We start from the raw sequence: 115,278 nt of genomic DNA, 5'->3' as shown, positions 1-115,278 counted from the left end.
AAGCCCTAGCCCGGAGCCCTAAAGCCTCTGCCGGAGCCCTAAGCCCTAACGCGCAGCCTGGAACCCTAGCCCTCAGCCCTAAGCCCTAATGCCCAGCCCTAAGCCCTAGCCCGGAGCCCTAAAGCCTCTGCCGGAGCCCTAAGCCCTAACGCGCAGCCTGGAACCCTAGCCCTCAGCCCTAAGCCCTAATGCCCAGCCCTAAGCCCTAGCCCGGAGCCCTAAAGCCTCTGCCGGAGCCCTAAGCCCTAACGCGCAGCCTGGAACCCTAGCCCTCAGCCCTAAGCCCTAATGCCCAGCCCTAAGCCCTAGCCCGGAGCCCTAAAGCCTCTGCCGGAGCCCTAAGCCCTAACGCGCAGCCTGGAACCCTAGCCCTCAGCCCTAAGCCCTAATGCCCAGCCCTAAGCCCTAGCCCGGAGCCCTAAAGCCTCTGCCGGAGCCCTAAGCCCTAACGCGCAGCCTGGAACCCTAGCCCTCAGCCCTAAGCCCTAATGCCCAGCCCTAAGCCCTAGCCCGGAGCCCTAAAGCCTCTGCCGGAGCCCTAAGCCCTAACGCGCAGCCTGGAACCCTAGCCCTCAGCCCTAAGCCCTAATGCCCAGCCCTAAGCCCTAGCCCGGAGCCCTAAAGCCTCTGCCGGAGCCCTAAGCCCTAACGCGCAGCCTGGAACCCTAGCCCTCAGCCCTAAGCCCTAATGCCCAGCCCTAAGCCCTAGCCCGGAGCCCTAAAGCCTCTGCCGGAGCCCTAAGCCCTAACGCGCAGCCTGGAACCCTAGCCCTCAGCCCTAAGCCCTAATGCCCAGCCCTAAGCCCTAGCCCGGAGCCCTAAAGCCTCTGCCGGAGCCCTAAGCCCTAACGCGCAGCCTGGAACCCTAGCCCTCAGCCCTAAGCCCTAATGCCCAGCCCTAAGCCCTAGCCCGGAGCCCTAAAGCCTCTGCCGGAGCCCTAAGCCCTAACGCGCAGCCTGGAACCCTAGCCCTCAGCCCTAAGCCCTAATGCCCAGCCCTAAGCCCTAGCCCGGAGCCCTAAAGCCTCTGCCGGAGCCCTAAGCCCTAACGCGCAGCCTGGAACCCTAGCCCTCAGCCCTAAGCCCTAATGCCCAGCCCTAAGCCCTAGCCCGGAGCCCTAAAGCCTCTGCCGGAGCCCTAAGCCCTAACGCGCAGCCTGGAACCCTAGCCCTCAGCCCTAAGCCCTAATGCCCAGCCCTAAGCCCTAGCCCGGAGCCCTAAAGCCTCTGCCGGAGCCCTAAGCCCTAACGCGCAGCCTGGAACCCTAGCCCTCAGCCCTAAGCCCTAATGCCCAGCCCTAAGCCCTAGCCCGGAGCCCTAAAGCCTCTGCCGGAGCCCTAAGCCCTAACGCGCAGCCTGGAACCCTAGCCCTCAGCCCTAAGCCCTAATGCCCAGCCCTAAGCCCTAGCCCGGAGCCCTAAAGCCTCTGCCGGAGCCCTAAGCCCTAACGCGCAGCCTGGAACCCTAGCCCTCAGCCCTAAGCCCTAATGCCCAGCCCTAAGCCCTAGCCCGGAGCCCTAAAGCCTCTGCCGGAGCCCTAAGCCCTAACGCGCAGCCTGGAACCCTAGCCCTCAGCCCTAAGCCCTAATGCCCAGCCCTAAGCCCTAGCCCGGAGCCCTAAAGCCTCTGCCGGAGCCCTAAGCCCTAACGCGCAGCCTGGAACCCTAGCCCTCAGCCCTAAGCCCTAATGCCCAGCCCTAAGCCCTAGCCCGGAGCCCTAAAGCCTCTGCCGGAGCCCTAAGCCCTAACGCGCAGCCTGGAACCCTAGCCCTCAGCCCTAAGCCCTAATGCCCAGCCCTAAGCCCTAGCCCGGAGCCCTAAAGCCTCTGCCGGAGCCCTAAGCCCTAACGCGCAGCCTGGAACCCTAGCCCTCAGCCCTAAGCCCTAATGCCCAGCCCTAAGCCCTAGCCCGGAGCCCTAAAGCCTCTGCCGGAGCCCTAAGCCCTAACGCGCAGCCTGGAACCCTAGCCCTCAGCCCTAAGCCCTAATGCCCAGCCCTAAGCCCTAGCCCGGAGCCCTAAAGCCTCTGCCGGAGCCCTAAGCCCTAACGCGCAGCCTGGAACCCTAGCCCTCAGCCCTAAGCCCTAATGCCCAGCCCTAAGCCCTAGCCCGGAGCCCTAAAGCCTCTGCCGGAGCCCTAAGCCCTAACGCGCAGCCTGGAACCCTAGCCCTCAGCCCTAAGCCCTAATGCCCAGCCCTAAGCCCTAGCCCGGAGCCCTAAAGCCTCTGCCGGAGCCCTAAGCCCTAACGCGCAGCCTGGAACCCTAGCCCTCAGCCCTAAGCCCTAATGCCCAGCCCTAAGCCCTAGCCCGGAGCCCTAAAGCCTCTGCCGGAGCCCTAAGCCCTAACGCGCAGCCTGGAACCCTAGCCCTCAGCCCTAAGCCCTAATGCCCAGCCCTAAGCCCTAGCCCGGAGCCCTAAAGCCTCTGCCGGAGCCCTAAGCCCTAACGCGCAGCCTGGAACCCTAGCCCTCAGCCCTAAGCCCTAATGCCCAGCCCTAAGCCCTAGCCCGGAGCCCTAAAGCCTCTGCCGGAGCCCTAAGCCCTAACGCGCAGCCTGGAACCCTAGCCCTCAGCCCTAAGCCCTAATGCCCAGCCCTAAGCCCTAGCCCGGAGCCCTAAAGCCTCTGCCGGAGCCCTAAGCCCTAACGCGCAGCCTGGAACCCTAGCCCTCAGCCCTAAGCCCTAATGCCCAGCCCTAAGCCCTAGCCCGGAGCCCTAAAGCCTCTGCCGGAGCCCTAAGCCCTAACGCGCAGCCTGGAACCCTAGCCCTCAGCCCTAAGCCCTAATGCCCAGCCCTAAGCCCTAGCCCGGAGCCCTAAAGCCTCTGCCGGAGCCCTAAGCCCTAACGCGCAGCCTGGAACCCTAGCCCTCAGCCCTAAGCCCTAATGCCCAGCCCTAAGCCCTAGCCCGGAGCCCTAAAGCCTCTGCCGGAGCCCTAAGCCCTAACGCGCAGCCTGGAACCCTAGCCCTCAGCCCTAAGCCCTAATGCCCAGCCCTAAGCCCTAGCCCGGAGCCCTAAAGCCTCTGCCGGAGCCCTAAGCCCTAACGCGCAGCCTGGAACCCTAGCCCTCAGCCCTAAGCCCTAATGCCCAGCCCTAAGCCCTAGCCCGGAGCCCTAAAGCCTCTGCCGGAGCCCTAAGCCCTAACGCGCAGCCTGGAACCCTAGCCCTCAGCCCTAAGCCCTAATGCCCAGCCCTAAGCCCTAGCCCGGAGCCCTAAAGCCTCTGCCGGAGCCCTAAGCCCTAACGCGCAGCCTGGAACCCTAGCCCTCAGCCCTAAGCCCTAATGCCCAGCCCTAAGCCCTAGCCCGGAGCCCTAAAGCCTCTGCCGGAGCCCTAAGCCCTAACGCGCAGCCTGGAACCCTAGCCCTCAGCCCTAAGCCCTAATGCCCAGCCCTAAGCCCTAGCCCGGAGCCCTAAAGCCTCTGCCGGAGCCCTAAGCCCTAACGCGCAGCCTGGAACCCTAGCCCTCAGCCCTAAGCCCTAATGCCCAGCCCTAAGCCCTAGCCCGGAGCCCTAAAGCCTCTGCCGGAGCCCTAAGCCCTAACGCGCAGCCTGGAACCCTAGCCCTCAGCCCTAAGCCCTAATGCCCAGCCCTAAGCCCTAGCCCGGAGCCCTAAAGCCTCTGCCGGAGCCCTAAGCCCTAACGCGCAGCCTGGAACCCTAGCCCTCAGCCCTAAGCCCTAATGCCCAGCCCTAAGCCCTAGCCCGGAGCCCTAAAGCCTCTGCCGGAGCCCTAAGCCCTAACGCGCAGCCTGGAACCCTAGCCCTCAGCCCTAAGCCCTAATGCCCAGCCCTAAGCCCTAGCCCGGAGCCCTAAAGCCTCTGCCGGAGCCCTAAGCCCTAACGCGCAGCCTGGAACCCTAGCCCTCAGCCCTAAGCCCTAATGCCCAGCCCTAAGCCCTAGCCCGGAGCCCTAAAGCCTCTGCCGGAGCCCTAAGCCCTAACGCGCAGCCTGGAACCCTAGCCCTCAGCCCTAAGCCCTAATGCCCAGCCCTAAGCCCTAGCCCGGAGCCCTAAAGCCTCTGCCGGAGCCCTAAGCCCTAACGCGCAGCCTGGAACCCTAGCCCTCAGCCCTAAGCCCTAATGCCCAGCCCTAAGCCCTAGCCCGGAGCCCTAAAGCCTCTGCCGGAGCCCTAAGCCCTAACGCGCAGCCTGGAACCCTAGCCCTCAGCCCTAAGCCCTAATGCCCAGCCCTAAGCCCTAGCCCGGAGCCCTAAAGCCTCTGCCGGAGCCCTAAGCCCTAACGCGCAGCCTGGAACCCTAGCCCTCAGCCCTAAGCCCTAATGCCCAGCCCTAAGCCCTAGCCCGGAGCCCTAAAGCCTCTGCCGGAGCCCTAAGCCCTAACGCGCAGCCTGGAACCCTAGCCCTCAGCCCTAAGCCCTAATGCCCAGCCCTAAGCCCTAGCCCGGAGCCCTAAAGCCTCTGCCGGAGCCCTAAGCCCTAACGCGCAGCCTGGAACCCTAGCCCTCAGCCCTAAGCCCTAATGCCCAGCCCTAAGCCCTAGCCCGGAGCCCTAAAGCCTCTGCCGGAGCCCTAAGCCCTAACGCGCAGCCTGGAACCCTAGCCCTCAGCCCTAAGCCCTAATGCCCAGCCCTAAGCCCTAGCCCGGAGCCCTAAAGCCTCTGCCGGAGCCCTAAGCCCTAACGCGCAGCCTGGAACCCTAGCCCTCAGCCCTAAGCCCTAATGCCCAGCCCTAAGCCCTAGCCCGGAGCCCTAAAGCCTCTGCCGGAGCCCTAAGCCCTAACGCGCAGCCTGGAACCCTAGCCCTCAGCCCTAAGCCCTAATGCCCAGCCCTAAGCCCTAGCCCGGAGCCCTAAAGCCTCTGCCGGAGCCCTAAGCCCTAACGCGCAGCCTGGAACCCTAGCCCTCAGCCCTAAGCCCTAATGCCCAGCCCTAAGCCCTAGCCCGGAGCCCTAAAGCCTCTGCCGGAGCCCTAAGCCCTAACGCGCAGCCTGGAACCCTAGCCCTCAGCCCTAAGCCCTAATGCCCAGCCCTAAGCCCTAGCCCGGAGCCCTAAAGCCTCTGCCGGAGCCCTAAGCCCTAACGCGCAGCCTGGAACCCTAGCCCTCAGCCCTAAGCCCTAATGCCCAGCCCTAAGCCCTAGCCCGGAGCCCTAAAGCCTCTGCCGGAGCCCTAAGCCCTAACGCGCAGCCTGGAACCCTAGCCCTCAGCCCTAAGCCCTAATGCCCAGCCCTAAGCCCTAGCCCGGAGCCCTAAAGCCTCTGCCGGAGCCCTAAGCCCTAACGCGCAGCCTGGAACCCTAGCCCTCAGCCCTAAGCCCTAATGCCCAGCCCTAAGCCCTAGCCCGGAGCCCTAAAGCCTCTGCCGGAGCCCTAAGCCCTAACGCGCAGCCTGGAACCCTAGCCCTCAGCCCTAAGCCCTAATGCCCAGCCCTAAGCCCTAGCCCGGAGCCCTAAAGCCTCTGCCGGAGCCCTAAGCCCTAACGCGCAGCCTGGAACCCTAGCCCTCAGCCCTAAGCCCTAATGCCCAGCCCTAAGCCCTAGCCCGGAGCCCTAAAGCCTCTGCCGGAGCCCTAAGCCCTAACGCGCAGCCTGGAACCCTAGCCCTCAGCCCTAAGCCCTAATGCCCAGCCCTAAGCCCTAGCCCGGAGCCCTAAAGCCTCTGCCGGAGCCCTAAGCCCTAACGCGCAGCCTGGAACCCTAGCCCTCAGCCCTAAGCCCTAATGCCCAGCCCTAAGCCCTAGCCCGGAGCCCTAAAGCCTCTGCCGGAGCCCTAAGCCCTAACGCGCAGCCTGGAACCCTAGCCCTCAGCCCTAAGCCCTAATGCCCAGCCCTAAGCCCTAGCCCGGAGCCCTAAAGCCTCTGCCGGAGCCCTAAGCCCTAACGCGCAGCCTGGAACCCTAGCCCTCAGCCCTAAGCCCTAATGCCCAGCCCTAAGCCCTAGCCCGGAGCCCTAAAGCCTCTGCCGGAGCCCTAAGCCCTAACGCGCAGCCTGGAACCCTAGCCCTCAGCCCTAAGCCCTAATGCCCAGCCCTAAGCCCTAGCCCGGAGCCCTAAAGCCTCTGCCGGAGCCCTAAGCCCTAACGCGCAGCCTGGAACCCTAGCCCTCAGCCCTAAGCCCTAATGCCCAGCCCTAAGCCCTAGCCCGGAGCCCTAAAGCCTCTGCCGGAGCCCTAAGCCCTAACGCGCAGCCTGGAACCCTAGCCCTCAGCCCTAAGCCCTAATGCCCAGCCCTAAGCCCTAGCCCGGAGCCCTAAAGCCTCTGCCGGAGCCCTAAGCCCTAACGCGCAGCCTGGAACCCTAGCCCTCAGCCCTAAGCCCTAATGCCCAGCCCTAAGCCCTAGCCCGGAGCCCTAAAGCCTCTGCCGGAGCCCTAAGCCCTAACGCGCAGCCTGGAACCCTAGCCCTCAGCCCTAAGCCCTAATGCCCAGCCCTAAGCCCTAGCCCGGAGCCCTAAAGCCTCTGCCGGAGCCCTAAGCCCTAACGCGCAGCCTGGAACCCTAGCCCTCAGCCCTAAGCCCTAATGCCCAGCCCTAAGCCCTAGCCCGGAGCCCTAAAGCCTCTGCCGGAGCCCTAAGCCCTAACGCGCAGCCTGGAACCCTAGCCCTCAGCCCTAAGCCCTAATGCCCAGCCCTAAGCCCTAGCCCGGAGCCCTAAAGCCTCTGCCGGAGCCCTAAGCCCTAACGCGCAGCCTGGAACCCTAGCCCTCAGCCCTAAGCCCTAATGCCCAGCCCTAAGCCCTAGCCCGGAGCCCTAAAGCCTCTGCCGGAGCCCTAAGCCCTAACGCGCAGCCTGGAACCCTAGCCCTCAGCCCTAAGCCCTAATGCCCAGCCCTAAGCCCTAGCCCGGAGCCCTAAAGCCTCTGCCGGAGCCCTAAGCCCTAACGCGCAGCCTGGAACCCTAGCCCTCAGCCCTAAGCCCTAATGCCCAGCCCTAAGCCCTAGCCCGGAGCCCTAAAGCCTCTGCCGGAGCCCTAAGCCCTAACGCGCAGCCTGGAACCCTAGCCCTCAGCCCTAAGCCCTAATGCCCAGCCCTAAGCCCTAGCCCGGAGCCCTAAAGCCTCTGCCGGAGCCCTAAGCCCTAACGCGCAGCCTGGAACCCTAGCCCTCAGCCCTAAGCCCTAATGCCCAGCCCTAAGCCCTAGCCCGGAGCCCTAAAGCCTCTGCCGGAGCCCTAAGCCCTAACGCGCAGCCTGGAACCCTAGCCCTCAGCCCTAAGCCCTAATGCCCAGCCCTAAGCCCTAGCCCGGAGCCCTAAAGCCTCTGCCGGAGCCCTAAGCCCTAACGCGCAGCCTGGAACCCTAGCCCTCAGCCCTAAGCCCTAATGCCCAGCCCTAAGCCCTAGCCCGGAGCCCTAAAGCCTCTGCCGGAGCCCTAAGCCCTAACGCGCAGCCTGGAACCCTAGCCCTCAGCCCTAAGCCCTAATGCCCAGCCCTAAGCCCTAGCCCGGAGCCCTAAAGCCTCTGCCGGAGCCCTAAGCCCTAACGCGCAGCCTGGAACCCTAGCCCTCAGCCCTAAGCCCTAATGCCCAGCCCTAAGCCCTAGCCCGGAGCCCTAAAGCCTCTGCCGGAGCCCTAAGCCCTAACGCGCAGCCTGGAACCCTAGCCCTCAGCCCTAAGCCCTAATGCCCAGCCCTAAGCCCTAGCCCGGAGCCCTAAAGCCTCTGCCGGAGCCCTAAGCCCTAACGCGCAGCCTGGAACCCTAGCCCTCAGCCCTAAGCCCTAATGCCCAGCCCTAAGCCCTAGCCCGGAGCCCTAAAGCCTCTGCCGGAGCCCTAAGCCCTAACGCGCAGCCTGGAACCCTAGCCCTCAGCCCTAAGCCCTAATGCCCAGCCCTAAGCCCTAGCCCGGAGCCCTAAAGCCTCTGCCGGAGCCCTAAGCCCTAACGCGCAGCCTGGAACCCTAGCCCTCAGCCCTAAGCCCTAATGCCCAGCCCTAAGCCCTAGCCCGGAGCCCTAAAGCCTCTGCCGGAGCCCTAAGCCCTAACGCGCAGCCTGGAACCCTAGCCCTCAGCCCTAAGCCCTAATGCCCAGCCCTAAGCCCTAGCCCGGAGCCCTAAAGCCTCTGCCGGAGCCCTAAGCCCTAACGCGCAGCCTGGAACCCTAGCCCTCAGCCCTAAGCCCTAATGCCCAGCCCTAAGCCCTAGCCCGGAGCCCTAAAGCCTCTGCCGGAGCCCTAAGCCCTAACGCGCAGCCTGGAACCCTAGCCCTCAGCCCTAAGCCCTAATGCCCAGCCCTAAGCCCTAGCCCGGAGCCCTAAAGCCTCTGCCGGAGCCCTAAGCCCTAACGCGCAGCCTGGAACCCTAGCCCTCAGCCCTAAGCCCTAATGCCCAGCCCTAAGCCCTAGCCCGGAGCCCTAAAGCCTCTGCCGGAGCCCTAAGCCCTAACGCGCAGCCTGGAACCCTAGCCCTCAGCCCTAAGCCCTAATGCCCAGCCCTAAGCCCTAGCCCGGAGCCCTAAAGCCTCTGCCGGAGCCCTAAGCCCTAACGCGCAGCCTGGAACCCTAGCCCTCAGCCCTAAGCCCTAATGCCCAGCCCTAAGCCCTAGCCCGGAGCCCTAAAGCCTCTGCCGGAGCCCTAAGCCCTAACGCGCAGCCTGGAACCCTAGCCCTCAGCCCTAAGCCCTAATGCCCAGCCCTAAGCCCTAGCCCGGAGCCCTAAAGCCTCTGCCGGAGCCCTAAGCCCTAACGCGCAGCCTGGAACCCTAGCCCTCAGCCCTAAGCCCTAATGCCCAGCCCTAAGCCCTAGCCCGGAGCCCTAAAGCCTCTGCCGGAGCCCTAAGCCCTAACGCGCAGCCTGGAACCCTAGCCCTCAGCCCTAAGCCCTAATGCCCAGCCCTAAGCCCTAGCCCGGAGCCCTAAAGCCTCTGCCGGAGCCCTAAGCCCTAACGCGCAGCCTGGAACCCTAGCCCTCAGCCCTAAGCCCTAATGCCCAGCCCTAAGCCCTAGCCCGGAGCCCTAAAGCCTCTGCCGGAGCCCTAAGCCCTAACGCGCAGCCTGGAACCCTAGCCCTCAGCCCTAAGCCCTAATGCCCAGCCCTAAGCCCTAGCCCGGAGCCCTAAAGCCTCTGCCGGAGCCCTAAGCCCTAACGCGCAGCCTGGAACCCTAGCCCTCAGCCCTAAGCCCTAATGCCCAGCCCTAAGCCCTAGCCCGGAGCCCTAAAGCCTCTGCCGGAGCCCTAAGCCCTAACGCGCAGCCTGGAACCCTAGCCCTCAGCCCTAAGCCCTAATGCCCAGCCCTAAGCCCTAGCCCGGAGCCCTAAAGCCTCTGCCGGAGCCCTAAGCCCTAACGCGCAGCCTGGAACCCTAGCCCTCAGCCCTAAGCCCTAATGCCCAGCCCTAAGCCCTAGCCCGGAGCCCTAAAGCCTCTGCCGGAGCCCTAAGCCCTAACGCGCAGCCTGGAACCCTAGCCCTCAGCCCTAAGCCCTAATGCCCAGCCCTAAGCCCTAGCCCGGAGCCCTAAAGCCTCTGCCGGAGCCCTAAGCCCTAACGCGCAGCCTGGAACCCTAGCCCTCAGCCCTAAGCCCTAATGCCCAGCCCTAAGCCCTAGCCCGGAGCCCTAAAGCCTCTGCCGGAGCCCTAAGCCCTAACGCGCAGCCTGGAACCCTAGCCCTCAGCCCTAAGCCCTAATGCCCAGCCCTAAGCCCTAGCCCGGAGCCCTAAAGCCTCTGCCGGAGCCCTAAGCCCTAACGCGCAGCCTGGAACCCTAGCCCTCAGCCCTAAGCCCTAATGCCCAGCCCTAAGCCCTAGCCCGGAGCCCTAAAGCCTCTGCCGGAGCCCTAAGCCCTAACGCGCAGCCTGGAACCCTAGCCCTCAGCCCTAAGCCCTAATGCCCAGCCCTAAGCCCTAGCCCGGAGCCCTAAAGCCTCTGCCGGAGCCCTAAGCCCTAACGCGCAGCCTGGAACCCTAGCCCTCAGCCCTAAGCCCTAATGCCCAGCCCTAAGCCCTAGCCCGGAGCCCTAAAGCCTCTGCCGGAGCCCTAAGCCCTAACGCGCAGCCTGGAACCCTAGCCCTCAGCCCTAAGCCCTAATGCCCAGCCCTAAGCCCTAGCCCGGAGCCCTAAAGCCTCTGCCGGAGCCCTAAGCCCTAACGCGCAGCCTGGAACCCTAGCCCTCAGCCCTAAGCCCTAATGCCCAGCCCTAAGCCCTAGCCCGGAGCCCTAAAGCCTCTGCCGGAGCCCTAAGCCCTAACGCGCAGCCTGGAACCCTAGCCCTCAGCCCTAAGCCCTAATGCCCAGCCCTAAGCCCTAGCCCGGAGCCCTAAAGCCTCTGCCGGAGCCCTAAGCCCTAACGCGCAGCCTGGAACCCTAGCCCTCAGCCCTAAGCCCTAATGCCCAGCCCTAAGCCCTAGCCCGGAGCCCTAAAGCCTCTGCCGGAGCCCTAAGCCCTAACGCGCAGCCTGGAACCCTAGCCCTCAGCCCTAAGCCCTAATGCCCAGCCCTAAGCCCTAGCCCGGAGCCCTAAAGCCTCTGCCGGAGCCCTAAGCCCTAACGCGCAGCCTGGAACCCTAGCCCTCAGCCCTAAGCCCTAATGCCCAGCCCTAAGCCCTAGCCCGGAGCCCTAAAGCCTCTGCCGGAGCCCTAAGCCCTAACGCGCAGCCTGGAACCCTAGCCCTCAGCCCTAAGCCCTAATGCCCAGCCCTAAGCCCTAGCCCGGAGCCCTAAAGCCTCTGCCGGAGCCCTAAGCCCTAACGCGCAGCCTGGAACCCTAGCCCTCAGCCCTAAGCCCTAATGCCCAGCCCTAAGCCCTAGCCCGGAGCCCTAAAGCCTCTGCCGGAGCCCTAAGCCCTAACGCGCAGCCTGGAACCCTAGCCCTCAGCCCTAAGCCCTAATGCCCAGCCCTAAGCCCTAGCCCGGAGCCCTAAAGCCTCTGCCGGAGCCCTAAGCCCTAACGCGCAGCCTGGAACCCTAGCCCTCAGCCCTAAGCCCTAATGCCCAGCCCTAAGCCCTAGCCCGGAGCCCTAAAGCCTCTGCCGGAGCCCTAAGCCCTAACGCGCAGCCTGGAACCCTAGCCCTCAGCCCTAAGCCCTAATGCCCAGCCCTAAGCCCTAGCCCGGAGCCCTAAAGCCTCTGCCGGAGCCCTAAGCCCTAACGCGCAGCCTGGAACCCTAGCCCTCAGCCCTAAGCCCTAATGCCCAGCCCTAAGCCCTAGCCCGGAGCCCTAAAGCCTCTGCCGGAGCCCTAAGCCCTAACGCGCAGCCTGGAACCCTAGCCCTCAGCCCTAAGCCCTAATGCCCAGCCCTAAGCCCTAGCCCGGAGCCCTAAAGCCTCTGCCGGAGCCCTAAGCCCTAACGCGCAGCCTGGAACCCTAGCCCTCAGCCCTAAGCCCTAATGCCCAGCCCTAAGCCCTAGCCCGGAGCCCTAAAGCCTCTGCCGGAGCCCTAAGCCCTAACGCGCAGCCTGGAACCCTAGCCCTCAGCCCTAAGCCCTAATGCCCAGCCCTAAGCCCTAGCCCGGAGCCCTAAAGCCTCTGCCGGAGCCCTAAGCCCTAACGCGCAGCCTGGAACCCTAGCCCTCAGCCCTAAGCCCTAATGCCCAGCCCTAAGCCCTAGCCCGGAGCCCTAAAGCCTCTGCCGGAGCCCTAAGCCCTAACGCGCAGCCTGGAACCCTAGCCCTCAGCCCTAAGCCCTAATGCCCAGCCCTAAGCCCTAGCCCGGAGCCCTAAAGCCTCTGCCGGAGCCCTAAGCCCTAACGCGCAGCCTGGAACCCTAGCCCTCAGCCCTAAGCCCTAATGCCCAGCCCTAAGCCCTAGCCCGGAGCCCTAAAGCCTCTGCCGGAGCCCTAAGCCCTAACGCGCAGCCTGGAACCCTAGCCCTCAGCCCTAAGCCCTAATGCCCAGCCCTAAGCCCTAGCCCGGAGCCCTAAAGCCTCTGCCGGAGCCCTAAGCCCTAACGCGCAGCCTGGAACCCTAGCCCTCAGCCCTAAGCCCTAATGCCCAGCCCTAAGCCCTAGCCCGGAGCCCTAAAGCCTCTGCCGGAGCCCTAAGCCCTAACGCGCAGCCTGGAACCCTAGCCCTCAGCCCTAAGCCCTAATGCCCAGCCCTAAGCCCTAGCCCGGAGCCCTAAAGCCTCTGCCGGAGCCCTAAGCCCTAACGCGCAGCCTGGAACCCTAGCCCTCAGCCCTAAGCCCTAATGCCCAGCCCTAAGCCCTAGCCCGGAGCCCTAAAGCCTCTGCCGGAGCCCTAAGCCCTAACGCGCAGCCTGGAACCCTAGCCCTCAGCCCTAAGCCCTAATGCCCAGCCCTAAGCCCTAGCCCGGAGCCCTAAAGCCTCTGCCGGAGCCCTAAGCCCTAACGCGCAGCCTGGAACCCTAGCCCTCAGCCCTAAGCCCTAATGCCCAGCCCTAAGCCCTAGCCCGGAGCCCTAAAGCCTCTGCCGGAGCCCTAAGCCCTAACGCGCAGCCTGGAACCCTAGCCCTCAGCCCTAAGCCCTAATGCCCAGCCCTAAGCCCTAGCCCGGAGCCCTAAAGCCTCTGCCGGAGCCCTAAGCCCTAACGCGCAGCCTGGAACCCTAGCCCTCAGCCCTAAGCCCTAATGCCCAGCCCTAAGCCCTAGCCCGGAGCCCTAAAGCCTCTGCCGGAGCCCTAAGCCCTAACGCGCAGCCTGGAACCCTAGCCCTCAGCCCTAAGCCCTAATGCCCAGCCCTAAGCCCTAGCCCGGAGCCCTAAAGCCTCTGCCGGAGCCCTAAGCCCTAACGCGCAGCCTGGAACCCTAGCCCTCAGCCCTAAGCCCTAATGCCCAGCCCTAAGCCCTAGCCCGGAGCCCTAAAGCCTCTGCCGGAGCCCTAAGCCCTAACGCGCAGCCTGGAACCCTAGCCCTCAGCCCTAAGCCCTAATGCCCAGCCCTAAGCCCTAGCCCGGAGCCCTAAAGCCTCTGCCGGAGCCCTAAGCCCTAACGCGCAGCCTGGAACCCTAGCCCTCAGCCCTAAGCCCTAATGCCCAGCCCTAAGCCCTAGCCCGGAGCCCTAAAGCCTCTGCCGGAGCCCTAAGCCCTAACGCGCAGCCTGGAACCCTAGCCCTCAGCCCTAAGCCCTAATGCCCAGCCCTAAGCCCTAGCCCGGAGCCCTAAAGCCTCTGCCGGAGCCCTAAGCCCTAACGCGCAGCCTGGAACCCTAGCCCTCAGCCCTAAGCCCTAATGCCCAGCCCTAAGCCCTAGCCCGGAGCCCTAAAGCCTCTGCCGGAGCCCTAAGCCCTAACGCGCAGCCTGGAACCCTAGCCCTCAGCCCTAAGCCCTAATGCCCAGCCCTAAGCCCTAGCCCGGAGCCCTAAAGCCTCTGCCGGAGCCCTAAGCCCTAACGCGCAGCCTGGAACCCTAGCCCTCAGCCCTAAGCCCTAATGCCCAGCCCTAAGCCCTAGCCCGGAGCCCTAAAGCCTCTGCCGGAGCCCTAAGCCCTAACGCGCAGCCTGGAACCCTAGCCCTCAGCCCTAAGCCCTAATGCCCAGCCCTAAGCCCTAGCCCGGAGCCCTAAAGCCTCTGCCGGAGCCCTAAGCCCTAACGCGCAGCCTGGAACCCTAGCCCTCAGCCCTAAGCCCTAATGCCCAGCCCTAAGCCCTAGCCCGGAGCCCTAAAGCCTCTGCCGGAGCCCTAAGCCCTAACGCGCAGCCTGGAACCCTAGCCCTCAGCCCTAAGCCCTAATGCCCAGCCCTAAGCCCTAGCCCGGAGCCCTAAAGCCTCTGCCGGAGCCCTAAGCCCTAACGCGCAGCCTGGAACCCTAGCCCTCAGCCCTAAGCCCTAATGCCCAGCCCTAAGCCCTAGCCCGGAGCCCTAAAGCCTCTGCCGGAGCCCTAAGCCCTAACGCGCAGCCTGGAACCCTAGCCCTCAGCCCTAAGCCCTAATGCCCAGCCCTAAGCCCTAGCCCGGAGCCCTAAAGCCTCTGCCGGAGCCCTAAGCCCTAACGCGCAGCCTGGAACCCTAGCCCTCAGCCCTAAGCCCTAATGCCCAGCCCTAAGCCCTAGCCCGGAGCCCTAAAGCCTCTGCCGGAGCCCTAAGCCCTAACGCGCAGCCTGGAACCCTAGCCCTCAGCCCTAAGCCCTAATGCCCAGCCCTAAGCCCTAGCCCGGAGCCCTAAAGCCTCTGCCGGAGCCCTAAGCCCTAACGCGCAGCCTGGAACCCTAGCCCTCAGCCCTAAGCCCTAATGCCCAGCCCTAAGCCCTAGCCCGGAGCCCTAAAGCCTCTGCCGGAGCCCTAAGCCCTAACGCGCAGCCTGGAACCCTAGCCCTCAGCCCTAAGCCCTAATGCCCAGCCCTAAGCCCTAGCCCGGAGCCCTAAAGCCTCTGCCGGAGCCCTAAGCCCTAACGCGCAGCCTGGAACCCTAGCCCTCAGCCCTAAGCCCTAATGCCCAGCCCTAAGCCCTAGCCCGGAGCCCTAAAGCCTCTGCCGGAGCCCTAAGCCCTAACGCGCAGCCTGGAACCCTAGCCCTCAGCCCTAAGCCCTAATGCCCAGCCCTAAGCCCTAGCCCGGAGCCCTAAAGCCTCTGCCGGAGCCCTAAGCCCTAACGCGCAGCCTGGAACCCTAGCCCTCAGCCCTAAGCCCTAATGCCCAGCCCTAAGCCCTAGCCCGGAGCCCTAAAGCCTCTGCCGGAGCCCTAAGCCCTAACGCGCAGCCTGGAACCCTAGCCCTCAGCCCTAAGCCCTAATGCCCAGCCCTAAGCCCTAGCCCGGAGCCCTAAAGCCTCTGCCGGAGCCCTAAGCCCTAACGCGCAGCCTGGAACCCTAGCCCTCAGCCCTAAGCCCTAATGCCCAGCCCTAAGCCCTAGCCCGGAGCCCTAAAGCCTCTGCCGGAGCCCTAAGCCCTAACGCGCAGCCTGGAACCCTAGCCCTCAGCCCTAAGCCCTAATGCCCAGCCCTAAGCCCTAGCCCGGAGCCCTAAAGCCTCTGCCGGAGCCCTAAGCCCTAACGCGCAGCCTGGAACCCTAGCCCTCAGCCCTAAGCCCTAATGCCCAGCCCTAAGCCCTAGCCCGGAGCCCTAAAGCCTCTGCCGGAGCCCTAAGCCCTAACGCGCAGCCTGGAACCCTAGCCCTCAGCCCTAAGCCCTAATGCCCAGCCCTAAGCCCTAGCCCGGAGCCCTAAAGCCTCTGCCGGAGCCCTAAGCCCTAACGCGCAGCCTGGAACCCTAGCCCTCAGCCCTAAGCCCTAATGCCCAGCCCTAAGCCCTAGCCCGGAGCCCTAAAGCCTCTGCCGGAGCCCTAAGCCCTAACGCGCAGCCTGGAACCCTAGCCCTCAGCCCTAAGCCCTAATGCCCAGCCCTAAGCCCTAGCCCGGAGCCCTAAAGCCTCTGCCGGAGCCCTAAGCCCTAACGCGCAGCCTGGAACCCTAGCCCTCAGCCCTAAGCCCTAATGCCCAGCCCTAAGCCCTAGCCCGGAGCCCTAAAGCCTCTGCCGGAGCCCTAAGCCCTAACGCGCAGCCTGGAACCCTAGCCCTCAGCCCTAAGCCCTAATGCCCAGCCCTAAGCCCTAGCCCGGAGCCCTAAAGCCTCTGCCGGAGCCCTAAGCCCTAACGCGCAGCCTGGAACCCTAGCCCTCAGCCCTAAGCCCTAATGCCCAGCCCTAAGCCCTAGCCCGGAGCCCTAAAGCCTCTGCCGGAGCCCTAAGCCCTAACGCGCAGCCTGGAACCCTAGCCCTCAGCCCTAAGCCCTAATGCCCAGCCCTAAGCCCTAGCCCGGAGCCCTAAAGCCTCTGCCGGAGCCCTAAGCCCTAACGCGCAGCCTGGAACCCTAGCCCTCAGCCCTAAGCCCTAATGCCCAGCCCTAAGCCCTAGCCCGGAGCCCTAAAGCCTCTGCCGGAGCCCTAAGCCCTAACGCGCAGCCTGGAACCCTAGCCCTCAGCCCTAAGCCCTAATGCCCAGCCCTAAGCCCTAGCCCGGAGCCCTAAAGCCTCTGCCGGAGCCCTAAGCCCTAACGCGCAGCCTGGAACCCTAGCCCTCAGCCCTAAGCCCTAATGCCCAGCCCTAAGCCCTAGCCCGGAGCCCTAAAGCCTCTGCCGGAGCCCTAAGCCCTAACGCGCAGCCTGGAACCCTAGCCCTCAGCCCTAAGCCCTAATGCCCAGCCCTAAGCCCTAGCCCGGAGCCCTAAAGCCTCTGCCGGAGCCCTAAGCCCTAACGCGCAGCCTGGAACCCTAGCCCTCAGCCCTAAGCCCTAATGCCCAGCCCTAAGCCCTAGCCCGGAGCCCTAAAGCCTCTGCCGGAGCCCTAAGCCCTAACGCGCAGCCTGGAACCCTAGCCCTCAGCCCTAAGCCCTAATGCCCAGCCCTAAGCCCTAGCCCGGAGCCCTAAAGCCTCTGCCGGAGCCCTAAGCCCTAACGCGCAGCCTGGAACCCTAGCCCTCAGCCCTAAGCCCTAATGCCCAGCCCTAAGCCCTAGCCCGGAGCCCTAAAGCCTCTGCCGGAGCCCTAAGCCCTAACGCGCAGCCTGGAACCCTAGCCCTCAGCCCTAAGCCCTAATGCCCAGCCCTAAGCCCTAGCCCGGAGCCCTAAAGCCTCTGCCGGAGCCCTAAGCCCTAACGCGCAGCCTGGAACCCTAGCCCTCAGCCCTAAGCCCTAATGCCCAGCCCTAAGCCCTAGCCCGGAGCCCTAAAGCCTCTGCCGGAGCCCTAAGCCCTAACGCATTTATATATGACCCACTTGCTTTTTCTTTCCAACTGTCCTTCTCTCCTCACTGAGGGCTTTATTTAGAGTTCTGTGGATGGGTGACTCTGTCACAAATGTGATGGATATCTTGTCCATCGTATTAAGTGCCATTGGATATAATGCCCTTGTAGTACAGCAGACAGGATATCTATTATGTTTGTGACATTGTAACCCGTCTGCAGAACTCTAAGTCAGACTATCAATGCTTAGTCTTCATAAAATACCTGAATATTTTCTCTTGTATCATTTATTTTATTCTTCTGTTTTTTTCTCGCCTCATTCTTCTTCCTTCTTTGATCCCTCTTTCTCCCTCAAAATATTATTTCCCTTCATTTTTGTATCTTTCTTTTTCTTATTCCTTCTCCCTATTCCATTTCCTTCTGTTCTTTTTCCTGCTCTCTCAATCCTTTCATCCCTTCTTCATTGTTCTTTTTATAATCAATGCCTTCTTTTAACCATCATGTATACTGCATTATCCTCCTTGTTTTGCTACAGAGGGATTCCTGCACCAATGGAATTTTGCAATGGGGTCATTTCCAGAAAGACGACATCCAAAAAATAATGCGGCCGAGGTACCTGTGCACTGAGGGAAACAAAGGATATTCCACATGCAAAGGTAAATAAAAGTTACAAAATGAGGCTGAAATGTTATAGAGGGAAATAGCGGCTAACACAAGGAGCTGCTCTTGGACCTTTTCTCCTGTCTCCCTTACTATTGGAGCCCAGCAGCTTGAGGGACAAAGTATCTAGCGACAGAATATCAAAAAGCAAGTTTGCATGGCTTTTCCGTACCTAACTTCAGATGTACGTACCTTGGTGATGTATGTATTTTCAAGATATGTCGAACCTCCAGTAATTTGTGTAGCAATCCACCCAACTCCCCTCTGGTGCTATGCCATAGACTCACTGGTTTATCCTCCATCTCCTGTGAACTTTGGCCCTCAGATACGACCTTGCAGATGTTGCGCACTGAACATAGAGAAAATGCATGTTCAACCATTAAGGTTCGACCTAGGTGCTGTCCGTAAAAGGACTGCCTCTTTGCATGCTGTTGTGCCCACTTCACAGTGGAATGGCTGCACATCCACATCACCTTCTTCTCAGCCCTATCTGTTCCCTTACATGTCAAATATAAATTGCACCAGTTACCTCCTTACTCATGGCTTCCCTTGGGTCTTGTAGTCCCACCCATGTCTTGACTTCCACCAGACTAACTCCTTCAACCTATTGTGAGAAAGTGCCATCTTTCTTGCATGGTATGCCGCCACTTTTTGCCTAATTGCTGATGTGCTTTGACTGAGTGTGCCCTGGGCTCCTGTCAATCAGGTACCCAGGGCTTGTGTTCCTTCCCTAAAACTGCATTGAAGCCTAAACCCAATTGTCATCTCTGGCCACATGTCAGCCCCTGGTAAATGGTACCATGGGTACCCAGGGCACTGTGACCAGAGAAGGCCCCTAAGAGCTGCAGCACTTATTGTGCTACCCTTAGAGGCCCTGTACCCTGACACACACACACTGCCTTTGCAGGCTGAGTGTCTTGGTGCAGGACAAAACAAAGAGTAGACATGGCACACATCCCTGTGTGCCATGCCCACAAACCACTGCCCTGGCATACATCAGTCACCCCTCTTGCTGGGTGCCCTATGCCAGTGGTGAGGGTACAAGTGCACGAGCCCTGTACCCCTACAGTACCCAGGTCCATTCCAACCTGCACCCGGCCGCCCTAGTGCCGCTGAGGGTGCCCCTTTGGTGCTAACTTGGTCCCCAACTTGCCCTGAGCTTAACCCTAGAAGCTTTGCTCCCACAACCCCGTGGCCTGCTTGCCAGCACAGACATTGTGAGAGTTGGAGGAGCACTCCCTTGTTGCAAATTAAACCAATTCTAGAAAATGGTGCTACAGCACTACACTTGCTGTCAAACAAACAAAATATTCTAAGTAAAATTCTATCACAGGCCGTCAATAACAATTGGATCAATGGAGAGACTCAAATGTATCTCAAATCATCTAATCTTTGACGACCTAAATTATATATGATCCCGAAAGTCCACAAGAATATAACTGACCCTCCATTTCGTCCAATTGTTTCAGCACAAGGTTCTATTTTCGATCCTATAGGCAAGTTTTTGGATCACTTTTTACAATAGTTTGTGCAAGGATGGCAGTCTTATATTAAAGATACCACTCACTTTTTAAGCCGACTAAATATCATTACTTTGGACAGAAATGAAGAACTGCTTCTCTGCACCATTGACGTAGCTGCACTCTATACATCTATACCACATGCAGCTGGTATGGAAGCCGTTGAATGGGCTTTATTACAAATGGATGATATTCAAACTGAAAAACTATTGATTCTACAACTGCTAAAGTTCTGTTTATATCATAGCCATTTCGAATGGCAAGATCAGTTCTTTGCCCAATTGACTGGCACTTCAATGGGCTTTTCTGGAGCCCCGGCATATGCCAACATTTTCATGGCTCAATTTGAGCAGGATCACATCTTTTCGAACCCACAATGGTGGAGCAAGATCAAATTATATTGCCGTTATATTGACGACATTTTTATAGTTTGGACAGCGAGTAGAGTGGAATTTAGAGTCAATGATTACTATTTTGAACACAATCACCACACGGATTCAGTTTACATCGAGTATTGCCTTGGATAAAATACACTTTTTGGATGTTCTAATAAGTTAAACCAGATCAACCATACATTTTGATACCCAAGTGTATAGTAAACCAACCAACAGAAACAACGCTTTAGCTTTCACGAGTTTTCATCCTAAAACTCTTATTAAAAACTTGCCATATTCACAATTCATCAGAATTAGACGCATATGTTCTAATAATGACGTGAGTAACCAAAAGCTGTTGGAGTACAAGGAGAGACATGCTTTCCGAGGGTATGCACAAGACATCTTAGAAAATTGTCTCAATCGTGCTCAAGCCCATAAAGGTGAGGTGTTACTAACACCATCAGTTAAAATTCAGCAAAACAGGCTTGCATTCATCTCTAAATTGTCTACCGTATCAACATCAGTTAAGAAGATCATTAATCAGCGATGGGAATTATTAGAACAGGAGCAAGATTTTCATGACATCTTAAAAAATAAACCCATTTTTGCTTACACTCGAGGTAAAAACTGAAGAACCATACTGGCATCTCCCAAACCACAAGCAAACCAGTCCACGGGCCGGGGCACCATTAAGTGTAACAACTGTATACACTGCAGCAATGTAATCACCAGCAACTTCTTCACCCATCCATTAACAGGCAAACATATACAGTGTACCATACAAGTGACTGTAATACCAACAATGTGATCTACTGTATCAAATGCCCATGCGGCAAAGCATATATTGGCAAGACTGAACATAAATAAAAAATCCGGATAACTGAACATAAGAGCAAAATTCGAACAAAAAGCACAACATCCAGTTTAGCTCTACATTGGGATGAGACTAAGCATAATATATCTCAGCTTAGATTCCAAATTGTCGAAAGGGTAACACCACGTCCAGGAATGGATATCACTAAACAATTACTTTGCAGAGAAGTATTTTGGATAAAGCGCTTAGGTACAATGATACCATCAGGTCTCAATGACCGCTTGGACATGAACTGCTTCTTATAAATTCACCAACCAGTGATAGACACCCACATCTGATTAGCCTTTATAGACCAGGACAGCACCAACTTGGTTGATATGTACATAACCCACAGGGACGGGGAATGAACGTCTTTTCACATTGTGTTTTGACATGGTGATGGGTTGCACTTAATGTTAGGTTTGTTTTGCACAGAGCAATTATGCTTCTGCGTAGTCACATTTATTTATGTCTGTCGTGTTAACTTTGTGCGCCAATAATCAGGTAACTTTGACATGTTAATGCTAGCGGCTATATGCTGTCATAGGCCATTGGCACTATTTTGTGCATGTTTTTATTTCATTTTATTTTAATTGATCTGTAGTTCATTCTGCACAGATCTCTTTTACATTAGAAACCATTGCCTTATATATTGTCTGCCAATGAAGAGAGCGTTTTTTCATTGAGGTTTTGTCTAATTGGCACGTTGTGCACTATTCCCGTCACGATTTATAACTATTTGTTCTTAATTTTTTCATTCCGGGACTTTTTTCGCTTTTTGTGCAGTGAATACATTTGTCAAGATGGTGTAGATCGTGGGAATACGTCAGTCCTCTTTCTATGTTTCTTTCCGCAAATTTTTTTTAAACATGCTCGCCGTTTCGGGCGGCACACACTTCAGAACGGAAATCACCTAGATGAGCACACAAGCAGTTCAGACGGTAATAGAGTTCATCATTTATCTACAGAAAACATATCACGGTTAGATCGCACGCATGAGCAAACGGTATTTTTAGTCTTGCTAATATAGTTGACGGATATATTTTTTTCTCTCTAGATCCCACATTTCGTGGAACTTATACATGCTTTTTGTGAAACCGTCGATAGTAAGTAGGCAATTACATACCCTCTCTTGCACTTAGTACGTATCAAGTTCAGGTCTGGTATGGCATATGCTCACAGATTTCCATTGTTACAGGAAAGGTCACGCTCGGATAACGCTTTACTGATTAACATTTGGCATTACGATTGGGGTAAGCGCATTCAATGCTTTACAGCATACATCTCTAAGGGGTTTGACAATCATGCCACTCATCTTTCCTAACATGTTTTCAGCGTATAGTTGTCCGCAACGAGGCTAAACACCACTACAATGTTTTTTTACACCTTTATCAGGTCGTTACCATCGGGCACACGTTTTTGAGCACGATTATTTTCTGTCGTCAGCACTTGGGTCTTATCACTGCGAATCTTGCGTTAGTGTGCACTAACTATTGGAGTTAAACAATGTGAGGTATTGAAGATCCAGAAATGAAATAGAAACAAGATGATCTGTATGCAGGTTCTTTAATGTAGAGAGCATCCAAGAGACCCCATCCTTCAACATCCAAGAATAACTGACACAGCGTTCAAGGAGTAACATTCTCCCTCAAGTACATTCCATATTAGAATATACCAACACAGTATGACATAGCCAAGTGACATAAGCCCACTCTAGAACATCACATCATCTCCCTCTTACAACCTAGAACACTACATCACCTCCCTCTTTTCCAAAACATCAAACCCAAAACAAAAATAAAAACATAAGAATAAAATGCACTGTGACAGACAATAAGCCTTAATCTTGAAATCTTTGAGGAATTCTCCTCAACCTGATAGGTCTCGACGATTCAGGTTGAGAAGAAATGGAGGGAACAGGTACAGCTTGAGACCCATCACCCTCTACACATTTGGAAGGACATTTTGCAACCCTGTTAAGATTCCAAACTCTATGATCTTGAGTTCTGACGGCATTACCTAGAAGTCTTATTACTTTAATCGGTTGACCAAATTTTGACTTCCCGAACCTCCTTTCAGGTAGCTTTACCCTGACCCAATCACCCACCTGAATAACCGTTTTCTTAACACCCTTCTTATTGTCATACAACTCCTTTCTCTTAACCATTTTATCCATTTCACGATCCCTCCAACCTTCAGTTTTGTCAATAGCACCACCCAGTTCCAACCGTCTTGAAGTTACCCAAAGAGGATTCACCTGCGTGCTGGGGACCCTTCCTCTAAACAAAGTAAAAGGGGAAACACCAGTAGAGGAATGAGGTGTGACTCTATACTCATAAACCTTTTTAACAACAGCTTCCTCCCAGTCATACTCAGACACTAATGCCAGCTGCATGGTTTCCTTGAGCACCCTCACAAACCTCTCAACCACACCGTTACACTCAGGGTGATACAATGCAGCCCTTTTATGTGTAATCCCTCTTTCACAGAAAAATTCCTCCACCATGCGGGACACAAACTGCACTCCATTGTCTGTTAGCACAGATGCTGGCAAGCCTTCACCAGCAAAAAGATCATCAAGAAAGTTGATGACAGCAGCAGAATCAACACTGTTTACAATTTTGATGACTGGCCACCTGGAAAACATGCCAAACAGACCAAAACATACTGATCTCGAGACTTCACCTTAACCGGTCCAAGAATGTCTACAGCTATGTCCGTCCAAGGACCATTTGCTTGCTTTCTGATAACCATGGGTTGAGTCCTGCATTTAAGAACCTTGTCACTACCCGCACACTGAGGACACGAGCGCACCAATCTTTCAATCATAGTGTCCATTGCAGGCCACCAATAAGCTTCCCTCAGTCTTTCTTTCGTCTTTGCAATGCCCATGTGACTGGAGTGAGCATTCTCAACCAACTTTTGGCGTACTGCACTAGGAACAACCAGTCTACTTCCTCTAAAGAGAAGCCCATTAGAAAAAGACAACTCGTCTCTAACATTCCAAAAACCCTTAATCTCCTCATCACACACATGCTTCTCACACCACCCATCACGAACAAAACAAACAACACACTGAAGAACAGCATCACCTCTCATCACAGCATTCCATTCATCCTCAGTAACCACCCCCTGGGTGACCAGACACACACTCCATTCTCCATCAGAACCTTCACCCAGAAAATAATCTTCCTCATCATCACCTTCATCCGAAACAGTGGTCCCACCAAGTCTTGACAAACAGTCAGCAAGAATATTGTTAGCACCAGGCAAATACTGGACAACAAATTCAAAATCTTGCAATGCAACGACCCATCTCCTTATCCTATGTGACACACGGTCAATCCCTTTTTTTCCGAAAACTTCCTTCAACGGTTTGTGGTCTGAGACTACAACAAACCCTTTACCCCACAAAATTTTTCTCAGTTTACGAATCGCCCAGTACACGGCTAGAGCCTCTTTCTCAACCACCGAGTAATTGCACTCAGCCCCTCTGAGAGGCCTTGATATAAACAGAATGGTATTGTCCCCTACATCACCGGACTGTAGTAACACAGCACCCAGTCCTTTGGAGCTGGCATCAGTCATAACGTATGAATCTTTAGTTGGATCAAAACTGGAAAGATTAGGAGCTTTTTTCAGACAATCCTTAATCAAGTCAAACTCAGAACTACAAGATTCATCCCACTTGAATTCACAACCTTTCTTTAGTAATGCCCTGATCTTTTCTGTATTTTGAGCAAATCCTGGAACAAACTTATTATAGAACTCTGCCATCCCTAAAAACTTTGTGAGTTCATCTCTACTTGCAGGATAATTCAACTTACAAATGGCCTCTACCAAAGACGGTTTTGGCTTAATCCCTGAGCCAGAAATCATATGGCCCAGGTACTCAATCTGCTTCACATCAAATTTGCACTTATCCAACCTGAGAGTGAGACCAGAATCCTCCAACCTAGAGAGAACTTGATTTACCCTTTCATTGTGTTCTCCCAAACTGGACCCGTACACAAGGATGTCATCTTGATAGATTTTGACCCCACTAACACCCCGTAAAGCATTTTCCATCACCCTTTGAAATACCGATGCAGCCGATATTAAGCCAAAGGGCATTCTAAGAAATTTGAAAGTGCCAAACGGCGTGATAAAAGCCGTCAAATCTTGGCACGAGGGATGGAGTCTGACCTGATGGTAGGCCGAAGATAAATCTAGTGTAGAAAAGTGTGTGGCTTCACCTAACGAGGACAACATTTCGGTGATGTTCGGAAGAGGGTAATGATCTACAACTACCGCTTTATTCAGTTCTCTCAAATCAATACATAACCTGGCCTCTCCGTTAGCCTTTTGGGCCATAACTACCGGAGAAACCCACTCTGTGGCTTCAATTTCTTGAATGACCTCACTATCCAGCAATTTTTTTAATTCCTCTTTCATTTTGTCTCTTACCAATAAAGGAACATTCCTGACCTTAGCCACCACGGGAATAGAATCTTTTTTTAGTTTAATCAGGTGTACGTACTTTTTAAGACACCCTAGTTTCTTTTCGAACACTTTAGGGAACTTACTTATCCATACACTGTTATCAGAGATGGAAGCAACAGTGGATAGATCCCTCAAACACACCGAAGGAGATTCATTGGGATCTAAAAAAAACCCAAGATCGCGTTGGTGTGACCAACTGATTAACGAGTCCCCTTTCATTGAGACATAAATCTTCCCAGCCGTGATCCTCCCTTTGTAATCTATTGTTCCCATAAAATATCCCAACAGGCTTATGACCTGACCACCATAACCTCGAGGAATAATGTCAGGCTTAAATAGCTTCACTTTGGTGATTAAGTATTTTTCATAGAAAATTTTTGGTACTAAAGTGATCTTGGCCCCGGAATCAAACAACATATCCACCTGATTGTCATTAACCAAAACCTTCTCTATAGGACCATCTGCTGACTGACTGCAAATTTGTGATACAATCAGATCGCCCTCATCTTGCTCATAGATATCTACCTCATTCACCTTTTTTGTATTCTTGCTAGACCTACAACACTTAGAAAAATGCCCTTTTCTTTTACAAATAGAACATGTTGTTTTCCACCCAGGACAGTCTTTAAAGTTAGCTACATGTCCTGCATTTCCACACCTAAAGCACTTTACTGAGAATTTAGGATTCCAGTTCTGACGTAAGATCTTAGAGGAACTTGATCCAGATTGTACCGATGACTTAACCAAATTATCAGAATTCTCATTAGGTTTTGTATTGACCTCTTTGACATCCGTGTCAGCACTTTTGTCAGTGACCGACCCCTTTTTTATGGCTTCAGAACAAGCTTTAGAGTGTTCGTGCATTTTCAATGTAGTGATAACTTCTTCCAACGGTGGATTATCTTTCTGCCAAAGTGCATCTTTCGCCTTCTCAATCGAAGAACCCAACATGAGTTGATCTCTAAGTCTTTCCTCCAAGCTACCAGCGAACGAGCAAGTGGAAGCTAGTTTGCGCAACGATGTAACATATTGTTCCACAGTTTCATCATGCCTTTGAACCCTCTTACCAAAATGATATCTTTCTAAAATCATGCTCATTTTTGGTAGATAATGTAAATCCATTTTCTTAATGCAGATTTCATACTCATTGAGGGAGTCTCCATCAGGTAGGTCTGGAAGGTGTTCAAAAACATCCTGGCCCTCAGAGCCCAGGCAATGTAGAAAGAGAGCTGACTTCCTCTCTGCACTCAGAGACGTGCCACAAACCCTGGCGTAATTTGCAAAAACCTTTTTCCATTTAATCCAAGGAATGGTTGGATCACCAGGAGAAGATAAAAAGAAAGGAGGAGCAGTAACATTTTGCATGACTGCAAGCAGAAATAACAAGGAGGAAATAACCCAAGGAAAGATAAAATAAAATATTAGGGCAACCCAACCTCTCTTTTATACACAACTAAAAAGTCGTGTTTGTAAGCCTAAGAGTACATATACCTATACTGCCGTAAAAACAATAAAGCTGTGCAGATCAGCGTTGATAAAGCAATTGAAAAAGAACAACCATGCTGTGGAGATTAGCGTAGGCCAATAAATGTCACGAAACAGTTTAACATATAAGAAACGATCTGCAGTGAAAAACAGTAAAGCTGTGCAGATCAGCGTTGTCAAAGTAACTGAATCGCTTGATTAGCGTAGATCAATAAATGTCACGAAACAGTTTTAAAACATAAGAAACGATCTGCAGTGAAAACAGTAAAGCTGTGCAGATCAGCGTTGTCAAAGTAACTGAATCGCTCCACAATACCTTAGCAGTTCTTGGACGATCCACAAGCCACCTCTTTTATTTAAGAAAGCCTCCTCGCACTCAGGACGCAGTAAAACCAACCTTGTGCCTAACGCTGAAGAGTTGCCAGGCAACGCAGCGGAGACTGCGCAGTAGGTGTCTTTTCTCTGAGAGAGTTTCCGCTCGTTGACGTAGAGCGTACGGAAACGTGAGCAACTCGTTGCGAGGCAACAGACTGGGCCCAAAACACGGTAGGTTGCTAGGCAACCCCTCGAAGACTGCAAATGCCCTGCGCTTATTCCCGAAAACTTGAAAAATTGGATATGAGGCGTCGGGACAGCCAGGCCTCCACCAGCCAGCGGGCCAGATCTGCGAGGAAACGCAGTGAAGCGGTGAAGAGCCACACTTTCCAACGGAGATCCGGTAAATGTCAGACGCTTTCCAACGGAGATCAGGGAAATGCCAGACGCCTTCAAAAGATCGTGGAAATACAGCGGCAATATAATAGATAGCGGCGGAGCAAGGATGTGAGCACTGAGCCTGAACTAGAGGCACAATAGGAAAGCCTGAGATCCGAAGAGAAGAGGATGACGATTATCGGTGAGTTGGGGTCTCTTGTCGATTTCCACTCGTCGCCAAAATGAAGTATTGAAGATCCAGAAATGAAATAGAAACAAGATGATCTGTATGCAGGTTCTTTAATGTAGAGAGCATCCAAGAGACCCCATCCTTCAACATCCAAGAATAACTGACACAGCGTTCAAGGAGTAACATTCTCCCTCAAGTACATTCCATATTAGAATATACCAACACAGTATGACATAGCCAAGTGACATAAGCCCACTCTAGAACATCACATCATCTCCCTCTTACAACCTAGAACACTACACAATGTTATCCTTTGGGTGTTGCATGTAGATTTAGGGTAAATTGGAAGGATTCATCTAACAGTAAACCAACGCAGTTGCACTTGAGCTCACAGAGGTTTCAACACCATTGTGCATGAAAGTAATATGCACTGTAACATTGAGGCAAGTTGGGAATTGTGGCCTCGCCTGTATATTGTACATTGTAACATATTGATATGAGTATAATAGGTTGTTTTTTGTTATAGGTTGGCCCCTGACAAAGGGACTTCTTTGTCCCGAAATGCATCGGGCATTCATGAACAAAACTCTGCTTTGTGTTATGGAATTGAATGATGTATAGCTGTCATGTTGTAATTACCATTGTATATACATTTACATACATTTGTCGAAATTTGTACAGATTGTATGTTTGATCATGCATCTTTATTATGATTTAATGATTGATATATAAATTGGAAATTCAGTCAATACAATGGTTTAATGTATTTTATATTTTGATTATTTGTCTCGTAAGAGACTAGGGTATTGGCACCCAGTGAACTGTGCACGGCACTATCAAGTTTATGTACTTGTAAAAGTTTCTGCTTGCCAGCACAGCCACATAACCGGAGTCCCCCTATCCTCCATAGGATAACATTGGGCCTCAACACTCTGCACCCGGCCGCCCTAGTGCCACTGGGGGTGCAACAACAGTGCATCACTGACCCTGGGAGACCCCTGAGTCTAACCCCAGAACCCTAACTCAAAAGACCGATTACCTACCTGGAAACCGATAACCTATTTTTCCTCCTAGAATAACATTGACACTTTTTCTCCCAAAAAGTTTCCAAGTGTCGACTTTTAAAAATTACAAACATTCTTAAAAAATCAGCCGAATAGCCAAAACACATTTTCTCAACTGTTTTCAGGAAATGTCCCAGTGCTGAATCCAGGTATCCAGCATTGAGTAAGAAAAAGTATCGTTAACATAACTTACCTGCTAAGTGAATTTCCTCCCATAGGATAACATTGGTGATTCTATGTGAAAAACTTTCTGTGTCAACTTTTGAAATGCAATAATATTCTTTAAAAATCGTACCTCTAACTAAAACGCATTTCCTCAACTGTTTTCAGGAAATGTCCCAGGTCTGAATCTAAGATCCAGCCCTGTGTTAGTAAAAGTAATCTGACAAGTAATTAACTGCATTTTACTTATAAAGCCCATTCATTGGAATGTACTATACCTGCAATGTGTTGCAAACTGCTTACTTAAACTGTAACCAAAATCAGTACAAGTTATACTGCAACTTTGAACTGCGTTCATACAAGTAATTTGCTACTGCAAAGTATTTATATGCTTACCTGTACCAGGCTTGCTTGGTTCTAGAAATAAAACAACAGTATAGTTGTTATGCAAAACATTTGGCCTAGAGTTCAGTTCTTATTTATTTATTTATTTATTTATGTGTTTTATAGAGCGCGAACTTGACCCGTTAGGGTATCAGAGCTCTTTACAGGAGAGCAAAGCAATATATAGACAGACTTATCATCAACCAATAGTAGCTCAAGTAGTGAGGGGTAGTGGAGCCGGATACATAAGGGAAAGAAGAGCACATATTTACAGTTTACATAATCAGTTACTCAAGACGAGATACCATATTTACAGATTACGTTTACAATTATTCAAGCCAGGCCCCAAGTTTCTGATGGGGTGACAAGGTAGTCCGAGGGAGGTAGTGGATGGCCATAGGTCGGGCCATAGTGGTGGTTGAGGCAATAATTAGCAGAGAAATTTGCCCATAAGGAAGGTTTTGGCATCCTTTTTGAAGCGAGTCAGAGAGGGGATTCTTCTGATGTCGGGTGGGAGAGAATTCCATATTCATGGAGCACCCCCTGAGAAAGCCCGATTGTAAGGTTTTTTTTTCCGAAAGCGTGCAGGTTGGCGCAAGAGGTCTCTGGAAGATCGTGAGTTTCTGATTCCTCTGGAGATCACAAGTTTCTGAGACAGATAAGCAGGGGAGTTAAAGCTTTGTGCGTAATGCATGCTAGTTTGAGTTGTATTCTTGCCTCTAGGGGAAGCCAGTTGAGAACTTTCAGTTGTGGGGAAATATGATTGTATTTCCTTGTGCCGGTAAGTAGTCCTGCGGCCGCATTGAGGCAGGCTTTGAGAGGTGCCAGGGAGATCTTAGGTAAACCCGGGAGGGTTGAGCAGCCGTATTCCAGTCTAGAGATGACGATTGCTTGAGCTGCCATTTTGAGGTCGGGAGCATCAAGGAAGGGTTTCAATTTCCTACGGTATCTCAGGTGGAATCTGGCTGTTTTGGTCATCGAATTGATGTGGTCCCGCATGTTCAGGTTGCTGTGTTCACAATGGTCAATGGGCAATTTAAGGCTGTGATAGCCTTAATCCATGATTGTATCTCGAGGTTGGTGTTGGGAGGGGAGATCAGGAGAAATTCTGTTTTCTTTGCATTAAGTTTAAGTTGATTGGATATGAGCCATTGGACAGTGAGTTTCAGGGCTTCATTCAGGGAGAGAATCTCTTTGAGAGAAGAGGTTTTGATGTAGATGTGGGTGTCATCTGCGTACATATGATAGGAGATGTTAGCTGCGCGTAATACTTCTGTAAGTGGTTCTAGGTAAAGGTTGAAAAGGGTGGGGGACAGGGTTGATCCTTGAGGGACTCCAACTGTGACAGGGGATGGTGATGAAAGGTTGCCGTTGATTAGGAATCTCTGTGACCGGTTGTGGAGGAAGGACCTAAACCAGTCTAGGACAGAGCCATCCAATCCCATCCTGAGTTTGAGGCGTTCGAGTAATTTTTCATGGTTGACCGTGTCGAAGGCCGATGATAGGTCCAGGAGAATTAGGAGACAAGTTTTGCCTTGGTCGAGGGCTTGGATGGCATCATCCACGATATGGAGAATGGTGATTTCAGTGCTATGCTCTGGTCTAAATCCGGATTGGAAGTCATCAAGCAGGTGGAAGTTGTTGATGTGGTGGCTTAGTTGCTGTTGCACACATTTCTCCAGCACTTTAGCTAAGAGTGGTATGTTGGAGATGGGTCTGAAGTTGTCGGGGGAGGCTGGATCCAGCGACAGCTTTTTCAAAATGGGGAGGACTTGGCTGGCTTTTAGAAAGTCAGGCATCGTTCCCTGTTGGAGGGAGGCGTTGATTATTGTAGTCCAGCTGGGAATAATGGATTGGGCGACATCCTCAGGAATGTGTGAATTCATTTGCTGACTGAGTGTGTACATTAAATGCTCAACACTGTCTTCTGATACAGCCTTACTGCTCGACCAAGCTACCACTTTAGAGAGTAAGGTTCTATCTAACGTTAACCTCTGCCAAACCTCTGGAGACCCTTGGACTCTATACACACTGTACCTCACTTTGGTGCAGTATATATGGAGCCAGTTTCTTACACCTATCATCCCCCTTTCTAAGCTGTGCCCCTCCATCGCAACCTCAGTCCTAAAGAAATGCCTCTGGGAATACTCACGTGGCATCCCTCCAGCTCACAAACATTTCCACAGCACTTGCATGCCTGTTATTCTGCCACCATCTTTCTCCCTGAATGCCCTGCCTGGCACTGTACCTCTCTCTTGTAAATAGTTACCATATTCCACCACTGGGCATATATACTCCTTGTCCATCCTTCCCACCATGACCTGCTCTCCTTTCCCCTCTGGTCCGTCTTGCTGATGCTCACACTTATCCAGTCTCCCTTTTCCTAGAACCAAATCAAATCAAGTCAAAATACTCTTTATTTCAGGTTTTTTGGCTTATCGCAGGCCCAGGTTGAAATGGCTGGTTCCTATCTGTAGGAGCTTGGGTATCGGAAACCAGGAGGCTAAGGCTTAGATCTTATGCTACCCCCAATGGCAGGCAAGACGAATGCCTTGACAAGGGTGTTTCAGCCTGGACTTGCCCCAACAGGACCAGTCCTTCCTTTTAGTTTGAAATCTTTTTTATTGAACCATGAACAAGCATGATGCAGCAAGAAATAAGGATAACCCCAGAATAAACCTCCCTCCCTCCTCCCTTCCCCCTCCCACACTGCCCCCTCCCACCTCCTCCCCCAAGGGAATAGCTAGACAACAAAAGATAGGGGGAAAAGCAAACCCCTCATTCCATTGAACAGGACCATACTGCTTAACTCGCGCTTTGATGCAGTTCGGGAAGGAGTACAATTCTTTAATATCTAGGGCAGAACAATTCACGAAATTCAGTGCACAACAATGTAATAAATGGCTGCCAAATTTCAGCAAAGGAGGCCCCATTCCCCTGGAGCGTGGTAGAGATGCGTTCCATGCGAAGAACAAACCACAGACGATGCAACCATCCCTGCAAGGTTGTTATCCTATCCATGCCTCAATGTGAGAGAATGTTCGGTAGTGCGGCCCCTAAGGCTATGCCTAATTTTTTACCTTTGCGGGATTTTAGGGGAAAGGTAAGTCTGTCAGACACTCCTAAGACCACATAGGCAGGGAAGCGTAAGAGCGTAGTGTCAAAGTGTTCATCTATCTCGTCCAGCACTTGCATCCAGTAGGAGGCAAGGATCGGGCATTACCATAGCAGATGTAGGAGCGTGTCTTCAGCGTCACAGCCCCTCAAGCAAGTAGAGGAGCGATCTGTGTCATATTTATGGAGTCGGGAGGGGGTGAGATACCAATATATCATGATCTTAGTAGCTGTCTCTAAGCTAGATGTATTGGGTGCTGCGTGTCGGGCTCTATAGCAAACGTCTGACCATTCTTTAGGTGTCAAGATCCGGCCCAGCTCAGCCTCCCACCATTTTTGGCCCGGGGTTTTAACTGCGAGTTCCGGGGGACGCAGGATGTGATAGAGTTCTGTGATGAGTCGTTTTGTAGAATGTTTCGAAAGTAGCGAGCGCTCATACTGAGCGAGGGGCCTCTCCGCGATGGGGCGAGTTTGGGGATGCATAGTCCAGTGTCATATTTGGAAGTAGTGAAAGCGTCCAGATTCGGGTATGTCATAGTAAGTTTTAAAGTCCTCAAAGTGTCGAGGGCCCTCCGTGTCAAAGAAGCACCCCAATGACCTGTGTCCTAATAGGTCCCAGTGACTAAAAGCGTTCCAATCAAGACCTGGGGAGAAGTCCGGATTTTCGGTGATAGGGGTGGGGGTAAAGGGCGATGGGGAAAGTTGTCAGGCCATTGCGGGTAGCGGTAGCATCTCAGGTGTTTAGCGTGATGCGAGCCCCCGGGGAACCATACAACCCGATTAGCCTGCAAGCCTTGCGGCGAAAGGGAACCTTACAGACAGCCTTTTCGCTAGTGCACACACCATGAAGAGCCAGCTCTTCTCCGATTCAGGCTGAGCCCATTCTAAAAGAGAGTATCTAGGTAGCTTTATAGTAGCGATCTAGATCGGGGATCCCCAATTCCCCCTCAAAAGCTCATAGCCCTGATAATTTGCGGTCTCTTATCCGCCCAGACATAGTTGATAAACTCAGATTGTAGTTGTTTTAGAATCCCCCGAGGTGGCTCGATCGGTAGGGTCTGGAAAAGGTATAGGACTTTTGGAGAGTATGTTAAGTGCCGCAACTCTACCCAGCCATGAGAGATTAAAGGGCCGCCAGCGGCTGAGCTCCTGCCTGGTCTGGTGGAGCAACCGAGAGTAGTTCAGAGATGTGGTCTCGGCAATAGAGGAAGACAGGGTGATACCCAAGTAGGGCTTTTGATCCCATGGAATAGGGCATGCATGGGTAAGAACCAAAGTGGTGGCCTGTGACAGGGAGAAGCCCAGTGCTGGGGACTTGGTAACATTAAATCTGGATCCAGAGGCAACTGGAAACTTCTCCACTTCAGTCAAGAATGCCGGAACTGAGGTATGTGGGGACTCCAGCATGGCGACAACATCATCAGCATAAAGGCTGATAGTATGGCGCTCTCCCCCGAAAAGAATCCCCTGGATCCGTGGATTGTCCCGAACCCGTTGGGCGAACGGCTCCATGTAAAGGGCAAATAACAATGGGGAGAGCGGCCAGCCCTGGCGCGTACCCTGGAGATAGGACAGGGGTCAGAGGTAAAGCCATTTACCCCGACAGTGGCCGAAGGGCGACGATAGCTGCTAAAAACCCACTGTCGGAAGCGACGCCGGAGACCAAACCTCTCCAGGACAGTCTCTAGGAAGGGCCAGTGGACTCTTTCAAATGCCTTCTCGGCTTTTATGGATAGGAATACCCGCTCCTCCTGCTGCCGGTGGGACTTATCCAACAGGTGCAACACCGCCTAGTATTATCGCTGCACTGTCTAGTCGCCACAAATCCAGCCTGATCCGGGTCTATCAATCCCGGCATCAGAGGTCCCAACCAGGCCGCAAGGATACCCGTAAAAATCTTGAGTCTATATTCAAAAGAGATATCGGCCTAAAGGAGGCCCAGAGTCTGTTGTCTTTGCTGGATTTAGGTAGTACTGCCACTGACACTAAGAACATTGTGTGTGGTAGCTCCATAGCGTCATCTATGGCATTAAAGAGTCATGTCAGTATCGGGGCTATGAGGGAGCAAAATGTTTTATGGAGAAGGGTGGTGAATCTGTCCGGGCCGGAGTATTTAAGCTGTTTAAGTCGGGCTATGGCTGAGATGAAATCCTCCATTCTAATGGGACTGTCTAGGGTCGCTTCCTGATCCGTAGTGACCTTAGAATGAGTTATACCCTGACAATACTAGGAGGGATTCTGTTCAGGCAGGGACTGTGCAGTCTACAGATTTGCATAAAAGTCTCGAAACGTGTTTTCTACCGCCTCGCCGCGCGTCTACTCGACGCCTGTGTCAGTCACGATGAGTGGGACTGTTGCAGCCTGTCTCTGCGCGCGCAATTTATGGGCCAGTATCCGTCCATATGTGTCCCCCGACATAAAATGTGTGCTTCAAGCGGAGCGCTGCGTGTTCTGCCCTATCGAGATCAAGGCTAGCTAACTGCGCCCTAGCCGCTTTCAGCTTCCTCCATATGCGGGGTGCCCCACGTCCGTTTGTGAATCCCTTCCAATTCGAGCACTTGTGTGGAGAGCTCATCTCTCTTCTCTTTACGTGCCCTGTTATCAGAGGCTGACGTCGCTATGAAGTCATCCGTAGCTACCAATTTGAGGGTTTCCCAGAGGGAGACGATGGAGGTGTCTGGTGAATCATTTATAGCTAAGAAGTCCTCCAGTGTTTTTGTGAGCCGTGTAACTATGTCAGGGCGATGGAGGAGTGAGTCCCTAAGTTTCCAGGAATATGACGGTCTGAGAGGGGGGGGAAACTGCAGCGTCGCTGTGAGGGCCGCATGGTCTGAGAGTGCCTGTGGTGCGATTGTCGAGTCCTGGGTGAACGGGAGGAGAGAGTGCGTCACTAGGAAATAATCGAGTCATGGTTAAAATCCCCTTGGCATGAGAGTAAAAAGTATAATCGGAGGAGCGAGGGTGAAGGTGCCGCCACAGGTCTACCAGACCCAGATACTGTAACCACTGATGTTGTGTGTCGGAGAGAGCTCCTGTCTGTCCCTGCCTTTGTGCAGAGTGATCAAGCTGCCCATTGAACACTATAATCAGGTCCCCCCCTATAAGGACTTGGCGATCGGATATAGAAGTCAAGTTTCCTATTGCCTTGTGCAAGAAAGGCTCCTGCCTTTGGTTGGGGGCGTATATGGTGGCCAGCGTTAGTGTGTGACCTCCTATGGTCACTGTGTGCACTAAAGTCTCCCTTTGATCTCCAATACTATAGCCCCAAGTGTCCCGGGGAATGTGCGCGCAACCAGGATGGCTACTCCGGCTTTCTTAGTAGGGAGGGAGGAGAAGTACTGGTGTGGGAACCCTTTAGAACACATCCTATGAGTATCACTGGCTAGCAGGTGAGTCTCTTATAACAAACAAATATGAGCCCCAGAGTTTTCTAAGTAAGACAGGATGGCTCAGCGCTTAACTGGGCTGTTGAGCCCTTTTACATTAATCGTGAGGAACTTGATCATCTATGTGGTTAGTAAAAAGGGGAGAAAGCTACGTGTTAGGAGTGTGCAAGATCTAATCTAGTCACAGATGCCCTATGTGGGGTGCATTCTGAGTACAATGCCGATGGCATGTATAAGTTGCAACCTCGTGCATGCATTTGGAGAAGCAGTACAAGGGGGAGGAGGTCCCAACAATGAAAAAAAGAAAACCCCATAACAAACGGAACTAAGGAAAAATAAGTGAGTCAAAGTCACTGTCCAGAGTGTCCTGCTCTTGGTAAAGGGAAAGAATGGGATTCGTGGCCAAAAGCTCCCCGCTCCCACCAGAGAAGACCCATGCGAGTCTCATCAGCATCCTCTTCTAGGGAAAAAGTCATACGGGCAGTGCACCAAAGCGTAGTGTAGGTGGCGGAGGTCCTCTCTTACTCCGAAAATGGCCCAGTGAGAGATAACAGCACTTCCTGCCAGTTTTTGGCCATAGTGTTTGGGTCAGGTCGCGACTCCGGGCTCGGGGGCTGGATGGTGGTCTAGCCATGGCTGCTTCGGTGCCTGCGAGGGCGCGAGTTATGGTTAGGTTGGTGCGGAGCGGGTTCAGCAATGCCCAGGAGTTTGTAAGCCACAGAAGTTGAACTAATTTGCCGTAGTTCTCCTTTATAGACGAAAATCAGTCTAAACGGGTGGCCCACAAATATTTTATACCAGCCTCTCGGAGATGGAGCATAATTGGTCGGAAGGACTTGTGTTTGAGAAGCGTAGAGGTGGCCAGGTCCTGGAAAAGCGTAGGTTTCTCTCCTTGAAATGTGAAATCTGGATTTCGTCGAACTTCCCGGAGGATCCTTTCTTTTAGTTGGTAGTCATGAACACAGGTCAGGATGTCTGCTGGAGGAGCAGGTGCCGCTCGTCTCAGGCCCAGCCTGTGAGTGCTGTCCAGCTTGATCTGAAACTCCGGGGGTTCTCTCTAGATAGAGCGGAAAAGGCCCACCATGAGGGCTTCGATATTGTCATCGCCATCTTTGTGCGCCATGCCTCGGATGCGGATGTTGTTTCGACGGGAACTGTTTTCTAAGTCCTCGGTGTGGGCCTGCAGGTCCAGATTCTGCTCCTGCAGCCAGAGGACTTCTTGCTGAAGGTGCTCAATTTCTTCGTCCCGTCCTGGCTTATGGTCTTCCAGGGTATGGACTCGCTCCCCCAAGGAGTCCACATCTCGACGTACGTCTTTTATGTCCGCCTGGAGTTCGCGCTTCATTGCAGCTAGATCATCGCGGAGAGAGGAAAAGAGGGACTCCAGGAATGAGCGGTTGATCGGGGCCTTCATTCACCTCAGGGTCATCCCCGCATCCCGAGCCCGTCTGGCTTTTGGGCTGTTGGGTAGACTTGAGCAACAGGTCCTTTACAGATCGTTCCTTTCGGCCTTTGGGGGCCGCCATGGTGTGCGCACGCTCTGAACCCACTGCACATGTAATGGCAGAGTACATAGGAGTACGTTGCAGAAGGGGACCACAGATAGGTGCCAGGGCAACTTCAGGCTGCAGGGTCACGACTGCACGTCTTTTCACTCAGGCCCATAGGATCCTCCGGGCATCAATAGCGCCACAGGTGCGGGAAAGCAAGCAGGGGCTGGCGCTTGGGGCTTAATCATCATTGCACCTACTTAGTTGCGCTGACTTATCAGCCACAGTACATAGGCAGCTCACCGGTGAGGGCCCCCGTTACCTCCCTCGGCCAGAGACACCCACTTCTGCACAGGACAGCGTGGCTTGATCTGTCCGCTGGGCGACCGGGTCCAGTGTGGTGCCACGATCGGGTCCCGCCGACTGGCACTGGTTATCTTCCAGCTAGGCCACCAGGCAATACCTGGGTCTCTTTCAGGGTAGGAGGAGCTGTGATCAGCGTTGCAGATTCCGGACTGATTGGTGAGCAGGGCGGCACGACCCAACACCCCCACAGCTCGCGCTCACCTTCGCGGTCCTGCAAGCGCCGAGGCTGGAACTAGGGCCCTCCCATAGCAGGCAAAGCGACGTGCATCCTCTCTCCTCCTTCCGCCATCCGCCAGGCAAAACCGCGCTGCTGAGGGTCATCTAGCGGATCCTCAGGCGGCCCCTACACAAGGAGGTGCCGTCAGCAGTGCGCCAGTCGCTGTGTCCCGCATGGGCCACAGGTGCGGGAACTCCTCCCCCAACAGGGCTGCAAAGATGAGGCCTTTGCCCCATGGTGGTGCCGGGACCTCGCGTGAGTGTCACCGCCTGTACCTCCCTTGAAATGCCAGGTAGGATCTGCTGGTATGCTGCTGTACTGGACACCACTTGATTTCACATCACGTCAGCCACCGAAGACTCACAGGGGCCGCTGTATGGCGCCGGCAATCTGCCCGCCCACCCTGAAACGTTGAGGGCTCCTCCATGCGCCCGGCTGCTCGGCGGCACACTCCCTCTGCGACAGTGCGGTTAGCGCTGGAGTGGAAGAGCTGCTGCTTCGGCCTCTCTGTGGAGCGACACTGCGCCGGGTAGATTCTCCACCGGTACTGGCACTCTCCTTCCGCTAAAAGTGATTAGAGGGCCTGGTGGGAGCGGAGAGCTCCGAATATGAGTCCCACCAAGACGCCATCTTGGCCACACAACCCCAGTCCTCCCTTTTAACAAGACCTCATTGATGTCCTGCTCGAGGCATGAGCCAAGCCCTGCACAGGGGCTGCTGTGCACAGGACACTTGCCTGCCACCACTATCCCACATGAGGACCCAGTTATCCTCACCCTGCACCCCACCCAGGAAAGGCTAATAGTCTAGGCCTCCACATCTAAAGTCAACCCTGGTGCATTGCCTATCACACCACCAGTTAGGGAATCCAAAAGGCTGCATCCCTTCAACTTCTTTCAGAAGAAGAAGAAATTCAAAATGCTCACATTAGCTTAGGTTGTGGCTGCGCTAGAGACTGGATGGTGGCGTTGGACGTGCAAGTCACCTATTTTCACATACCCATTCTTACTGCCCACAGGTATCACCTGCGGTTCATGGTATGCCACAAGCACTTTCAGTTTGTTGTGCTTCCCTTTAACCTTACCAACACCCCTTGGGTCTTCACGAAAGTGATGCCATTGATTGCAGCCCATCTGCAAAATTCGGGGGTTCTGGTCTTCCCCTACCTCGGTGATTCTCTGTTGAAGGGGGGCTCCCCCCAGGCACTCAACTCCCACCTCCTGACTATGGGGGATCTCCTGCATTTGCTGGGGTTCACTATTAACATGCTGAAGTCACACCTGACTCCCTCTCCGATACTGCCTTTCATCGGAGCCATTCAGCCTCTTTCCTATATTTTGGTGAGAGTGACTCTGAGGCTGCTGGGCCTCTTGGCCTCCTGCATCCTGCTCGTAACACATGCCCGCTGGCATATGCAAGCTCTACAATGGGGCCTGAAGTCCCTGTGTGCACAGCATATGGGAATCTCTCTGACATGGTCCAGGGAATGGCAAAAGATTTGCTGTGGTGGCTGGCGAACCACGATTGGGTCAGCAGTTTACCACTCTCCCTTCCCCAACCAGCGCTCATAGTAGTGACAGATGCATCAGTCTTGGGTTGGGGTGGCCATTTGGGCGAGGTTGAGATGAGAGGACTCTGATCTCCAGTGGAGTCTCAACTATACATCAGTATGTTGGAGTTGAGAGTGATTCTCCTGGTATTAAAAGCCCTTCTTAATTCCATCAAGGGAAGGCTGGTTCGGGTGTTCACAGACAACATCACCTCCATGTAGTACTTCAACAAGCAGTTAAGAGTGGAGTTGCTGAACCTGTGTCAAGAGGCCCTGCATCTCTTACCATGGCTGGAATGTCATGACATGTTCCTGGTCGTACAACATCTGGCATGCTCTCTGAATGCCAGATTGGACGAATTCAGCTATTGATGCCTTGTGGATCACGAATGGCGTCTCCATACAGAGGTGAGTCACATCTTTTCATCACTGCTAAGAACATGCAATGTTAGCATTTCTGAGTTTCCAAGGCAGCTCTCACTCTAAGATGTATTTCATATCAAGTGGACTTCAGGCCTCATGTGTGCCTTTACACCGATAACACTCTGGCCCAAGGTACCCAAGAAGAGCAGGAATGACGGTGCCCAAGTCATTCTTGTGACTCCAGATTTGGCACAGAAAGTATGATATCCCAAACTCCTGAGCATAAGCATCAGTCCTCCAATCAGGCTGTCCCTTTGGGAGGATCTTCTGTCGCAGCAACTGGGCAGGGTCCTGCAACCAAACATGCACACCCTTCACCAGCACACATGGAGATTGAGCAACGGCAGCTGACTGTCTTTGACCTTCCGCCAGAAGTCTACAAAGTAATTTAGGCAGCCAGGTGACTAAGACTATCTGCTTGCTGTTGGAAACACTTGTGGCTTAGTGTTCTACCAAAAATCTTGATCCCCTCTCTGCACCTTTGTCCAAGGTGTTATTGTTTGTTCTCTCATTACCCGGCAAGGCTTTGCTTTGAGCACAGTTAAAGTGTACCTTTTGGCCATATCGATTTTCTTGTGGTTAACGGATCAGCACTCCCTGGTAAAGTCACATGTTGTGACTTGTTTTGTGAAAGGTCCCCAACGCAAGTTTGTACCAAACCTCTTCATTATGTCCCAATGGGACCTTAATCTAGTTGTGACATTCTTAATGTGCTCACCCTTGGATCCCATGCATAGCTGCTCTTTACGGTTGTTAACTATCAACATTGCCTTATTGATGACCATTACATCGGCCAGGAGGGTTAGCAACCTCCAAGCATTCTCTTTGCATCCCCCATACACCACTTTCTTCCCAGACAAACTGGTCCTCTGGACCGTGCCTCTTTTCTGCTGAAGGTTGTGACACCCTTCCATGTTGGTCAGAGCATCACACTACCGACGACCTTTTTTGTCTTCCCTATCCTACATTCAAGATTTCCTGGTTTGAATCTGTTCGCAGACCCACCTCTTGGGAGGTATTGCTTGGGTATCTATTCTAAGGTAAGGAATCTGTGGCTAGAAGTCTCTATCAGATTAACAAGTTACTTACCTTTGGCAACGCCTTATCTGGTAGAGACTATCTAGCCGCAGATTGCTTACCGGCCCTCTCATCCTCCATGCTCTGCCACCAGGCTCTCTGTCTTTAGACGATCCATTTAGGTAATTAGTGTCTGCACACTGGTTCATCAGCTTTATGACGTGGTCAAGGCTTCTGGCGCAGAAATGTCACAAAAAGAAACTGAAACAAAAAGAAAAACAAATCTGAGCAGGCTGGGGTGGCGCCTATATATGCACCACACTCGTCACATCCGGCTTCGATGACGGCGACGCGGAGCTAATCAACCCCACCTACCAGCGTGCAAAGTTACTGCTCAAGCTTTTCCGGATCCAGTCTGATGCCTGGGCAATATTCTAAAGTAAAGAATCTCTACCAGATAAGGTGTTACCGTTAGTAAGTCAACTGTTAATCAAGGTGCAATACTAAAATGGTGCAACAAAGCCTTTTAGCTTGCAAGAAACTAAGCTTGGACGAGGCATTGGACAGTGCCAAAAGTGTTGAGTATTCTCAAGATTCCAAGCAATTAGAATCACACTATATCCAAGCAGATAAGGTGAACAGGTTTAGGAAAGGACTGCCTACTCACTCTCATTTAAATGCTTACAAAGGGAGTGGTATAAGTTGTTCTGTTTTAAGTCACTGTGTTTTAAATGTGGTTTGAATGCCAGTTTGTTCAATTTCAAGAATTGTTGAGCTGTTGGTCAAGAGTGTTGGGGATGCAATAAAGTTGGTCATTTTGAAAAAGTATGAGGAGGAGGGAAACACAACAGTGTCAGGTGTGTTCAGGGCCATGCTTTGTCTAATGATGTTAATATAGTTGAGGACAGGATCAATGAACTTGACAATTCCATTTAGGTAATGTATGTTGGCTGTGTTGTCAACAATGTCAGAATTGACAGTGATCCATATGTTTATATTTCTATCGATGGATCAGACATACCGTTGTTGCTTGAATCGAGAGCGAAAAATACAATCATAGCCATAGATAAGTATGAATAGAAATGAGCTCACAAAGATTGTAACTTCCGGATGTCATTACCACTACCTTTCAAGGCAGTAAAATTGATCTACTTGGATATTTCTGAGCAAATATGGGGTTCAGGCTAGAAATATTAAAGGTATGGTTTATGTAGCTCAGAAAAGGATTAATATCTTGGGGTGGTAGTATTAAGCAAAATGTTGTGGTGTTTCGAGACAATATACCAGTATTTGCAGAAACACTTGAGAAGCACGATGTTGTCTTGAATAATGTTCTAAATGTATTATTAGATAAACTGTGCCACTCTGAGAAATGACAGTTGCCTAGTTGTGGTCAATGAAGTTTAGTACTTAGGGCCTGTTTTACCTACTGATGGAGTCAACCCCAGGTCCGGTCTTATTTATGGCTTAATAAAAGTTCCACTTCTTTGTGACAAAGAAAAAATGTGTTCTTTTTTAGGAATATGGTAGTTTTACTCAAAATTTATGAAAACTTATGCCAGCCTCACTGAATGTTAGAGAAATGTATGGAAATGCAACACTGATTTTGTATGGTCATGCCAGATATGCCAGTAAAATTCCAGGCTGATCAACCAGAAATGTGTTTCTTATTCTGCTCTACAACCCTATTCTGTAAACTGTAAAACATTTTCACTGAGGATGCCAGTGTGTATGATATGGGGCTGGTTTTGTCTCAACGGGATGGTTTCAAGGAAGTGACAGTTGGGTTTGCGTAAAGACATTTGAAAAAGGTGAGACCAGATAATCGGTGATTGAAAAAGAGATGCTCGCTTGTTGATGAGGTGTGGAGAAAATCAAGCTATATCTTTGGGGTAGAGCATTCTGTCTACGTACTGATCATCGTCCCTTAATTAACATTTTGTCTGATGGAAAATGGTGCATTTTACAGGTGGAAAGAATGTTAAAGCACATTGCTTCTCAAGACTATTAGTTGATAAACAACATGTATCTTTGGAGGAAGAGGTTAAAGAGTGCATTATTGCTAAGGTTGAAGGTCGAGTTGTTTGTGCTAATATGGAGGACTGGTGGAAAGACCTGGATGATGAGTTGAAGGAAGTGGTTTCGTTTGTCATTGGAGGGTGACCAATAGTAAAAATGCTAAAAGTCAGTCCAAATCCCTATGCAAGGTATCAGATGAGCTTTCTTTAAAAAACCGTCTTTTGGGGAGAGGTGATAAACTCATTCAGGTGTTTTAGGCAGTGTATACTAGAAACAGCACATTCTGGACATCTGGGTATGGTTGCAACCAAATGCAGGATACATTACAATTTTTGGTGGCCCACGATTGTCAGGGATGTGGAAAAATTAGTTAGGAGCTATCTTGTCACGGCTGTTCCTGTACCGTTGTTATCCCCAAGTTCAGTTAAGGTGTGGCAGAAAGGGGCTGTTGACTTTCTGGGTCCTTTTCATGTTTGAACCAATCAGATTAGGAATTATATTGTCTAAATTGACCATCTTTCAAATTGGGTTGAAGTCAAGGGGGTATCTGAAATGACAGCTAATAATCTCATAGGTTTCTTTAAGGGAGTATTTGCTAAGGAATTTGCGGCGTGTTAGAATGAAAAATCTCCTAGCTATCACAACGGAAAGTTTAAATTCTATTAAGGACTCGGAGGTGAGGATTTTGCGTTCTTTCTTCACTCTTTATTACAACAGCAGCCTTGTAAACTTTAACAAAAATCCTCAAAACGAGCGCCCAAGCCAAAAGCCTTAGAGGCCATCGCACCTCTGGTTGAATGAGCCCCAAAAATTCTGAGGTCTATTCCGGCTTCCTGCATCATCCATCTAACCCACCGCGTAATGGTGGGAGAAGAGACTGCCTTAAAGGGTTTCCAGGGGGCAATGAGTACTTGCCGTTCTCCAGGGGGACGGTTCTGTCATCTCCTCATATGCCTTGAGGCATCACACAACACATAGTTTAGGGACTTCTGCAAACTCTGGATAAGAAATAACCCTTGTATGGCATTTTGTTCTCCTGTGTAAAGTGAAGGAGGCACCAGCTGGGGTAAACATTCGACCAGTGACATCTAATGCCCTTACATCAGAGACACGGCGACAAGAAATTAGACAAAGTAACATAGCCAGCTTGGCTGACAGCTCTTTTCTGGAAAGATACTGGTTAGGTTGCCAGGAGAGAAAAAGGTTAAGAACCTGATTGACATCCCAAAGAGAGGAATAACGAGGTTCTGGGGGCAGAGAGAATCTGATACCCCGAAGCAATCTACAGACCAAAGGATGTTCACCCACTGCAGCATTATTAACTGGGACGTGGCCGGCTGGAATGGCCGATCGGAAAGTATTGATAGACCTATAGGCCAATCCTCTCTGAGCCAAATGAGCCAAAAAATTAAGAATATGGACTACATCTGAATCCAAGGGATTGAGATTTCTTTGCATACACCAACTTGACCATCTGCCGCAAGCGGACTTGTACCTCTTGACCATATTGTCTGCCCATGCTCTGGCCATATGGCCCTCAGCTGTCTGCGAAAGGCCTGGGATTTCCCAGCGTGCTCCATAGTCTGCCTCCTGACCTGCGCTGTCACTCTTGTGATCATCGCAAACGGGGAAAAGCATAACCTGTCTCCAGACTCCAGTCTTGAAGGAAAGCAACCGTGGCCAAAGCCAGAGGGTCCGGCCTTCAACTGAAGAAGCGAGGCAGCTGATGGTCTAGCCGCAAAAAGATCTATTGAAAAAGGACCCAAGCGAGAATTGAGGGTTGCAAATACTTCTGTGTCCAGCTTCAAAAGGCTGGCATCCCTGAGATTGCGAGACTGAAAGTCTGCTTCCTGGTTCTCGCAGCCTGGTAGGTATTCTGCCGTGACTGAGACCTGATGCTCTAGGCAATACTGCCAAAAGGCCGCTGCTAGATCTGAAAGAGCCCTTGAGCCAGTGCCCCCTAGATGATTGATGTAACGGACCGACTGTCATGGTGCAGCGAAGAACCAGCAAGGAGTGCATACATGGATTCCGACGGCACGCGCATGCGCAGCAGAGTAGAGCGAGTCAGCGTTCTAGCTGTCCGCTCGTCCGTCCAACCCGGAAGTGCCGCACTCGCCTGGGAAGCGCTGCCGGTTGAGACCGCATTTAACCGTGGTATTCAACCAAAGCAGCACTTCCAGTACAGAATCGGAGAGCGAGCCTTCCGCTTGCCGCCTGACCTCCGCTCCAGCCTTGGAATCCTGAGACTTACTGTATGCCGACGCGCCTTGCGTTACCCTTGCTGGCCGCCTTCCTGACTCCTGCCTTTCCGGCGCCTGAGCGCCTCTGTCCACCTTCGCCTGGCCCCCCTTCCTGACTCCTGCCTTTACGGCGCAGGAGCGCCTAAGCCAGCATTCCCTTGGCCCCCCTTCCTGACTCCTGCCTTTCCGGCGCAGGAGCGCCCCAGCCAGCATTCCCTTGGCCCCCGTCTTGACTCCTGCCGTCCCTTGCTGTATTCAGGGGAACGCCACACCGGAGTGCCCAGAAGTCCCGTGACACGCACAGGGTAGCGTGTTCACGGCATCGTGTGCCCTCCGAAGACCCTAAGAAAGCCACTGCGAAACACACAGGGAAGTTTGTTCGCAGTAGTACTTTAATTTCACCGCGCCGGAGCGCTTTATGTTGAAGACGTACTGCGACACGCACAGGGAAGCGTGAATCGCAGCACCTTTAATTTCACCGCGCTGGAGCGCTTTATGTTGAAGACCTACTGCGACACGCACAGGGAAGTGTGAATCGCAGCACCTTTAATTTCACTGCGCCGGAGCGCTTTATGTTGAAGACCTACTGCGACACGCACAGGGAAGCGTGAATCGCAGCACCTTTAATTTCACCGCGCCGGAGCGCTTTATGTTGGAGACATTGTGACACGCACAGGGAAGCGTGCGAGAAGCTCTACATTTCCTTTCGTCCCTCAGAAGGCCCTCCTCCTTGCACGTCCGCAACGTGCTCCTTGCTGGCGGAAGAAAAGCCTGGACCCACTGCCCTTTCAGGTGACTATGTTCTTGAAACCTTGTGCTGGATGAATGCATAGCATGAGCAAGTAGGTTATAAGCTGATCCCGTTTGTTAATCCATGGGTCCTTTTCTCTTATAGTTGGCGATCCTCCAACACAACCCTCAGGCAACTTAGCTCCTGCCAGACGACATCACTTTCCCTGTCCTTGTCTCCTTCCCCTGGTTCCATCCTCAACTTGGTCAGTGTATCCACCTGCCGAGGTGTGGAGGGGAGCGGTGGAGGTTGTTTGTGTTGTCTCTGCGAGATAACCTCACGAGTATACCAGGTAAGCCTCGTGGGGCCCTGACAGAACTGGAAGCCCACGTTTTAAATCTCGCCTGGGCGACATGGACAACCCCGACGTGACCCTGCAGGATCTCGCAACCATGTTGTCCTGTATTCAGGCAGATAATCAGAGCCTGCGTCAGGACATAACGGCACTACAGAACCAGGTAGCGGTAGGGCAGACCGGGGCTTGGGGCCCAGACCCTGCGGTTAGAACCAAAACCGGGGGTGTGTTGCGCCCTCCCATATTCAACCCGGGAGGCTCCCCAGCCGATGCCCATAGTTCCATCCCGTCCATACAGGTGCTGGCCCCTCACCCAGTACAGCTGGCACCCCCAGAACGTTTTTATGGAGATAGCTCCAAATATAGCATCTTTTTGAACCAATGCCAACTGCACTTCATGGCCCGTGCCTCCGCCTTCCCGGATGATGCCTCTAAAGTCGCGTTTGTCCTATCTTATCTCGGAGGACATGCGGCCCAATGGTCCATTGCACTGGTAGAAAATGACGATCCTATGTTATATAGGTTTCCTGTGTTCAAAGAAACCTTACGAAGGATGTTCGCCCGCCACACGTTCGTGCAGGCCGCAGACAACGAGCTCCTCAACCTAAAACAAGGTTCTTCCGACCTCCTACATTACATCACCACCTTCAACCGGCTCGTAATCGAAGCCAGATGGCCAGAATCCAAACAAATTTCTGTATTCTACAGGGGACTACGAGACGACCTCAAAGATCTCCTTTCACAACACTCCGATCCCCCGGAGGACATCGGATCCTTCATAGACCTAGTGCTCCGGTTAAACTTCAGACTACAGGAACGAAAAAATGAAAAAACCAAAGGCACCGACACCCGATTCCTTCCGTTCCGCGAGAAAAGCAAGATCGGACCCATAAAAAACGATACACCCGAACCCATGCAGATCGGAGGGATTCGTGGCCCTTTAACCCGAGATGAAAAAGAAAAAAGAAGAAACCAGAACCTCTGCCTATACTGTGGCAAAAGCGGTCATTTCGTCAGAGAATGCCCAGTAAAACCGGCCAAAACACGAACCCCTAAACCACACGCCTTGGTCATAAGTCACAGGGAGGAAGCGGGAAACGACGAAACCCAGTAGGCGAAGGGGTTAGTCTACTGGGTTCTTCTTCCATACGGTCCCCCTTCCCCAGTTCTTTTGCCACTATCTGTCACCTAGGTATGGTCATAACGTTACAGTCCCTGCCCGGCCGGAACTGGACAGCCACTGCGCTCATTGACTCCGGCGCCACAGGAAACTTTATCGACACCCAGTATAGGGAAGAACTGGGTATTCCCATGATAACCAAAGATAAACCAGAATGCGTAAAAGCCGTGGATGGTACCGATTTGACGTCTGGAATGATACGTTATCAGACCGAAGATATTAAGATGACGTGTGTGAATGGGCACCAAGAGACCATTGCCTTTGCCGTGATCGACGCTCCCCAATTCAAACTCATTTTGGGCCTCCCATGGCTAGTGACGCACAATCCTCGTATCGATTGGGTAAACCGAATCATGGTATTGGATTCCGCCCATTGCTCCGCCACCTGTTATCCACAAGCTATAGCACCCAGTGATCAAGAAATACAGGTCTGCCAAGTGTCCTTAATAGGTATGGGCGCAGTCACACAAGAAGAAGTGCCGAAGGCATATGCCGACTTGGCCTCGGTATTCGATAAAAAAGGAGCCAACACCCTGCCACCGCACCGTCCTTTCGACTGCAGGATCGACCTAATCCCTGGTTCTACTTTACCTTGTAGCCGTGTTTACTCTCTCACTGAGAAGGAAAACCTCCACTTGCGCACGTATCTGGACGAATACCTGCAAAACGGGTTCATACGCCACTCCAAATCCCCCGTCTCTTCTTCTCTCTTTTTCGTGGCTAAGAAGGAGGGCGATCTAAGAACGTGCATCGATTATAGAGCCATAAACGCCATCACCATCAAGAATCGATATCCATTACCGCTCATACCCAACCTCTTAGACCAAGTGAAAGACGCCACGATTTACACCAAACTGGACCTCCGGGGCGCATACCATCTTGTCAGAGTCCGAGAGGGCGATGAATGGAAGACCGCGTTCCGAACCAAGTACGGCCTTTTCGAATACCAGGTCATGCCCTTCGGTCTCTGCAACGCCCCGGCGGCGTTCCAGTATTTCATCGATGAGGTGCTACGGGAGTTCCTTGACCGTTTCTGTGTCGTATACATAGACGACATCCTGATATTTTCCAACAACATCACAGAACACATATCTCACATACGCGCTGTCTTGCAACAACTACAGCTCTATGGCCTCTATGTCAAGCTGGAAAAAAGCGTGTTCCATACCACCATGGTTGAGTTTCTAGGGCACATTCTAACCCCTGAAGGGGTCCGAATGGACATCAGAAAGGTGGAAGCGATACTGCGATGGCCTTCGCCCAGCTCGGTGAAACAGGTCCAGAGATTCCTTGGGTTCGCCAACTACTACAGAAGGTTCATCTCTAACTTTTCCACCATTGTTACTCCCATCACCAGCCTACTGCGAAAAGGGGTGCAGTTTGGTTGGAACCCAGAAGCCGAAAAGGCATTTCAGACCCTAAAGAAGCGGTTTTCAAGCGCTCCCGTCCTAGGGCACCCCGACCCGGAACAACCCTTTATAGTGGAAGCGGACGCCTCACAGAACGCCTTGGGAGGGATACTGTCACAACGCAATGCAGGAACCGGGTTGTTACATCCCATAGCCTTTTATTCACGGAAACTGTTACCAGCGGAGCGTAACTACACTGTTTCCGACCGTGAACTACTCGCTATCAAAGCGGCCTTTGAGGAATGGCGTCATTACCTCAAGGACGCCCAACACCCAGTGACTATTTACACCGACCACAGAAACCTACAGTTCCTTAGGTCCGCTAGAGCCCTTACGGCTAGGCAGCTAAGGTGGACCCTATTCTTTAACGAATACGACTTCCTTATCACCTACCGACCTGGAAAAGAAAACGCCAAGGCCGATGCTCTGTCCAGACTGGAAGAAACAGAAGGAGACATACCAAGCACTGAAACCGAATCTATCCTTCCTGACCATTGTTTCCTGGGGGTTATCTTGTCCTCTTCCTTCCTTGACTTACTACGTGAGGATCTGAAACAAAAGGAACCCGAAGAATGGATTGGAGACCTGGAAGGGATCACGATCCAGGATGGGCTATTGATCAAAGAAGACCGTTTCTACCTTCCGCTAGAAAAGCAGCAACTACAAGCATTACACATGTGCCACGACCATAACTTGTCCATCCATCCAGGATTCCACAAAACCCTGGACCTCCTGCACAGACATTTCTGGTGGCCTTCCATGGACATGACCGTCCGTTCCTACGTCGATCGTTGCTCCGTCTGTGCACAAGGAAAAATTTGTTCCAGTCCTTCTGTAGGGTTGTTAAACCCCATCCCGGTACCCCCACGTCTCTGGCATACGATCTCCATGGACTTCGTTGTTGAATTCCCGAAGACCAAGACGGGGTATACCACTGTACTCACCATTGTGGATCACCTAACGAAAATGGCACATTTCGTGCCCCTAAAGGCCTTACCATCGGCTAAAGATCTTGCCCTGATCTTCGCTCACAACGTGATCCGATTACACGGTGTGCCCTCGGTGGTAATCACGGATAGGGGCTCCCAATTTATATCCCGGTTCTGGGGTGCAGTGTGTAAACACATGGGCATGGAAACACGCCTCTCATCGGCATACCACCCACAAACAGACGGACAGGCTGAACGAACAAACCAGACCATGGAACAATACCTCCGTTGTCTACTGTTATCCGTTGACCAAGAATGGTCAGAAGTACTATGGATGGTGGAATATGCATATAACAACAGTAAACACGCATCGATAGGAATGTCTCCGTTCTTCTGTCTACAAGGTCAACACCCACGAGCAGAACCATGGGAAAAAACCACAGTCTGCCCAATACCATCAGTTCAGGAACACCATACTTTGTCTGCGCAACCTATGGCAGGATGCCCGGTTCGAACTCGCCAAGGCCAAAGAAAACTACAAACAGCATGCCGATGCCCATAGACAAAAAGAACCAGAGTACCAAAAAGGAGACGAGGTCTGGGTTTCCATAAAAAACCTCAATGTACACGGACCCAAAAAACTACTACCTCACTACATAGGTCCCTTTCCCATAGAAAGAATCATTAACCCAGTGGCAGTAAGACTCACATTGCCTCAGCAGATGAAACTACACCCCGTATTCCATGTGTCTCTCCTGCGTCCTGCCCATCCCAAGACACGGGTTGTCAGTCCCCCTCCTCCCGTCCTGAGAGACGACCACGAGGAATACCAAGTTCAGGCCATCCTAGATTCCCGTAGAACAAGGGGGAGGCTTTTCTATCTGGTGGACTGGAAAGGGTATGGGCCCGAGGAACGATCATGGGAACCTTTATCCCATGTACGCCATGCTCCTCGGTTGGTTCGTGCCTTCCATGTTCGGCATCCACATAAACCTCGTCCTGCCACCCCGGTGTAGGTAGGGATTGTGTCTGGGAGGGGGTACTGTCATGGTGCAGAGAAGAACCAGCAAGGAGTGCATACATGGATTCCGACGGCACGCGCATGCGCAGCAGAGTAGAGCGAGTCAGAGCTCTAGCTGTCCGCTCGTCCGTCCAACCCGGAAGTGCCACACTCGCCTGGAAAGCGCTGCCGGTTGAGACCGCATTTAACCGCGGTATTCAACCAAAGCAGCGCTTCCAGTACAGAATCGGAGAGCGAGCCTTCCGCTTGCCGCCTGACCTCCGCTCCAGTCTTGGAATCCTGAGACTTACTGTTTGCCGACGCACTGTCAGGGCTCCTAGGGGCTCTTGGACAATAGCGGGCACAGTGTTGGGCAGAAGTTATGGGTCAGGAAGAAGAATGCGGGCCAGAGGCAATGGCTGGACCAGGCTGAATCAGAAATGGAACCGAAGAAAGGCCGCCGCTTTCTAATCATCGCAGCGGTCTAGTTTATTTATTCCCCACAGGTGTTCAGAGGCAGCTTGAGGCGCGCGCGCTGGAACCAACGCGCACTTCACTGAGGAAGTTTCAGAGCACGCAGGTTAATTCGTAGGCTCCTCAGATTTAGTCAGAGAGCAACCTCGTCGGGTTTCGCCCGGTTTCTCGTCCGCTACCTCCGTCGGAAGTAGTCAGAAGCAGTCAAGGTTCGCAGCAAGTTTGAGAAGGAGAAGTTTGCTGAGGTAACAGTTTGTGGCGCCTCTTCCCAATTTTACGGCTTCAGCTTGTGAAAGCAACTCGTCGATGGATACCTAACGCTACCAGAACCTGAAGGGAGAAAGAAGTCATAAGCTAAGTCACAAAGAAAATAATAGAATTACTCTGAATAAAATGTAAAATAAAATGTTGTATATAGTTAGAGACTAGACAGTACTTACAAGAAAAAAAAAACCAGATTAACGGCAATATCCTGCTAAGAAGGAAAAGGTCGTCAAAAAAGGAATTCCAGAACAGTTAAGAAAAGTCGTTAGAAAATAGATACTATTAAGAAGAGTCCCTACAGAGACAAAGGCATACACACTCAAGTAAGTGAATTAGATTACCTAAAGAGCAAGAGAGTCCAAGGGGTAAATAGGAAATAAATACATTAAGTGATATCTTGTTGACAGGTAAATTCCAGAGGTGCCTTTTCAAGAAAAAGAAAGAACAGAAAGAGAGATAGTAACAAGACAAAATAGAAGAGAGGCACAGTGCTTGGAGCTAAGGGTAGGTAAGAACAAGGGAGCGGAATAGAATATAGAATTCAGTTAAGTGTAAGAGATTATAACTTAATGCTTGGTTTTTAGATTCTCTCAGTTGACACGCAGTCTGCAGATAGAACGAAGAAGTAAACGAAAGAGAGAAGACAAGCTCCAGGACCAGTCTCTTCTTGTTTATTATTTTATCCACTCCCCCTTCCCCCTTGGGGGTAGATTTGTGGGTCTAGAAATTAAAACTGGACCGCAGAAATATCCTTGAAGGGGAGTTGGGAATCAGCGTCTCTGTTCCTGTGCAAGATTACTGAAAGAATACTCTTGAACCCTTGACAGAGTGAAGTGCCCACGTTTAAAAACTTGCACCTGAGCAGAGATGGCTGAAGGATAACATTTGCAAACCTTAGGAACAGTTTTAGAGACAATACAGAAGGAGTTGGTGGCAGTAAGGGAGGAAAATCAGAGTCTTAGACAGGAGGTGGTCAACTCTAGGAAGGAGACAGCAGAATTAGCTCAGAGGTTAAGACAGCCATTTAGTACAGGACGAGAGACCGGAGACCCTCCTATTGAAGGTCCAAGTAGAATAGCAACACAAGTAATTCATTCTCTGTCCCCAGTCATACTGTTAGCTTCCCCAGAGCGATTTAGCGGAGACCCACAAAAAGCGCAGATATTCATCACTCAGTGCTCACTACACTTCATGTGCCGCCCTTCGATTTTCCCAGATGCACAGTCAAGAGTAGCCTTCGTGTTGTCATACTTAAGCGGAGATGCGGCGTCCTGGTCAATGCCCTTGGTTTCCCGTGATGACCCCCTACTGCATAATTACGAAGCATTCAAACAAGAATTTCTTCGGCTCTTTGACAGACGGAGAATCTCTCAAGCGGTAGATAACGAATTACTTGACTTAAGACAAGGAAACCGAGATCTCGTGGCATACTTGGCACAATTTAACAAACTAGTGGTGGAGACTGACTGGCCTGAGAGTAAAAGAGCAGCAGTCTTCTATAGAGGGCTAAAAGACAAACTCAAAGATGTGTTGGCGCAAATTCCAAATCGACCCACCCAAATTTCAGAGCTGGTAGATCTGGTCTTAGAAATAGACTTCCGCCAAGGAGAGAGAAAAGGAGAAAAGAGAAGAGATTTTAAACCAATAGTTCCAAGATTTGACAGGGCTCGGTCAGAAGGAGTCAAGTTTGCGGACGGACAAGTGGTGTCAGAACCGATGCAAATAGGAACTATAAGGGGTCCTTTGACCAAGGAGGAAAAAGAAAAGAGAAGGACAGGCAATTTATGCATGTACTGCGGCTCCAGTGGACATTTCGTTAGGGGGTGTCCAAAGAAACCAAAGACTTCTTTCAAGCCGAAGGAAAACTTGCAGCACCACCAGTAGCGGGAGTTGGTCCGGTGGATGCTAATCAAAAATCAACTCCAACTGAACATCAAGTAGCAAATACCCTGCAGTCATCGGCCCCACACTTGATTTTGTCAATGGTAATTAAGTTTCGGCAAGTAACATTGACCGAGGTTTCAGTAATGATAGATTCCGGAGCTACTGGAAACTTTTGCGACTTAAAATTTGCAACCAAGGTAGGGTTACGAGCAATACTGAAATCTAGGAGCGAACCCGTCCGGGCGGTGGACGGAACGAATCTTTCCTCCGGACCCATAGTGAGCCATACAGAGAAAGTACAGCTAATTTCCAGTGACGGACACCAAGAAGTGATCCAATTCAATTTAATTGACGCACCCCAGTTTCAACTCATCTTTGGCCTACCCTGGCTTACAGAACACAACCCAACAATCAATTGGAGCTCCAGGACAATAGTAATGGATTCGGAGTATTGTAAGAAGAATTGTTTTGAAGCAAAAGAAACAATCAATGGGTGTAATCCAGCTCATTCTTTGTGTATGACTGCAGTATCTGTTTGCGTCATCAATTCTCAAGAAATTCCACAAGAGTATCGAGATTTTGAGGATGTGTTCAATGAAACGGAAGCAGAACAATTGCCACCACATCGGGTGTATGATTGTAAGATAGACCTGGAACCGGGCTCAAATCTGCCTTGCAGTCGAGTTTATGCCTTAACAGAAAAACAACATCGTCATTTATAAGAATACTTAAACAAATATCTGGAAAATGGTTTCATCAGGCCATCGCAATCTCCAGTGTCTTCGCCTCTATTCTTCGTGCCGAAGAAGGAAGGTGATTTGAGAACTTGTATCGATTATCGCGCAATTAACAGAATCACCAAGAAAAATCGGTACCCGCTTCCACTTATTTCCGTCCTTTTGGATCAGGTGAAAGGAGCACAGATATATACAAAACTCGACCTTAGAGGGGCTTACCATCTTGTCCGAATGCGAGAAGGAGATGAATGGAAGACAGCTTTCAGAACAAGATTTGGGCTATTTGAATACCAAGTTATGCCGTATGGTCTCTGCAACGCTCCGGCTGCTTTCCAACATTTTATTAATGACATCCTCCATGAATACATTGATCAGTGTGCAATAGTCTACATTGACGATATCCTGATTTATTCATCCGACAAGAATAAGCATCGAGGAGAAGTGAGAGGAGTTTTACAGAAGCTCCGAGAAAATAAGCTGTTTGTGAAACTAGAAAAATGTGTGTTCAACGTTTCCCAGGTGGAGTTTTTGGGCTTTGTCCTTTCACCAACCGGAATAAACATGGACGAACGGAAAATCAAGGCAGTGGTCGACTGGAAGTCCCCCGAAAGTGTTAAGGAGGTCCAGAGCTTTATAGGGTTCGCACATTTCTACAGAAGGTTCATAAGTGAATTCTCACGGAAAATACTTCCTCTAACAAAACTACTCAGGAAGGGAGTTCGCTTTGATTGGACAGAAGAAACCGAAGAAGCTTTTAAATCTCTGAAGAAAGACTTTACCACAGCTCCAATACTTTTACATGCAGATCCCTCGGAACCATTTTATGTTGAGACTGATGCCTCCGATTTAGCAGTTGGGGGAGTGCTATCTCAACGACACAAGGAAACAGGTCAGCTGCATCCAGTAGCTTACAGATCGAGAAAACTAACGCCAGCTGAAGTAAATTACACTATAACGGAAAAAGAGTTATTGGCCATTAAAGACGCCTTTAAAGAGTGGCGACACTACCTCATGGGAGCTCAGAATATCGTGACAGTTTTCACAGATCATCGAAATTTAAAATTTCTAAAATCAGCTAAGACACTAACACCAAGACAACTTAGATGGTCATTGTACTTTGCCGATTATGACTTTGTAATCACCTACAGACCTGGGGCACAGAATGGGAAGGCAGATGCCTTGTCCAGACTAGGAACCAATAACCAAAAAAGTAACACGGAAAATCAAGCCATAATTCCAAGTACCAGAATCATTGGCGCCACCACCTCAACTGACCTGAAGAAACAAATAATCGAAATCATGAGTCCAGAAGAAATGCAAGGTTGGGCCGAAGAGGGCGCTGGAAGAGAAATCCAACATCAGTTGCCATATTTTAAAGGAGCCTTGTATTTGCCTACCAAAGAGTTACAAGATCAAGCGCTGTACGAGTGCCATGATGCTCTTTTAGCTGGGCACAAAGGAGAAGCTAAAACCGAAGAATTAATTAAAAGACTTTATTGGTGGCCTCAAATGACCAGGGACTTGGAGCAGTATGTCAGGACCTGTGAAATCTGTGCTCAGGGAAAATCAGAATGGCAGGCTCCTAAGGGGTTGTTACAACCTTTGCCTACACCACCCTTTCCATGGCATACAGTTACGTTAGACCTCATTGTAGATTTACCCCTTAGTCAGGGTTACAACACCATCCTAGTGGTGGTGGACACATTTTCTAAAATGGCACATTTTAGGGCTCTAAAAGGGGTTCCCACAGCTAAGCAACTTGCCAGACACTTCAGTACACAAATTGTGAAGATTAACGGAATTCCGAAGATTGTCATTTCAGATAGGGGTACACAGTTCGTATCCCATTTTTGGAAGGCTTTTCTGGAAGGTCTGGGAATCGAAGCCAGGTATTCAACCAGTTATCACCCAGAGACAGATGGGCAAACAGAGAGGGTGAACCAAGAATTAGAGCAGTACCTAAGGTTGTATCTTTTGAAACAAGAGGGAGAGTGGGCAGATTATTTATGGGCAGCTGAGTTTGCACACAACAATGCCAGGAATGTTTCTACAGGCTATTCCCCATTTTACTTGAACTATGGCCGACACCCAAATTTCACCATAGGGCAGACTGATGTTCTAGTCCCAGCAGTGAAAGACCTAGTATCTCATTTGAAACAAGTCCATCAGACGGTCATACAAAACTTAGAACAGGCTAAGAAAAAATACAAGACCTATGCAGATAAAAAGAGACGAGAGGGTCCTCCCTTAGAGGCAGGAGATTGTGTTTGGTTAAGTACAAAGAACCTAAGGTTAAAAGGTAACAGGAAATTTCAATCAAGATTTATAGGGCCCTATCATATAGAAGAAAAGATGTCTCCGGTTACCTATCGGTTAAAACTACCCACCAAATTGAAGGTTCATCCAGTGTTTCACGTATCATTGTTGAAAAAGGCACCACTAGAACTGCGGAACAACTTGCCTCCGAAACCCATTCCATTAGAATCTGGAACAGAATTTGAAGTCAAGGTGATTTTAGACTCGAAGGAGGTAAAGGGCAAATTGTACTACTTAGTGGACTGGAAGGGCTATGGGCCAGAGGAGCGATCTTGGGAATTGGAGTCAGATGTGCATGCTCCGAGATTGGTAAAATCTTTTCATCAAAGATTTCCTGCAAAGCCACGATTGAGAGGACCTCCTTTGTTGGGGGGTACTGTCAGGGCTCCTAGGGGCGCTTGGACAATAGCGGGCACAGTGTTGGGCAGAAGTTATGGGTCAGGAAGAAGAATGCGGGCCAGAGGCAATGGCTGGACCAGGCTGAATCAGAAATGGAACCGAAGAAAGGCCGCCGCTTTCTAATCATCTCAGCGGTCTAGTTTATTTATTCCCCACAGGTGTTCAGAGGCAGCTTGAGGCGCGCTCGCTGGAACCAACGCGCACTTCACTGAGGAAGTTTTAGAGCACGCAGGTTAATTCGTAGGCTCCTCAGATTTAGTCAGAGAGCAACCTCGTCGGGTTTCGCCCGGTTTCTCGTCCGCTACCTCCGTCGGAAGTAGTCAGAAGCAGTCAAGGTTCGCAGCAAGTTTGAGAAGGAGAAGTTTGCTGAGGTAACAGTTTGTGGCGCCTCTTCCCAATTTTACGGCTTCAGCTGGTGAAAGCAACTCGTCGATGGATACCTAACGCTACCAGAACCTGAAGGGAGAAAGAAGTCATAAGCTAAGTCACAAAGAAAATAATAGAATTACTCTGAATAAAATGTAAAATAAAATATTGTATATAGTTAGAGACTAGACAGTACTTACCAGAAAAAAAATCAGATTAACGGCAATATCCTGCTAAGAAGGAAAAGGTCGTCAAAAAAGGAATTCCAGAACAGTTAAGAAAAGTCGTTAGAAAATAGATACTATTAAGAAGAGTCCCTACAGAGACAAAGGCATACACACTCAAGTAAGTGAATTAGATTACCTAAAGAGCAAGAGAGTTCAAGGGGTAAATAGGAAATAAATACATTAAGTGATATCTTGTTGACAGGTAAATTCCAGAGGTGCCTTTTCAAGAAAAAGAAAGAACAGAAAGAGAGATAGTAACAAGAAAAAATAGAAGAGAGGCACAGTGCTTGGAGCTAAGGGTAGGTAAGAACAAGGGAGCGGAATAGAATATAGAATTCAGTTAAGTGTAAGAGATTATAACTTAATGCTTGGTTTTTAGATTCTCTCAGTTGACACGCAGTCTGCAGATAGAACGAAGAAGTAGACGAAAGAGAGAAGACAAGCTCCAGGACCAGTCTCTTCTTGTTTATTATTTTATCCACTCCCCCTTCCCCCTTGGGGGTAGATTTGTGGGTCTAGAAATTAAAACTGGACCGCAGAAATATCCTTGAAGGGGAGTTGGGAATCAGCGTCTCTGTTCCTGTGCAAGATTACTGAAAGAATACTCTTGAACCCTTGACACGCGCCTTGCGTTACCCTTGCTGGCCGCCTTCCTGACTCCCAGAAGTCCCGTGACACGCACAGGGTAGCGTGTTCATGGCATCGTGTGCCCTCCGTAGACCCTAAGAAAGCCACTGTGAAACACACAGGGAAGTGTGTTCGCAGTAGTACTTTAATTTCACCGCGCCGGAGCGCTTTATGTTGAAGACGTACTGCGACACGCACAGGGAAGCGTGAATCGCAGCACCTTTATTTCACGGCGCCGGAGCGCTTTATGTTGAAGACCTACTGCGACACGCACAGGGAAGCGTGAATCGCAGCACCTTTAATTTCACCGCGCCGGAGCGCTTTATGTTGAAGACCTACTGCGACACGCACAGGGAAGCGTGAATCGCAGCACCTTTAATTTCACCGCGCCGGAGCGCTTTATGTTGGAGACATTGTGACACGCACAGGGAAGCGTGCGAGAAGCTCTACATTTCCTTTCGTCCCTCAGAAGGCCCTCCTCCTTGCACGTCCGCAACGCGCTCCTTGCTGGCAGAAGAAAAGCCTGGACCCACTTGCCTTTCAGGTGACTATGTTCTTGAAACCTTGTGCTGGATGAATGCATAGCATGAGCAAGTAGGTTATAAGCTGAGCCCGTTTGTTAATCCATGGGTCCTTTTCTCTTATAGTTGGCGATCCTCCAACACAACCCTCAGACAACTTAGCTCCTGCCAGACGACATCACTTTCCCTGTCCTTGTCTCCTTCCCCTGGTTCCATCCTCAACTCGGTCAGTGTATCCACCTGCCGAGGTGTGGAGGGGAGCGGTGGAGGTTGTTCGTGTCGTCTCTGCGAGATAACCTCACGAGTATACCAGGTAAGCCTCGTGGGGCCCTGACACCGACATTGTCCATCTTCAGTAGAACACACGACTGAATAGAATCTTTTGTCCAACGACGCACTGCGAAAGAACCCGCTAAAAGTTCTAGACAGTTTATGTGTAAACGTTGTTCTTCTGGCAACCCTAAGCCTCCCGTGGACACTGCGCCGCATATTGCCCCCCAGCTGGTCCTGCTGATATTGGACTCTATAACTAAATCTGGCATTGAACTGAAAATCGCTTGGCCATTCCAAGTCTCCATGTGACATAGCCACCAACCAAGCTCTTCTCGAGCCTCTGCGGAGAGAGACACCTTGTGAGAGTACGGGCAACCCCTGCGGAGATGGGATGCCTTTAGACGTTGAAGGGCCCTGTAGTGCAAGGGGCCCGGGAAGATGGCCTGGATCAATGAAGAGAGCAGGCCTACTACACGAGCAATCTGTCTGAGAGTCACCTGATGTTAGGACAGAGTCTGCCTCAACTCGTGACGGATCTTCGCTATTTTCCTGGATGGAAGACTCAAGGTGGAGGAGGTGGAGTCTATTATGAATCCCAAAAACGTTACTGACTGAGAAGGTGTCTAGAGTGACTTTCTCTCATTTATGACAAAACCAAGGCTCTGTAAGAGATTCACAGCCATGTGAAGGTGCGAAAGTAGTCTCTGGGAACAGGAATCCATGAGAACTAGATCGTCTAAATAGACCATTAGTCGCACTGCTCCCAAATTTCTTTGAGGAAAAAACAGAGGGGCTCATTTATGAGCCCCTGCGTCACTTTTGCGCTGCCGGTGCGTCAGTTTTTGTGACGCACCAGTGGCATAAAACATGCGCCATGTTGCGCCATATTTACAAAGTGACGCATCTAGGTAGATGCGTCACTTTGTAAACCCCTGCGCCACATTATACCTGCGCCAGGTATAATGTATGCAAGGGGGGCGTTTTGACGCAAAGAAGGGTCGTAGAAGTGACGCAGTGAAATCTACGAGATTTCACTGCGCCACTTCTAGGGTGCAAATGCGTCAATTTCTTGCGCCTGCCTCACAGCAGGCGTAAGACTGACGCAGGCCCTTTCACATGGGGCTTGCCCCATGTGAAAGGACACATTGCTGGAGTTGCGTCACTTTTGTGACACACTCCAGCGATGCGTCACTTTTGCGCCTACAGATACGTCAGAAATACTGACGTATCTGTGACTCCTTGCGACATGATGCGTCATACTGTAAATATGACGCATCACTGGAGTCGCAGGGAGGGCGCAGTGAAAAGTGGCGCATCACTGTTTTCACGCAGCGATGCGCTACTTTTCATAAATGAGGCCCAGAGTACTTATCTTGGCTGCACAGCAACGAGGAAAGAGGACCATGACACAGAGAGAAGGAACTATAAGGGACAAGCTCCATGCTGAGTGGTGGACATTGCTGTTGTCATTGGTTATTTAAACTACATTTGTTTCCCGATGTACCATTGGAAAAGTAGTTTTGTTAAAGTTTACATGGCTGCTGTTGTAATAAAGAGTAAAGACAGAAGGCATAATCCTCTCCTCCAGTCCTGACATAGAATTCAGTTCACTTCTGTGGTTATGAAGCATTTTCTTGACAAGTGTGGTATTAAACATTCTCGTACACCTCTAATTCAGTGGCAAAGCGGAAAGACTTAAGAAAGGGTTCGTTGTATGTGTTCAGAGTGCCCTTAGATCAAGAAAAGATTGTTTGTAAGCTATTAGGGAATTGGTGTGGGCTTATCACACCACATCACATTGCATTACTTGAGAAACTTTGTTTAAAATAATGAGAGGGGGAAAACTGATCTCTGGTCTCTCACTGTATTGGATGGTGGATGTAATGAGTCACAAGGTTGATGTTCAGGTTTCCAGCAACAGTGCAGAGTGCAATAGTGATGAGAGAAATTGACACAGTATGTTCCTGATTGCATGTCAAGCAAGAAGAAGAGTTTCAATTTGTGTGGCTGCCTGAGTACGCATTAAAGATCCTTTGTAGTTGAGAAAAGGGCTGTCCAAATTCAGAGAACCATTTTAAATTATTGTGGTGCGAGTTAATGCTGTACGTACATCAAAAGGTCAGTGGTGGAACGCATCATGTGTGGCCAACTCTGGTTTACAGGTTTGGGACAATAACAGTATGAATCGCAGTGTGGACTACACTGAGGAAGATGGTGTGGTCCTGGATGAAAGACACATAGAAACTTCTAGACGCAATCAAGATCTACAAGTTTGCTGGAATAATTGTTCAAGGAAGGTCCCCAGCAGATTTCTGGAGTAAATTCTAGCATGTGATGTTTTCGGTGCTCTTGTTGTCTAGAGTTGTTTAGGTTGTTTTCATTGTCTTAGAAAAATGTTGTACAATTTATTTCCCCAGGGACGTCTTCCTTGTGTCTTTTTAACTTTTTGTTTTTGTTTGTTTTTTCTTTGTGTGACGTGAAGATGGGTGGCATTTTCACATGCAATGCTTGTGTAGAATCTCAGTAGTGTAGTTCATTGGTTAGCAAGAGGCTCCGGGGGCTTTTACAACAGCTTACTTGATATCTTCATAGTTTTATATGGTTGCATGACGGAACCACTCGTGTTTACCACGCATGCCTTTACAACACAGGCAATACAATGAACGGGACATTCACATGTTCCTTTACCAGGCAAGTTGTTACAACGACTTGCTTTAGGGAAGCGCTGGACTTTGGAAGAGTATAATTTACTATTCCAACTTCAGTATGTGCAACGGTAGGGAAGGTGTTGGTCTTAAAATCCAACATTAGTCCTACAACACGATCCCTAAAGCAAGTCGTTGTAACAACTTGCGTGGTAAAACAACGTGTGGTAACGATGCATTCATTGTATTGCCCAAGTTGTAAAGGCACTGCATGGTTCTGGCTGCGTGGTAAAGCCTGTTTCCCATTTAATATATATTCTTTAGAAGAACATCTTTTGGATCAGGATCTCATCTTTACTTGCACTCTCCCAGTCCTCTTTGATTCCTGCCATCACCAGACTTACTGACCACCTGTTCCCCCTCTTTCCCAATGTGTGCGGCCACATTGTGCCTCGCCTCAGTCCTTTCCATGTTGGAGGTTGACACTTTGAAGAACCTGCCCCACCAAACTGGAATACTTGATCTAAACAAGGTGTACTGCCGCTCAGAGGCTCCTGCCCTCCCTGCATTGTTGTTCTCGCACCACCCTGTGCCATCCCTCTCCATGAACTCGTGTATTTGGATCCAGTCTCTATCTACTATTGGGTGAATACACGATAGCCTCAGATACTTAAATCACTTGGCTGTTTATAATTTTTGATTGTTTTAGTAATATATATGATTGTTAGAATGCTGTTGATTGAGTGTGTATGCAATTTTGGAACCTTGAATGTGTGTTATTTGTTGGAATGCTTTGTGTGGGACCTATGTATATATGTCTATTATGTATTATTCATCTATTTGTGTTTTTCACTCTGTGAACCTTGATAGAATTCAATGAACCATAATGATAATAATAATAATAATAAAATATACATTTTATAACAATGTCATCTTTGGAATTATTGTGATTATGTTCTACTGTCAGCCCAGTGTTGTCTAATATTGTCTGACCCTATTTGGGCACTGTATATATCCTATATATAGGCAGGTTGATGTCCTTAATAGTAGTCTGGCCATCCCTCTCCATGGCCTCCAACCTGAGCTTTTGTTGCAATACTGACTGTCACTGTGCATAAGTACTTCATCCTGCTCTTCTTTCTACGTGGGCAGGCTGCTGTGCACTACACCCCAAATATCATCTGCTTTGGACTGCAGCTGGGGCCCGCATTGGTCCCACGCACAACTGCCGTCTGCTTGGATGCCTCGTCCCCAGAGGCCCTTGGCCCTGTACTTCTAGGGTCCATTTTTCTCAATTTTGCAACTGACAATGTCTAACTGATACCAGTTTGTTGATATGGGCCCGTCCAGGCCACAAATGATCCTTATCACCTATGGAGTCGCCCAGGACTCCATACTGTCTCCTGTCATCTTCGACCTATAAACACAGAAGTTTGGTGCTCTACTCACAGATAACAGTATTAGGAGTCACAAACATGTAAATGAACCATAACTCTTCTTGAAAGTCTCCTCTTCTTCAGATATCCAATGTTTCAAACACTGCTTCCACATCATCCAGACCAGAATGTCTAGCACCTACCTGAAGCTCAACCCAACTAAAACAGAATTCCTTTTTTATTTCCCAAGAACAATAAACAATACACAGTGCAAACCTGAGCATTGACAACTCTGAACCTAAACTTTTACCGAAAGCCAAGTCACTTACAACCTCGCGCTCGAGGAACATATAGCAAAAAAAAAAAAAAAAAAAGAAGAGAATCTGGTACCAGTTCTGTCTTCTAAAGACTGTCAAACCCAGTAACTTAAGAACTGCTGTCGAAGCCCTCAAACTCTTGTACTTGGATGGTGGCATTGACCTACACATTGCTTCCCAGGCTTCACAGTGGCACTCCTTAGGGGCATTCTACTTTCTGCAGCACATCTCATCTAGGGCCTGAAAAAATATGGTCACCTCAGTCCCATCCTCATGGTTTATACACTTTTCAAAACCAACTGCATAATTTAAAAAGCTGTGACGACCACCACCCACTGCTTATCTTGCACACAAGCTCAACATCTCTGATGGAACTTGGCACAGCCGCAGCCAGGACACCATCTGATTGCAGATTAAGAAGTGTAAAAAAAATCAAGACAGCAGCCAAGACAGTATTCTTAGCCGGTAGGAGTGTTCTGCATTGAAGGGTCTAAGAATGTTTTGTTTGGATTGTAAAATGAATGGGAACTGTTTGGGGAGGAGATTGCTGGTTGAGGTCATTTTACCTACTTCCTCATTAAAACCTTCACTAAACCACTTCAGGATTTACTGTGTCATCATTATTACATGGACCTTTTACATTAATGCACCAAGGATCTGGGCCAACAACTCTGTATCCATCACAACCACCATTACACTGCTCCAATTTAGGAAAAAGTTGAAGACTCACCTCTTTAAAGAGCACCCCATAGCAGAGCATTGACCATCCACAACCCAGTTTCCTTTCCTCTTACTTGTTAACTATATACTTGTCTTTGACCATGTTCAGTTCCCTGCTGCCTTCTGGGTAGGTTTGCGCTATAGAAATACACTATGCATACACACATACATACACTTTTACTTCAGTGCCCCCACTGATTTCCTTATGGATGGACTGTGACACCTCACCATCTGGGTCCAGACCGCTTGCCCTTCAAGTCTTTATGGGGGCCTCCTACTCCTCTACTGTAGGGCCCCTGATCCTCCTTCTGCAAAGAGGGTACAGTAAGGCTAAAACTGCTGTGGGGACCCCAATGGTCGCAATCTTTATGTAGATACCCTCCTCTCTGTGCAGGCCTTGCCAAGCCCTGCTGTGGAGAACAAGCATCTCAAGGGCAGTGTGGCTATAGAAATATACTTACCCATTTTTGTCTTTAAGTTGCAGTGGTATTGCTTTTTCTCATACTATGTTAATGGGATATGGTTACAATACTATGAATGTAGACACAGGGAACGGGCCTGATTTAGAGTTGAGAGTGTTAATAGAGTAGTCTCAGACAGGAGCTGATATATGCCTGTTTGCTTGACTTGAAGTGATGTCACTTTGATAGTCTCATGGGGCCGTATTACAGAAAGTGCACTAGGGGCGCAACGGGAGTTTGCACCCGCTTTGCTCATCCCTGGGGCACTTTGGTATTACATAAGGGGCCGCTGGCGCTTGTGCCACCCCTTCTGAAATATCAATAGCGTTAGCACATTTAAAGCACCAGCGCTATCTTCAGAGCATGGTCCCTCATTTGCATGGGGGCGTGCTCCATGCAAATGATAGAATCCCTTTGCCACTGTGCCCGCGCTGTAGTACAGACACGGGCGCAGAGATAAAGACACTCTCAGGAGGGGGGAACAACCTTTACAACGCAACTATTACAATGCACTACACTTACAACTCAACTTTTACAACTAAACATCCACTACAATGCATTCCATTACATCGCATGACACTACAACGCATTTTTAAACACTACCTTTACAACGCATTCCATTACATCGCATACTACCTTTACAACGCATACCATTACAACGCATAATATTACATTGCATTTAAGGTAAGTATTACTATTCTTACTCCAGGGGGTGCAACAGTAGGGTAAGTATTGGCTACTGTTGCACCCCCTGGAGTTAGAATAGTAATTTTTACCCCTATACTATCCAATACTTACCTTAAATGCAATGTAATATTATGCGTTGTAATGGTATGCGTTGTAAAGGTAGTATGCGATGTAATGGAATGCGTTGTAAAGGTAGTTTTTTAAAATGCGTTGTAGTGTCATGCGATGTAATGGAATGCGTTGTAGTGGATGTTGCGTTGTAAAAATTGCGTTGTAAGTGCATGCGTTGTAAAAGTATGCGTTGTAACGTCATACATCCCTCAGGAGGTGTACTGACAGTGCACCACCTAAAAGTGCGCCCTCTGATAGCAGCCCTCTGGAGGGGGAAAAGGGGGTTCCATGGACACTCCCAGACATCCCCTTGCAGGCGGGTGCAGTCACCTGCACAGTGAAACTCGGAGCGGTTGCTTCAAAACCACTTAGTATTTCACAGGAATGTGCTGCCTTCAGGGCAGCACAAGTTTGCGGCTGTCCTGTTATTAGGGCGCACTTTCTGTGTTTGTGCCTGGCGCACCGCTTTTGAGGTGCGCCAGTCGAAAACAGGGAAAGTGCGCCCTAATACATAATGTGGCCCATGATGTCTACATAACTGTATGTAGACCTAGTATGCCATATAGAAACTTTGTTTTCTGTGTACATGTTAAAAAAGTCTTGGACAAGCTTCTCTTTTGTTGAGTGTCTGAGGAGCCAGGCAGGCTTCGATAGTTTGCTTGAGTCGTTTTCTGCAGTGGGTGTGAGGGGCTTTTAATAAGTGTTTGTATGTGTTAGGTGCAGATTGAGAGAGTGGTTTTGGAAATGACTACTAGTAGGTCTGAAAGAGGACTAAGGTCATTGGTTGTGATATAATACATTGGAGACAGACTCCATTATCCATTGAGTAGAGTGTATTTATTTCTGTGGTACTACGGTAGCACTGGTAAACTACCCGCATCATTCTGATGACAACGGCTGGTAGAATAGCCTCGCTTGCAGTGTGCAGCCATTACAAGAGATTTGGGATGAAGTGAGCATTCCCATAAGAACGTTAAATTGAGTGTATTGTATTTTTATACTGGTTTTGAGTAGCATTTTATACACCTTTTTCACTAAAAGAAAATATGTGTAATTTTCCTGCCATGACCTGATTTGGGTGTCATTGATAACATGGAGGGCTCTGGGTGGAGTAAGTAGTGATGGATGTTGTCCTGAGAAAAACAAAATGTGATGCTTGATTAAATCTCAGCCACTGAGAATTATTCTGAGACACACTCCAGTTGAGTTTTACTTTTTGCTTACCATGCCACTTCAGAATCAGACTACAAACAAATCAGTGTCAGCCTTGCCCCAGAAAGGCCCATTGTCCCTGAATTTGTCCTGTGGCATCACTTTTTTAATGTGAAGCTTGAGTGGTATGGAACAGTGAGCTACAGCAGGTGTGGCTTCCTCCGTGCGCTTCGGCATCACAGATAGTGGCTACTGGCGTTCCACAGGGGCCATCCCTTAGTCCCCTCCTTTTTAACATCTATGTTACTCCGCTTGTTCATCTGGCCCAATCTTTGGGGGCTAAGGTGATGGCCTACGCGGACGATACTCAATTGCTGATTTCTTGGGGACGAGACGAGGACTCTGTCCTCCCTGCTCAACAGTGTCTTTCCTCGGTTTTTCACTGGCTCGCTCAAGCTCAGCTTAAATGCAACGAGGAGAAATCGGAGATCCTCCTGTATGGCACCTTCCCGGACGACTTCAGAAGAAGATTATGGCCTCCTGGGTTTCCACTTCCTTGTTCTAAGGGTGACTCTGTCAAGAACCTTGGGATCTGGTTTAGCGAGAACCTGATCTTTCCCTCGCAGATAAAGAAGTTAACGGGCTCCTGTTTCAGTACTCTCAGGTCTTTGAGGAAGTTCCTTCCTCTTTTGCCCAGAACTGCAAAGGAAACTGTGGTTCGTGCGCTAATCCTCTCGCGCCTTGATTATGCCAATGCATTGTATGCTGGTATTCCGGGTTACCTGTTGGATAAACTGCAGGTGATCCAAAATGCTGCCGCCCGTCTTCTGCTGGGCCTTTCAAGCAGATGCAGTGTGCGTTCATACTTGCGATTGTTGCATTGACTTCCTGTCAAGGCCCGCATAAAATTCTAAATTTTATCCATCGCTCATAAAGCCCTGTATGGTTTGGGCCCTATTTATTTACAGAACAGGCTGGCCTTTTATACCCCGGTACGACAGCTGCGCTCGTCTTCTCAACTCTTGGCAGAGACTCCTCATTCCTGAACCTGCAGGAAGGAGACCGACACCCTGGAATGAGGAAAGTGGAGATAGGGCCCATTTAATATTCTGAGGGTTTTCGGTTCACATGGATCTTCTGATTAGTCTTCCAGAGCACTGCTGATTGGTGGATGGTAGGATTGAGCGGGCAGGACTCCACAGTGTTGTGAAAGGTGGCCCATGGGCGAGGCCTGCTCATTTGTCTTTCCTTGATACTCCTTCAATTGAACTGTTTCTGCCTCTGTTGTGGGAAGTTCAGTATGAAGTTAAGCCTGCTGTGTGATGAATAACTCTACTCAAACTCTGTCTGAAGAGCAGCCGAGAGAGGCACTTGAAAGAAGAAGAAAGTCAAATGGGTTCTGCAGTTGGATGCAGTGAATCCATAACTTCTATCTGCCAGTTGTGTATAAAGTGTGATCCAAACTACCCCACTTTGTTCCAGTTCCAAGGCCTCTATGACCAAGGAATGGAGTGCTCCACACAGTACTTAGAAGACTGCTGTGTAACCAAGGCTGGTGTCTGCCTGACTCCCTGTCTCCCAGAGGGGAGGGGATATCACCTGAAGTATGAATTTCTTGCTGGAGGATCTTTGTACCTGTCCGAAAGTGCCTAGAAGCCCGCCTACCTGAAGAGAGAGAGAAAGAACCTGCCTGAACCTGCCTGATCCTGCAAGATGATCAACTTTCCAGAAAGGAGCAAGGTCAAGTGTGTCCTGGTGGCTGTGGGGTGCCGTCAAGAAGCAGTCTAAGTGAGAGCTGTGTAGGGCTCTTGTGCCAGATGCCACACCTAAATCAAAACCAACCACACTCTCTTGTCAGTTTGTGGGTAGATCCGTAATCCTGTGACAACATGATTGCATATTGTGTGTCTGGTAACAGCCCATGTGGGTCTTCATCTGCTGAATTACTGCAGCAGTCAAACTGTTGAGCGGCTAGTGTGAGACTGCCTTTGCTGATTTGCCAACGGCCTGTGGATGGATACATGAACCAAGGTGCTTAAGGCTGGCTTTCCACAACTAGCTGGTGCTCCAGCTCCCACCAAACACTCCAGCAAGGGGATCGTACCCCCCTCATCTTCACTTACTAAAGCAAGAAGCGAAAAATATGCTGCGGAATGGGGCAATAGAAAGGGTTCCAGTAGCACAAAGAAGGAAAAGCTTCTATTCCCGCTTCTTCCTGATATGCATAAAATCGGGAGAATGGAGACCTATTTTAGACCTCAGATGTCTGATCAAATTCCTCAATAACCAATCCTTCAGAATGATTAAACCCTCGGACATCCTTTGGTGTATCAACAGCGAGGTCTACATGACATCAGTGGATTTTGAGGACGCTTATTTCCACGTTCCTATACATCCCAGACACAGAAAATATTTCAGTTTCACAGTGGCTGGTACCCACTATCAGTTCCGAGTCCTACCTTTCAGCCTCAAATCCACTCCACGCATCTTTACCAAGTTTCTGGCCCCAGTAGCAGCTGCATTGCGGAATCAGGGTAATCAAGTGCTGTCATATTTAGACGATTGGCTCCTGAAAGCACCATCGGCTTCTATAGCGGTTGCAGCTACAAGAGATTGCATGGATCTGTTCCGCAGATTAGACCTGTCTGTAACTCAATGAAAATCATTGGTGTTCCCAAGTCAAACAATGGTTTTCCTAGGGGCCAACATGGAAACCATTCGCAGCAAAGCTTTCCTCTCACAAGAAGGGCAGGAATGGTTGCAAACCGTGGCTATCAAACTGTCAAAAAAAAAGTACACGTCTGTGAGGACATACAAATCTCTCCTAGGCATGCTCTCCTCAGCAATCAACCTAGTGCCACTAGCTCGTCTTCACATGAGGACATTGCAAGAGGAACTACAGCATCAATGGATTCAAACTATGGGATCCTTCGACGACGTGATAACTATAACTCCAAGCATGATAGAGGCGTTCGAATGGTGGACTTTGAAGTCACATCTCTCAAAGGGCCTTTCATTTCTGCCCTTGCTTCCAAAATTCATAGTCACCACCGATGCATCCATGGAAGGCTGGGTAGGTCACCTTCAACACCTTCAGATTCAGAGAAAATGATCTTTTTCACAGCGTCGGATGCATATCAACAGGCTAGAGTTGAAGGCCATCTTTCTCTCCCCGCAAGCTTTCCTCCCTCGAATAAAAGCTTCATCGGTGTTGGTGCGGATGGACAACACCACAAGCATGTTCTATATCAATATGTTATGTTATGTTACGTTCATTTCCATAGCGCACGACTCACCCGGGGGCATCTCAGCGCTTGCCTAGAAATTTGACCTGAGAGCTGAAAGTCGGGACACAGTTAAAACAAGAGTGCTTTTAGTTGTTTCCTAAAGGTGCTGTATATGGAGATTTTGCCTAGGGACACCGGTAGCTTATTCCAGTATCTTGGCACCAGATACGAGAATGCTTTTCCCCCGGGGTGACTCAAACGTATACGCGGCACCTGTAGAAGGCCAAGTGAGGTGGATCTGAGGTTTCTGTTAGGTATATGTTTAATGAGTGTCTTTTGTAGATAGTAGGGGCCTCTGCCCTTCAGCGCATTGTAGGTGAGACAACAGATTATAAAAAATGATCTCATTCTTACCAGTAGCCAATGCAGGTCTCTCAGCAGGGAAGCGGTTCAGTATTATTCTGGCCTCCGTATTCTGGTTCACTTGCAGTTTATTTAGCAGGATCTCTCCCACTTCCGCCAGCAGAGCATTGCCGTAGTCTAATCGGCTAATGACCATGGCTTGGACTAGGGTTCTACGATGATTTGTGGGAATGTAAGGAAGGATTTTGCGGAGTAGACACAAACTATAATAGCAGGAGCTAGTAGTGGCAGCAATGTGGTCTTTCATGGTTAGTGACTGATCTAATTTTAGGCCTAGACTTTTAACACACTGTTTGAAAACAGGAGCTGCTCCCAATTGTGAGGGCCACCATTCATCCGACCAACTAGCTGTGGCTTATCCCATTAGCATAACCTCGGTTTTTCTGGGATTCAACTGGAGACATTTCTGTGTCATCCAGCTAGAGATTACAAGCATTCCTCTGGAAGACTGCAATTTCTCTGCTTCTATATCAGGGCCAATAGTAAACATAAGCTGTGATGAGTACAGGCCCCAGCTAGGCCCGCAAAACACAAGGGTTCGCCCTCCTATGTACGGAAACTAGAAGGAAGTTGGCACGGAAACTGCAAATACAAAGACAGAGTTTATTAACCCTTAAGGGTGGTCCTACAACCTACACAACACTCTTCAGTATTGCATGGGGTAGCACAAGGAACTTGCGTACACGGTCCCCTTTTATACACAACAGAGGGGCTCATAAGTGGGTGGATACAACATAGAACGAAATTCATTACCATTTAAGGACATTTTAGATACAGGATCAATATATGGGCGGAGTTAACAATTTCCTGAGCCCGCGAAAACATGGTCAAACAAGGACTGATTGATAACAGATGTGGTCAAGTCTGGGCATGCGCCAGAGTGACAAAGGAGCTATTTATAGGCTGTTGCTAAGCAGATTACAAGAGTAAGAAGCGAAGAGGTAGGACTCTTCTCATGCAAAGCACGTGGAGACATGGCAATACAAAATAGAGTCCGGACATTAGTCAACATAAGACAAGAAACACGGTTTTACTGTAGAGAATTCATGTCTTCAGTGAATGCTTAATCATATTGCTGTTTTAGTTTTCAACAGACGACCCTTTCAGCATTTCCTGAAGACATTCGGCTTATTAGGATAATCATCATATATGTCAATCTTCATCATCTCTTCCACCTCCTTGTTTAAGTTTTTCTGATAGGTGACGTTGGCAATAGCTCTCTTATCAGGAATACAAAATGACATACATAAAGAACAGAGTAAGGGACCACACTGAACACAGATGCAGCAGGAAAACAGAACTGCTACAATAATACAGAGACCAGTTAAGACTTTCCATCCCCCATGTAGTGATCAGTGCCCAAAACCATCCAGAAAAGGTCCAAGTACCATTTTCTGTATGGATCTCAGCTGCAATTTTATGCAATTTATTAATAGCATTATAGACTGATGGCGTGTGGTCAGGAATAAATACACAACAACTACTTCCGATAATTCTACATGCTCCACCCCTGACTGCTAACATAACATCTAATACCATACGATTCTGTAACGCAACAATTCTAGTAATTTGCAATTCTTCTGTAAGATTCCCAAGAGCAGCAGCAGTTTGATTCGTTACAGCTTCTACAACTCTTGTTAATCGTCGAACCTTCCTACTATTCAGGGCAGCTCCAACAAAGAAAAACAATCCTAAATTAAAATCAACATACTGCTGTAAGCTAGTGTCAGTTTGGTCAACATCATCAATAGATAGAGTACGTTTATACCTATTTACAGTTACATTGTTCAATAACTTCAAGTCTTTATGATAGGATGCAGGTGCTAAGAATACAGGGGGTAACAGGAACGCTACATAACATACTCTGGATCAGCCGGCGGGTAAGCGGTAATAACCTTTATTCCCACATACGAAGTACGTATTATGGGAAGCTAAAAAAGTACTATTATTTAATCCATCTATATTCAAAACAATAATACAATCACTAACACCAACAGGAATATGACCGACACTCTGGACACACAGGTCCGCTTGAGCTTGTGCCACTTGAATGACAAATTTCTCATTTCCAACAATGTCTCTGGTGTTCGTGAAGATTTAGGGGGTTGATTCATTATCTGGTCGATATTCTTCCCACCCCATATTGTCCCATTAGCTTGTGGATAGCCTTCTTTATCTTGATGACATTCCTTATTAAGTCTAAAAAGTAGTCGTCCCACTGTAGGTTTCCGTGTGGCAAAAAGCAAAGTGTACCATGCTCTACAAGAGCCATTATGAGAGAAAGGAAGAGGTATGAACGGCGTTCCTCCTTTCTTCTGATGAGCTGGCATCATACCACATATCCAACAGTTCGTAGCATTTGTAGAAACATGGGTATGATGCAACATCTGGATAAAAGTATTATTCAAATAAGACTGACGATGCTTCAATTCTTGATACGGAAGGGTGTAAAAGTAGTGCTCCTCAGGCACTGGAGTAGTCAAAACAAGCAATTCACGGGCAGGAGTCACATCCTCAACAAACCACGTGGTTATACCAACAATAGCTACAATGATAATAAAACTTGTCACACAAAAAATCTTCTTCTTCTCCATTTTGTAATAAAAGTCAATATCTTCCTGAAACTAAAAGGTTGTCAGAACTCTTCCCCTTAGGCAGCCGTTGATTTCCTCACCAGCGGGCCAAGACGGGTGTCGCTACACTAATGCAGGGCTGATCCCCCCCCCCCTTGCCTCATTGGCTCTCCGTTTCACTAACCTAAGGGCCGTTCTGACAACGTGTCCTGATACTGGAGAAAAATCACTTCCTCGGTCTGAGATGATATCTTCTTGCTCCAGGAATCGCTTGGTCCGGGAAGAGCTCCTCAGTGTCGTTCGGTCCCACAGCACGGCCTTTCTCTGCAGTCAGGATTTCTCGATGGTCAGTCAATACAGCAGGCTCCACTAATCCAGGTGGCACTTTACGACAGTGCAGGGAGTGGATCCAGTTCTTCCGATTGGAGACTCGCACAGCTGTCCTCGTTGCGAGCAAGATTTGCTCAGGACCAACCCATCTTGGCTCCAGACTGTTCGTCCTTTCAAACACCTTGAGCATAACATAGTCTCCAGGCCGGAGATTATGTCCTTCACCTGTGGACCGATCAGGGAGCGCTTCTCAAACCTGTTGATGAATAGAAACCAAATTATCAGTTAACTGTGCCAGATAGTCATTCATCATTACACAAGGTACATCATACACTGACTTCGGTTTCGGTGGACCCCAAATATTCATTGGGCGTCCGAATACGATCTCATATGGCGTGAGACCAGTCCGAGAATGCGGTATCGATCTAATTGACAATAATGCCAGCGGTAAAGCGTCTGGCCAAGTCAAAGAAGTTGAAGCTTGGATCTTAGCGATCTTAAGCTTCAAAGTACCGTTATATTTCTCAACCAATCCCCCAGACTGAGGGTGAAACACTGCATGAAACTTCTGGGTAATTCCCAGTCCTTTCAAGACATACTTGATAACGTCTGCTATAAAATGAGGTCCGTTATCACTCCACAACAATCTACAAACACCATATCGAGGGAAGAACTCCTTCAATAGCATCTTGGCTGTAGTCATTGCAGTATTGTCTTTCGTAGGGTATGCCTCAACCCACTTACTGAAGGCACAAACCACTACTAGAACATACTTCAGATTATTACAGCGTTCAAGCTGAATGTAATCCATCTGTAAAACCTCAAAGGGTGCAGTAGGTGTTGCAAATCCTCCTGCTGGGGTTCGTGTGCCCTTGCCTGGGTTATACTTCAGGCAAATCATGCAAGTCTGCACTACCCTCTTTGCCGTGCTAGCGATCTCCGGATGCTCCCAAACTCACGTGAGTAATTTTACAATTGCGGAAGCTCCAACATGCGCTAGCCCATGTGCCATCTGAACCATAGGTTGTACGAAAGCTGTGGGTAACTTCCATTTATCCATCTGCTTATTTCTCCAACACCCTTCATCATCCAATTCTCCATCATTGGACCACTGCTCCCGTTCCTTATCGGAAGCGGTCCTCTGTATCTCTAGCATTTCTCTCCTAGCATCGTGCCATCTTTCTGCCTGTGACTTCACCACATACATTGCAGTAGAGTCAGGCTGCATCGCAGTCCCTCGTGCCACCCGGTCTGCCAAAGCATTCCCTTTTCCAACTTTATCGACCACCTTTTTATGGGCACTACATTTAACTATAGCAATCTTCTTTGGGAATGTTAATGCAGTCAAAAGGTTGTGAACTAACTCTCCATACATTATCTGTGCTCCATGTGATGTCAGAAACCCTCTCTCCTTCCAGAGTAGGCCAAAATCGTGCGCTACTCCGAAGTCATAGCGGCTATCTGTATAAACATTCACACACAATCCTGTACTGAGCTCACATGCTCGTGTTAATGCTATCAGTTCCGCTGCTTGAGCTGATTTCTGCGGTATGCGTGCTGTCTCCACTATTGTTTGTAATGTGGTAATTGCATACGCTGCTGAAGTCGTACCATCTGGTAGCTTCAGGCATGATCCGTCCACCCATAGTTCTCCATCTACATCTGTAAAGGGCGTATCCTGGAGATCAATACGACCCTCTGTCTGTTCCCCAGTCACGAGAATACAGTCATGTGCTTTTTGTGCTTCAGACTGAGCTCCGGGAACGGCAACAATGTGGCTGGATTTAACGTTGCACACCTCTTCAACGTAATATGAGGAGCCAAAAGCGTCAATTCATATCCCGTTAAACGAGCACTGGTCAAATGCTGCGTCTTTGTCTGATTAAGCAAGGCATCAACAGCATGGGGAACTAATACCAACAGCTTATGAGATAACACAATTCCCTCGCTTTGGCGTATTGACACAGCTGCCGCCGCAACCGAGCGAAAACAACCAGGCAATGCTCGGGCAACAGGATCAAGTATGGCCGAAAAATATGCACAAGGGCGCTGCTTGTCGCCGTGCATCTGCACTAAAACTGATAATGCACATCCATCTCTCTCATGTACATACAATGTAAAGGGCTTCGTATAATCAGGGGTACCTAACACTGGTGCTGAACAGAGAGCTTGTCGCAATTGCTGAAAGGCAATTTCACACTCATTTGACCAGGGAAGAGGAATTGGGGTATCTTTTGTCAAAAGTGCTAACAATGGTTTAACTATATATGAAAACCTCAATATCCATTGCCTACAAAAAGAAGCAAGACCCAAAAATGCACGCACGTCCTTCTGTGTGGAAGGTACTGGCGTGTCCAGAATTGCTTGAATACGATCTGGTGTGAGTGCACGCCCCTCCTTAGACAAAAGGTGACCCAAGTAAGTCACCTTTGGTCTACAGAATTGCAATTTCTTCTTCGACACTTTGTGGTTGTGAGATGCCAAAAAGGAAAGCAAAGATAACGTGCACTTCTCACATAGCTCAGAAGTGTCGGTGGCCAACAAGATGTCGTCGACATATTGTACAAGGGCTACACCATCAGGCAGAACAAAGGAATCCAATTGTCTTTCAATGCTTGGCTGTAAATGCTAGGACTCTCTGTATAACCCTGAGGAACTCTACAAAATCTATAAGACCGATTATTCAAAGTGAAGCCGAAAAGGTACCAGCTATCAGGATGAATAGGAATTGAAAAGAAAGCATTTTTCAAATCGATAACCGAGAATGTGGTCGCCGTTGGCGGGACCAAAGTAAGCAACGTCGTAATATCAGAAACCACTGGATACTGAGGTATCACTATCTTATTCACCTCCCTTAAGTCAATAATAAAACGATAAACCCTAGTGTCTTTCTTCAAAATGGGTAGGATAGGACTGTTGCAGACATTGTATGGGACTTCCTCCACTACTCCCACCTTAATCAAATCCTGGACAATCTGTATGAGTGCCTCCTCCCCCTCCTGGGAAAACAATATTGAGGGAGGCGTGGCATCACAGCACCCTCCTTAACACTAATGTGTACAGGTGGAATCATCATCTGTCCCACATCAGTATCCGAAGTGGCCCACAAAGTACGAGGGAGAGAAGCTAATACAGTATCCTCTGCAACCACACACATCCGTTCTGCCATGGGGTGATTATCATTTAATATCACACGCACTCCAGTAGGGGAGCAGCGGATCGTAGCTCTAAAGTGCTTAAGCATATCAAGACCCATAATGTTGTCAGGCGTGTTCGGAGCAAGCAAAAACGGACAGGGTGCAGAAAGTTGATCAACATGAAATGCAAGGGGTTGGGATAGAGGGCTTCGAGAGAGTGTACCATCAAATCCTACCGATGTAACCATTAAGCCAGATGGGGGAGCCCTCGGAACCAATTGTTTGGACAGCGCACTGCGAGTAGCTCCTGTATCAACTAGGAACCGATCAGTAGAACCCAGAACATTTGCTGTAACATAAGGACCCTTCTGATCAACTGGCACTTCAACTGATTCCAACCCCCATGGAATCATGGTACCCAGGGCGGTCATTCCCAGACATTTGATACTGATTTTGCCGATCAAATACATTATGTCTATCTCGTTGCTGCACGTTAGGATCAAATCGAGCACGATCATTGGAATTCCCTCTGAAGTTCGAAAAGCCCCCTCTACCTCTCGGTGGTCCCTGACCACGTCCCTGACGAGATGCATATAATACCGGACAATCCCTGGCCCAATGACCCAACTGTTTGCAATACGCACATTGATTTCTATTAATATCCGACCGACCCGAAGGGGAACCATAAAATCCTCCTCTACCTCTCTCAACACCCCGACGAGGCGGGCCATACACTTGTGCTAACATCACCTTAGTTTTCAAATCCTTCGATTTCTTCTCCTCATGACCCTTCGCTTCTTGTTTCTGACGCCCATAATACTGGGCCATAGTCAGGAGGGATGCCGGAGACGAGGTGGACCAAGAGCTTTCACTCGCTTTTAATCGAGCTGCTACTCCCGGTAATAAATTCGCCACATACTTATCAACAAAAAGATGTCGACCCGTATCATCCGTAAGTGACTGACCACTGAAATCATGAAATGTTTCCTCAAAGCGCGTAAAGAAGTCTGAAACTGATTCATCAACCTTCTGTTTACACGAGGCTAACATATTCCAGTCAATCTTTTTAGGGGGAATAATCGTTTTCAATTTAGTCAAGATAGCAGCTGGAAGATCTAAAATAAGCAGGGGCGGTTTTTGCGCTGGCTTTCTCTCCCTATCCTCATCCTCAATCTCAGACCATTTGGCCTTAAAAACGGCTTGATCATCCACCTTCCGCACAGATCGCCACATATCCGGTGGTAAAATGAGCCCAAAGAACAAATCTATATCTGCTAAAGTCCTAGTACAAGAATTCAAGGCCCCTTCGACCTCCTCATAAAAGGCTGCTGGATTCTTGCGGGGGTCAGGCAATGCATTCTTCAATGCCATAACATCAGTCCTATGCCAGGGAGTATAAACCCAATTATACACGAAATATCCCCTAGCATCGGGGGAAGACATGTCTGAACTAGTTCCCGCTCCTTTAGGAGGAACATACAAAGGTGCTGCCTCTCGCATCGGTTTAGCATGCACTGGTTCACTCTTATCTGAATGGGAGGTAGACGACTGTTGTCCGTCCGCCTGCGAATGCAACCGCTCCTCCTCTCTCTGTTGGCGCGCTTTTTCTCTCAGCCGAAGCATCTCGTCCCGTAGCGCAAACAGCCGACGAACCGCATCAGGTACCTGGGAAGAAGATAAAGCACCCGTTCGTAATGCTTTAGAATCAGATACTACATCCTTGGGTTCAAGAACATCAGAATATTTCCGAAAAGCATCTACCACTTCGTCAGAAAACGTTTCGGCAAAATATAACTTTTCCCTTTCCTGCCATCCCTCCAAGGACGGCAATAATTCTACCAGAGTTATCTTATTGTTGAGCGCCCGCAAAGAAAGCCTCCGAAGCTCACCCATACGCTCAGTCGATAACATGGACCGCGCGGCTACCTTATCCAGAACCGATCCAGAATCCTGTGGCCTCGGGGCAGACGCGCCAACATAAGGGGGCAGAGAGCGATCTAATAAATAAAAATCATCTTCAAGATTAGTAAGGACAGGATAAAGTGGCTGGCGGACAGCATATTGACCCGATACTTGCAACCTATGCTCTTTCTCTTGTCTCTCCGCCAGTTCTCTTTCCTCCCGACGCTTCGCTTCCTGCGCTCTCACATGATCATTTTTCTGTTGCTCTTTATCAATCAGCGCTTTCTCACGTTTCTCCCGCTCACGCACTTCCTTCACCCATAACCGCACACATTCAAACATGTCTTGCCTAGCACGCCGTTTACACATACACTGTTCCACATACTCAATCTTACGCATATCAAACGATCCATACAAAGGCCATCGTAACTCAGGATCCTTTTTGGTGTATTTCCTCCACACTGTGCTGTACATTATAGAGGAAAGACCATGCTTCACATACATATCCCTATTAGGAGTCCCCTCAGGGGGGGCTGGAGCAGATTCCTCAAGATTTAACCGGTTTCCAAAGCAGCAGCACCACTTACGGAGTGTGCTAAAAGCAGGCATGCTAAAAAATAATGCAAAATATGCAGTATTATCAAAAATGGCACTTAAACGTTGCGCCGTTCAAATTTAAACAACTCCGGAGAAATATCTCCACATTACCTGCCTATATGTGTTGTAACGCATATATTCCCACAGTAATCAATACAAAATATGACCGGTCATCACAAATCAAACTCAAATAGCCAACCCAGGCTTCAAAACTCGGAGCAAGTACCGTACAACGGTTCTTACCAATCAAGAGCGTCCAGATTCCAACTGCCAAGTTCCGAAATTCGCCCAAACGGCTATCACGCGGCAAACCGACAGAAGAGGTCTCAGTCGATGACCGGCGCCACCCAGATGGTCAGTTCGGAAGGGAAGGAAGAAAACCTCGGGATGCCAGGACTAAAAGACGCCGCTGGCAGTGATCACATCCCTGGCCAAATTCCTCACCTTCGTCACGACCAATCCTTCGAGCATCCGAGTCGCCGATGAGCCCCACGTGACGGGCGCCAATTGATGAGTACAGGCCCCAGCTAGGCCCGCAAAACACAAGGGTTCGCCCTCCTATGTACGGAAACTAGAAGGAAGTTGGCACGGAAACTGCAAATACAAAGACAGAGTTTATTAACCCTTAAGGGTGGTCCTACAACCTACACAACACTCTTCAGTATTGCATGGGGTAGCACAAGGAACTTGCGTACACGGTCCCCTTTTATACACAACAGAGGGGCTCATAATTGGGTGGATACAACATAGAACGAAATTCATTACCATTTATGGACATTTTAGATACAGGATCAATATATGGGCGGAGTTAACAATTTCCTGAGCCCGCGAAAACATGGTCAAACAAGGACTGATTGATAACAGATGTGGTCAAGTCTGGGCATGCGCCAGAGTGACAAAGGAGCTATTTATAGACTGTTGCTAAGCAGATTACAAGAGCAAGAAGCAAAGAGGTAGGACTCTTCTCATGCAAAGCACGTGGCAATACAAAATGGAGTCCGGACATTAGTCAACATAAGACAAGAAACACGGTTTTACTGTAGAGAATTCATGTCTTCAGTGAATGCTTAATCATATCGCTGTTTTAGTTTTCAACAGCTAAGTATCATCAGCATATGTGATGATCTCAAAGCCTAGCTGTTCTGCAATTTTTGCCAATGGAGCCATATAAATGTTAAACAAAGTCGGGCTTAGGCAGGAGCTCAGGGGTACGTCTCTGTCTAGACTGATTTTTTCTGACAAATAAGGCCCTAGCATAATAGTTTGCGTTCTGCCCGACATAATGTTCTGCAGCCATTTCAAGGCTGTCTCTTGAATACTACATGAAACTAGTCTCTCCGCGAGCACTAAATGTGAGATGGTGTCAAACGCAGCGGAAAGATCTAGAAGGATCAGTATTACTGATCCTCCTATGTCTATTTTCTGTCTAAGCGAGTCCGTTACTGCTAAAATAGCAGTTTCGGTACTGAAGCCCGGTCGGAAACCGGATTGTGATGGATCGAGAATTTCATTGGACTCCAGGTATAGACTTAGTTGCCTGTTAATTATACTTTCCAGCAACTTGCCCAATAAAGGTAGTACAGAAATAGGGCGATAGTTGCTGAGTTCTCGGGGATCTGCAGTTGGTTTCTTCAATATTGGGCATACAAACGCTTCCTTACATGTTCTTAAAATGGTGCCTGATTGTATTGAGTAGGTATACATATTTAAAATAGCTGGAGCGCAACAAGTGGCTAGGAGAGCCATTGTCTTTGGAGGACAAAGATCTTGAGGTGAGCCGGATTTTGCAGAGGAGAGTGCATTGGAGACTTCCTCAAGCGTGGTTAGTTCGAAGCCGTCTAAGGTACTTCCTGCCACTTTTTCTAAGCACTCTGGTCTAATAGCGGCTTCAGGCTCTTGTGAAGTTATCCATGAAAAGTTAGCATAAATATTCATTATCTTTTCTTGAAAATAACTTGCTAAAGAGTTGCAGAAATCTTGGGTTTCCATAGGCGATTGTCTACAGACTTGAGGGGATGCGAAGTCTTTTACTATATTAAAGCGGGCCTTTGGGGCATTACTGGCAATTTCGATTTTATCAGTAATAAATTGACGTCTGGTTGATTTTAAATTTAAATGATAGGCAGACAGGGATTGTTTATACCGTAGTCTGCTTTGCGGATCTTTACTAACTCGCCAAAGTCTCTCCAATCTCTTGCATTTAGATTTTTCAATCTTTAGCTCCGAGGTGTACCAGGGGGCTGATGGTCGACGATGGATAGGAACATAGGTTTTTGGGGGGATCACAGAATCCAAGGCTTTCACAAAGGCAATACTAAATTCTTCCAGCGTCATGTGGTCTTCCGTGTCCTTCTTTGATATTTCCAATTGAAAAATCTTATTAAAGGCTTCAACAGAAAGATTTCGCCAAGATCTATGCCCTACTTGTTTTTTTTCTACACTTGTGTCCAAACTCTTTGGGCACGCCTGTTGGATAGAGAATCAAATCATTGAGTGGTCAGACCAAGTGAGAGGCTTTGGGAGGTTGCAAGTTAGATGATCAATGTTAGAAAAAGTAGGTCCAGCTAGTGGCCCGCTAGATGAGTTGGGCCTGTCACTCTTTGGGTGTGTCCAATCATGTCAAGGGTGGAGAAGAGTTTATTAACCTCAGGGTTCATATGATTTTCACCATGAAAATTAAAATCCCCCAACAAAAGAAATGTATTTGAGGAGAGCACGTGTATAGCAATTAATTCTGTCAATTGGTCCGTAAAATTAGTCTTCATTCCTGGGGGACGGTATATTAGTGCTCCGTTCCAACTATCTGTGGGTGATGTAATAATCTTGAAAATTCCCAGTTCTATGCTTTCGTTGCTTAGAGTAGTAATCCAATTCACCGAAAGATGATTTTTAAAAGCTATGGCTATCCCGCCTCCTGTTTTTCTCTCCCTATCCAGATGTAAAAATGTATAATTCTCTGGAATGGCCATCTTTATCAGTGGGTAGTTGGTCGAGTTTATCCAAGTTTCTGTGAGGCAACGTATGTCTGGGGAGTGAGATGAGATCATATCCCAGATTTCAAAAGGGTGTTTTGCTAGTGATCTCACATTACATAGTAAGCTCTTTAGCCCCCTCGTATCTTGCTCCTTATTCTTTTTAAGTTCTCGGGACCTGCTATCATCAGATCACTTTGGAATAAACAGTGTCAACAAACAAGGAGGGACAAAACCCTTGACTCTGTCTCAGGATGCTCAACAGCTCTGGAGCTGGCTGGCACTCCACAGAATATCCCTAAGAGCGGAACATGTTCCAGGACTGTGGAATACTATTGCAGACGCCCTCAGCAGGACCAAAGACAACTGCCATGAGTGGGAGCTCGAACAAGACCAATTGGACAGGGTCCTCTCTCATTGGGAAAACCAGCGCTGGACCTGTTTGCGACCCACACACACTCAAAATGCCGGTTCATCACAACCAGATTCACTCTCCCAAACTCTCAGGGGAATTCCCTTTCAATGCGTTGGTCAGGAATTTATGCTTACGCCTTTCCTCTCATTCCACTGATACCCAAGGTCCTGACAAAGATGAAAAAGGAACATTGCCGACTTCTTCTGATAGCCCCCACATGGCCCAGGCAGCACTGGTTCATGGAACTTCTCCGCCACTCAGAAGCCCAACCCATCCGTCTACTACCGACACCAACCCTGTTGACCAGGAACCAAGGTCAAATGTGTCACCCGGATCCAGCGTCTCTTTGTTTGCATGCATGGCGCCTGAATTCTTTCAATTTAAGGATTTGACAATTGTGCAAGAGTGTAAAGACATTATCGCCAGATCTCGTGCGGACAGCACAAACAAAACAGAAAGATTAAAATGGAAATGATTCTGCCTCCAATGTTTCCAAAGCAAGGTTGCATCCGTATCTATATTATTATTATTATTATTTGAATTTGTAGGGTGCACAGCTACCCCTAGGGGTTTCCCGGCGCAAGCCAGGTCAGAGGTCAGAGTAAACAGAAGTTTTTAGGAGTTGAATAGCTAGGTTATCAGACTTTTGCTGAAAAGGCTGTAGGCAGTCTCCTTGTGTAGGGAAAGCAGAAGGGAATTCCACAAGGTAGGACCCAAATAAGAGAAATAACGGTCGCGCATGCAGGAGAGTTTGAATTTCGGAATCGAAAACCCGAAGAAGTCGCACAGGTTGATGCTTCTTCACTAACTTTTGTAAGTATGAATTGGTCACTCCAGTTTTGATTTTGAACATGAGCTTTAAAATTTAATACGGTTCCCCATCGACAACCAAATAAGGCCACGAAGGAAGCTGGCGACGGATAAAAACTACAGCACCAGACTCAATAATCTGGCCGCCACGTTCTGTACTACCTGGAGTCTTTCGAGTAAGGCTTTATTTAAGCCCAAGTACAGAGCATTGCCATAATCCAGCCTAGAAGTAATAAGGGCATGGACTACCATTTTTTGGGAAAAGAGGGGGACCATCCATTTGATTTTTTCAACCATTTTAGAATGGTGAAATAGATAGCAGAAATCCGCGTAACTTCCTGGTTCATAGACAAGTGCTCGTCAATAATGAAACCCAAGTTACGGGTGTGGTGTGCCGGCTGGGGCAGTGCTCCCCATTCAGAGGGCCAATGTTGAGGACCCCACAGATCATTGCTTTTCCCTAAGATCATAACCTCAGTCCTGTCTCCATTCAGTTTGAGCAAGTTGTCTTGCATCCAAGAAGCAACCTTGCATAGACCCGATCGGAGAACTGAAGGTTCTGGCCCCTTGACCGAGGAGAGGGAGAAAATGATCTGAGTGTCATCCGCATACGAGAAGAGGAAAAGACCCCCTCTTCTACAATATCAGCCAGGGGGCGAACATACATGTTAAATAGAAAGGGGCTCAGCACCGACCCTTGAGGGACTCCATAAGGGGCCGGGTAGGATGTAGAGTTCACTGCCGGCGAGTGTTGGACTTGGCCCTTCTGGCAGGTTCACCCCTAAACTTTTTGCTTTTACTGGTGACCTGGTGGTAGTGATATTTGGTTTCTGCGCACTTTCCCTGTGTCCCAGAGTAAAGTGCGTGCGCACTCTGAGTGCATGGGGTGAGATAGGCCTGCCCTCCCATAGGAATGCATGGGGAATGTATGTGTCCCTGGTAGTTCCTGGTGCGTGGGGTGTGCAGGGTCGAGTCTGGTATGTGCGGACTCGTGTGATGGAATGCTGCGCAATGATGTATGCAGCGTGTATGTGTCTAGTGTGGAAGTGCCACTTCTAGACATGGCTGTGTGTGTGCTGTAAAGGTGCTGACACGTGATTGGCTGGAGCTGGCTGGTGAGCCTGGCTCCAGGAGTCTGGATGGGTCTGCCCCAGTGGTGAGTGTTGAGATCAGCATGTGTGATGTGAGGGAGTGGTGCACCTGGGTCCTGTGAATAGGGCTGGGATTTCCCCACACAATGCTGGCTCCGCCCCCTGTGGTGCGACTGATGACCCTAGCCCTGCCAGTGAATAGAGTGAGGGGCTGAGCACATCAAGGGTGCTCCCCAACCAGCTGCGACTGGTTTTCCCCCTCACCCTGAACCAAGAACAAAGGGAAAAGGTGTATAAAAATGGGGCTGTGTCCCCACAGAGGCCTTCTCTTCCAGGATCCTGCCTGAGGGGGCTGCTGCTGTTACTGGAAGTTCGGGCTGGACTGTTCCCTTGTGGCACAGGGTCAAGACTGATTTGCATATGGCCATGTCTGAACTGGGGTGGTGTGGTGAGCAAAATAACGATGGATTAAACCCAGATCTGTGACTGGGGGTGAGTGTTTTGCCATTGTGCAACATTCCGTCCATCATCTTGTGTGTTTTGCTGTTCACCCTATGTGGGAAGGGTATACCCAGACGTGGGTCCCGTGCTCACTACGCCACTGGAGTCAAGCTATCCTGGCTGATGACGGCTGATAGCCAGAAACCGGTCCTAGGATGCTTGATTCCGGTCCAGGGAAGACATGGCTTCGCAGTTCGGGCTGGACTGTTCCCTTGAGGCACAGGATCAAGACTGATTTGCATATGGCCATGTCTGAACTGGGGTGGTGTGGTGAGCAAAATAACGATGGATTAAACCCAGATCTGTGACTGGGGGTGAGTGTTTTGCCATTGTGCAACATTCCGTCCATCATCTTGTGTGTTTTGCTGTTACTGGGCCAGAGGACCGCCACTTGGACTATCTCCCTGCCTGGAGGTCCAGTGAGCTGGCTCTGGGCCCAGCCTTGCCCTCCCCCCCCCTGCTCGGCGGCTCGAGCGGGAGCCTACCCCGCTGACTAGGGAATTAATATCCCTAGCGGGTGCCCACCCCGCCAGGGACCTTGCCGTTCGTTTAATTGCTCGAGCGGGAGCCTACCCCGCTTAATTAATTATTATTCTAAAAGCAGGTGCCCACCCTGCATCTGTGCCGTGTGTAGGCCAGTTTTATTATTACGAGGGAGCCCACCCCTCTTACTGCCGGAAAAATTACCGCTGCTGCCCGGTCCGGGCTTAGACAGGAAGTCAGGCAGTCCTTGTTGGGACGTGGGCGGGGCCTCGTTCTGAAACAGGAAGTAGACGGGAGCCCACCCCGCGTTCCTGTGCTGGAAGAGGAAGCCAGCGTCGGCACCCGGGGCCCCCGGAAGCGAGGGAGAGCCAAGTGGAGCACCGAGAAGAGCCCGGGTGAAGTGCGAGAGCAGCGCGAGGCTCCCATCTGCGAGGGAAGCCCCACGCCGCATGAGAAGTGCTGCCTGTCCTGCCGAGAGAAGAGCAGGGAGAAGAGCACGCGTGCAGCTGCAGGAGTCCCGGTGAGTGGGGCTCCAATCTGATCTCGTTGGGGGCATTGTTGGTTCCTAGAGCCCCGAGAAGGCTCCAACGACGGGGCCAGCCTTGGTTGTGTCAGAGCGCTAGTGCGCTCCTATGGGGGCCCGCATTGGTTGTTTCCCGAGCCCTGTGAGGCTCCAAGGTAGAGGGGCATTCTTTGCTTATGGTGATCAGAGCGGCCCCGGAAGGCAGCGGGCCGCTCCAACGTTTTGAGGGCACCATTCTTTTCGAGCCCACGAGGCTCCAACGGGGCACATTTGTTAAGAGCCTAGAAGACTCCAACGCCACATTGTTTGTTTAGAGCCCACGAGGCTCCAACGTTGTCCCAGGGCATATTTATGTTCTAGAGCCCACGAGGCTCCCACGCTGTTTTGGGGACATTCCAGAGCCCAGGGAGGGCTCAAAAGGAGCAGTAGTGCCCCGGCTCATTTTCCCAGCTGCCCAGCACTTAGTGGCCAGCTGCAACGTTTAGGTTGTGGCCTTTACGCTTTGGCTGGTGCAGCCTACGCAGTCTAGCCCTGACTCTGCTGGACAAAGGGCGTTTGAGCCCCTGAGAGGCCAGGTTGGCCTAGGGGACAGGTCTAGGTGATCTGTGCGCTATTTGTCATTATTCCCAATGTGATTTATGTGCCAATGTGATTGGGTGTTAGGAAATGTACTGTGTATAGCATGTTTTGCGCACCCTGTGTCTTATACCTCTAAATGTGGTCATTTCTGCCTAGGAGGTTGTTTTACCTGTTTAGGTTGATGTTAGGGAGATTGTACTTCCCTGTGCGATGTATGCCCCTAGTATAGTTATACTTAGGTGGTTAGGTCTAATGCCTTAGACTAATGAGTAATTGCATAATGTGTTTATGCCCCTGTGATAGATGCAGGATAGGTTTTATACCTGATGCTAGTGTGATGACGCTGAGGTCATTATTGCACCAGTAGTTACTGGTTGTGCTCTACAGTATACTTTGTGTTTCCATTGGTATATGTTCTACATTTACTACTGGTGATTTGTGCTCATTCTGACAGTGGTCCATGTGGCCCTGTCCCGTGTAAATAGTCCCTTGTAAAATTCTGCCCAGTGCCAGTTGGCACAGTGTAAATTGTGTGAATGTTATCTAATGTGTTTTGGTATAATACAAAGGCTATTTTCATATATAACCTTGTGTGGAGTTTCTTTTGTGGTGGGCCTTGGGTGTTGTTGCTGTGTGCGCGCGCAAACGCTTTACACATTGCCTCCGGGATAAGCCTGACTGCTCGTGCCAGGCTACCAAGGGGGTGAGCAGGGGTTATCTTTGGCGTGTAACTCCCCAGCCCTGACTAGAGTGGTGGTTTCTGCCTGGCTTTGGCGCAAGCCCTAGCCAACCAGAAATCCCATTTCTAACAGCGAGAAACCCTGAAAGGTTCGATCAGCTAAAAAAGAGCCCCTCCACTGTAAAGCTACACCAGTTATGCCCACCCCTTGCAAGGCTTTTACCAGGATGGGGTGAGACACTGTGTTGAATGCAGCGCTGAGGTCTAATAGAATAAGGGCTGCCGTCTCACCTGCGTCCAGTTTCAGTCTTATCATTTCTGTGACTCCAAGGAGAGTAGATTCAGTAGAAAAAACGGCTCTAATGCCTGATTGAGAAACATGTAGGACATTCTGGGATGCCACAAACGTGGTCAACTGTCTGTTTACAGGTTGTTCCAAGATTTTGACAAAGACTGGAAGCAGCAAAATGGGCTGGAAGTTGGATGGTTTAGCAGGGTCAGCATTTGCTTATTTAACCCCTTCCCCGCTTATGACGGAACCACTCCGTCATGAGCCACAGGTGCCGTGTGCTCATGACGGAGTGGTTCCGTCATGCCACGACCGTTGGCGGCCGCTCCGCCCACGCGGCGCTGTTTCCCCGCCTGTGCGGGGGGACAATGCAACTGGGCGGAGTCATGACGGAACCACTCCGTCATGAGCACAGCTCAACCGTGGCTCATGACGGAGCGGCTCCGTCATGAGCACAGCGCCACCGCGCTGCCCCCAAATCCCCCCCAGCGCTGCGGCGGAATATCCGCCGCAGCCAAGGGGTTAAGGAGTTGAATGACCATGGCGTGTTTCCATTCCTGAGGAACAATGCCCACCGATAAGGAGGCATTCAGAAGATCCATAGAAGTAGAGAGAATGGATGCATCCAATTGTTTAATCACCTGAAAAGGGAGAGCATCACAAGGGAACACTGATTTCATGCTTGGCACTAAATGGCCAAAGGAGTTTGTTTCCAGGGTGGTCCACTAATCAATCCTTTCAACCCCAGAACAAATACTACAGTAGTTACTGTCTTTCGCTAAAACTGGGCTGGTATATTCTTCAATTAAAGTTCACCTCGTATAGACGCTCCCCAAAACGTCTATCTCTTTGCTCTACCAGAATGGTACAGCAATTCAATGAAAGGCTTATTTCGTACTCATCCACCCGTTAAAGCCCCGCCCCCTGAGTGGCACTTGAAAGTAGTCCTATCCCAATTGATGAAGCAACCCTTTGAACCCATCCATAGGGCCGATATCAAGTATCCGACGTGGAAAGTAGCTCTCTTGCTAACATCAGGTAGAAGGGTTAGCGAAATACATGCCTTCACCATAAAACATCCTTTCCTTCGTTTTACAGATAAAAAGGTTATCCTCAGGACAAATACCAAATTCATCCCTAAGGTCCCATCACAGTTTCATTTAAACAAACCTGTCATTCTCAGGACTTTCTTCCCGGATCCTTCTAAACCTGCAGAACGTACACTACACACTCTAGACATCAAAAGATGGCTTAAATGTTACCTGCAAAAGACTAAATCTATCCACAAGACAAATCAATTGTTCTTAGCATATGGACCAGGTTGTCGGGGCACTGCGGTGTCTAAAACTAACATTGCAAGATGGAGAGCAGTCACAGTCCAATGTTGCCACGATAAAGCAGGCAGGCTTTTGTCAAGGACAGTAAAAGCTCACTTCACAAGGGCAGTCTCTATATCGGCATCCTTGTCCGCTGGAGTTCCATTGGAAACAATTTGCAAAAACTGCGACATTGAAAACAACGCATACATTCACGCAGCACTACTGCCTGGAATCGACACAACGTGCTGATGCAGCAGTGGGACAAGCTGTTTTGTGTAATTTATTTCAGTGAGATGAGCTTTTTTAATTAGGGGATTTATTTTCTATTATCTGTATTGATTTGTTTTAAAAAATGCATCTATATTGTTTATAACAGTTGGTATACTGTTCATTTCACGTCAACACCTTTATATGCAGCTACTTTTACACCAGTATTTCTGTAATAATATACTTTTGTGTATATATTTTGAAATATTACTGGCACTACCCACCATCCACTAAGGGTGCTTCTTTATTGTACATTACTGCTTGCTATTCTGATTCAGGCATGTGAATCTATGAAAGATACCCGAATACTGGATAAGAAATAAGTTGCGTACCTGTAACTGCAGTTATCCAGTATCGGTATCTTTCAGAGATTCACATGGAACCCACCCTCCTCCCCGGAGAGGCTCCCCTTACATTCCAGTATTACTATCCACACGTGTGCTGGAAAATTTGAGGGACTCAGCCTCTCTTGGGGAAGTTTCTAGAGGGTACTGGTTACTGGTTGGTTGTATTCAAGTTTGGTCCTTTTTTAGAAAAGGAGATAGATAGGCTATTAAATGCACGGTTTCCTCCGTGATTGTCTATGAAGTTCTTTTATTACTGCTGTATTTATATTGCCCTGGGACCCCCACTTCGAGGACGGGGAATGATTCAAGCATGTGAATCTATGAAAGATACCAATACTGGAGAACTGCACTTACAGGTAAGTAACTTATTTCTTCCCTTGGTTTTTGCTGTTTCCATGTGTGCTGCCTTGTGCAGCACACATATAAACAGAAAATTGCTTATGATTGTTTATGTCCAGGAAGGTGCCCCTTCCTGCACATAAACAATCATTTAAAAAAAAAAAAATGCAATTTTGCAACTTATATGTGTGCAGCATTAAGCAGCACACATAGAAGTTACAAAACGGCATTTTAAGATTGTTTATGTGCAGGAAGGGGGACCTTCCTGCACATAAACAATTTTCCCCTCAACACAGTCACCCTTGCACTATGGTGTAGTGCAAGGGTGCCTACGTTGGCGCTAGGCAGCTAAAGCTAGCGCCAGTGCAGAGGGAAACGCAGGGCAGCAATATATTCTAGTAAATATGGTGCAGCCATGTGTTTCTAAAGTAAGGAAGCGTGTCGTTACCCTTCTTGGCTTAACGACACTTCGTCACTTTATTGTAAATATGCTTCAGAGAGTCTTAAGGTCAGGCAGACCCTTTTGTGACACTTTTGTCATGAAGTCCCGCCCGCGGAGGACCCAAAGAGTATCCTCTAAGCTCTGCATGTATATATCTATATGGGAAACTGAGCATACTTGCAAACTGGTGGTGACTGCACTGCACTTAGGCCCTAATAATACTACTCCTGAATAAAGCATAGAAATGGGAGGGGTGGGGGCACCAGGGAAGAGAGTCTGGGAGCAGCAATGTCTATAGTTTCGTCCAAGGCATATATGAAATATAGGCACGCACTCACTCGATTGGAAACCTGCTCTGCAGCCCCGCTTTGACGGTGCTGGCAAAGCCTTTTGTGAAGTTGGATTTAAGTCCTAAGAATTCGACTAAGAAGGTGTACTTGGCCAATTAGGCGCTCTAACTATGTTTCCCAGTCACCTTCTGCATCGCTGTGCTATTAAGTACGTACGTAATTTGTTGCATCATGAAATAAACAATGAAGTTCTACATTCGTAACTAAGCACAAATAAGACACAATGATGAAAAAAATATTCCAAATCTAAAAGTCATTTGACAGCCTCGATGTTTTGCAAATCAAACTTCATCACCGAGAGCATGATGCATCATTATTGACATCAAATCAGTAATAACCGTTAAGAAAGTGAAGCATTTCAATTCAGCTTTGATTCCCTTCCTTAATTCCCCTAATAAAATTAATTAATACCAAAAAGCTGTTAACAAAATATTTCATGCCCAAGGAGCTGCTGTGCCATGCCTCTTCACAGTATGTAAAAGACAAGCATTTGCAATGCAATAGGTCTCGCATTATAAAAGTGTGAGCAGTTTGCATTGCTAATAATAATGCAACACTAGCTATTGGCATTGTAAATGATAATGGCAATTATTTATGTGTTTGTTTTATAAAATAGATAAAAAAGGCATGGTCATGAACAATGCCAATAGCTTTAACTCGTGTAACTGCGAGACCTATTGCATTGCAAATGGTTGTTAAACATAAATCGTCTGGAGGAGGGGCGCGCTCCCCAAATTCCCTTGAGATGTTTGAGGCTCTCACAAAGCTCACTACAGTTCGGGGCTCCTATTACACTCGTGGTTCTTAATTCGGAGGGAGGTGTGCAGTAGAGATGGAGGGAGAAAGGGTGGTGTGAGGTGGAGAAAAGGAGAGTTGGAGAAAGCATGGAGTTAGTAGAACACTAGGAAAATTGAGACTTGAAGAGCGGACGAGCCAGTTGAACAGGAGGAGGAAAATAAAAGGTGACATAAAAAAAAGCAGAAAAAATTCACAGAAACTAGAGGCAGAGGTCAGCGGCAAGATGCGGAGAAAAGGCGGGGGAGGAGCTATAGGTAAACTAGTGTGGGGGGAGGGGGTGGAGAAGATAGGATTAATTTTCAGAGAGTCTTGAGTCATGTCTGAGTTTGGTTAAGGAACACATTGATTGGAAAATACAATTTATTTCAATACTGTTATTTTTCACCTTTTAACGATGTTTAAACTGCAGGAAAGCAATGCTGGGGAAGGGGGGGGGTCGAGGGTTCTTATAACGTTAATGGCTGTGACTCATGGCTCGGAAATCTGCGCGAGGCTGTCAACTGCAATACACGGGCTTATGTGGTCAGTCTGACGGATGGAGCCCGGCCTGCCCTGCGAGGTTGAGCCCCATCCATATCCCGAGTAACAAGGACGTGATAACAAGCAGGAAGTGGGATAAGGGAGGGGGTGGCAAATGGTGTGCACTTTCGCCGATAGGGTTCAAATGAGAAATGTCAACAACGCGAGGGGGACGGGGTCCATGCTTTTGGTGTGCACGTGAACGTCTGCTCCTGCGGTGGGGCCCCGCTCTGGAGTTTCTTGTAAAGACGCCTTGGAACATTACACCACATGTTGCAGAGTCTGACCGGAGGGTCAGCCACATATCTGTGTCATCAAAACACATCAATCCCTCTAATGTAAAACGCGATTTGAAAGCGCAAACAAATGAGAAACGGGGGCTATGGGTAGAATGGATTTTGGTGGCCCTTCTGGCCAAACATGTGTATGGTTGGGAATTACATTGTACGCTTCCCCTCGACCATTCTTCTTTAATGACTTCACACCTCTTCAGGTACGGATACGCGCTGACTAGATGTAACACGCTTCTAGGCTCCTACGCGGTCCGAATATTGCAAAGGGTACCCACATTTACAGCAATTGATATCCCAATGTGACGTACGGTGGGCGTGTGATGTATATTGCACGTTGCTATATATATTTGCTGCCTAAAAAACCAGGCTATGGGCGCTAACTAAAGCTGACACTGTTTTCAAACTCATTATAAATGCCAATAATTCTTTAAGTATTTCCAGCAAGGATCTCTTTAAATACGGGCTGCACAGCCTGACTACTTGCGCCGACATTAACTACCAACCCATTTCGGGAATGGTAACAAATAAAGGATTTAGACAGTACATTAAGAGGAAAAAAAATTCAAAAAACACAGGCACACATATATACTCGAGAATGAATTAAGTGCCCAGATGTCGAGTTTACTGGATTTGTAGTACGTCACATCCTTGGTGAGGGTTGCCATGTATACACTGTGTGTGGGCGAAGCTTGAGATGGAAAACTAGAAGTACCGGTACTCTGTTTCAGAGTACCTACTTTTTTTTGAGAAGTGCCTGTATTTTCAAACTAAAAGTATTAAGCCTCTCTTGAGAAGCGCAGCTACTGCCCGTCTCAAAATAGAAAAGTGCCGGGACTCGGTACCGGACAGTACCGGCCCATTTAAAGCACTGTGGGCGCAGTTTGCAATGCTGGTCGAGACCTAATGAATGTGTCAGCCTGTAACGTAATTGGTGCTCATGGCGTGCTTCAGTGGAATGCAGCTTTGTGTGGCTGTGTGTGTTTCATTGCAATTTAACACCAATGTGGAAAGGGCAACACATTTTATTAGGAAGATGTCTGCCACATGTTAATAAGTGCTGGGACTCGGTACCGGACAGTACTGGCCCATTTAAAGCACTGGTATGGGCGCAGTTTGCAATGCTGGTCGAGACCTAATGACTGTGTCAGCCTGTAACGTAACTGGTGCTCATGTAAAGCGCTCTGATACCTTCGGGAGTAGTTCGCGCTATATAAAACTCCACAAGATAAAAAAAAAAATCAGTTTCTAGGAATTAAATGCCCAGATGTCGAGTTTACTGGATTTGTAGTACATCACATCCTTGCCAGAAAAGGTTGGTAAATGTGTTTCTCTATATCACATATATACTCGAACAAATTAAATGCCCAGATGTCGAGTTTACTGGATTTGTAGTATGTCACATCCTTGGTGAGGGTTGCCATGTATACACTGTGTGTGGGCGAAGCTTGAGATGGAAAACTAGAAGTACCGGTACTCTGTTTCAGAGTACCTACTTTTTTTTGAGAAGTGCCTGTATTTTCAAATTAAAAGTATTAAGCCTCTCTTGAGAAGCGCAGCTACTGCCGGTCTCAAAATAGAAAAGTGCCGGGACTCGGTACCGGACAGTACCGGCCCATTTAAAGCACTGGTGTGGGCGCAGTTTGCAATGCTGGTCGAGACCTAATGACTGTGTCAGCCTATAATGTAACTGGTGCTCATGTAAAGCGCTCTGATAGTAGTTTGCGCTATATAAAACTCCACAAGATAAAAAAAAAAATCAGTTTCTAGGAATTAAATGCCCAGATGTCGAGTTTACTGGATTTGTAGTACGTCACATCCACACGTGCTGAAGACAAAGTTGAATGGAAGCACAAGCGATTATCCTTACCGTTTGTCTGATCGTGCCTTTACATTTATTTACATGCGTTAGAGGACACGCGCTGTAGATGATATGAAATGAAAGTACAAGCGATAATCCTTCACGCTTGGCTGCATGCTGTTAGTTGAAGATGGGTAAGACTTCCCTTAAAATCGGAACAAGCGCGTATGAATCAAGGCTCAGCAAAATAAAAGAAAATCAAAGGCGGTAAAAGGCTTGAAAAGTTTGTAGCGGCGAAAGTGAAAGTAATCGAGCAGAGCATCAAAGGGCTGGGTGAGAAGGGAGGGGGGAATGCAAGGGTCAAAGCGGCTAAAGTGAAAGAATTCTATAGAGAAGGGAGGGGGGAGTGGGAGCAGCTGTGCACGTGCATGTGATCGTGCACTCAAGGTTTAGGCCAGCCAAAAGACTGTGGGTAGCACTTTGAAAATCCCACATACAAAATGTCTCTTCGAGCCTTTGGCTCAGCGAGACCTAAAAAAGCCTCAGCCACGTGTCAACGTCATCATTCAATATAGCAGAAGAATCTGATGACGCAATGATCAATCATCATTCATTCATTCATCAGTACTGCCTCCATCAACTGCACAGAGCCTCTTAAGTTAAACAAGCCTATCCTGCCTGCACACAATTGCGAATCGCCAGTCTAATGAAAGATGAACTTCTCTGTTCAGGTTGTAACCCTTTGCAACAACAAATAACGTGTCAAATGTCTCATTGTTGTGTTTACAAAATTTACATATATGGGTCAGTGTTGAATTTGTCCAGATTTGCCAAACTACCCCAAACTGAAAAGGCTAAACCATAGCTTCATAAGTTTGCAAACATTAGAAAGTGGATCTAGCATACACCACTGCAACTTTCATTAATCTAACAGTTTATTACTAAATTGGAATATTTTTTACAGTCAAATGTATTAAGATCCAAAACATAGGGTTGGGTTTTTAGCTGGCTAGACAAAAAGCCTTGTGTCAATCCTGAATGCCATCCATGTCTGTGATAGACATGAAGGCCCAGATGTACACAGCTTCCCGTTTGCATTTCATAAATAACGACTCCATAGGAATCGCTATTTAAGAAATGCAAAAGGATATGTACTAAATTTGCGATTCCCTAATAGTGATTCCTACAAAGTAGGAATCGTGGAGCGTGGCTTGGGTAATCCTCATGGCAGATGTCTTTTAGACGCACTCCTTCCCACCAAACCCAAAATCCGACAAAATCCGCCTTCATTCCCCATCGGAAGGACTGAAAGACAGTTAGTCCTAAGGCAGAACCTCTGGTTTGGTGCCAGGGTGCCAGGTACACTTTGGTGCCAGGGAGGTGGCACATCAGGGCAACAAGAGAAACCGTGGCCTGGTTGCCTGGTTGCCGAGGCCTGCGCTGCCCTGGGGCTGCTCAGTGGGCGTGGGAGGCGAGAGCTAAAAGCGTGGCCTGGGCCGGGTGGATGCTGGGAAATGTGTCACCCGACCAGACTCCTAGAGGTGAGATCGCAAGATCTGGAGCACTGAGGAGGTGCAGCTGATCTGCGGTCCCGCTCATCGCAGCCTCGACGCGGTGGGGCTGCCGCTGGTAGAGTCGGCCTGCCGACGGCCCCCGAAGGTCCCACGAGTGAGGAGGGCACCTCGCCGGTAAGCTAAACCCAGACCATATTGTCTGCAGAATCGGACGAGGCTCTCCGCCCCCTGAAGACTTGAGCGGGGGCCTGACACCTTCCTTGAACGGCGGCCTGGTGGACGCAGGGTGGGTCTGTGGCGTGGGACCAGATCCTGCGACACCGAATGTGAAGCGGTGTTCCGCTCCTCCCGAGGTGCGGTGGATGCTTGGGGCCAGATCTTAGACTAGGTGGGTGCCTCATCAGCAGCTTCTGTCCTGACCACATTGCCCATAAAATAGGACGGGGCCCTCTGACCTTGATGACTCAGACAGGGGCCCAGTACCTCCTTTGATTCATGGCCTGGCTGAGTGCGAGACCAGCTCCTAGCACATCAAGTGTGCAACAGGGCTTTGCTCCTTCTGAGGTTTGGTGGGAGACTGGGGCTAGATCCTGGACTGGATCTCTGTTGTGGGGACACCCGAAGCCCTGCTTGGCTAGGTGATATTCATAGACCCCCCACCCTCCTAAATACACTAAGGAGGGACTGGCAATCCCGGAGCCTGCATCAGCCTGTAGACACACAGGTGGGAGCTGTGGGCTGGGGGTCCGGCGAGTATGGTCCTATTAGGAGGTCAGCTTGGCAGTCCATCCTGGGCTGCGGAGGCAGCCGAGCTAGGCCGGGTGCGGCTTGTGGCTGGGGCGGCCTGTTTCCGTGAGGTCTCACACTGATACCTAAACGGACCTGTTATGGGGTCACTCCTGTTGTGCGGCAGAGAGATAGGCAACGCTCAGCCCTGGGCCACATTCCCAACAGTCATGATCCCGGACAACGCTGCCCTGCCCGCTGCGATAACCCAGGCCTGTGACACACTAGACGCAAAAATCAGTGCTGTCGGCTCAGAAGTCTCCTTCCTAGGACAAGACCTCAGAAAAGCCATTGACCGCATTACTGAAGCTGAAACCATGGTGTCATCCTTTGAGGATAAGGGCGCAACTTTGCAACAGAAGGTCAACAAACTCACAGTAGTGGCGCAGGAGCTGGCCTTTCGAGTGGAGGAAGCAGAGGGCCACTCCCGGAGAAACAATCTATGCCTTATTGGATTTCCAGAGGGCTGTGAAGGCACCCCTAAGGAATGCTTCCTCACGCAATTGCTGAAATCCATCTTGCCAGAAGACTCCCTGTTCCCATGCTTCATCGTGGAGTGGGCCCACCGGGCACTGACAAGGAAGTCTTCCCTGGAAGAACGCGCCCGACCGGTCACAGCCAAACTATGAACCGGGACACTATTCTCCAATTCGCCTGGGATCACAGGGATAAATTACTTTACAACTCCCATGCCATCCTGTGCTTCCCCGACTACACCCGACTTGTTCAGGAACAATGACAGTCATTTGCTGCATCTAAGCGCCGGCTCCGTGTTCTAAACATTCAGTACATGCTATTATATCCAGCACAAACTAGAGTCATCTATAAATCGAAATTTTTATTCTTTGATACTCCGGAGGAGACTCTCGCATAGACTGAGGAAGTTGTTCACCTTAAGCCGCACACCCCGCCTCCACTGGAATCCGACTCCTCACAAGGCACTCATAGAAATCATCTGAAAAAGTCCACTCGAAGAGACGGCACAGATCGAGATCCAACTGGTGCTCCCAGACACAGGGCGAGGAGTCCTGACCACAGTGGAGTCATTGCTGACACCCTGCCACAGGCTCCTGATACAGACATTCATCTGTCCAGACGACATGGTCCGCACGTGGAACACTACCAGGCTCGGGGGTCTCTTATTGGCACCTCCTACATGCCCTGAACAATTATTGTTAATGACATTAGGAAGTTGGGGAACCATTGACGGCAGCATCCCGGGGTCCCCTGTTGGGGCCCCAGGAGTCCCATAGCCGCGACAGATACTTCATGTTGGTGGAAGTATTGGGGTGAGGGGAGGGTAATGTATTTGGTTATAAAAATGTTTACACAGTTTAGACACAGTCACACAGATATAGTTGTTTCTCCGCACACACTCCGCATCTGGCATCCCCCCTGACATATAGATGGCCAGGAATACCACCAACTCTCTATTCAGGAAGGCTTAACATCATGACTTGGAATGTATGTGGGGTCCTGGACAAAATCAAGGGGGGGGGGCAGTCCTAAGGCAAGCCAAACGACCGGAGGCAGATATCCCCCTCCTGCAAGAAACGCACATGATGGGCAACAAAGCACCATGCCTCGCCCGCTGCGGATACGACCAAGTCTATCCTTTGGAGTTTATTCGTGGGTCATGTGGTATAGTTATCTTTATACATCATGGGGTTCCCTACAGCCTCTCCAAAATCTGGTCTGACCCCGGTGGGCGATACACTATTGTAACGGGTACACTGTATGGGGAAATACTGACAATGGCAGCTTTTATGCCCCACCTCCCCTAGGACAAACTTTTGTTGATAGGGTCACCCGCCTTTGGAGGGGACTCCCGGACGGTATTTCAGTAATGGGTGGTGACTGGAATGATTCTACAGCGACCATTGATCGTTGGCGGGAGAGAGGCCTGGGTCCCCAAAGCGGAGAATCTAAACTGCACCACCTGGCCTCTAGTTTGGGGTGGTCAGACACATGGCGAGCGTACCACCCCACTTTCCTCTCAGCAGTACACGGATCACTTTCCAGATTAGACTATTTATTGCTGCCTCTTACCTATATCCACAGGGCCTCGTCTGTCTCCATTCTGCCCCGGGGTCTCTCAGACCATTCCCCTGACACACTAAAGTTGCTTATAGGGTCTCACAAAACCCTCTTCAGGTGGCGTATTTCACCTTGGCACCTGTGTGACTCAACATACCAAACCACCCTTCGGCAGGAGATTACAAATTATTTAGACTCTAATATCAACACTGCCCCCTCATACACAATATTATGGGAGGCCCTCAAGCTCACAATCCGAGGTATTGATATCATCTACCGCGCAGGGGAAAAGCACCGCCGCCTTGTACAGGTGGTGGACTTGGAGAATCGCCAGCCCTCACTAGAGGCCAAGGTGAGGGAGGGTAAGGGTCCCGAAGCAAAGTGCTGCCTCCTCCTTGCACAACAACAATTGCACCAGTTACTCACTAATGAAGCCCAAGACGTGTGGCAAGCGACCCAATGCAGAATTCATCAGTAGGGGGATAAATCGAGCAAGATGCTACATCGCCTTTGTCAGGCAGCACAGTCACCCGCTCAGGTGCCCGTACTGTGAAACACGAAAGGGACCCTATGTTCCACCCCAAGCTCCGTCGCTCAAGCGTTTGCATCCTACTACTCGTCCCTATATGCTAAAAAGGAAATTATGTCATCAGATCCAATTAGAGAATTCCTAAGGGATACACCACCTAAAGCACAACCTGATCAAATCCATGACCAACTCGATACACCAATGACATTAGAAGAACTGGGCATGGTACTGTCGGGCATACGCACTGGGTCCTAATGGATTCCCAAGTGTATTTTTTACGATCTCATATGTCCCTACTGGGTCCACACCTCCTTAATGTACTCCATGAAGCCTTGGAAAAACGCATTCTTCCCCCGGACTGGCGTCATGCTGAAATTGTGGTGTTGCTCAAACCTGGGCGCCCTCCCAAGGAACCCTCCTCGTACCACCCAATTTCTCTTTTAAACTTTGAATCTAAACTTCTGGGCAAGGCGCTCGCAGATCGCCTGCAAGCACATATCCACAAGCTCGTTCAACCGGACCAAGCAGGCTTCATGCCTTACAGATCCACCCGACACAACATCAGGCGAGTCCATAATGCTATTGAGAAAGCTCCAGAACTCGGTCGCCCTGCGACCCTTTTGCTAGCCGACACTGATAAGGCATTTGACTCCCTCAGTTGGGACTACCTTTTTCAGCTCGAGCATTTAATTTTGGGACGCGCTTTCTCTCATATATACAACTCCTCTACACTGATCTCTTAGCCTCTGTCCGGGTGGTGGGAGTGCGATCAGGGCACTGTCCAATTGACTGGGGTACAAGACAGGGCTGCCCACTTTACCCACTGCTATTTGTTTTGGCTATAGAACCAATAACAACATGGGTAAGGCAAGACCCCTTGGTGCGGGGATATGATTGGTCAGCAGAGGCATGCAACGGGATTGCATTATATGTAGACAATGTGTTGTTTTTCCTCACAGACCCCAGATTCTCTGGCCAAAGAATCCTACAGATACTCCGTATGTTTGGGGAAACTTCGGGTCTTAGAACTAACCCGGCGAAGTCGGTGTTGTTCCTAGTTTGCGGAGACCAGGGAAGAGGTACATGAGCGACTCAATTGTCCAACGCCACAGAGGGTTTCAATACTTAGGCATATTTATCTCACCAAGCCCTATGATATCTTTGTCCCATAACATCCGTCCACTGCTTTCCCCTCTCCGAGACGAAATGAAGGGTTGGTCACCCCTGCCCCTATCCCTGTATGGGCGGTCTGCCATTTTCAAAATGGTTTCTCTACCACGCATATTATACTGTCTTCAAAATTATTCTTATGATATCCCACATTCCTGTTTGCAAATGGGTTACCACCAACTTGAAATTGGTGGTATCTACAAATGTTTTTTGACCGCATTCCTACATCCCAGTGTGACTTGCTACTAGGAAGGGACGCCCTTAACATGACCCATCCTAATGGCGAGTCGGTAGTAGGTTTCCGACTCGCAAAATAGGGTCGGTACATGCCAAAAAGCATTTTACCAATCGCAAACAGCCCATGTTTGCGAATGTTAAAATGTTTTGTACATCTGCCAGAAAAAGCCATGGGTTCCTCTGGGCTTAGGCCCCCCCAGAAGCACCCCAAATATCCTAGAGCACATGTAAGTGCACAGGCATATGTGCGCTTCATGTCACATTAAAAAATGCATTGTACATGGTTACCATCAACTTCAAGTCGATGGTAATAGCGTAGCCTAAATGCCCGATTCGCATTTAGGAAATGCTACATACATTGGTAGAAGTCACAATTTGCAATCATGTTTGGTCCTCTGTACATCTGAAAAGACCATTTAGCATTTCTTTTTCTTTTGTGTTCAATATATTTTTTTTTTTTTTTTTTTTTTTTTTGAAAACCTTTATTGACATTTCAAGCAATTACACATATGGGCCTACAACCCCCGGGGCCGGCCGCTAAACAATCAGAATAACAGAAAGCAGGGCTATCACAGTCAGTACCTCGGGGAGCAAAATCTCGACACTAGCATACTCCCAGTCTCTGACCAGCCCAGGTAGGAGACCAGGATAATAAAGGTTTACATTTTATAATAGAAGAGGATGGAAGGATCAGGTGCCAAACAGTTTCCCAGCAGCGAAAAATGGCAGGCAGAACGATGAACGTAAACAATACACAGCAGTCTATCTAAGCAATGGCGCTGAAACAGTAAGTTCAGGATGTGGAGGAATGACACGGCCATTTGCGCCTGCAACCCCCTGCCCCAAGACCCAGGAAACTCCACGGAAATTATGGCACTCCGGAAACAGCAGTGATTAACAACAAAGGAGTACTACCATGCTGATCCCAGAAAAAGACAAAGAAGAGTAAGAGAAGAAAAGGAGGCCATAGAAAAAGGAGGTGAAAGACTAAAGGATCCCCCCCCCCAACCCCCCACCCTGCACCTCTGCAGATGAGTACGGCCCCCCCCCCCCAGCAGTGTGCCTGTCGCCCCGGAACCAGACCCGAAATATAGAAGAACAGTGAAAAGAAGTGGGAAAGGAGCCCCCACCAGACGGGGGGGTAGAGAGAGTATTAATAAACTGGAGGAGGGCCTGCAAAACACGCCCCCGGTTTCTCCCTCCCGCACCACACGGTTTCCCATAAAGCATACAATAAAGAACACAAAATCGACCCTGTCAAAGAGGAGTAAGGAGCATTACGCACTTGGTACACTAACAATTATGCCATGAGAGCACACAACTCCCGAGCCCGCCCGCCTAGTAGGTGACCACCTCGGAAGGGTCAGCATCATCCTTGGCCACTCTTTGCAAACCCACCCATGCATTCCCCCCATCCCAGTGCCATGTCCAATGTTACCAGGAAGAGAAGTGTCCAATAAAACTCAGGAAGCGACACACACAGGTAGGGTAGAGGGCTCTGAAGATCGACACAGTCAGCTCTAGGGAGGATCGTCTTTCCCGATGCCGAGCCAGGATTTACGCTGCACACCAGGCCCAGGAAGGCGGAATCTGCCAGGGCGGGCGACCGTTGCTTGGACGTTGCCTGGGTCGTCGGAGACCGCGCGCGGGACAAGGCCACCCCCCCCCCCGCTCAGGTCCGAAACCTCCGGGACAGACCAAATCCACAGCCAGCTGATCGCACGTTAATATACTGTCCGGAGAGTCCAGGTGTGCACTATTCACAGGGGCGGCCACGACACTGTCCCCCCCGTGCGCGGCGTGAGAAGTCCCAGTGTACCTGGGGATAGGCAGGCGGCAACTGTTCCGACGCTGATGTCACTCCATCGAGCTTGCTCCCCAACACCCAGGCTCCGTGAATCAGGGTGGAGTGAAGGGCACCGAGAGCCTCGAGAAGGTCACCGTACCCCAGTACAGCTCCCGGCGCTCGCTCCGCTACGCTCCTCAGAGTCACACCCTCCCAATCCTGCTGCGACCCAGTGTACAGGATGGTGGACTCTGGCATACCAAAATGGCCGCTGGGTAGGTCCATCCCAGATCGGGACCGGGGCTCAGACACAAGCGCCTCGGGTTCCATGGCACTGGTAACTGGGTTCCGAGGGCAGGCAAGCAATGTGTCCGGTGCGTGGTCACGGGCCACAGTCGTCCCCACCACGGACCAGCGCCCGCGAAGATCCGGGAGCAGCCCGCAAGAATCGGGACAAGTTACGGGCGGCGTCCGGGCCGCTCACCGGCGAAGGCCGAAGCAATCACCGGAGAGTCCTGTAGTTGCCACCTCAGGCACGCACTCGTTCAGCTACGCTTAGTGGTAGGAGCGACCACGGCGAAGCGCAGTCCGACATTCGCACCACTCCGGCAGTCCGACCCCACCCAGTCACCAAAGGCCGTTGTTGTTGCACTGCCGCCCGGCCACGGCGTTCACTCGAGATCCTGGCTCCGGGGCTGCACAGGCCGCAAACTTCAGACGGACATTTCTCCGGCGGTACCGCTGCCAGAAACTTCGGGGTCACACGGCCGGTTGCCGCTCGCGTTCACCAACACGGGTAGATAGCGCAGGCTAAGGATCTCGTGCAGGATATCTGTGCGGGGTGTGGAGGTTCACGGAGCCGGGAGCCTACGCTGCCGTCCCGGTCGCCATCTTGCCTCCTCCCCATGTGTTCAATATATTTTATTAAATTTTCATAATAGGCACAAAAACAAGAGACAATACATAAAATATTACCGAAAAAATACCCAATTACAATTGAAAGATAATGAAAAAAGCTAGTCATTAAGATACAATGGGTAAATACAATAAACATAATATATATACCAAGAAAAACAAAAATGGGGAAAGAAAAGGAGCAAAAATAAAACTACACAGAAATTAGAAGAAAATGAAGCTACTATAATATAAAAACTAGATTAATGTAATAAGAATTAACTACTGAAATAAATACGTACTTAAGAAGATAAATATACATCAACAGGTTTCCAAAAAGAATGATAAGAAATAGAATTATGATTAATGCCATTCAAAGATAATTGCGCTCCTCTTCTAGTAAAGTTACCCATGACCACCAAACATGAACAGATAAAAATGAAACGTCTTTCCAACAAGTTGTAATGGATTTAAAAGCTGCTGATAATAGAAAATTCCTGTTTGCAAATGGGTTACCACCAACTTGAAATTGGTGGTATCTACAAATGTTTTTTGACCGCATTCCTACATCCCAGTGTGACTTGCTACTAGGAAGGGACGCCCTTAACATGACCCATCCTAATGGCGAGTCGGTAGTAGGTTTCCGACTCGCAAAATAGGGTCGGTACATGCCAAAAAGCATTTTACCAATCGCAAACAGCCCATGTTTGCGAATGTTAAAATGTTTTGTACATCTGCCAGAAAAAGCCATGGGTTCCTCTGGGCTTAGGCCCCCCCAGAAGCACCCCAAATATCCTAGAGCACATGTAAGTGCACAGGCATATGTGCGCTTCATGTCACATTAAAAAATGCATTGTACATGGTTACCATCAACTTCAAGTCGATGGTAATAGCGTAGCCTAAATGCCCGATTCGCATTTAGGAAATGCTACATACATTGGTAGAAGTCACAATTTGCAATCATGTTTGGTCCTCTGTACATCTGAAAAGACCATTTAGCATTTCTTTTTCTTTTGTGTTCAATATATTTTTTTTTTTTTTTTTTTTTTTTTTGAAAACCTTTATTGACATTTCAAGCAATTACACATATGGGCCTACAACCCCCGGGGCCGGCCGCTAAACAATCAGAATAACAGAAAGCAGGGCTATCACAGTCAGTACCTCGGGGAGCAAGATCTCGACACTAGCATACTCCCAGTCTCTGAACAGCCCAGGTAGGAGACCAGGATAATAAAGGTTTACATTTTATAATAGAAGAGGATGGAAGGATCAGGTGCCAAACAGTTTCCCAGCAGCGAAAAATGGCAGGCAGAACGATGAACGTAAACAATACACAGCAGTCTATCTAAGCAATGGCGCTGAAACAGTAAGTTCAGGATGTGGAGGAATGACACGGCCATTTGCGCCTGCAACCCCCTGCCCCAAGACCCAGGAAACTCCACGGAAATTATGGCACTCCGGAAACAGCAGTGATTAACAACAAAGGAGTACTACCATGCTGATCCCAGAAAAAGACAAAGAAGAGTAAGAGAAGAAAAGGAGGCCATAGAAAAAGGAGGTGAAAGACTAAAGGATCCCCCCCCCAACCCCCCACCCTGCACCTCTGCAGATGAGTACGGCCCCCCCCCCCAGCAGTGTGCCTGTCGCCCCGGAACCAGACCCGAAATATAGAAGAACAGAGAAAAGAAGTGGGAAAGGAGCCCCCACCAGACGGGGGGGTAGAGAGAGTATTAATAAACTGGAGGAGGGCCTGCAAAACACGCCCCCGGTTTCTCCCTCCCGCACCACACGGTTTCCCATAAAGCATACAATAAAGAACACAAAATCGACCCTGTCAAAGAGGAGTAAGGAGCATTACGCACTTGGTACACTAACAATTATGCCATGAGAGCACACAACTCCCGAGCCCGCCCGCCTAGTAGGTGACCACCTCGGAAGGGTCAGCATCATCCTTGGCCACTCTTTGCAAACCCACCCATGCATTCCCCCCATCCCAGTGCCATGTCCAATGTTACCAGGAAGAGAAGTGTCCAATAAAACTCAGGAAGCGACACACACAGGTAGGGTAGAGGGCTCTGAAGATCGACACAGTCAGCTCTAGGGAGGATCGTCTTTCCCGATGCCGAGCCAGGATTTACGCTGCACACCAGGCCCAGGAAGGCGGAATCAGCCAGGGCGGGCGACCGTTGCTTGGACGTTGCCTGGGTCGTCGGAGACCGCGCGCGGGACAAGGCCACCCCCCCCCCGCTCAGGTCCGAAACCTCCGGGACAGACCAAATCCACAGCCAGCTGATCGCACGTTAATATACTGTCCGGAGAGTCCAGGTGTGCACTATTCACAGGGGCGGCCACGACACTGTCCCCCCCGTGCGCGGCGTGAGAAGTCCCAGTGTACCTGGGGATAGGCAGGCGGCAACTGTTCCGACGCTGATGTCACTCCATCGAGCTTGCTCCCCAACACCCAGGCTCCGTGAATCAGGGTGGAGTGAAGGGCACCGAGAGCCTCGAGAAGGTCACCGTACCCCAGTACAGCTCCCGGCGCTCGCTCCGCTACGCTCCTCAGAGTCACACCCTCCCAATCCTGCTGCGACCCAGTGTACAGGATGGTGGACTCTGGCATACCAAAATGGCCGCTGGGTAGGTCCATCCCAGATCGGGACCGGGGCTCAGACACAAGCGCCTCGGGTTCCATGGCACTGGTAACTGGGTTCCGAGGGCAGGCAAGCAATGTGTCCGGTGCGTGGTCACGGGCCACAGTCGTCCCCACCACGGACCAGCGCCCGCGAAGATCCGGGAGCAGCCCGCAAGAATCGGGACAAGTTACGGGCGGCGTCCGGGCCGCTCACCGGCGAAGGCCGAAGCAATCACCGGAGAGTCCTGTAGTTGCCACCTCAGGCACGCACTCGTTCAGCTACGCTTAGTGGTAGGAGCGACCACGGCGAAGCGCAGTCCGACATTCGCACCACTCCGGCAGTCCGACCCCACCCAGTCACCAAAGGCCGTTGTTGTTGCACTGCCGCCCGGCCACGGCGTTCACTCGAGATCCTGGCTCCGGGGCTGCACAGGCCGCAAACTTCAGACGGACATTTCTCCGGCGGTACCGCTGCCAGAAACTTCGGGGTCACACGGCCGGTTGCCGCTCGCGTTCACCAACACGGGTAGATAGCGCAGGCTAAGGATCTCGTGCAGGATATCTGTGCGGGGTGCGGAGGTTCACGGAGCCGGGAGCCTACGCTGCCGTCCCGGTCGCCATCTTGGCTCCTCCCCATGTGTTCAATATATTTTATTAAATTTTCATAATAGGCACAAAAACAAGAGACAATACATAAAATATTACCGAAAAAATACCCAATTACAATTGAAAGATAATGAAAAAAGCTAGTCATTAAGATACAATGGGTAAATACAATAAACATAATATATATACCAAGAAAAACAAAAATGGGGAAAGAAAAGGAGCAAAAATAAAACTACACAGAAATTAGAAGAAAATGAAGCTACTACAATATAAAAACTAGATTAATGTAATAAGAATTAACTACTGAAATAAATACGTACTTAAGAAGATAAATATACATCAACAGGTTTCCAAAAAGAATGATAAGAAATAGAATTATGATTAATGCCATTCAAAGATAATTGCGCTCCTCTTCTAGTAAAGTTACCCATGACCACCAAACATGAACAGATAAAAATGAAACGTCTTTCCAACAAGTTGTAATGGATTTAAAAGCTGCTGATAATAGAAAATTGAAAAGTTTACCTTCCAAATCATTTAGATTTTGCAAGAGAACAACAGATTTGCAGATTAACAGTTTAAATGAGATATCATCATGAATAGTAAGTACTAAGAAAAAAGAGAAAGAAGAAGATTACGAAGGGGAGACATAAATAAAGAAAGAGAATGAAAAATAGTGGCTCCAGAAACAAGTGGAAAGGAGGGAATAGATAAAAAAGAAAACAAACAAAACATGAAAAAATTACAAACATGAAACATTAATGACAGGAATGAAACGCACACACGCTTTACAAGCATGACCGGAACCGTTGGAGCCCTATGATAAAATAAACCATTCATTTGTCAGAATATACGTAATAGCAATATTCAAGTAGCAGAGTCATGAGTATCCATTGAGTGCTGTAAATGTTGATCCAGAAAGAGTCTTAGTTCTTGAGGACGATGGAAAGATTTAGAGAAGTTATCTTTCCAAATACGCATTGTGGATGGATCAAAAAGTCCATATTTGAAACCAAGACTTCTTAGTTGAGGACGAAGAGGAGTGAATTCCTTGCGAATTGCAACAGTCTCCTTAGCAAAATCTTGGTGGATAAATATTGTATTTCCATTGACTATCAAGGAAGGAAGTTCTTGTGCTGCTTTTCTAATTAAGACCAAATGTTGGTGACGGAGAACTTTAAAGATCATTTGTCGAGGCTTTGTGTGATGAGGGTTGCGATGAGAAGGAATCCTGTGTGACTTATCAATTTCGAATTTTTCTGGAAATTTGGGGGCAGATTTATGTTGCACTTGCGCCACTTTTGCGCCGCCGTTGCGTCACTTTTGTGACGCAGCAGCGGCGCAAATCCTGCGACATGGTGCGGGGTATTTACAACGTGACGCATCTGGGAGATGCGTCACGTTGTAAAGCCCTGCGCCACATGTAGGCGTTCCAGGGCAGGTGGGGGCGTTCCGGCGCAGGAACGCCTCCTAAAAGTGGCTGAGTGAAATCTACAAGATTTCACTCAGTCACTTTTAGGCCCATGCTGCGTCAAAACCCTGCGGCTGCTTGAAGCAGGCGTAAGGATTGACGCAGCATTGTAAAGATAGGGCCCCCCAGATCATTGCTGGAGCTGCGTCGCGCTTGCAACGCAACTCCAGCAATGCGCCACTTTTCGGCACAGATGCGTCACGCATCTCTGCCGTTTTTGCCCCATGGTGCGCCGCATTATAAATGCGGCGCATCCATGGTGGCGCAGCTGTGGCGCATAATAACTGGCGCATCCCTGCTGATATGCAGGGATGCGCCAGTCGTCATAAATCTGCCCCTTGATGTTTAGGAGGCCATGAATCAAATGTTCTAAATATAATCTGCAACTAGAACCTTCAACATCTTCCGGTAAATTGAAAATGCGTAAGTTATATTGTCTGTTACGATTTTCCATATCTAAAAGGAGCGCAGAGGTAGGTGAAATTTTCGCCACAAGTGGAGTAAAAGCTTCTATTTTAACTTTATTATCTTGTTTTTTAATTGAATTATCAGAGATTTTCATTGACAAACTAGCCATATCTTTGTGTACGTTTTTAATCTCTGATGCAATTGTATCAGTATTAGCATGAAGTGCCTGAATTTCATCAAGAATCAAAGTTATAGAAGGTTCGGTTGACTCCACCACTTTAGATTTGACAGGAGGAGGTGAAACTTGCTGTCTCCTTTTATTATGAAGAGAATGAATATTTTTGTTTTCCATTTTCTCGTAGAAAGAATTAAATTTGTATAGCAATGTGACGTATAGGAGAAGATAAAGTATTGTCTGAGAAAAAGCCTGAAAATGATTGGTGCAGCAGCTAAAATAGGCTGTGGGAGTGGTTAGGCCCAAGCCAGGCCCTCTCTTGAGCTCTTACTCCGCCCCCCTGACAGACAAGCTGGGCAATACCTTGATGCAGAGCTGGGTGCTGGAGCCTGAAGGTAGAAAACACTGCTTCCGCAGGCCAAAAACACTGGAAACACTTCACAGCACAGGTAATGGCTTTATACACACAGCGACCTCTAAATGGACATATTTCAGACAGAAATTCGTCGTTATTATGCTAAAAACGGGCGAAAACGTGCTGGAGCTCACCGGAAGGCAGCTATCTTCAATCGCGTCTCCGATTTAGCATTTCTTAACCAGCAGAAATAGTGATTCGGCCCGTTGAGAAATGCTAATTGGCTTCGTACATCTGGGCCTTAGTGGCAGTGAAAGAATCAACCTGCCTTGTAGAAGGGACTGTAGACTGGCCATCTGTGGACTGCAAATTATATTTCAGGACACAAAAAGTTAATTGCCACCATAGGGATTAGTGCTGTCCCCACACTTCTGTGCACCGCAAGAGCAAAGAGAAACAAAAGTTATTTGTCATTTCTATTTTTGCCTCCTGCTTTACAAGAACGAAATGTTGATAAAATGCAATTGGGCATTTACGTTTTATATTTTTCTTCACTCCCTAGGTGAATCTGGAGGAGCAGTTTACATCACAAAGACATTTCGAAATTACCAGGTTTGTGTCTGGCTTGAAAATTGTGCTTTGCCAGAGGCGCCCATTCCTGTCCATGAGAGGAGTGGGTCCCCTTTCATTGCTCCTCCCTTTCATTTCTTCCCCTGGCCCTGGATGTTAGCATTTAAAGTAGCCATGCTTTTTCAGTCCCTAGTGTGCACGAGAGGTCAGTATCCTGCTCCACTCTCACCTGGTCATCTCTTTCAAGAAATGTCTTCACCCGACAAAACTGAGGGCCAGATGTACGACCATTGATGTTTGCGACTCACAAATTGCACTAAATTGTGTGTCGCAAACATCAATGTACAACTTTGTCAGAGACTTTGTTTGCATATTAATGAGGCTGTCGCAATTTGCGACCCAATTGGGAATGGCTGACACTCCCAGTGATGGTGGCTTGCTGGAGTCAGTCATTTTTTAAAATGCAGCCTGTTTTCCTTAAAGGAAAACAGGATGCATTTTTTAAAAAAAACACGTTTTTGTTTCAATTTTTAAGGGCAGGTAGTGGTCCCTGGGACCACTGCCGGCTCTAAAAAAAATGTTTGCACCCCATTCACAAAGGGAAAGGGATCCCCTGGCGACCCCTTCCCGTTTGCTAATGGTTTACCACCCTCTTGAAGAGGGTGGTAAACTAAAAGTGTTTTGTGATCTCAAATGCGGTCGCAAAATATTCTTACATAGGGTTCGGAGTTGCTATTAGGAAGGGAACGCCCCTTCCTAATAGCGAATCGCAAACCCTATTTTGTGAGTCGCTATTACATTAGCGACTCGCCAAATATGGTTGGTACATGTGCAACCGTTATTTGCGGTCGCAAAAGGGAAAAATGCCCCTCTGCGACCGTAAAAAACGTCATACATCTGGCCCAAAACCTAGTCTTACATGCCTTTAGCATTTCCGGTCACCTCATCTGTGGTCATCCTTGAAAAGATATTGGAGCCTTGAGGAATGGTTAGCTCAACTGGCCAGGATAGAACAGACTCTAAAAGCTGACGTAGCTTCTTCAGGGCACTCTACCTCCGAACTAGGTGATTGTTGATTTGTCGTTTTCATGGATAAGCACTCCCAATGGATGCAAGAGCATACAAGCTCGACTCAGCCCCAACAGTCAAGGCATATTGTGCTATCTGCTTCATGTATTCTCACCCCCGCCACCACCCTTTGCTGGCATTGGCAAGTCTCAAATGACCATCCAAAGACCTGGCAGACCCCTGTTTCTCCCACAAACCTCCCTGGCAGGTAATACCTGGAGGAACTTGTATGAGAAGCTATCTGGGTATAAGCACAGTGTGCGTTGTACTAATTACTGACGCAAAGTGTAAAACTGAGGGCATACACTGGCCCCTTAACGGCACAGAGCCTCGCTTCCATATTGATGCCATATAGTGGAGTCAGAACAAGGGTGTACCAGAATTCCATATGCAGCATTGTAGGACGGATTTATTCTAGACTTGAGCATCAACATTTTTTGCTTAAGCTTGTTCTTGTTTCAGTTGAAAACATTTTGAGGATCATGATTGTTGCATATTTATGTGAAAGAACAGCACATTTGGACAAGATCAGGATATGGAGCCTTGTGGCATCAGATTGACATTATTCTAGGGAAATATTATCAACATTTGTATTTGCTGTCCCTGTGCGCACTGCAAAGCACACACGTCTGTTTTAGATGATCTGCCTGCTTTCAGACTTACGTCTACTAAACTTAGCAACTAGATACGGAATCGGTTTCGCTACTCGACGTCCACAAAACGAATGAATCTTATCTCAACTTTACAATGAGAGGAACATTACCTAAACCATTAGGCCACATTACGAGGTTTTACATGTGGCTGGTGGCAAAGATGGCATGCTGTTCTGGTAGTTAAATTGAGGAACATGCTAGTGACGAACTTAGGATGACTAAAGTGAGATCTACGCTAGTTATGAGTGAGAAGTGTAGTATGTGTAGGAAACTAGTTGAGAAGTGGGTCAGTCAATCAATCAATCAGGAGTTTATATGGCGCGGCTCCTCACCCATGAGGGTCTCACAGTGTTGAGTGGGTGGGGGGCTGCTGATCTGTCTGGGAGCAGGGGTTCAATCGAAGAGCCAGGTCTTGAGATCCTTTCTGAATTGGGTCAGTGACGGGGATTGCTTGAGGTGGAGAAGCAGGGTATTCCAGATCATGGCGGCGAGATGGGAGAAAGATCTTCCTCCGGTTTTGGTCTTGTGGATCCGTCGGAGGGTGGCCAGAGTCAGTTGGGCGGAGCAAAGATGTCTGGAGGGTACGTGGAATGAGAAGGGGTGGTTCAGATATGCAGATCCTGTGTTGTGGAGAGGTTTGTAGGCTTGTGTGAGGAGCTTGAAGGTGATACTTTTGTTGACTGGAAGCCAGTGGAGTTCTCGAAGGTGTTTGGTAATGTGGCTGCAGCGGGGGATGTTGAGGACCAGTCTGGCTGTGGCGTTTTGAACATTCTGTAGTTTCTTGATGCGTCTCTGGGTGACGCTCGTGTTAGCGGCTTAGTTGAGATGTTTATTTCCATTAAAAAATCTCAACCAGGTGTCTAGACTAAAGAAACATTCAAGGTGATAAACATCACTGAAACAACAGATAAACTTGACGTGTTGTCCACTGACAAAGTTGATACATGGTCTTGGAGCCAAGTAAAAATAAAGTTTAGTAGTTAAACAGTGAAGCATTGCTTAGGGTCAGATGTGGTTAGAGAAGCGAGCTAGTTGTTAAATTACCAAGTGCTGTAGTGGCCAAGTTGAAATGGTGTCTAATAGAGAAGTGTAGATTTGCTTTAGTGACCAAGGTAAGATGTGCTCTGTTGACTAAGGCTAGACGAGTGAATGATTTGTTAATCTGCCATGTGCTCGTGGCCATGTTACTAGTTAGATTAAAAGGTGAATTATTGATTAAGTCGCGATGTGGTTAGAAAAGTGAGCTATTGGTTAAATTGCCATGCAGCCTAGTAGCCAAATTGAAATGTTGTTTAATGTATAAGTTGAGGCGTGGTCTAGTGAACAAGTTAAGATATCATTCTGTTGCCCCAATCTAGTGAAGTGATCTATTGGTTACACGGCAACGTGGTGTAGCAGCTGAAATGTGATCTAGTGGTTAAGGAGCAGATTTACAAGCCCCTTGCAACACTTTTGTGTCACTGTTGCGTCGCTTGTGTGACAGCGCGGCGGCTTAAACAATACGGCCAATTTACAATGTGACGCATCTAGGGAGATGAGTCACGCTGTAAAGCCCTGCGTCACATTTTACCTGCATCAGGTATCATGTATGCAGGGTGGGCGTTCCCACGCAGGAAAGCCTTGTAGAAGTGATGCAGTGAAATCTACAAGATTTCATTGCGCCAACTTCTAAGACACCACAGCGTCAAACCCTTACGCTTGCTGGAAGCAGGCGTAAGGAGTGCTGCAGTACAATAAGTATTGGCCTCAACATGCATTTCTGGAGTTGAGTCGTGCTTGCGACACAACTCCAGCAATGCTTGACTTTTGGGCCAACCGATGCGTCGGAATTTCTGACACATCTGTCAATCCTTGCGCCATGGTGCGCCGTATATGTAAATACGGCGCATCCTTGGTGGCGCAAGGGTATCGCAGGCTGGTGCAGGGAAACTGACGCATCTCTACAGATGCATCAGTTTCTTGTAAATCTTCCCGGCTTACTCAAACACTTGAGTTGCAATCCTAGCTTCCAAACAGTTTTTTTCTGCGCCAATCAATTTGATGCCAGTTGCTCCAGTTCCCCTATCTGTCTGTATTGAGGGCCCTTTGAAATCTAAGTAAATTAATTTGAATTTATGAAGAGCTCTATGCCCTAAGGCGTCAAGGCGCTGCCATCAGAAAGAAACAGCCACAAGAAGAGGATTTATGAGAGGGAATTCAACCAAGAAGGCCATATGGGCAGAAAGCCTAGCAATATGGATAGGGGGAATATTCCCCAACTTGTCAGCTGCAACAGAAAAGGTGAGGCCAACCCGTCTCATTTTTCGAGCCCTTGGAACAATCACCTTTTTCAAGGAAGAGAATCTCCGCTGCCTTTTAGGGGAGTACCATTGAGAAGCTAGCCTCAAGGCAAGAGATTCCTCTGGTGCAGTGCCCAATGGACCATGCATAAATCTTTAAACATCACCCGCTTCCTCATCGGAAGCCAGTGAAGAGAGCGCAAGCCCTCCCTCACTGACTGATGCTTGGGAATGTTCAGGATCAAACGGGCAGCAGCGTTTTGAATCATCTGAAGTTGACTCAGTGAGATTTTATTGCTATTCAAGTAAAGGGCATTACAGAAGTCTAGTCTAGAGGTACCTAACACAAAGACTACTGTAGTTCTGTGTTCCACAAGATTAAAAGAAAAGATTTTTTTCAAACTTTTAATAATTCAATAACGAGCACTTGTAGTCCTATTAACCTGAGTATGGAAAGTGAGCGCCTTATCAAAGATTACTCCAAGATTTGTAACAAAGGCAACAGATCTGAGCACCACAGCTCTGACCAGACCGAATGCTGAGGGCCAAACACCAGGATCGCAGTCGTCTCCGAATGAATTTTCAGCCAGTCTTCCTTCATCCAGGTCCCAATGTTCACCAAGCAAAGTTTAAAGTTTTCTGACACTGAAATCATATAGTCAGATAAGGAGACAAAAATCTGAGTATTATCAGCATATGACAACACTTGGAAACCAAATGACCTAACCAGAGCTGCCAACGGTGCCACATACAAATTAAACTAAGTCGGGCTGAGCGAGGCGGCTGAAGGGCTCAGTAAATCCAGTGCGGTATCCCACCACCAGCCTGCCACAAACGTTGTACCGGGCGAGAGGGAGATACCATGTGAAATGCTGCTGACAGATCAAGTATGGCTAGGATGGCGGTGTCACCCAGGTCCACATGATAACGAATGTTGTCTGCTGCAGCAACTAGGGCTGATTCAGAGCTATGTTCTCTACAGAAACCATTCTGTGAGGTGAAGGGTCCAACAGATTCTGTTTCAAAATAAACTCAACCAAAGTCTGATTAATGTGCCTTTCAAAACATTTGCCAGGACAGGCAGAAGGGAAATAGGTCGCAGATCTATTAAATCATCAGGTTCCCCATTCAGCTTCCTTTTGGTAGGAATTACAATAGCTTCTTGGAGAAACTCCTGTAGGAACTATCCAACTGTAGACTGTAGACTGCCTCAAGAAGGTAGTAATCAGATCAGGCCCCAGCTGAGGCACTTGGGGGAGGTGGGGGGGGGGGGAGACCAATCCTCTGGGGAACCTGATTTCAAATGCATAAGATCTTCATCTACGTATAGGATATGGGAGGAAAGGTAAACAATGCTGATGTAAAGCTCCAGCTAGAGAGCCACCTATGGATTTATTTGTTATGTTATGCAACAAAGGAATCCATTCTTGCTTATAAATGTATGTAACTAAGCAAGGGCATTTATGCAACACATGTACTGGGTACTGCCACTCACTGAGAGACCCACTGGAGAGGAGGTGGACACTAAATGTTGATCTGTGTATTGATTCTATTTGTAGACAACAACTGTGTTCATACAGGTGCAGTTAGGATGGTGAAAGCTGTGGTGACGCCAGATCGTTCGAAAGCTCCCTTTCTGTCATCAAGTCATTTTTCTTTGCTTTTCAGCTAGGTGCTATCAGCTGGGGCGTATATGATGCCTGTGAGCAAGATTCAGAGAGAAGACCACCCCCTAAGAATAATCGTGTGCCTCGTGATTTCCACATCAGCCTCTTCGAGGTGCATCCATGGCTAAAATACCAACTGAAGGATGACCTACCATTTCTTGATGATGTAGAGGCGAACCACAAGTGTCAGGAACACTAAAGAATTCTTTATACGTAACAAATGTGATGGCAGAATGGAGATAACATGCGTTAGTAGCATTCCCTGGGTATTTTCTATTTTGGTTTGGCTGTAGGATTTTAGGAGCCTAACCAATGCTTGTTTAATTATTTACAACACACTTTATTAGATTGTGTGCATGGCTACCTTTTCATTACTGTTTCAGGTGTCAATTTGGTTGGCATAAAATATACAATTACATTTTTATAAAGTTATTTCATATCTTTTCACTTCCTGAAATGTGGTATACTGCATGCATTATGTTAGGTTACTGAACACCTTCATGCATGTAGCAGCTTTGTTTTCTGCAACAAAGTTCAAAGTTCAGAATTGGGAGCTACTGTTTCTAAGGGTGTTGAGCCTCATTTGTCAAAGGACAGCTCTCCAGTTGGACTTACAGAAAAGTCTTCTGTCTGTCTGATATGACCCTCAAAGTTCATTCTAGAGAAAAATTGAATGTATAACAAGTCTGGAGTCTGACCGATAAGTACTTCTTCTGAATATAAGCTTTCAGTGACCTCACTTATATGTTTTGGAGCTTTACCCATTAGCCTATAGCCCTTTTGAATGTCCAAGTAAAATGGTGTAGCCCATCTATTATGCATATAGAGACTTAACATTTGACAGAATGTTTCCAGTGACCTCCAGTGACCATCTCGCATATCAAATCACTGGGATGAAAAGAACGCTCTCTCATTGCTAATAAACATTTAAAAAATACAGCATCTTGGTTTTTTTTTCTTGCATGAAGTGGAGGTTGGCGAGATGCCTAGTGTTGGGGTGGATGCTCTTTCCTTTACACCATGTACACATCCTATTTACTGTAATGTAGCAGAATATGCCAAGATAACCAATAGGCAAATCAAATACATTTGGAGGCCACAACTATGTAAGGAAGGGCACTGGAAGTTATCAGTTAGTATAGAACTACCCAGTGCTGCACAATTACCTATGTTTTAACCTCAAATCTGTTTAGTGACGCCTTGTATCCACGTCTGTCCTCCGGAAGAACATCTCTGTGGTCCCCTCTCTAGGGATGAAAAGCATAAAGCATCCCCCTACAACCTCTGCCAGCTGTTACCCCCTCACACACCACTGTGAGAAAATGGGGTGCATTATATGGTGTGGCTGTGCGACCTCACTGTGTAAATACACTTACCAGCTTTAGGACCATTATGTTCTATTTGTCAAACCTTCAGCTCAACCTTGGGTAGTTGTGGCTCTGAGCTGTATTTAAACAACTTCAAACCAATTGAAGAAGACATTGACAAGACACCAAAGAAATCCAATACCAATTTATAAAAATAGACTATAGTTTTTATGTATTTTAGATACCACATCAAAAAAGATCTGCCGGGGGTTCTGGAGATCTAGAATTTACAAGGTATAGTAAATCAAAGCTGTTCACTCAACCGCAAACATGCATTAGCAATTTCAACAAATGTAACACTTTGAAACCTTTTCACCAAAAAGTTCAGGCTAGCAGTAATGCGGTCACTTTAGGTGACCAACTCCAACAGGTAGCCAGTCAGAGGGACAATCAAGGTCCTTAGACACAGATACCTCTGCAGGTGAAGCAGTCCGTTCCAGGCACCTTTATCCTTTGCATGGTTTTCTTATGTTTACAAACGTATGCAATAAGATGGGTTATTTTACGGGCGATCAAAGGGCAGGCAGCTGTACCAACCTATGCTGCCCCGCCCACCTGATCAGCCAAGCACTGTGGGGAACCCAATCAGTGCTACACCTTTTGGTTGATCCTCCTCCGGATCACATGACCAGTTGGTCCCTTCTTACTCATGCCCTTTTCAGGGCGGAGCGTAGCAGGGCAA

At 49.0% G+C, this 115,278-nt stretch overlaps 1 protein-coding gene across 1 annotated transcript; it reads left to right on the top strand.

Moving 5' to 3' along the window:
* The first annotated feature begins 17,096 nt into the window (after positions 1-17,096).
* On the top strand, positions 17,097-113,489 carry LOC146799808 (complement C2-like). The gene is made up of 3 exons (XM_085628109.1): positions 17,097-17,191; positions 107,555-107,604; positions 113,231-113,489. Exons 1-3 carry the CDS (start codon positions 17,137-17,139, stop codon positions 113,426-113,428), a joined length of 303 nt encoding a protein of 100 aa, XP_085484235.1. The 5' UTR covers positions 17,097-17,136; the 3' UTR covers positions 113,429-113,489.
* Positions 113,490-115,278: the final 1,789 nt, after the last annotated feature.

The sequence above is a fragment of the Triturus cristatus genome, chromosome 9 (genome assembly GCF_964204655.1).
Source record: "Triturus cristatus chromosome 9, aTriCri1.1, whole genome shotgun sequence".
NCBI classification, from domain to species: domain Eukaryota; kingdom Metazoa; phylum Chordata; class Amphibia; order Caudata; family Salamandridae; genus Triturus; species Triturus cristatus.
The sequence above is the reverse complement of the archived record's forward strand: the minus strand, read 5'-3'. Positions and strand labels throughout refer to the sequence as shown.

Bases quoted from the DNA above. Each gene is read 5' to 3' on its own strand.
- LOC146799808 (XM_085628109.1), top strand. From the start codon at position 17,137: ATGCGGCCGAGGTACCTGTGCACTGAGGGAAACAAAGGATATTCCACA. The intron at 17,192-107,554 runs GTAAATAAAAGT...TTCACTCCCTAG, and splicing joins AGGATATTCCACATGCAAAG to GTGAATCTGGAGGAGCAGTT. The intron at 107,605-113,230 runs GTTTGTGTCTGG...TTTGCTTTTCAG, and splicing joins AGACATTTCGAAATTACCAG to CTAGGTGCTATCAGCTGGGG.